The sequence below is a fragment of the Cibotium barometz genome, chromosome 8 (assembly GCF_041138505.1).
Source record: "Cibotium barometz isolate CiBa-2024 chromosome 8, ASM4113850v1, whole genome shotgun sequence".
NCBI classification, from domain to species: domain Eukaryota; kingdom Viridiplantae; phylum Streptophyta; class Polypodiopsida; order Cyatheales; family Cibotiaceae; genus Cibotium; species Cibotium barometz.
Genome location: NC_141053.1, coordinates 6,697,549 through 6,841,727, shown reverse-complemented (window position 1 = coordinate 6,841,727; position 144,179 = coordinate 6,697,549). Strand labels below are relative to the sequence as shown.

The 144,179-nt window shown below is 43.0% G+C and overlaps 2 protein-coding genes across 8 annotated transcripts; both read left to right on the top strand.

The window, feature by feature from the left end:
* Positions 1–31,714: 31,714 nt before the first annotated feature.
* LOC147635859 (peroxisome biogenesis protein 16-like) lies at positions 31,715–103,770 on the top strand. Of its 5 annotated transcripts, none has more exons than XM_086801215.1 (10): positions 31,718–32,034; positions 33,586–33,643; positions 33,738–33,978; positions 34,163–34,497; positions 53,748–54,031; positions 101,811–101,878; positions 102,262–102,323; positions 102,407–102,524; positions 102,700–102,815; positions 103,346–103,770. In XM_086801215.1, exons 1-8 carry the CDS (start codon positions 31,966–31,968, stop codon positions 102,466–102,468), a joined length of 1,179 nt encoding a protein of 392 aa, XP_086657341.1. In that variant the 5' UTR covers positions 31,718–31,965; the 3' UTR covers positions 102,469–102,524; positions 102,700–102,815; positions 103,346–103,770. The 5 variants fall into 5 exon arrangements, with proteins under 5 accessions (XP_086657342.1, XP_086657341.1, XP_086657340.1 ...); XM_086801213.1 differs by having other exon boundaries at positions 31,719–32,034; positions 102,632–102,815; XM_086801214.1 differs by having other exon boundaries at positions 102,700–103,770.
* Positions 103,771–130,212: 26,442 nt separating this feature from the next.
* Positions 130,213–132,014, top strand: LOC147635858 (uncharacterized). Of its 3 annotated transcripts, XM_086801209.1 has the most exons (5): positions 130,330–130,365; positions 130,565–130,643; positions 130,826–130,926; positions 131,057–131,271; positions 131,431–132,014. In XM_086801209.1, the coding sequence occupies exons 3-5, from the start codon at positions 130,834–130,836 to the stop codon at positions 131,726–131,728; spliced, it is 606 nt and encodes a 201-aa protein (XP_086657335.1). In that variant the 5' UTR covers positions 130,330–130,365; positions 130,565–130,643; positions 130,826–130,833; the 3' UTR covers positions 131,729–132,014. The 3 variants fall into 3 exon arrangements, with proteins under 3 accessions (XP_086657334.1, XP_086657335.1, XP_086657336.1); XM_086801208.1 differs by lacking the exon at positions 130,565–130,643 and having other exon boundaries at positions 130,213–130,365; XM_086801210.1 differs by lacking the exon at positions 130,565–130,643 and having other exon boundaries at positions 130,330–130,353.
* Positions 132,015–144,179: the final 12,165 nt, after the last annotated feature.

The following is a 144,179-nucleotide window of genomic DNA, read 5'->3' as shown; positions in this document are numbered from 1 at the left end:
CTGTCTTGAGCCATTTAACATTGAAATTCTTAATAATTCAATTGTTTTTGGCTTAATCCTCTCCAAAGTAATTGGTGGCCACTCTTGCTTCAAACAAGAGTAGAACCCTCAATCCCTCAAGCCAAAGGAAAGCTTACAACTCCATGTAAGCTAAATTTTTCTTACTTTTTGATTTTAAATCTATGGTTTTCTTATTTCATAGTTGATTGAAGTAAATTATAATGCTATGCCTTGATGAAAAGGCCACCCCCTTCTCTTCTTTACAATTCAGCCCTTCTTTATCCTAGAATGATTAACAAAAAGATTAATTAAACTTTTCTTATTGTTTACTCTCTTGGAAATTGAAAATTATGTAGATTAGAGTCCTTTACGTCTAATTGGGGTTAATTTAAGTTGAAAATAGAATGATAAAAATAAGAAATGGTTAGCCATACAAAGGAGGTTATAGTAAAAGTTTCTAGAATTTTGTGGAAAAGAAAGCTTATTTTTATGTTATTCCAAAAGAGTAATTCCCACCATTTGTGCATTCTAAAAGAAATATTCTAATTTACTCCATGTACATATTCACCTATGAATATGCATGGATATCACTGATATTAATTATTAAAATTAATTTCTATGCATAGAAATATGCATAATGGAAATTTTTATTATAAAAGTGTTGTTTTCATTCAATTTAATTTCTATGCATAGAAAGATGCATAATGGAAGTTTTTTTATTATAAAAGTGCTATTTTTATTAAATTTAATTTCTATGCATGGAAAGATGCATAATGGAATTTTTTTTATTATAAAAGTGTTATTTTCATTGAATTTGATTTCTATGCATAGAAAGATGCATAATGGAAATTTTTATTGTAAAAGTGTTATTTTCATTGAATTTAATTTCTATACATAGAAAGATGTAAAATGGAAAATTTTTCATTATAAAAGTGTTATTTTCATTAAATTTAATTTCTAGATGCATAATGGATATTTTTATTATAAAAGTGTTGTTTTCATTGAATTTAATTTCGATGCATAGAAAGATGCATAATGGAAATCTTTTTATTGTAAAAGTGTTGTTTTCATTGAATTTAATTTCTATGCATAGAAAGATGCGTAAAGGATTTATTTTTATTTCAAGTGTTATTCTCATTAAAATTGATTTTATGCATAGAAAGATGCATAAAGGATTTATTTTTAATTCAAAAGTGTTATTCTCATTAAAGTTGATATTTATGCATAAATAGATGCATAAAAAGATTTTTATAAAAGTGTTATTCCCACTGAAGTTGATTTTTATGCATAAATAGATGCGTAAAGAATCTTTATATCAGAATTAGAATTCTCTTAAATTCTATGTTTAAATTCTATGAATAGATGTAATGAGATGTGATGAGAATCATATAGGTGTGAATGAATGGATGGATGGATGTGATGTGAATAGAGGTGATGAGATGTGAGGTGAATAGATGTGACGAGCTGGGAATGAATGGATGAGATGTAATGTCATGTAAATCAGGATGTAAATGAATGATATGGGATATGAGTGGATGATATGTGATGAGAATGGATGTGAATGTATAAGTGAAGAATGGATGTGGTTATGTATGAGAAGAATGGATCTGAATGTATAAGTGAAGAATGGATGTGGTTATGTATGAGAAGAATGGATGTGAATGTATATGTGAAGAATGGATGCGAATGTGTATGTGAAAGAATGGATGTGCTTATGTATGTGAAGAATGCATGTGGATCTATGTGAAAGAATGGATGTGGATATATATGTGAAGAATGGATGTGGATGTATGTGAAAGAATGGATGTGGATGTGTATGTAAAAGAATGTGATGTGGATGTGTATGTGAGAATGTGATGTGACGTAAAGAGATGTGATGTGACATGAATATATGTGGATGTGAAGTGATAGATATGAATGTATGAATAGATGTGGGTAGTCGTACATGTGAACGATTGGATGGATGCAGATGAACGAGATGAGATGTGTATGAATGAGATATGATGTGGATAGATGTGATGTGATGTTATGTATGTGATGGGATGGTGATGAGAATGAATGTGATGGATATAAGTGAATGTGATGTGAAATGGGATGTGAATGGATGAGATGTGAAGTGAAATGGATGTGATGTGAATGAATGTGATGTGAGGTGAAATGGATGTGATGTGATGTGATGTGGATCGGGGTAGTTATGAATGGATGAGATGTGAATGAATGTGATGTGATGAGATATGGAGATGGGTAGATGCGAGTGGGTGAGATCTGATGAGGATAAATGAGAAAAGATGTGATGAGATGAAAATGATGTGATGAGGATAAATGAGAAAAGATGTGATGAGATGAAAATGATGTGATTGGATGAGAATGGGAATTCATATGAAATGGATGTGATTTAAATAATGTGGATTGATGTGGAAAGACGAGAGTTCATTATAGAAACTGTATTTATGACCTGTTTTTAAATGACTATTTTATGTCAAGAATGCTGGGGAAGCATTTTGGCCATCTTGTGAATGAGGTCGTGGTGGGGACCTAATCTGATAAAGTTGCAACAGCTGACGGTGACCAGCCTCGGTTCGATTTAAATGGTGAGCTTCCGATACAGTGGTGGATGAGGGACCAAGGAAGCGGCCTATGAGTGAAGCGCTAGGTGACCTGCGAAGGATCCTAGAGGGTGCTAACCATATAGTGTTCAGGCTCCGGGTCGACGAAGATTCCCACACGTGCATCGTCGAAGATATTGGAACAAGGAGTAAGAGTTGTTTTCTGAATTCGGGCATGGATCTAGTTGATTGACCTTGCTGGTCCTCAACAGATGAGTCCATGGCTCTTTTATATGGATCTGTTGGTTGATCTTGCTTATCTTCAACGGAGATTCCATTTTGATTTCTATAAGTGAAAATATTGCCGGTTACTATGAGCTATGAACTATCGAAAAGGCCCTTGAGTGGACATGTGGTGAGCGTTCTGGTTGCCAATGATGCCATAGGTACATCGATGAAGGAAAAATTGAAAATTAGGATTCAACCGGATATTCTGGAGCATTATGATCAGTGACACTATGGTTTCATTAAATGATTGTTTTAAAGACAGTTGATTCTATGAAAAAGGCAATTTCATATTGGGTTTGTAAGTGGTGTGACTAGTTTCAAGTTTGAATATCCGGCTAGGGGGCCTGGGAACTCTTTTCCCTGGTACCCGGGACAAAACCTAACCAAATTCTAAATGGATCCCATCACTACAGTGGTTGGGCGGTTGGCTAACCCACAGGACTGATGGATCCCTAAATGAGACTCAATTCTGTTATGGTACGATAGATGAAGTATAAAAATTGTTCTATGGAAAATAATCAATGGCTATGCCTCTCAATGAGGGAAAAAGTGTTGGTCTCTATGATCCGAGTGCAATCTTTTCCTTGATTTTACTATGGGACTTATGAGTTTAGTCAGATCAGTTCAGTTAGTTAAGGCTTTTTGACTACGTTAGAGTAAAATTATCTTGGAGGAATTGCCCGTGCTTTTCGGGCGAGGAAAGTTTTTTTCGGGTTCGGTTTTGGAAGAACCGATGGATTAGTCTCTTGTCCAGATATCCACGGGCGAGGCCCCGAGTGAGGGACCTTGCCCCGCATGCAAGAAGTGCTACTTCTACTGCTAGCACCCCTAAACTCGTTGCGCGGTGGGGATAGGGATCTTTCAGCTGGTATCAGAGCAAATTGGCTAATGTGGATCAACCGAGAAGCCAAAAATGTCAAAAATTTATGAAGTAGCAGTAAAAGGTTGTAATTGTGTGATGAAATTCATACAAATTGACATTCAGACTGAAATTCCTAAATTAGTAATTGGGTCTTCAAATGGAAGTACTGTAATTGCATGGAATCCCTGACTTGCTTGAGCCCTAGACATGATGATATTTACCTTAAAATTCCAAGGACCGTGACTACCCGTATATACTGAGGGTATAACTGCAGCTCTTTACTGGCAGTATATACGAGTAAATCTAAGACCTTGAAATTATAAGCATAAATGCTATCCAGATGATGAATTTGAATGTGGTTGATATGATTGTTAAATTCTGGTTGAGAACTGATGAGTTGATTTGGATTCATTTTAAAAAATGATGATTCCTGAGTTTTGGTTGAAAAGCGATAAGCTGAACAAAACCACAATGAGGATGAATGGGACGAGTCCCTATGATGATGTTCGTAACTAGAATCACGATAATGACTTCAGCAAATCACTATGAGATTAGTGGATTGTGCTGATGACAGATTGCTACTGTTAACACTTGACCCAGTGGATCAAGTTAAGGGATGTCAAATTAAAAATCTGTATAATTGAAAATTCCCATGAAGGACTATTCAGATGGAAATCTCGATCTAATGGACCATTATTGTGATAAGGATTTGAATGCTTCTCTTCTCGTGTCCATGTCTTTCTTTAGATCTTCTTGGTGTGGATCTCCTTCCTATTTGTGGGCAATTTTACATTAAGTGCACCAAAGGAGTTGCTATGTGGCCCATAAATGGTTCAATCACTTTATATTATATGACACTCCCCACCCCACCCCACCAAACCTCCCTTATAATCATTTAGCACATGTTTTGATAGCATGCGTAACAAATACAACACCTTTGGATTTTGGTCTAGGTTTTGGAGCTATCTTGAGAGAGAGAGAGAGAGAGAGAGAGAGAGCATTCCACAAGTCAAGAATTTATCTTAACCTTTTTGAATTATGTGTCGTTGGTTCTTGCCTTTGAGTTGCAATGCAACTTCTTAGCCTTAGCCTTTCTAAATCATGTGACGTTGGTCTTGCCTTTGAGCTGTAATGCAGCTCCTTTGATGTGGGTGTGCTAGCTCGTCTATCACATCTTCACTCCGTTGTCACACACAATAGTGCTCCTTTGCTAAGGGGGTGAAGGTAGAAATTTCTATGCCTAGATGGAGGCAAAATGAGTGTCCTTCATGGTGGTTCTCTCTCACAAAAAAGGTAGGGAAAGAAGAAGCTAATGAGAGGGAGCAAGCAACAAACCTATTCAAGAAAGAAACAATCTAGTATGCAAGAATCCAACACCATACATGCAAGCAAGAACATAGAAGAGAAGAGCTCATAATTATTATATTGTACGATAATGAATGTGTACTGCTTAGTGTCAAAAATGACTTATATACAAGTGTGACTAGCTTTCACACTAGATTGGCCAAAACTTAAAAATCATCCACCCACTATTACTAGTCTTAAGTAAGTATGTACATGAAGTCCTTAGGCCACTTTATATGTTCCAGCATTGTATTACAAAAGATAAGTGCCCATTCTAGTGGATAAGAATGCAAACCACTGTATGATAGATCGAGCAGTGAAACCATGTTTACCTAAAACATATTCCCCTTCCTAAAATGATGACCGCTTCCTCGCATAACTTGAAGCTATTGTCAGGGTGGAGAGGTGTGGATGGTCGAGGATACACCATGAAGTTAGCATGTGAGGTTAAGTGGTATAGTTTGAGACTAATCCTGCCAGCTAAATGATGCAGGGCATGCTGGTGGTTATAGCCTAGGTGGTGTGTAGTTTGTTCAGGTAGCATGGAAGGTGGACACAAAGTAGAAGTTCTATGAGGCCTCTTTCTATTGTGGAAATGGCTTGGGTCCTTCAAATTAGGGCTAGATGGTGGTTTAGGCTTTCTTGGCGCGTGACATGATATTATGCCCCAACCTCACAATGTGTGATTCTTAGAGATTAGGCTTCTTTGTGGCAGGTTAGCCAAGGTGAGGTGTGGGCATGTTGAATCGACATGTTGCTTGCATTTAAGCTCTTAGAGGTACCTATAAGTTTGATGGTTTTCTAGGCGATGGGTCGCACCATGGACCTTCTTGGCATGACATAATATTATGCCCCAACCTCACAACATGTGATTCTTAGAGATTAGGCTTCTTTGTGGGCAGGTTGGCCAAGGTGAGGTGTGGGCATGTTGAATTAACATGTTGTTTGCATTGAAGCTCTTAGAGGTACCTATAAGTTTGATGGTTTTCTACACGATGGGTTGCACCATTAGCCCATGCTTGCACCCACCATGGTCCCCCCATCTAGAGATATACCTAGAGGTTTAGCATTGACAAGGTAGTTGTAGGTGCATGTGTCCGTGCATACTATAAGGTCCAAGTGGTGAAAAAAATGTGATGCCCATAGTGAAATATACAGGTGACATGTATGGGCAATGTGCCATGTGTGTGTACTCTTCTAAACTTGAAGGTTTCTCTAACTCAACTGCATTCTTTGATAATATTTTCTACTTTTTCAGACATTTACTCAACATCCCTTTTCTTGGGGAGTCAAGATCGTGAGATGTTAAAAAACCCATGCTTGTGTCCTTGACTAGGACTCTAGCTCATGTTAGTTGGGCACCCTTAGTTGTTGAGCCTTTGGATAATGTGTCCCCTATCTCTAGGTTTGGTGGGTGGATGCTTTCTGCATTCTTATCTTGTAGATTATCTACTAAGTCTATCTACTAGGTTTATTACCTTGTGGCAACACTCATCAAAGATGTAATGTAGAGACTTGTAGAGATGGTCATGAATCCTTTTGCTCTTGAGATTGCTGGTGGATGAATGAGAAATAAGTCATCTAGTCTTTCATTGGGGCTGCATCTCATGTGGGGATACCTGGTTTTAGTAATATAGTCATGCATCGTCTCTCCTTAATCTTACTTGATGTTATAGATTTATGCAATGGGGCTCCAACTGGCTCCACTAGGTGAGAATCCCATAATGAATGTATGTATCATGACCTCATAGCTCGCCTTTTCAAGTGGGTTTAGAGACCTAAACCTTTGTCCTACTTTGCCTTCAAGGCAAAGTCCAAATATGAATACATCTTGGTGGAATCATTAATCTTTTCCATGGTTTTGTAAGCTTGATCAAACTTTTCTAGGTACTGAATGGGATCTCCTTCCATAAATTTGGTCACATCATCCTTGAGATGTGGATTGGCTTTGTTTTGTCGACTCTAAGTCTCCCTGCCTTTTCAAATGCCATCCTAAGCATATCTTCTACATATTCACATGGCAGTGAATGTAAAGGAGTGGTGGCACAAAACTCTATGTTCTTCTAGGGTTTGGGATTTCTTACTCCATGGGGTTGGGTTGTGCGGTTTCCAATGACACTTATCCTACATTGGCATAACTTTGAGGCTATAGGCTTATGGCAGTGTGGTGGCTGAAGAACATGTTATGTGAATGCCCTTTGTGGATCCTTTCTGCCTCTTCACCCTTCCCCATATTCCCTATTCCTTGTGCAAAGGAATAGGAATTGGATCCTTTCTGCCTCTTCACCCTTCCCCATATTCCCTATTCCTTTCTACCTCTTCACCCTTCCCCATATTCCCTATTCCTTGTGCAAAGGAATAGGAATTGGATCCTTTCTGCCTCTTCACCCTTCCCCATATTCCCTATTCCTTGTGCAAAGGGAGAGGAATTGGAACTTGGTTCCATTGGTGAAGAAGCTTCTATAATGGGCTCCTATGGTGAAGAATCTTCTATAAATGGGCTCATGTGGAAAGTGGGACTTTTGATTTCACTGTATGTGCTTTTTTGTTAAGTGTTTTGTGGAACACTTGTCCCTAATGGTACAAAAAAAGAGACATGTCCTGATTAATACTATAAAAATTGTGGTTGTTTGGCTGCTTAGCCTGGTCACCAGCTTAGGATCGACAACAAATGTAAAAATTGTGGCATTTGACATGGTTTAACCACTTCTTGAGGGAGAGAACAACCGAGGTTCCTTGTCCTACTTTTTCTTCTTCACTAAAGCTTTTCCTAAAGATAGAGCAGTTTAATGGCCCATTCATAGACCTAGTTGGTGATTCTAGGGCTCAGAGAAATATGGCTACTCTTGTTTCTAGGAGTTTTGTTGTTCCTCCACTCACATTTGTGTTTGAATGACTCATTTCTTCCCAAAGCTCCTTGCTCGAGGTGGACCCAAAGGAGTCTTACCTTCTTAAGAGGGGAGCACTCTATTGAGTGCTGGTCCACCATTGATTATTAGAATGGAAGGCTAGGTGGAATTGAGTAAGTGTGGTTTGATGTGCTACAATCACATATACTATCATTTCTAACAATTAGTTCGGATTGAGTTTGTATCAAAGGTTTTACTCTGTTGAAACGGTCTATAATGTTTTCTAAAGTAGGTCTAAATATGATTTTAGACACGTCTGTTTTTCTCAAGGTATAAAAAATAAGATTTTTTACATTTGAGTTTTTATTTTTTTATTTCCTCACGTCTCTAAGTTCACGCTTGTAGAGACTCATCTCTAGGATCATGTATGTAGGCTCATGCCTCTAGACTCACGTCTATAGGCTCACATCTTTTCTTTTGTATAAAATAAGCTTGCAAAACTAGACTCACATTTGCTACTTGGGCTCATGCCTTGGGCTCATGCCTGTAGGCTCACCTCTATGGGCTCACACCTCTAGACTTATATATGTAGGCTCACCTCTATGGGCTCACGCCTCTAGACTCACATTTTTAGGCTCACATCCTTTTTTTTGGTATAAATAAGCTTACACTACTTTGGTAAGCTAGACTCACGTTTGTTGCTTAGGCTCATGCCTGTAAGCTTACACAACTTTAGTGAGCTAGACTTACATTTGCTGCTCGTGCTCATGCATGTAGGCTCATGTCTCTAGGTTCACGACTCTAGACTCACACCTCTAGGCTCATGGATGTAGGCTTACGCTTGTAGTTCTCACGTCTATAAGCTTACACCTTTTTATACATGAACTAGGCTCACAGATTTTATTTTTATGAAATAGGCCTACTAGGCATAAACTTTATGAAAGGCCTATGATAGTGTTGATGTGTAATTATTGGATAATAAATGTACTTTAATGCTCCCAATAATTAAAAAGAATAAGAATTTTCCTTGACATATTATATATGATAGGAAAATCCTTAAAGGATATGAATAGGTAGTTCTTATAAGTCTTAAGGCAGTTATAATTGGTTGGCATGATATTAGGTATATACCTTCCTGTGGAGTCACACCTCTAGGATCACGGCTCACATATCCAGACTCACATGAATAGACTCAAGGCTCACGGCTCACGTGTGTTGACTCACGTCTTTTTTCATGGGACTATGTGAGTTCATGTCTCCAAGCCCGAGAGTTGGTTTGGCCAATTTTTTAAAGCTTTTTGAGGTTCTTGAGGGTGATTAAGTTTCTTATCTTAATTAATGGTGGTTGTGCAAGCTACTAAATGTTTTTAGATTGTTTTTGGTTTATTTTCATGCTTTAAGCTACTAATTTCAATAATGCATTAAAAAATATAAAATTCATGATAAAAAAATTAGCTATCCCACTCTAATCCACACCTAAAAGAGCTCATTTTTATGTTTTTGGAGTGAAATCCATTCCTAATCATAATTGCAAATCTATTTCTTGATTTAATGCAATGAAATCTAAGCCTTGTGGGCTCCAATATAATGCAAATTACCAAGAAACTAAGGTTTTCCCTTCCAAGATATGAAGCTAGAATGCAACAAACTTCAAAACCAAATAAATAATAATAAACTAAGATATCCAACACTCTAAAACCGGGATTTTTTTTGGAGTGTGGCCTCCTAATCAACAATGGGGCGATCCCAATAGCTTGGAATGGATGAATGGAGCTAAAAGCCCTAGGCTAGTTACCATTGATGGTGCAAAATACGTTCAAGTCAAGAGTGTACTTTAGCCTTGCCGAATCATGTCTCATTGGAATGGATGAATGGAGCTAAAAGCCCTAGGCTGGTGCTTTGATGGTGCAAAATACGTTCAATTCAAGAGTGTGCTTTAGCCTTGCCGAATCATGTCTCATTGGGTCTTACCTTTGAGTCACAATTCAATTCCATGATGTGGGTATACTAGCTCATTCGTCTTGTCCTCATACACCCCATGACATGTACATCATACTGAAAACTTTCAGCCCCCAAAGGAGAAATACAATACATGGAAGATACTATTACATCGGGATCACATATTGTTTCCTCAAAACAACAAAAAACCTAAAATTTTACAAGGCAGTAATAAAAAAGACAAGGCGAATTATAGTTAAAAGATGAATTTATTCTAGAAAGGTTATTACATCATCCTCTTGGGCTATAGACATCTACGTACTTGTAAGGGCTACAACAATAAAAAATTGTTTACAAAAGATAACATACCAAAACTACCTGAGGGTTCCTATACCTATGTGCTTTTATGGGCTACTCTATTCTTCAACTCCTCTCGAAGGGAATCCTCTTTCTCATTGCCAATGTACACATATGCCAAGTGCCGATAGTGCTTCCAACCTTCATATTCAACACATAAAAATCTCCAAAATCGATAGGCTCATCTGCTAGCATCTTGCTCCAAAGATTACGGGCCTCTACTATGATTCTTCTCAGACGTTTTATCACATCTCCGCCCATTTTGTTACACAAATCTTTGCAAACCTTATCAAGGGTATCCTTTAAAGTATAGGTGGGGCCATTAGAAGAAGACATAATTGAGATTAAAAAAGATTAGTAGATGATGGTGAGGGTTGTTAAGGTAGAGAATGATGGTGAGGGAGAGAAATACAATAAGAGGGAGAGGGAGGCACTAAGATTTATAAGTGAGGATTAGAGTAAGAGCTAGGGAGAAATAGAATAAGAGGGAGAGGGAGCTAATAAGATTTGGAAGTGAGGATTAGAGTAAAATCTAGGGGTCATATTTATAGATACATGTTACCTTGCACACAAGAAGGAAAGAGAAGAGAAGAGAGACACATGAAAGGGTCGAGTTTGAAGAGTTGCACTTAGCCAACCCTAAGAGGGTTAACTCCTTGATGTAAAGCCACTAGGGGCTCACTCCAACTCTTCTTGTGCCACCCAAGAAGAGATTCAATGGCTAGATAAAGAGCAAGAAGGAGGGAGCTATGGAGAGCTTAACCTTCACTTCATGCTACAAGCATGCAAAAGGGACTTGGTAGAGAGCAAAGAGAGGGGAGAGAAGGAGAGAAAATGAGCATTACCATCCCTACATGCACACACCAACAATCAAGCATGCAAGCAAGCAAGCAAAAACACAATCAAGCATGCAAGCAAGCAAAAACACAAGCTAGCATACATCCACAAGCTCAAATGAGAGAGAGAGAGAGAGAGAGAGAGAGAGAGAGAGAGAAGAGGCAAGCTCCAATGAGAATAATTGGATTGTCCCTTTTCATATTCAATAAAATGACTTATATACAAGAACTCATAGTTACAATGGTCGGCCACCCATTTACAATTGAGGGCCCAAAACTAGTCTTCCTAGTCTTTCTAGCTCTTTGTGTACAACTATTCTTCATGACTGGCATTACACGAGCCGTAAGCTTGGTCATCCCATGTCTCTTTTACAATAAGCGCTTTGCACAGTTTCAAAAGATGAATTACAATAAGTGTAGCCATGCTAAAGGTAATGTTAACTAGAGTGGTTAACATACCCCCTCCCTAATGTAGGTCTGTCCTCGGAGTTGGTCGAATCTATCTGTAATAGATCGAATAGGTTCGGAAGAAGTCGTAGTGTAAGGTTGGAGTAGGGGGGCTCAATGGAAGACTTTGTAGCTAGTCCAGAAGGTCATCTCCATCATGTTTTCAAATGTCTGCAAGCGCCAGGCGAGCATCTACATGATCCGCTCATAATATCCAAAAATCTTCTTGAGAGCATTGGGCCTTTGTTGATGTCGAGGGCCAAACCATGTGCGCCTTCATTGTAGTGGTCCCAATCCGGAAATGACTCCAGTAGCCTGATGTGATCAAGTGAAAAAATTTTATCGTTGAAATTGTGACTGGGCTTGGGACTTGATCATAACAGCGGATGAACTCATTGTTGAAGCGCTTGATCATGGTATCTTTAGTACATGGTTGCTGTATCATTGGAGGAGCGAACCAAGGAAGTTGAATTGGTGCTTCGGGTTCGCCTTCTACTCCTCTTGTGGGAAACATTCCATGCCCATCATCTTCGTATGGGTAGGTAGTCAGGGGGGCTGATGTGGGAGTGCACGGGGTGCATAATATCAATAGGTTTCCCAGATGAATGGTTTGAGGAGGAGGAAAGGGGGCCTCCAGGCCGGTTGTGCTTGCCCATGAGTTTGAACGTGATGGGGTGAGCAGTGGTTGGCGGGTGGCTAGTGGTATCCTCCGCGCGCCATGGGTGGGTGTTCTCATCACTGCCACTATCGATGCTTGGCTTCAAGGTACGGGCACAGGACATGGATGTCTATGCGGTTTGTTATGCGAGTGATGGGCACTGCCTAGAGCTGTCGACTGAGTAGGATGGAGATCACCTGCTCAAACTCCATGCGATCCCGGGGGGGTCCTACCAGTTGAGAGGCTTGAGCGGAGGGTTGACCTCCTCACGCTCTAGTGGTGGCAGCGGCGGCAGAATCTCACCCTCCTCGAGGTTTGGTTGGGAGGGTTTTTGTGTTGGTGATGGGGGTGGAGGGGTGGTCGATGTGGAGGCTCCCGTGGTGGCAAGGTTTGTGTCAAAGAGGGGTGGGGGTTTTGTTGAGGTTGATGGGTTGTCACGGAATGCGGTGTGGGAAAATGAATGGGAGGTGAAGAATTTTGGGGTGGGAAGAGTGGTAGGGAGGATGTGCCAGAGAGTGGTGGGGATGGTGGTGGTTGTTGGGTGCTGGTACTTGGGGGAGAACAACTGGGTGGTGGAGGGGGAGGTGGGGGAGATGAGGATCATGGGGGTGGTGGTGGGAGGCTGTCGTGGGGATGTTGTTGCCGCCATCTTGGTCGTTGGGGGGGCAGGGGCTCCGTCTGTTGAGCCAATGGGGCCGTGGGATCAGAAAAAAGCCTCAATAGTTTCTACTTCCTTGGAGGTGTATTCCATGGGAAGGCAACATGGGAATCGTCGAACTAGCAGATGCTAGTGGCGGCTATCACCTCCATTTTCTCATAGCACCTGTGGTATAGGATGAGGAGGCCCACATCAAAGTAAGGAGGAAGGGCGTCGGTGTGAAGGGAGAGGTAAGCCTCGTTCACCACGTGCCAGCCCCTACCCTGTAGCTATTGCAAAGCATCGTCCATCCTCTAGGAGGGGTAGGGATAGGGACACAAACCTTTTGGAATGGATAGGTCTATAACCTTAATGGGGTCATATGGGAAGCCAAAATGGAGAAGATGTCTCCAGCTAATCAAGACGAGTTGGAGAGGGTGGGGAGGGAGCTCATAGAAGTCATAGGGGTGGTTGAAGGAGATGAGTTCCTGAAAATAGAAGTGGGGGAGGAGGGTGATGCTAGCGATAGGGAGCTTGGTGAGGAGGTATGTGTAAGTCCTGCGAGGAGAGAGAGGCTCATCCAAATATACATTGTGCTGCAGGAGGTTGAGCCGGATGCTCCTGTAATGTGTCAGAGAGTTGGAATGGACTTTGTGGGGGAGGGCGAGGACGAGTACCTCTGTGCTATCTCCATAAGCACGTCAACCTTCCAATCCATGGTGCTGGAGGAGGGAGCAGAGGGGGTGGAGGGTGGCTGTGCTGCTCTAGCTTTGGCTTCGCCCAAGTGCTCCTCCATTTGGTGGATGGTGTCTTCTGACATCTCTCGGTATATCTGGAAATTCACCTTGTTTTGTGCAAAGCCTTCATTTGCAGCTTTTGCTCGATCTTGGGCTTCGTGGTGGGTAAGCATCTCCACGAGATGAAAAGTTTGAGGTGTGCCCGCCTACAGCTTTATGGGCCTGTTGGAGCTGCTGGAGGTCTGTGATTCGGGTGAGGGAATGCCCAAGCTACTGCGTCTGTTCATCAAACTTACCCTGGAGCTGAAGGTTATGCAAGTTAACCTGGTAGAGGTCTTCAGACACTTGCCGCTCCTGTGCATTGGCCAGCAACATCTCTCGCTCTAAGAGACTGTAGACACCTCTTGTTGACGGTAGATACAATCCATCAATTGTGTGATCAATTCCCTGGCCATATGTGAAAAACCTAAGGGAAAGTTTGGCACATCACCATGGGCTGAATGGATGCTCTCAGCATATGCCTGGCTAGATCGAAAACTGTCGGATCATGCCTAGCAAAGAGTGTGTAATGTATTTTGCTAGGAAGCATTAGGGGAGAATGGTCCAGCCTCTATGAAAGATGGGAAATCTGTAAAGTGATCCGGAGGCATAGAGGTTATACTAGAAGAAATCTTGCTTTTGCTTCTCCTCCTCTACTGCCTTTCTGCTTGCTTTCTTAGTTGTCAGCTCCTCTTGGACTGGGCAATGGGGGTACCAGTTCTTTGTCCTTGGGTTCCTAGTGGTGTCTCTTTTAGCTAGTGGGGAGTGGGGTGAGGTCTGTGTGGTGGCGGGGGCAGAGATGTGATCACTGCATCTGGGCCACTTAGCTAAATGGCACGGGGTAACTCTCCCACCCAGTTGCATGATAAATTACTTTGGTAAGTAATGTGGCCATCGTCGCCAACTTCCCCTGCGGGTTAGAGCAGACCGCATGAAGCTCTTTGAAAAGATACTCGGCCCTTAACCATATGTCCTTGGTGCACATGGGCCAAGGTAATCGTGTTGCACCTACTGAATCTATCTGTCTAGCGTGTGGTGAGTAGAAACTGGAGGGCACGTGTTGGCATAATCAAATCCTCCCGTGTGATGTTTGCCCACTCCACCCCATCTTTGTTTAGGTTGCCTCTGTATACGCCCCCGGTCAGCTTGGGGACATGTTGCCTCCGTATACGCCCCCGGTCAGCTTGGGGGCACGTTGGTGAGCCTAACATAGGGCTAGTCTAGGTTGGGGAGCTGCAAGGCATCTGTGATGAGCTCTGTGCTGAGCTGTACCCTGTGTCTATGGCCTTCATTGTCCAAAACATCCCCGGTGTGTAGGTTAGTGTCATAGGTCTCTGTGAAGTACATACTCTTGTAGGGATCTTGCCCCCATGGTTCCAAAGTGGGCAATCTCCCTAGGCTCAACTGCTCCATCTTGGTTATGACCGCAGGGTCTACTGCTATCGCCATGTATCACGGTCTGTGAAGTAGAGGAGCTTATGCTCCACCTTGTGGTTGTTCTTCATTAGGGAATGGACGGTGTGGCCATTCACCTGCTTCATAAGGGCTTCCCCCCATATGTGACAGCTATGTGGGGTGGCGGGCATATTCCTCAAATATGTCCCCTACTAGGCACTTTCTCCTGATGGAGGTATGGTGGAGGACCTCCCTAGAGGAGTCTGAGGTGTCAATCATGGTGTAGAGAGGGTGTAAGGATGTGAAGGCTCAAGATAAATAACTGCAAGAGTTTGGCTACAAGAAAAGCTGAAAGTGAGGAAATGAGGGGGTGGAACCCATATTTATACTTTTTTAGAAGGGCATGACCGTGGCATTTGGGATGGAACGGGCGTGGCATCACCAACAAACGGTCACAATAACTTGAGCGAACGGGCATGGCATGTGGCAACTAGAGCGAACGGGTGCGGCATCTGGATCGAACGTCGTGGCATGTGGAACTGGGTCGAACGGTGCAACATCTAGATTGAATGGCCGGGGCATTTCCTGTTGGATTTGGTACGAGTGTGGCATTAGTTGAAACAGGCATACTAAACTGACTGAGAAGGGAACAACCGTGGCCTTGTGAACATAATTGGTGCGGTCGTGGCAAATCTGGAACAACAGATGGGTTGAGGATGGAATGATAGGGACACTTCACTTTGTGGGGTGGTACGACTGTGGCAAATTTGGAACAATTGTGGCAAATCTGAACTTCTAAAGAGTGTGGCCATGGCAAAAGCAGGTTGGTACGATCGTGGCACTTTTTTTGGGCACCCTGAATCAAGTTTTGTACCCATGGGCTATGTTGCCAACACTCCATTGTGGGTTTTGTACTGGTTGCATGCCCAGTTTGCAAGGTTAAAAGTCGATTCCAATTTGGTGATGGTAAGGTGGGGGTTGTTACTTTGTTGAGGAATTCAGAGACTGATTGCAACAAGGAAGTACATGAGACTGAAGGAGTTGATAATGGCATTGTAGTACATGAGACTAAAGGAGTTGATAATGGCATTGTAGTACTCCATAGCCTTACAATGATAGGTGGAGGAGTTTCGGACGTTGAGGGTATATCATTGTAGTACTCCATAGCCTTACAATGATAGGTGGAGGAGTTTCAGACATTGAGGGTATATCATTGGTCAGCTCTGTTGGGCGACAGATGGGGGTTAGAGTGTCATTATGAAGCTTCTACGTCCCTTTTTCCTAGGCAGTCCTTGTGGCGGAGGCCACATTGGGTTTCCATTGAAAGATAGGTGACTGCAAAGTGACGCAGGGTGGAAGTTGCAGTTGGGGAGATTTGGGGATCCAAATTCGATGATTGCCCTCGTAGAAGTGTTGGACTTTTAGGAGAGGTTTAGGGGTCAACGGGGGGTTTGTTTTTGGGCACAATTGAGGGTTTGATTGAGGATAGGGGTGCTGTGGAGAGTTTTTAGGCCTACATCTGTCCTATACCCTGTAGGCTTGTGGTTGATGAATCGGTTACCAACTCGAAGGCCGAGGAGCTCTAGGTGCCTTTCGACGAGGAGAAGAGTTGGATTGTTGGGGGGATCCACAATGTAGATTCGCTCTCATAATCGCCCAGTGCTGTAAGAAGCTTTTTAGGTACCCAATGGTGGAAAGAAGTAGTTTTGTTAGAAATGTTAGTTTGGTTAGTTTGGGTTGGTGGGTCAGTAGCTCGTGAGGTGGCGATGTGAGAGTGGGTTGCCTGCCGAGCATTGGAGGATGTGAGAGGCATTGATGTGGTTGGAATGATGAGTGGCCTCTTTTTTAGTGGGATTGATTTGTGGGGGTGTGGTGATGGAATGATGATGGGTGAGGGAGGGGGAACTTCTTGGCATGGGGGAGCCAGCAGGTGTACGGGCTCTTTGTCCGTCACATGAGGACAATAACTTGGCCGGAGGCCAGCTGTAAGGTCGTCGTCTGTGTGTCCCAGTCGATGTTGCACATGTTGTGTCCCATCCAACCCCTTCCAAGGAGTATCTCCTCATGCATAGTTCCTGCAGGCATCACATAAGACTTCCCTTCCAAGGGGTTATTTCCAATGTGGAATAAAAGCGTGACTGTGCCTAAACAATGAACATGCTTTGATGCCATTGTGGTAACTGGTAGGTGGTTTCTTTTAGTGAGGGTTCCCTAAGGGATGACATCAAATTGTAACTAGCCCTTGTATTGACAATAGCTAATTTTTGGACAAAGCTCGTCGAGGTGCACGTTCCTAACCACAACCGAGCTGGCTTCACCTCCCATTCTTCTTCTTCAAAGTCAACCACTTGGGCCATATTGACCATGATTTGTCCGTGCGAAGCTTGGCTTAACTTGCTTTGGCCTCTTGTTGTGCAGATTGTTTCATATCCTCATGGACTTTTTTTCATTGTTTCTTGTCGTGTATAGCTCGTAATGTGACTTCTGTGAGTGGGCCATAGTAGCATTTTAGTTTGCTACCATTGAAATAACCAGCCATTTCTACACCATCAAGTGTCTCGATGTGCATTGCACCTTGTGGTGTTATCTCAGTGACTAGGAAAGGTCCTAAGCCTCTGAGCTTGAGCTTCTTTTTGTGTGTCTTTGTACTAAATAAGAGGACCATGTTGCCCTCGTTCATTTGTTTGTCCTTAAGGTGGTCTCATCAAACCATTGTTTGTGCCTTAGCTTCTCAACAATCATGTTGTATACTGCTAAAAGGCGTGTTTTATCAAGCTTTTCAAGCTCAAAAAAGGCAACAGCCTAAGACATTTTTGGTGAGCTTCTCTTGCATGGCGATGCATAGGCTGGGGACTAGGAACTCCATTGGCATGACCGCTTCAGTACCATAGGTTAAATTATTGAAGGGGGTGGCATTGGTTGCTACCTTGTAGGAAGTTCGATAAGCCCAAAGTGCAACTGGTAACTTTTGTTCCCAATTGTAGCGGCCGGCCTCCACGGTTTTAGTTAGAATGGCACACAAGATTTTATTCGTGCTTTTCGCTTTTTGACCATTTTCTTGTGGGGGTAATAGGGGGTGGACTTTCTGTGAGTGACAAAGGAAATCTTGCAAGAGGAATGGGATTACCTCATTAATGAAATGTGTCCCATTGTCACTGACAAGAGCTCAAGGGGGCAACCAAAGCGTGTGATAACTAACTCACAAAGGAATTTGGCAGCCAATTATGCATCAGCTTTTTGCGGGTCGCCCGAGCTTCTACCCACTTAGTGTAATAGTCCGTAGCTTCTACTCACTTAGTGCTATTATATATCAAGCTTGAGTGTATTTGGCTGCTGCTGGACTGATGGGCCCAATGAAAATCTATGCCCCATTTCTCAAATGGTTGTAAAGACACAACTGGGTTCAGGGGCATGCAATCCTTGAAGCGGGGAATTGCTACACGCTCGTCATCACACCACTTGACGTATTCTGCTACGATCGCCATTAGAGTGGGGGCCACCATAACCCGACCATAACCCGACCGTGATGTATTCTGCTACGGTCGCCATTAGAGTGGGGGCCACCATAACCCGACCATGAGGACCTTACGCCATGTAGTGATATCTATTGCATAGCTCCCCCCAGCACAGGCAGAGTGAGCCTGTTCAAGAAGGAGTACATACTCGTCTTCTCGGACACAACGTCGTAGAATTTTATCTTTCCCCTGCCTATAAAGTTGGCCTACCAATGAGTTGGTAGGGGGCTGCCTGTTTAATTAGGTGATGGGCTTAGTCTTTATTGAGGAGGGGATCCACTGGTAAGCCATTGGCTAAGAAGTGTGCCACCTCCTTGCCCCATTCAGGAATCAAGCATAGTTGGAATAGGGCAGAATCTGGTAAATCATTATCTACTCCACCGGAGGTTCACTGTTGGGGATCCTTGACATGTGGTCTGCTAGAATATGCTGAGAGCCTTTCCTTATTGTTGATGGTGGTGAAGTTAAACTCAAGCAATATAAGCAACCACCTGGTGATTCTACCTATCATACATGGCTTGTTTACCAGGTGCAGAAGAGCTTGATGGTCTACAAAGAAAATAAACTTTAGAAGATAATGGAAAAACTTAGACAGTGTAGACCATGGCTAATCCTTCTCTCTCGATCGTGGTGTAGTTCCTCTCCGCTTCATTGAGTTGGCGGCGGCGGCTGGCAAAGCTGATGGGGAAATCCATCTTGTGTTCTCTCGGTTAGAGGCCAGCACACCAACAGCAAAAGCCGAGGCATTGATGTGGACATGGAAGATAATGTCCCAGTTGGGGGACCTAAGAATTGGAGCACTTACCGAGGCTTTTTTTAGCATTGTGTAAGCCCGTTGGCATTCTTCAATCCACTCAAAGATGATTAAGAGTCCGTAAAGAGGTTGAGTAATATCAATGTACATAAAAATGAATTGCCAATAGTAGCCGACGTGCCCCATGAAGCACTGGAATCCCTTGAAGTTGGTGGGGGTGGGGGCAACTCAAGGATGAGCCGCACTTTGCTATCATCTATAAAGATTCCCTTCCTAGAGACAATGTGTCGAATCTAAAATTGACATTTAAGTGGGTTCAACAAGATGCGATGCAGCTTATACCTTTCTAACACTTTGTGCAAACATGCAAGGTGCAGGAGGAGCTCACACAAAGGTCATCCATAAAGACCTCAAGGAATTTTCAAAGATATTCCTTGTAAGCCGTGCACATGAGACGTTGGAAGGTACCGGGGGCATTGGTTAGCCCGAAGGGCATAACACGATATGCATATGTGTCCCATTCACTTATGAAGGCTGTTTTGTGCTGATCCTTAGGATCGATCAACACCTGATTGTGTCCAAGGAATCTGTTCAAGGAAGCTATAGGCTTCCTTCCCTGCTACTTGTTCTTGCACATGTTCTATAAAAGGTAAGGGATAATGATCTCTGATGGTAGCGGCATTGACCTTTTTGAGGTCTACGCACACTCTGACTTTTCCTTTCTTCTTAGGCACTATCGCAATGAGTGATACCCATTCTGTATGCTCGATTTCGTAAATGAATCCAACATCAATGAGTTTGTCGATCTCTTCTCAGCCCATCTTGGAATATTTTGGGTTTATTGGATAAGCTCGTTGTTTGACTGACCTAGCTCCATCAACCATTGGGATGGTGTGTTGGACTACTTCTAGAGGTACACCTTTCATGTCCATGTACTTCCAAGCAAAGCAATCCTAGAATTCTGTCAGCAAAGCGATGAGATCGGTCTTTTCCTCTATAGAGAGGTCTTCTCCAATATATACTGGCCTTAGGTCTTCTCCCGAGCTTGCCAAATTTATCTCTTTGACTTTGGTTGGACCATCATAAGAGGTCCCTGGTTGTCCACTGTGAGACCTTTGGGCCAAATCATATTGGATGAATCTGTTGGCCATCTGGAAGGTCTTGAAATGTTGAAGCATTTGTCTGGTCTCTTTGGCTTTAGCACTTTCTTCATCTACTAGCCTTTTGGCTTCTTTTTTTGCCAATGCTAACTTTTTGTTGTTGCGTGCTTTGTGCGCTGAGCGGCAAAGCTTTTCTGGTTCTGGTGTGGAATCAACGGGCCCTGCTGATTGTGGGATGGTCGTGTGGACCAGAAGGGCGCTATTAGCAAACTCCTTTTGCCACATTTCATTGAAGTGGTCGTGCTTCCATAGCCCCAACATACTTCAGCGCTAGTGGTTGTCTGAATCATCTAGGAAGACATACTGTTATGGGGCCTAGGAAATCCATTAAGCCTGTGAGTCCTATGGGAGCGTGTACCCCTTGATGGCTCCACTCTAATGGCATGTTCAAGTTCTTGGGGGTGGCGACATCGGGTAGGTATGCTGAGCTAAGCATGTATAGAGATGTAATCTCCTGCCCATCTATCATAGCAAACCTCATGCTGCTGCGTCTAGACAAAATGTCCAGTGTAGCAACAAGGATATGCATCCAGTTCTCAAAGTCTTCTGGCTCTAGAAGAGGTGCACACTCTTCACTATCCTTTTCATCTTCAAGTGTCTTGTGGCACATCTGACATAGATGGACTCCGGTGGATCCTTTCTCCAAATGTATATGTGGTCGGTATCCCAGTCATGAATCATTTTTTATTCTCTCATGAATGGTATGCGAAGGATGCAGTCTCGTAAGAAACTGTTTGATGTCCAAAGTTCATCACCACAAAGGTGTGGCAGTAAGTAGTTCCAAGGATCTTAATTTTTAGATCCCTTAGTAGACCAATGGGTCTAGTTGTGGCTCCATCACAACAAGTTTGACCAACAATGTGGTGTCATCCATGGTAGGCGCTCCCCATTTTTCCCAGCATTGTTTTTTTAACAATGCTCACTCCTTCTCCCCCATCCAAGATTGTTGTGACTTGGAGGCCATAAAAGGTTATCGGCAGCAAATCTGCATTGAGTTTGTCACCTTCAAAGTATTGTCCAAGCTTATTCACTCAAACCGTGGGGGTGCCAGTTATCTCATGGGGTATAACGAGTTCTTCTTCCTTGGATTCATTAGAGCTCTTAGGCTCTGTAGATTCGTGCATGTATGCCCCGAGGCGTCCCTCCATCCAATCCTTCATATTATTTCAAAAACTTGGGCTGCCTTGGAGCAAGGTGCCGATAGGGATTTGGATCTGAGAAGAGAGGAAGGAAGAGAGACCTGTAATGTCTCTTGGAGTAGAGGCTGTACCATGAGGAAGGTTGGTTTGGCTTAGTCTTAAGCTCTTTTGAGTGTACGGGATGTGAACATGGACTTTTTTACTCGTTCTCCTAAGATGGTCGTCCCCCAAATTTCTAAGATATTCAGCCACCCTGTTTCCTTGTTAGGGGGTAGCTGCAGTGGAAGCTACCGTTTCTGTTAGCCTTTGTGGGGGTGGTTGGTTTGGGAGCTTTCTAGGATATACTTGAACTTCTTCAACATGTCTCAGGTTTGAGACCGATGGGCATGGCTCAAGGTAGGCAGTAGGAGGCTCATCTTCCATTTGCGCTTGGCATTCCCAGACCAATTATTGGGTTGCCCAAGAGTCTCTTCTTTTCCTCTATAGGGTTAGGATATTCAGTAAGCTTTTTTGAGAGTTGCCGCATGCGTCGATAGGTTCTTTGGCTCAGGCAGCAGAGTGTAGCAAATCTTCCTCTTCAGATGAAGAAGTTGATGCATGAGTTGTCGTGCCATCTTCTGAACCACTTCTGATAACTACTCGGCTCTCACCCTTGCCGATCTTTGCGGTTTTCTTTCTTGAGCACCTAGTCACTCGTGCTTGTTCAAGGGCACTTACTTGGCCTTGGTCTTGCGTAATCTCGCCATCCCTTTCCTATTAGGACACTCAGCTTGGTGAGGTCTTGCGCAATCATAGCACTGTATAGGTGGTCGTTTTGCCATCCTATTCATGTCTCTGGGCCACAACATCGAGGCTGCTAAGGGTACATTTGGTCTCTCTTCATAACATAGTGACTTAGGATTTGAGAGGACGGGCTTGTTGGCTCTAGGGTTTCATAGTTAGGAACTTCCGAAATTTCCCCCTCATCCCCTTCTTTGAAGATTTATGTCAGGGTTAGCTGACAAACTGGTGCAACTCTTGGCAGTGGGGGTTGAGGTGGGAGAATTGGGGGTGGTAAGGGCATTTCAGGTACCCTGGGCCACTTCTTGGCCTGGTTGAGGAGCGTTATGGAACGCCAATACTGGCAAAGCCAATGGTTGTCTCAAGTTGGCTGGTAAGGCCTGGGGTAGAGCATGAGCTAGAGTAGCTCTCTGATGATAGCAGTTTGTAACTTCATGAGACTGCCCCATTTTACGCAATATGTGGAGTAGAGGTTAGGACAGGGTCTCAGATGTGGACACTCCGTGTTGGTATGGTTAGCTCAACAGACCGGGCACCATACAAGCTCCCTTTTTGGATAGCGATGGGGTTGCGGTTCTCCATTGTTGGGTCAGTTACTGCATTAATGCAGTGGCCAACTGCTCGACTTGCTGTCCAGATGTGGAATCTTTGCCTTTTCCCTAAGACTTTGTGCTGGTGGTCTTAAAATAAGCTTCTAATGTGCCCTCATGAAGTTCTCAGGAACGTGTTCCCTTGAAATTGTCCTCAAAATCCATAGCACTCTTGCAATATTGCTCAAAGGAGGTATGGCCCAAGGCATACAATGAGTTGTGTAAGGGCATGTCATCATTAAGACCCTCTAGAAATCTCCTTATTAATCTTTCATCAGAGAACTTGTCTCTGGCACTGCAGTGTGAGTGGAGATATCTAACTCTATTGATGTAATCTCTGATGGTTTCTCCTTCCCTCTGTTTGAAGTTATGCAGTTGCTCCACTAGGCTCCACTAGGCTCCATCTGGTGCCTTGGCGAGAATATCCTACCTTGAAGGCATCTTTCAAGGCTTCAAAGGTGGTCTTGTCCTCGGCTTTCAAGGACCTAAACCATTGGCCTGCTTTAGCATCAAGGGTGAGGCCGAAGGCACTCACCTTGACTTGATCTTCTACATGGCCAAAGGCCTCACAAATCTGATCACAAATCTAATTAAACATCTCCAAATGTGAGATGGGGTCTTCAGTCCCATCAAACTTAGTAATAAGCTTTAAGATGTTGGTGGGTTTGTTCCGCTCTAATCTTGGGGCAGGTGCAGGTTGTACTGGTGCTGGGGGCGTGATGCCCGTAGCCACCCCCTCCCTATTTCCATGGCTAATCTCAACATTTTTGGTGTTAGCCCTGCTGGCTGAGGTTGAGGAAAGGTTGGTGGAGGAGAGGGGCCATGAGAATAATATACCATTGGAGGCCCTTGTCTGATAGGTGGGTTAGCATATGCCCCTTGTGGTCCCATGTGGTACCCAAGGTAAACTCCATGTGGTGGGTACTACTGATATACATGCGGATTGGGCTGATGTGAAGGGCCTAGGTAGACCCTTTCTCTTTGGTACGATGTTTCTGGTCCTTAAGATGATGGACCTAGCCCTAGGTTTTTGTACAGGTCTTTGGGCCCTATAAGAATCAGCCACACTTGAGATAGGCACGACTCTCCAGACTGGTGATTCAGTCTGGGTCTATTGGCTTTCACTCTGCCCTACTTCCGCTCTAAGATCTAGAGACGGTGTGGGCTTGCTTTCTTGTGGTTGGCTCTCACCCTCGGTTGCACTTCTTTCGACTATGTGTTTCCCAGGGTAAAATTACGGAGCCTCAAAGCAAGGCTTCTTTGTGAATGTGTGAGAGAGGTAGGAACTTGCTCTTGGACAAATGGTATATCCATGCACTAAAGTTCAGGCTCTCCTATCTCGAGATCATGAGTTCCTCATCCCGTGCTGGGGTGGTCTTTGCTTTCGTTGGTTCTATCAAAGACAAGCATCGTTTGACTCCACGGTGTTGACCGATGGGTCCGAACTTATAAGCAAAGGTCAAGAGAGTTCACTTTGTCAAAAAGAGGGTTATTTCGCACCAATCTGCCCGATCGTAGGTGCATGGAAATGTGGAACTACTATGCAGAACCCTCTTGTGAAAAGACTTTTTTTTTTTTGGAAATGGTATGGCCATACGCTTTGAAATGTATGGGTGTACACTTTTAAAAAGAGAAGGGAACGGGTGTACACTTCTTAGGGGCAGATGGCATGATGTTTTCTTTCTGAAGGATACGAGCAGGGCTTCACAAAGGAACGAGCGTACCCTTTGGAATGGAGAAGGTACAGGTGTACGCTTTCAAAAGGAGAAGGGAACATGTGTTCGCTTTTTGAATCAAGTGCGAGAGAGAATGGCATGGGTATGGCAAAATTGACACGGTTGTGGTAAACACAATGCAAACGCAATGAGGCTCTCGAACGGGTGTACCCTTTAGGAAGGAACGACCGTGGGGCAAGATTAGAATGCCATGGCATTGTTAGATTTAGAGATTTTTAAGATTTGTCTGGGGATTTCATGGAATTTAAGGTTGCAGGTCTGACAGCCACCCAGTATATTCTCTCATCACAAATTCAGATACACCCACTTGATTGAATGCAATCGAATACACTTTATGCTCAATTTAATGCAATTATTCTAATTTTAATGCAACTACCACATTCAGGCTAAAGATCTTGCCAAATTTGGTCAACTGAGAAGGGAACGGGTGTGGCAGATGTGCCACGGTTGTGGCTCGTAAAGCGAGCCGCCGTTCACTTCTCATAGCCAACCAACAGAATGTAATTTTGGCCTATTTTTTCCTTCAATTCCTGCTAATTCAGATGTTTTCCCATCGATTCCTTCAATCGATAGTCTCTAGCTATCTATTGATGCCTATAATGCATAATGAAAACTAGCTAATTGAGATTAATTTATGGATTATGCCTATAATGCATAATGAAAACTAGCTAATTGAGATTAATTTGTGGATTAAACTAAGATGCAAGCTTGAAGAAAAAAGAATAGAAAATCAAAGTTTTGCATGAATGTCAAGGGCAATGTTAGAGCACTTACTTACTTCTCCCGCGCTCGATGAAGATTTCAACGCTCTGATGCTCGATTAAGCATGTTATCACCATAAAAAACAAAAACAAACTGTCACCTAAGAAGAGATTAAAAGGCTAGGTAAAGAGCAAGAAGGAGGGAGATATGGAGATCTCAACCTTCACTTCATGCCACAAGCATGCAAAAGGGACTTAGTAGAGAGCAAAGAGAGGGGAGAGAAGGAGAAAGATTAGAGCATTACCATCCCTACATGCACACACCGACAATCAAGCATGCAAGCAAGCAAAAACACAAGCTAGCATACATCCACAAGCTCAAATGAGAGAGAGAGAGAAGAGGCAAGCTCCAATGAGACTAATGGGATTGTCCCTTTTCATATTCAATAAAATGCTTTCTAGCTCTATGTACAACTATTCCTCTCATGACTGGCATTACAGGAGTTGTAAGCTTGGTCATCCCATGTCTCTTTTACATGCGCTTTGCGCGGTTACAGAAGATGGATTACAGTAAGTGTAGCCACGCTAAAGGTAATGTTAACCGGAGTCGGTAATAATACACAAAACTAAAAGCAAAAAGGGATATTACATGGATATCCCTAAATTTAGAAAAGTAGATACATGGATAAGTGTTGTGTGTAAAAAAAGGAATTGCATGAATAAGTAATCTATTCAAGAAAATCTACGTAGACATCAACATTTAGAAGACCTTGAAATAATAAATGAACATATTTCAGCCATTGACATACAACCATATTGATTAACCCTGCTAAAACATAAAAAAAAACGAAAAGTAAATAGACCTTTGCAAGAGTTGATCGAACCATGATACAAAGGACATTTTATTATTACAAAATGACGGACCTTTTCAAAACTACAGTACAATGTCATTAACAGTACAAGGTCCTTTTCATATTGTTCTCCTGGTTGAACATTCTCATTAGATCCTCCTTTTTTAGAGTGGGTTAATGTATAAACATATTATAGTTCACATCTAACCCAAAGATACATAAATATACAAAATAAAGGTGCTTGCATGCACAATATGGTCTATCAGTCCCTACCCTGATATTGTGCTTGCATGCACAATATGGTCTATCAGTCCCTACCCTGATTTGAAAATCAAGACATGTGCATGATGGATTCTTTCCCATAGTCACCCGGTATTTTTCATTGCGTAGTAGGGATTCCTCGGTCTTAATTACAAACACTTCTATCTATCCGATCTTAATGACTAAATGCTCAAAGATCATAGCTGTGTTTGAAATTGCTAAATCTATTCTCTTGGCTACCATATCCGATATGCCACTTCTGTACTTTGTTGACCGATTTGCTACATCATTTGCTTCTTGGCGTAGTCCCTTTTGCAACACAAATCCACCAGCCTCCAATACTCGAACCTCATCCACAGTAAGGTTTGTACGTCGTCCACCTGGCCATACAACTAGGGGTCTAACAGGTGACTGACAAATAGTATTACATACTCTCTAAGTATGATCCTCGCTGTTGTTGCAAAACCACATAAAATGACACATATGCCCCCCTAACCACTCTCTCATACCATAGGAAGATGGAGCTAGAACATCTTGCCAGCCCCACAGTTCTTGATGCTCTTCTTACACTTTCCATCTTGGCCACCTAACCATCCTTGGCAACAAGTGAACTTGCTGTGCAGAGGTGTTCAACGTATAGCCCACATTGAGTCGTGTATGTCATTCTCCACAATTTCATGCACCTCTGATTCAGTTTGCTAATCCCTCTACATTGTGACCACCTTCTACAGCTGAAGGAATAGTGGAAAGTTTAATCTCCTACCTTATTTCTTGCGTGGTTGGTTTTCAGTGACACTCTAGATGATGTGATTTGTTATCTTCCTCAAGATTTATAATTGTGGATTTTCGACGACGCTGGCTAACTGTAATGTTATCACCAACATCGTTTGGTTGTACATGCATTGGAGTGCCACTACTGCTTCCCTCACCAATCTGCTAGTGCTTAATGGACTTGGAGCTTTTGATGTTATAGTCTTCTTCATCAACTTTGTTATTTTAGGGCCTACTCTGTGATATTTACCTTGCATGAATGCATGCTTCTTTGTGGATTACAAGAGGGAATTAGCAAGATTTGAAATAACAACATAATATAAAGAGATGGTTCCCTTGAAACCCTCTCTTGGTAACCAACTTGCATGTTCGTTTCTGCTAGATTGGTGGTCGACATGTGCAACAAACTGGCATCGTCCACCTCCTATAACAAAAGATTAACTGATAAGAAAGCTCCAACCACATTCCACACAAAAGATTAGCTGATAAGAATCGAAGTTGTAAGCTCCAACCACATTCCACAACAAAAGATTAGATTAACAATTCTGATTCCAAATGCAAGCTATTGGTTTTCAAATCAAGGAAAGTTATACTTACCCCCCTCCCCTACAAGGTGCTTCCACCCCAATGGGGATATCTAGTATGCTACCAACTAAGCCAACAATCCATGGCTGTGGTAAGCTTGCATCAGTGACTTTACTGTTCATCCACCGCGCTCTAATGTGTTTGTATTTCAAGTGTGCCTCTTCTTCACTCAATGCACAATGCCACAGACGGCATAGTCACTTGTGCTCTTCTTGAAAATTTCTGACTACATATTGTACTGTATGGATGTTCAAGCATTGTTCCCAATGAAAAAGACATGAATTCTCACAACCTTCCATTATATTCTTTGGTCCATTATTATAGACTATCCTAACCGCCCTCTAGTTGGCTCTCGCCTCATCTCATGAAGCCAAAAAATTAAGGTTTGGAAAAGCCTTTTTGCACCACAACACCGTTGATCATTTCCCAAAAAAGAACTTATGCCAATCTGTCCCCCTCTTTCATTTCACAAGTCGCAATTGTTATGAGCTCTTGCAAGCTACATGCCATCATATAACAGTTGGAAAGAAATTGAAAAAAACTTTAAAATTTTGAAGAATTTGACAAGACCAAAATGTACCTTCGATCATATACATGTGCAGCCATTGGTGTCCATCCATGCACACACCTGATATGATCAAAAAAACCCAAGCCCTCCTCAAATCATCGTCTCCTGTTTGGTGCATATGGTTCACTAGATCCAAACCCAAATGTGGGCCCTATGGTTGACATTTTAAACATGTAACACTGCTCTGACTCATCCAAAGCTTGCCTAAGAAAACAGCTACTATGGAAGTGCATTGTCTCTTCAATTCTAGGATACTGGACTTTACTCCTTGCACTGAACCATTGATCTTAGCAGCACGTACTATCCTCTTGAATCTACAAGAGAATTGGAGAACTTGATAAACTTTGTAAACTTAAGTTGAAAAGAATAATAAAAAATAAATAAAATCATTATGGAATACACTACCTTTGACATTGAATTAGGAATGCATGTGTTCCAATAATAGCGACAACTCCATGTTACTAATATTTGATCCATCCTTTGTATGCCTCCTGAAACTACATCCAATATAACTTGTTTGGTGATATCCATTTGTATCTTCTTTGGACCACTTGAAGCCACCTCTGAAACTGCCTCTTGCACAAGTTCTCTTATCTTTTGCAATGCCTACCTTGATGTGCCCCCTTGCACCGCATGCAAATGTTCCCCTTGATGTATTATCAATTTGGTTATATGTGATCAGCAGGTATACAATAGTACACCATAGCACCATACATTCTTCTGGTTGCCCTTAGGGCTAGCCCTAGCACTGTTGGGGGCTTGAATAGTTTAGTAAATTTTTTACTAGCTCTTTCATGCTCATGTCCTTGACTAGGACTCTAGTTGGTGGAGGCACCCTTAGTCGTTGAGACTTTAGATAATCCGTCTCTTGGTTCTGGGATGACTTTTACATCCTTATCTTCCAAATTATTTACTGAGTCTATTGCCTTATGAACGGCAACACTTAAATATGTAGTGTTTAGACCTATAGTGATGGTAATGAAGCTTCTTGCTCTTAAGACTTATCATAAATTGATAAATGAGAGATAAATCATCTAGCATTTTTTGTGGGTGCTACGTCTATGTGGAGATACTTTGTTGTAGAGCAAATGTTATCCCACATTGTCTCTCCCTCCTCTTCCTTGAGGTAATAGATTTGTGTAATGGGGCTCCGTGAGTATTTGTGTGTGGTTTCGAGCTAAGGCCGCACTGGGACTCCACTACCAATTCTAGAGGTAGGGTTAGGCAACTTCTTACCATAGGTAATCTCGAATGGAGCTTTGCCTATGGCCGAATGAGGAGTGTTGCTATTGTAAGAAAATTGTAAAATATGCAAATGCTCATCCCAATTTGAAGGTTTGTCTACAGTGTAAGATCTTAAAAGGTCCATGATATTGCTATTAGTAGCCTTTGTTTGGCCACCCACCACAGTGAAAGTGTGTCTCAAGATCTCACAGCAAGCCATTTCAAGTGGGTTTAGAGACCTGAACTATTGGCCTACTTTACCTTCTAGGCAAAGTTTGAATGAATAGATCTTGGTGAGATCATCAATCCTTCCCATGCCCTTGCAAATTTGATCAAACTTTTATAGGTAATAAATGGGATCTCCAGTTCCATCAAATTTGGCCATCATCCTTGAGATATGGATTAGCTTTGTGTGTTTTTTGCAACCCCCCATCCCATTTCAAACGTCATCCTAGGCATGTCTAGGCATGTCTTACGTATATTCATGTGGTGGGGAAATATAAGGGGTTGATTACACAAAATCTTATATTTTGATGTGGACGCCTTCTTAATAGGGGAACACTTTGTTGAGTGGTGGTTATTTCCTGGGATCGAAGATTTGACAAGTTTGAAGAAGTGTCGTTTAATGCATTATAATCGACTATATTGATTGTATTGACTGTATTGTTGTCTTCAACAATAGTCCAAATTGGGTTTGCATCAAAGGTCTTTAGTACTCCGAAAGCACGTCTAAAATTGGTTTTTAGATGCATCTATTCTATTCAAGCTATGAAAAGAAATAGTCTTTTTTTGTTAGGCTCACATATGTAGGTTCATGACGTATACAGGTTCATGTGTAGGTTCACACCTCTAAACTCATGTTTATAGGCTCATGTGTCCAGTTTCACATTTTTATAGGCTCATGTATTGAAGTTCAAGTCAACATGCTCACGTATGTAGACTCGCGTCTTTTTTATATGAACTAGGCTCACAACTTTCTTGTACTAGGGCATTATTTTTATGAAATAGGCCTATTTGGGACATGAACTTTTAAGAACTAGACCTATGACAAGGTTGGTGTGCAATTATTAGGCAATAATTATACTTTTAGAAACCAGGCCTATGATTGGGTTTTTGTGCAATTATTGGGCACTAATTATACTTTTAGAAACTACGCTTATGATTGGGGTTTTGTGCAATTATTGGGCACTAATTATACTTTAATTCGTCAATAATTACAAATGACAAAAATTATTAAGCACTAATTGTACTTTAAGTCCTCAATAATTACAAAAGATAATATTTTTTCTTGATGTACACATCTCCACCTCTCTCAACAACGAGGGATGCTTGAAGAATGAGTGAGGCACTAGAGGGGAGAAAATATAAGGCAAGATGGAGTAGGCGGAGTGCATTGTAAGGTTATATTTGTACAACATATAATTGTAAGGTTGAAACGTACCTTCATTAATAGAGGTTGTAGCCCGATGATTAGACACATTAAAAGTTATACATGTACCCAAGCTTTAAATATATATTTCTGAATTTCTCTCTCTCTCTCTCTCTCTCCATATATATATATATATATCTCGATTTTCTAAGGCCGGACATAATGATCTCTCTCTCTCTCTCTCTCTCTCTCTCTCTCTCTCTCTTTTAAGCAAAGCCTCTTTCATCTCTCTCTTCTAATCTCTTCTCTCTCTAGTTAACGGATTGGGGCAGATGTACCCTACAATGTCTTGGGAGCATAATCACCTTAAGCCTTAGGGTTAGAGGGAATTAATGCCCAAAATAGAAATGGGTGAGTAGGGTCTCTAACTAGTCTATTTCGGGAGGACCCTATTCATTAAATAGGAGTATTCCAGGTCTTTACTGCAAATTTGATAAGGTTGTGAGTATTTTTAAAGGAAAAAATTCTCGAGCAATTTTCCTCATTTAGCATCTTTGACAAATGCTCGTACACCTTGCATCTACTCACCTTCTCTCTTGTGGGATTGTGTGTGGGTTCGAACAACCGATCACATGTAGCTCTCTTTCCATATGGGATGAAGTTATCTTTGCTCAAAATCTAGAGATGTACACATCTCTACCTCTCTCAACAAAGAGGGAGTACCCTAAACTAGTAGATTTTGTCTCGGTCACTTAGGGATGCTTGAATGAGCGGAGCACTAGAGGGGAGAAAACATAAGGCAAGATGGAGTAGGCGGAGCACATGTAAGGTTATATGGTACAAAGTATAATTGTAAGGTTGAACCTTACCTTCATTGATTAGACACTTTAAAAATTAGAGATGCGATATATATATTTTTGAAAAATATATATTTCCGAATTTTGATGCCATGCGTGTGAGTTGTTTTCACTCCACGCAAGGGAGTATAGCCTGTACGTACACAGGCCACAGCACAGCAACAAAGGGCCATGGAGGCCTACAAGGCGTGGGTGCGGCAGAACCGCCAGCTGATCGCCTCCCTCGAGAACATTGCCAATGTAAGTCCCGCATGCACTAAAAGTCCATGTAACATATATATGTTTGATTTTTGCATCCAAGAGCCACCCCCCTGTGCCGCACAGGTATGTGATGCCATATCAGCATCTGTTGGGATTGATGGTCTCCATGATAACACCATATGTGGGGCCCTTGGGCTCATTGCCTCCATAGTCCATGTTTTCATGTTCATGGGAACGAGATGCCATGATATCATCCTTCAATTTGGATCCGCAAATTTTTTTTTGAAGGGTGAATTTTTGGCCTTTCTATTTTAAGGGTAAACTGCATCATTTTTCTGAAACGAAGATTTTCACATCCCCTTACTAGAAGGGTGACCTAGCTCAGAGGGTTGCAAAGGCTTCAAATTTGAGGGCCACAAGACCGTCTTCTCAAATACAAAGAAAGGTTCTTCTGGTGCTCCAGGTTAGCTTGTGAACCCCCTAAGAATTTTCTCTCAGTGGAAGGATAGTTCTAAGACAATAAAATTAAAAAAGCGGCAAAGTCCATACACCACTCATGCCATGATTTGGCTCTAGGGACCCAAGATGACAAGTATACTCTCTCTCACATGTTTTGCTAAAAGCCGTTGGCTACGAGGCCTGAACGCTTGCATAGCTAACTCTCTCTATTTGCCTGTGTATGCCCATGATGTTAGCTGCTGTTAGTTTTACAAATCCTATATTGTTGGGAGTCTCTTAAGGGTGGAGCATGGGTAGGGATTCTAGAGGCCAGAGGCCCTAAGGGGGTCAGGCCTTAGTGAAGTAATTGGCCACATGGCAATCATTTGGCAAGGGGGGACTTGGCCTAGCATGTGATAGAAGCTTCTTTTGAGAAGATATGAGGAAGGGGGCAAAGATTCTTGGCGGTCTGGTTATGGATAGGAGGAAGCCTTTCCTAATTCCAATGAAGTGTGTACTGTTGGGAATGAGGTGTTAGCTTAAGTGGTGAAGGTGTTTGCCTGGTCCTGGGTTCAAAACCTCCCTTGGTGTGTCCTCAGCGGCATCGCCTATGGGTTGATAATTAAGCGCGTACGGGCGGTGGAAAATCAGTAACTACGGGAGGATCTTGGGCCTAAGGCTAGTCGGAAAAAAAAACTGTGTACTGTTCAATACTGTTCATAGCTACTTCACTGGATTAAATAAAAGCTTAAGGCTTTTAGCTGCTTACTTAAACCAAAGAGCATGGCTGTGAATAGAGCGAGAAACTGATCTGTATTTATTGCTGTTGCTTGGGCTGATTCCATCAGGCTGTACTACATTTTAAGTTTGTGACAATCTCTCACAAGTCTATCAGCAACAGATGTTCTCTCTTTACAAAGAGTTAACAGTTAAAGCACTATGGTGGTGGTATGGTGCATCTTTACTTCCTCGTCATTAGTCAGACATTTGTGGGGGGCTACATTATAGATTTCTTGAGTGCATGTGTTAAGTAGTTGCATTTGGTTGTATGGGGCTAGGCAGGCAAGAGTGTAAATGTAGTAGATTAATTAAGAGGCATGAAGAAGAACACCTTTACTTTAAGCTGTGTGGGAATTTTTGTTGGGATTGCAGACTATGACTTGGTTTTTGCCCGAGCGATTTACAAGCTCCGAAATTGGGACTGAAGCTGGTAATGGTGACACCTACTAGCCACCCTAATTATATTGTAATCTTGAAAATAATTATGAAATAACTATGAGATTTTTATTTCTTCTCTTCTGCAGTTGCTGCACTTTTAGGTCTCATGACATTACTAAACGAGCATATTATCGATACTGCACCCCAGTTACAGGCGTATCATCTACTGGGTAATGCTTTAGCAAAAGATAATCAGCTGGGGTGTCTTCCCTTGGCATTCTCCTTATCGGTTGTAAAACAGCTGGAAGTCTTGGTTGAAGTAGCTGCAGAATATTACAAAGGCCAGGAAAAGAAGTGGAACATATTGGCAGCAATGGAAGCTATAAAGTAACCTCTTGTGTTCATCTCCTAGTTAGCTATAATTTCCTCTGCCAAATGATTTAACCGATCAATGCTCGACAAAAGATTCAACATTTGACAAAAGAGACAAAAAAGTCAGCCTTTTAATGTATCAACGAGCTGCAATTGTCAGATAGCTAACTTTATTGTGGATGTGGGATGGTACACACAGGGCTTGTTTACGTTTCCTAATCCTGCATCGAAATGGATATCGAATGCTTCTCCAAGGGGGTGAAGCCGTCCATACAGAGGAGATCAGTTCCGGAGTTCCTTACAGAGGGTCGGCCTCTGTAGGGGATTTAATGGATAGGGAGTCAGCTGAAAGACAAATGAGGCATTTTTCTTCTCCATATGCTGGAAAGAGCTCACTTCCACAAGATCTGGAAACAAAAGCCACAATGGCTCTGAAGAAATTTGGAGAAAATGTTGGCATCAACACAAAACCATCATGGACTAGTCGACATCGAGGCAATCCGGAAAGCTTTACAAGTTCAGTGAATGTTCCATGTAAGCAATCAGGCTTTGCCACTTTACTTAGTATGTATTATTAAAAGTTCAAATTGATCAAGCTCCTTCAATAGTCACAAATCGTGGAATTTTAAAACATCCATATTGGAGAGTCCGGACACTTTTGAAGCCTTGTGAGCAGCTTATGCCTGGGTGCCGGTTAGAACTTTAGTATTTTTACTAAGAGGCTCTCTCTCTCCCCCCCCCGCCCCCGCCCCCGCGAGACATGGTAGTGCCCCTCCACAAGCAATGGACGTTGAGAGCCTCTATGCAGTTATAAATGCCGAGGATCCACTTTGATCCCCCTACATTGTATCATTGTATCATTGTAGCACTGGCACTTATATGGCTGTTTTTTCTTCAAGATCTAGTTGGGCTTTTTTAAAATGTTTTTTCCATGATTCAGTCACTTCATGGACACATTGTAACACTTTTGGTCTCATAGACCCTTTGGTCTTTCGTAGATGTTAATAGAACTTTCTTTCCTCTCTCTCTCTCTCTCTCTCTCTTAGTTCCTTTTGCAGAGACACAGGGATGTAGGGCCCTAGGATAGGCATGCTTTTGGGGGAGCTACATTACCCTCGACCACATCTTCACCCTTCAAGGCATCATTGATGAGGGCAAAGCATGCCATCAGAGGATCTATTGTTGCTTTGTGGACTTTGGCAAAGCTTTTGATACTGTTCCTTGGGCCCAACTACTCCAATGCCTAGAGCTCTATCCGACATGATTTTGAGCATCATTGCTCTTTATGAGTTAGTCGCCAAACAGGTGAGAGCCCTAGGAGGGATGTCATAGGATATCACTAATAGAACTATTGGGGTGAAACAGGGCTGCTCTTTATCACCCACTCTCTTCGGCCTCTACATTGATGAGATCTCGGGCTTCATTGACATATTAGGTGGGCCTGGTGCTCCACTTGCAGGCATAGTGATTCCCCTCCTACTCTACGTAGATGACATAGTGCTCATATTAGAATCAGCTGAGGGGCTTCAGCGACACCTAGATGCTCTGCAAGCTTTTTGTACAAAGCGAGATCTCACTGTTAATCTTGGTAAAACCAAGGGCATGGTCTTCAACACCTCCCGCCCCTACACATCCAGATTGAGCTTCACGTACAGGGGAGCCCGGATGGAGATTATCCCATCATGTGTACCTTGGAGCTACTTTTAGTGGCCCCTGCTTTACCATGACCACAATAGCACACACTAGAGTGACACGGGGATATGCATCTTTGGCTCTCCTTGAGCAACAGTGCTTGCAGGCCCATTTCCAAGAGCCCAGGATGAAGGGTTGGCTCTTCGACACCCTCATCACACCAACCTTGATGTATGGAGCACCTTTCTGGAACCAGATCTATGAGAGCAAGATTGGCAGCGTGCAGAGAGGCCCCAGGTCATGATGTTCTCTCGCATGATTCGTAGCAAACCATCAATCCCACATGCGATTATCCAGGATTCCAAGTAGAGTTTGCAGGGGCCCCAATGGTGGTGGACGCACTTTTTTAGACAATCACCTACCTCCACGACATCAGTACGATGAGTCCCCACAGATACCAGAGGCTTGCCCTGGAGTCTTCACAATAGCTCGCATGTGAGGGTGACACTAGAGCATGGTACGCCCGAGTTTCCACTTGGTTTTTAGGACACGGGTTTCAGGTGGACCACCTCCCACCTCTTTAGTAAAGCTTGGACTCGCCTTTTCTCCGGATCTCCCATGGGGACGTCAACCGGATTATCCGGTTCAACCTCCTTAGCCTCCACATACACAGCACATGGATTGCACCTTCGGAGCTCCCACTGAAGATGCACTTCTACACAGATCATTTCTTCAGGCTCACAATGGATGGCTTCATCCAGCAACCAGGCTACCTGGGTATTCACATGTCACATAGCCATGCATATTGCGATTGGCTAGCTACGGGTATCCTCTGAAATCGGCCTTGAGAAATCTGATGGGCGGTGAAACAAACACTCGCACATAAAACACTTCAACGCCATTGAGGACCTAGAAAAGGAAAACAAACAGGGGGAGCTAGAGTGCTCCTGCAAACAGTACACGGACACCGATTGGCCCCAAAACGCAGTGGCGCCCCTTGCGGTATTTCTTTAATTTATAAGAGCTTTGATTACAATAAGGCTGGGTACTCAGCCGTCATAGTAGAACTCCTGAAGCCTGCAAATACCCTGCATCATCTCTTCATATCCACTTGGCATCCACAAACAAGTCCAGCCATTGTTCACCTCAAAAGACTCTCACACATTGAGTCCTGCATACAGAAGCTTTCTCCCATGATCAGGGCTGCCACAACCATCCATAGCCTCTCACCCTATGAACAGCATCACACCCTAACACATCCAGTGCTTCTGCATCACAACACAGACTCCCAAACTGTCTCTCAAAAGAGAACTGGTATCACAGCACAGCATACCATACAGTCGACACGTATACCAACCCTCTCTACCTTCCAAGGGTACTATCCATCTCTGTCATGGATTCCCTGTCCCCTGCACAATCAGTAGCAAGGCTGTACCAAACATGTGTCCATTCCTGTACCTTCTGCCTGCATGTGACCTATCTCCTGGAGAAACCCAAAAACATGTTTCCTCGAGAAACCTACGACCTGTTTCCACATGAAACCCTTAGGCTTGTTTCCCTTTGAAACTTCTGTCCTGTTTCCATACAGAACCATTCATAGCACCATTCAACAACAGTGCCAACAACGGCATACATCTAGTTACCTGTTCCCTCATGATACATGTGGAAACATAGAGACGCCCATAACTGTAGGTCCCTCTGTTCCTTTCTAGTAGGAAGAAAACAATCTGCTCCATGAGCACTCAGCCATGCGAGCTTGCATCACTCCCATGCCAAGAAACACTACCAGGTGACCTTGTACTTGCAGCCGGAAACCCAAGTACATAGCTGAATTTGCAGCCAAACAAAAACAGCCCATAAACAGTCTCAAAACAGTCCCGGCTGTGCGCCTCCTTCTGCCCGCCTCCTTCTCTTGCACTTCCTAGAGCCGGCCTCCTTTCAAGAGAGAGAGAGGGCATGCGAATCTGTTGGCTGGGCGCTTCCCGCAGCCAGCCCACCAGCCTCTTTTCCAAACCAGTAAAGCATGTATCTCTGCTGCATCTGCCCGACCAGCCCTTCCTGCAGACCTGTCCGCTTTTCAGGAGAGAGAGAGAGAGAGAGAGAGAGAGAGAGAGAGAACGCTGCAGTCTGGCTGCTTTCCAAAAGGGGGGAGAGAGAGTGGGTGAGCTTGCTGAGCTGTACGTTGCCCTGCAGTCTGCCCACCTGCGCTCCTTGGTGACCAGCCATCAAAGAGAAAGCACCCCCGTCTGCTGGCCCGACTTGTAGCTAGAGAGGGAGAGCCTCCACGTGCTGTTCAGCCCCCGTGTGCCACCTGCAAACAGCCCGCGAGCCTGTTGTTCAACCCTGCTCCTCTATCCAGCTCACGTGCAGTTCATCCACGTGGAGTCCAGGCCGACAGTCTCTGCACCAGCTCTATCCGCCTCCAGCAGCCCTGTAACTGCCTGCGCACAAAGGGCCTTGCAGCTTGCACCAGCACTGTCCGCCTCCCGCAGCCCTGTAAGCGCCTGTATGCCTCTGTCTCCTGCCCTGCCCTTCACAGAAACCTGGGAGAGAGAAAGAGATCAACGTGCTCTCCTGTGCACCCTGCCGAGCAGCCCTCCTCAACAAAAAAGCACACACGGCTGAAGCTGCAGCTCGACTCCCTCTAAAAGAAGTATAGGCCCCCATAATAGCATGAAGGCCACGATTATCCCCTAAAAGGGGTTCTTTTATTTTTAAAGGCTTTTAAACCTTTGTCCCCTCCAAACCCCTTTGTCCCTATGGGTTATGAGAAAAGACTTTTATCACTTGGCCCCCTTCACACTTGGGGTTGTCCACACATGGGTTTACTTTTTGACTCCAATCTGATGCCATTCACACTGTCCACGATGTCCCCGTGCACACCTGCATATACTGTCCAGAGAAAAACACAGGGTCGTGACATCCTCCCACCGCCTATGGGTGGAGGCAGGGAGGCAGAGGGCATATTCAGAGATGGGGAGCTCATATGGAGACCTTGGGAGGAGAGGATCTGCAGATTATGCCACACAGGGGTCAAGACAGAGGAGCACTAGATTGTCATTGCCTAGTGTACTATGAGATATGTGGGAGGTACCACTGTCTCTTTCGTTAGGGTTTTGGTCCATTATCTAGGATCATGGACTTCCCGGACCATCTTTGCCTTGGACTCTTGCTATTGGAGCTTCGCAGACACAAAGATACACTCCTAAGAGTGTCGGCCACAACCACCACCCCACCTTCCTCGCCAGCTGACCATCATGAGTTTCTTCCGGCCCAAGGAGAGGATACCGGCATAGTGGACCCCACGGGTCCACCATAGGATACCTTAGCTCCGCCCCCTCCCGCCCCCTCCCGCCCCGTCCCGTCCCGTCCCCAAGGAGTCACTTTGGAACAGGCTTGCGCACTTCAATGTGCCCAGTGTCCCCAACCCACAGGACGCCAACCACGATCCTCCTATCAGCTCCAGATCCAAGACATGCTCCACCGCCACCACACCACCTTCTGACGTACCGTGATAGAAGGGGATCTCTTGGCCATACTCAGTAACCCCATACTTGACATACTTGATAGAGGTGTACCCTCTGGTGGGGAGGATGATGTGCCCTTGGTGCTTCATATTCTCAGGCACTCCATGATGAGATTCTCTTGTACTAGTGCTTATATATCCCATGTACTCCCACATGATGATCATTGTATCAGCCTCTACTCTTAGAGAGCTATGTTAGTTGTACTTGTTTTGTTTTCCTTTGCCATGATGAGACATACCATGTATAGCATTGTATCTCTTTGGTCTCATAGATCCATTGTGTCTTTAGAAGACGTTTAATATAACTCTCTCTCTCTCTCTCTCTCTCTCTCTCTCTCTCATAAACTAGTTTTCTTGATTTCAATCATAACTTGCTAAGCTTCTTGTTTTAGTAGTTATTTGATTTGAACTTCAGAAATTTGTATCTTTTCTTTTATGTCCTTGTATTTTCTGATATTTTTAAAAAATTGTTCTCTTTGTTTGTGTTTGTTTGTTGTTAAATAAGTGTAATTATTCTCTTAATTTGTAAGGTTGTATATACTTTCAACCTTCAAAATGAAGGTATATATAACACATTGAGAGAGAGAGAGAGAGAGAGAGAGAGAGAGAGAGAGAGTATTCAACGTCTAAGATAGACCCAAAGGGTCTGAGGGTCTTGAGACGAAGGATGAGTGCATATGATCCATGAATAACTGGATGTCAGGGTCATGAAAAAGAGAAACATCTACCAAAGAATACGAGTGCATGTGCTGCATGGATCTGAGTATACAAAGCTCATCAGATGTCATCCTCCGTTTGAATGTTGTATAGTGCAGCAATGTCCACCTCTTGTGGCAGTACATCTTTGTGGCATCCATGATGTCTTGGATCTGCAGATGGCAGGTCTGGATCTCCGAAGGCGGGGGCATTTGGAGAGACTGCACCTTCTCTCTAGTAACTTCATGAGTGGGTAGTGCCAGTGGGTCGTGGGCTTGGTTGTGATGTTTGTGCTTTGTGGCTTGGGTGAGCGTGGGTGATGTTGTTGCGGTTGTTAGATTTTTGTGCATCTCTGTGTTTTGTGGCTTTACCATTTATATGGTATTTTACTGGATTTTCTCCTATTTATTTGTCCAGGGTCATTTGGCCAGCCGTAGAGGCAGTTGGCCAGGTCCCTACTGCACTATATAAGGAGTTCCCATTATTCACTCATTCATTCATTTCCCTTGCACATAGTTCAACACTCAGTTGCTGGCCATTGCCATTGTAAAGCTTTACTGCTGTTATAAAAGGTGATCTTGTCCAACTCTCTCAATCTCCTCTGCACTCTCATATGTTTACTGTTTATGCTTCCGCATGTGCTATCTCCTTCATGGTATCATACGCTTAGGGCCAGGCTACTCCAAGCTTTGCAAATCTGCCTGCCGTCACATCTTTGCCTTGTGTTTTTTGCCCTATCTCCTCCTGGCTGAAGATTTGCCCCAAACGGTGGCTGCGTTTTCTCCTATAGAGCCAAGCCGGCCTGGTTTTCTAGCTGCGTTTTCTTCTACAGAGGCAAGTGTTGGAGTTTTTTGGCTGCAAATTCTGCTCCGGCATAAGATTTGGTGAGTTCTCTTGCATGTGGAGTTGCCAGACAAGTGCCTGTACATTTCCTTCTTCCTCCATGAGTCCCTGCCCTTATGGTAGGAGGTTCCTAGTGGTTTCTTGGACTGTTTTGCTGCTGTCCAGTCTCCTCCTCTCTGAGGTCTGAGAGGGGGTTGATTGTTCCTGGTGCCTCGCTTCGTTGGAAAGCACTTCCAAACGTTAGTGAACGTTTGATTAATGTAGGTTAAAAATTGAAGGGCGAACACACGTCAACATCACGTTTTTTTTCTTCTGTTTCTTACATGCGTGCGGCTCTCTCTCTCTCTCTCTCTCTCTCTCTCTCTCTCTCTCTCTCTCTCTTCGGGGGCGCTCGTGGGTTGGTCATGTTGGGCTTCGCCGCTTCTCTGGTTGTGTTGGTCGTGCTCGCTCCTCGTAAGTTAGTCTCTCTCTCTCTCTCTCTCTCTCTCTCTCCCCCGCATAGGCCAACCTCTCTCTTTCTCCCTCTTGCACTCGCTCAACTCTCTCTCTCTCTCTCTCTCTCTCTCTCTCTCCCCCCCCCCCCGCCACTCTCTCTCTCTTGAGAGGGAGGGGATCAGAGAGGGAGAGACACCTACAGAGGCAGATTACAGACTTCTTTCGGCCAGAGATTGAGCAGTCAGGCTAGGAAGCATTGCAGCTAGCCCCAGAGTATAGCCGCACCAGAGGCACACTGATTGATCGGGCTATAGAGCTGGGGTGGTCCAGGTGCCCCAAGATGAGAGGCCCATCTCGACACCGGCAGAGACTCCTTGCAGGGGCAACTCTACGGGTTGTTATTCCTTGAAAACAATTCCATGCAGTTTTTTCTCATGAAGACCAAGGTTATCCATGACCAGTTATTTACTGGCTATGGGTGCTGCTTTGTCCTCTTCTTAGCTTATCCTCACCAAGCTTCCTCTAGACTATGATGTGATTTCTGTGCTAGGTCACATCCACTCAGTTGGATTTTGATGATCTTAGCTTCCTACTTTTGGAGGAGTCCGTTCTCGTCTCACAAGGTAAGTTAAAGGTGTCAGTCAACAGTTTTGACCAGGCACTTTCCTCAGTTTAGAAGAAAGGTCGGAGTCGCTGCTTTACTTGTGGAAAAAGAGGCCATCTGTCCAAAGATTGTTTGTCCAAGAAGAAGGACAAGACCAAGTGCAAGGCTCTCAGAGAAAAGGCAAAGTCACGATACGAGATAGTGATACAGATTCTAATACCACTTCTAGGGCTCCGAGGGCGCTTCCGGCTCAAGAGAACCCAGATGGTGTACTTCTCTAGTACACATGTAGTTTCCCCCTATGTGCTTCCAGCCATAAGAGGCTTGTGGGCGGGAGGGGCTGATTGCAGCTCCACTTACTGGTGCATGGGGACCGTGATTCGGAGTTCCAAGCATTAGACATCTGGCAGGACATGGTTATCTATGGCACAATAGTGATTATGAACTGGATCTGTTCCAAGTTCATTGTTCGAGGCTTTTGGGACGTGATGTGTTCCATCCATTGTTGGGGATTATGGGCGCGGTGTGTCCAGCAGCTTATCATCTATTCTTGGAGTTCACTGCACACTTGTGTAGGAATTCGTGGCCAAGCAAAGTTCCTTGTTGGTCGTGGTGGCATCTTGTTTCGAGGAAACAAGTTGGTGGATGCTCTCTCCGAGGTGATTCCAGTATTCGTGGTGCTGGAGGGTCCATGGTTGCATCTTCATCGACTTATCTTCTTCCGATTCTTGCACACACTGAGCTGCAGAGGGGGTGTTAGAATTTGTGCATCTCTGTGTTTTAGGGCTTTACCATTTATCTAGTATTTTACTGGGTTTTTTGCTATTTATTTGTCTAGGGCCATTCGGCCAGCCCTAGAGGTAGTCGGCCAGGTCCCTACTGCACTATATAAGGAGTTCCCTATTATTCACTCATTCATCCATTTCCCTTGCACGTAGTTCAACACTCAGTTGCTGGCCATTGCCATTGTAAAGCTTTACTGCTGTTATAAAAGGTGATCTTGTCCAACTCTCTTAATCTCCTTTGCACTCTCTCATATGTTTACTGTTTATGCTTCCGCATGTGCTATCTCCTTCAGTGGTCACATGGTGGGGTGCAAACAAGTTTGTGATTGAAACCGATCCCGTCAAGTGGGAAAGACTCCGTTGGACACCCACACGCGTAATAGCACAACTTAATACCACAATTTGAAATGGACAACTTAATACAACTTGAAATTGAAATGAAATAAAATGAGATAAATGGACACCAGCACTGGGGCCGGAACGGGCCGACCCCCCCCCTCAATATATGATATATTTATTGGGAGTATTTAACAAATACAATGCTCCATGGGTTCCAAGAACCAGATGATGTCCATGTACATATGAATACAGTACCAAACAAATAGGCTCGAAGTAGATATTCGAAGCAGAACGACCACTTGCGTGGTCCAATCTCTACGGTCCTGTGCTTTCACTGGACACCGCGGAGAGCGCCCAATTGGTGTTCCAAGACCACGCACAAACAGGCGCTCTCGTACTAACGCCTGGCTCTCCCGATCTCAGCACCTTTGGACTGTGGTTCTCCAATAGCTTGGACTACCCGGCACCGAACGGGTGTTGCCGTGGAAAGGATTCCTTATCAGATTCATCACAAAGTACTTTACTTAAATCTGAAAATTCACTTACTTGTGGATGACAGATGGAAGTCCATTACCTGGATGTGTCTGTGTAGAAGGTGTAGCCACTTAGGAGGTGTAAAGTCCTCTTGTAGCCGCCAATGTAAAAGAAGTGCAACCTCTTTCAAAGAAGGAAATGGAGCGGCCGCCTTAGGAGTGATAATGCCTCGCTGTAGGAACACAGCTACCAACAGAAGCAGCTATGCATGAAAGGTACATCCACCTGAGTAGCTGGAGCGTGGCCTGCTGGTGGTGGAACAACTGCCCGGTTGCAGAGTGCAGCGTGTTCCCACGGTCTGCTGGTGATGGTCACACAGCTGGCTGCTGTAGTATGCTGCTGAAGATGGCCCACGTCTGCTTGCAAAAGAACAAGGCAGCACAGCTTGTGGGTAAACAACCGCCCGATAAAGAGCTCAGCCGCTTGTGAGAGGAAAAGGGGCGCCTGGCTGCTGTACACAGACGCCTGGCTGCAGCCTGGGTGGGTATGCGCAGCCTGTGGAGTGGCGGCCAGTCGCCTGCAGAGGAGCAGCGTAGATGATTCAGCAACCGCCTGGTAGAGTATGCGCAGTCGTACAGTAGAATATGGCAGCCGCCTATCAGAAAACGGACGCAAGAGATGGATGGTGGAAACAATTGCCCGTGCTCTACGATGGAGGAAACGATCGCTGATGATGCCTTCCATGAAGGGTGATGGCTTCTTTTTATAAAAATTAGAGTGAAGTTGCACTATTGTGTTGGCTGGCTCCCCACGCTTGCATGTGGGCGGCCAGTTCTTTGGGGGTGTGGGTAGGTGACCATGCACCCACCCCCACACACACTTAAGTGGGGCTCCCCACCTTGGCCCCTAAGTGGGTGCCCACTTTTAAGTGAGTGAACAAATGACCTTATAAAACAAAGGGTTAAAATATGAAATATTAAAACAACATGTGCAATATACTTACCACCTGTTCACATGCACCAAAACTCGTCAGAAGACAGAGCAGACTTCATGACTCACTGGCAGGCGTCCCCGCTCAGTAAGTGACACGTCAAGCAGGCAAACACAAAAATACAAGTCATGCGAAAACAGTTTCAAACATGCAAAACATGTGTGCATGTGCAAATAGTATCATGGACATATCTCCCGTTCATGGAACAAGTACAAAATATCTGTCGGCACAAAAAATGGCACGACGTAAAATATAAAACCTGGTCTTCCTATGGAGTGACAGTCCCATAGGTAAGACACAGTTCCAGGCACGAGCCTCCCTATGGAGTGACAGTCCCATAGGTAAGACACGGCACGAATACTGGCTCTTCCATGGCGTGACAATCCCATGGGTCGAACACAGTCCAGGTCACACACGGGTGGCACCAGTCTGGCTCCCGTCCATACGACACCGTCCTGCTAACACACGGGTGGCACCAGTCTGGCTCCCGTCCATGTCAGCAAAATACTGGCCTCTTCACATGAGACACCGGCCTGGCCTCAAGTGAACGAGACGCAAAAACTGGAGATGGACCAAATGGTCGGCCAATTGGTGGCATCCCCCCGGGCTTCTAAAGAGTTGTTCTCAACTGAAAAGCTCAACATATGCCTGCAACAATTGTGGGTAATCAACAAAATAATCCTCATTTACCCACTTTGCATCAATAGGCAAATAATTTTTAAACTTCACAAGGTATCTCCTGGAAAGCTTTCTTGCAAGTAGCTTTCTCTCCTTGTGAAAAACAATCTGTTCTGGCTGGAGGATCTCCTCAAGCTCTTCAATCTCTGGTGGATCTTCTGTGATAGGCTCGTCAGGATCTGGCCCCACATATTTCCGAAATAGACTCACATGAAATGCATTGTGAATCTTCCAGTGACTAGGTAAAGCAAGCCTGTAGGACACTTCATTGATCTTCTGAATCACCTTGAAGGGTCCATAATAGCGAGGAGAAAGCTTAGGATATGATCCTTCTCGTCCTGCCCTCTTCCGAAGCCTGGCTTTCTCAAATTTCAGCAAAACCCAATCACCTTCTTTGACTTCCATGTCCCGTCTATGCTTGTCAGCAGCCATTTTATGCTTATCTTGTGATCTGGCAATGGCTGTCCGCACCTGACCAAAGGATACATCCAAGTCACGAATATATTCATCAGTTGCAAAAATCTCATCCTTTGTACAAAGGATGGGTGGCAATACCACTCTGCCATAGATAATCTCAAACGGAGCCTTTCCCGTGGAGGCATGGATCGTATTGTTGTAGGCAAACTCAACAAGTGGAAGATATTTCTCCCATGCAGTCTTTTGTTCTGCCACATAACATTTCAACAAATCCAACACGACTGAATTTGCAGCTTCACTTTGGCCATCCGTTTGGGGATGATAAGCTGATGAAAACTCAAGTTTAGTACCCATATTATCAAATAAAGCTCTCCAAAAGAGACTTGTAGTCTTGGGATCTCTATCCCCAACAATGGATTTAGGCATACCATGATGCTTGAAAATATTAGCAAGAAAAAGCTTTACCATATGATCAGCTTTAATGGTTTTCTTGACGGGTAAGAAATGAGCTTGCTTGCTAAACGTGTCCACAACGGTCCAAATAGCATCATTCCCATGCTGGGATCTAGGCAAATCCATAATAAAATCCATAGTACTACTTTCCCAAGGTTGCGAGGGAATAGGCAATGGCTGAAGTAAACCTGGAGGTTTTTGCCTGTCAAATTTCACCTTTTGGCAAGTAATACATGCACACACATAAGCCTCAATATCTTTACGCATGGTTGGCCAAAAGAAATATCTCTGAATCATGCGAGTAGTGGGCATAATACCTCTATGACCAGCATAAGGTGGAGCATGACATTCGTCCATAACCTTTGGACGCAAATCCTTCACCACACATAGGCAATTATCCTTCATAAGATAACTCTCGTTGATAACATAAGAGGCATGTGAATGACCAGCCATCAAATCAGTCCATATATGGCAAAAATCAGCATCCAAATGATACAATTCTCGCATAGCAGATAAGTCTCCATGAGAGGCCACTGAGACTGCAGCTACATAAGGCCTCCTGGATAGTGCATCGGCCACCACATTTTTCTTTCCTGGAGTATGTACAATCTGAAAATGAAACATGGAAAGAAAATTTGCCATTCTCATCTGCTTCTCTGAAAGCTTTGTTTGAGATAAAAAGTATCTCAAGCTTTGATGATCTGTCTTGACTACAAATTCAGCCCCAAGAAGATAATGTTTTCATATCTTTAAGGCATGAATTACAGCCAAGAGCTCTTTCTCATAGATATCCATATGAAGCTTAGCATCATGCAAACGACGGCTTTCGTATGCAACTGCATGCCCTTCTTGATTTAGGACAGCTCCTATGCAATCACCACAAGCATCACATTCAACTACGAATGACTTGTGCAAGTCAGGAACAATCAAAACTGGACCACATATGATAGCATGCTTGAGCTGCAAGAAAGCATCCTGTTCTTTTGAAGTCCATTTGAAAGTGGTTTTCTTCTTTGTGAGATCATGTAGAGGAGTTGCTATCATAGCAAAATGCCTTATGAAACGCCTGTAATACGAACATAATCCCAGAAAACTACGTACTTGATGTACGTTTTGCAATTCGGGCCAATTCCGAAATGGTCTCTATCTTTGCAGGATCCATTGTAACTCCATGTTTGGATACAATATGACCCAGATAATGAATCTTTGAAAGGAAGAACTCACTTTTCTTGGCATTAATGAAAAGTTTATGCTTCCGCAACTCTTCGAATACTGTGACCAACTGAGTTCTGTGTTCCTGCTCATTCTTGGAGAAAACCAAGATATCATCAAAGAATACTCCTGTAAATTTGCGATGGGGTCGGAATATCCTATCCATCATACGATTAAACGTAGCAGGAGCATTGGTGAGACCAAAAGGCATTACCAAAAATTCATATAATCCGAAGGCTGTCCTGAATGCAGTTTTATGGACATCTTGTGGCACCACTCGTATCTGGTGATAACCACTCTTCAAATCAAGTCTGCTAAAATAAGCTGAGCCATCAAGCTTATCCAAAATATCATCAATTCGCGGAATTGGGAATCTGTTCTTGATGGTAAGCTTGTTTAAAGCTCTATAGTCCACACACATACGGAATGATCCATCCTTCTTTTGAACAAGAAGCACAGGGGAGCAATAAGATGAGGAACTGGGCTGAATCAAACCTTTCTCTAAAAGCTCGTTTACCTGCTTCATGATCTCTTCTTGTTGTGCAGCACTCACTCGGTATGCGGGTTTGTTAGGAGGAGAACTACCTGGCACAAGATCTATGCGATGATCTTCGGGCCTTTGGGGAGGTAATTCACCTGGCAATGAATCAGCAAAATAGTCGTTGAATGCATAAAGAAAATTCAGCCTATCATTAGACATAGCATCCACATTTTGATGATTTGGCACAAGGCTATCACGCACAAAAACCAAGTACGCAGAAAGACTCTTTTTGATTGCTTTATTAATTTGGATGTGTGATACAAGTGGAATGGAATCCCCTTCTTTGCCAGCATCAATAGCATGCGGCCTTTATGCATAAAAGAAATCATATTGGTCTTGTACTCTTTGCGGGGCTCAAGCCTATGATGCCACGGCTTGCCCAACAATACATCACATCCATTTAGTGGAGCAACTAGGAAATGTTCATTATCAAGGTAGCCCTGTATATGGATGCGCAACTTCCCTATCAATGGGGTAACCTGCACCTCTTTACCAATAAATGTAGCTTCGGCTTCAATCTGAGGTCCCATGTTCTCAACCTCAATACCCAATGCAGCTGCCGTTTGCATAGAGATGAAGTTATCGGTTGCACAGTCATCAAACATGAATAAGGCGGGCTGTGATCCTTGATTTGCCCCCAAGCCTTGCAAACCATTCGCTCTTTTGCATCATGACTTGTATTTCCTTGCACACAAGGAACTGCATGTACATTAGCCTTGGTCTGCTTGTCCTCGTGCTTAGGTTTGCGGTCAGGGCAAACATGTGGTCTTTGCTACCACAAGAACAGCATTTTCCATCCTTGGCATATTGCTCTCTTTGCTCCGGGGTTAAGCCGAATTTGTTCTTCCTTGGGCCCTGATCTTTAGATGTGTTATTTTCAGCTTTACCACCCTTGTAGGTCTCCCGGAAGTTCTTTTTAGGTGGCTGTCCACCCTTTTGCAGATTTGGGACAGCCTTGTCTTTCCCCTTTGAACCTCCTTGATCCTGTTTAATCTTGAGCACCAGCTGCTCCGTAGCAAGAGTAGAAGCTGTGAGCTGTTGCAAAGTATGTTTCGGGTGCAATTCAATGCCCAAACGATATGCTGGTTGCAATCCGGAGCAAAACTTCCTCTTTCTTTCATCCTCAGAGATTTGCATAAAGGGAGTTACTTCCAGCAACACTTTCCAGAACTTGTTAACATACTGTTGCACGCTTTCATTATCTCTTTGCTCCAGCCTGTCCCACTTTTGGGTGAGAGTTTGCTCCGCATTTGGTGGCAAAAACTGAGCATAGAATCTATCCTTAAATTCCTTCCAGGTGCAAATGGGATCCTTGGTGATCTTTTCAGTGATCCACCAATGAGCAGCGGTCCCTTTCAAAAACATGCTAGCATGGCGTACTTTAGACTTTTCAGTAAAGTCCTCATCGCTAAAAGCAATGTCGAACTGTGCCACAAATGCTAACACTTTAGAAGCATCATGTTCTCCATGAAAGACATCAAACTTAACAGATTTGTCACCTGCTTTAAATTCCTTGAGCTTTCTGGCATGAGGCTCATGGTCTTCTCTTTTTCTTTTCTCCTTATCCAACGGGGTAGCCCTATCTGCATGGGCTCCATGGGCCGTCATAGAAGTTTCATGAGGCACTTACTTGCATAAGGCATTGTCTCTCCATGAGACAATTCAGAAGGCAAAATTCTTCTAGAAGCAGACCTGTCACCCTTACCATTGGATACATGTCTTGCATGCATGTGACTTTTATGCTCTCCATGAGCACTAGCATACATATATCTGTCAGGCTTTGTGCCTTGTGGAGAAGATGCATGTCGAGAGGTGACTGTCACCTCTTCCTTTTGCATAAAAGACTTCAGCCTTTGAGATGCAGGATCTCCATGCTTCAGGCGAGGTGGATTTCTGAATTTCAGCTCTCCGTCGTCTCCCTCTTTGATATCACCTTTGCAGAGGAGGTAGACAAGTGCCAACTCCCTTGGCTTCTTGCCCACTTCCCGTGCCATGGACTCAAAAGTTACATCTACCATTGCATCAGCTTTCCTAGCTTCAATGGCACTTTGCACATGGGGATCTTCATGCAAAAATTTTAACTCTTGCTCTTGTGCCTGCAAAAGTTTTCTCATATGTTCAATTTCAGCCCTCATTGCATCAGGCTCTTGTTCAAGCATAACTGTCTTTCCTGGAGAGAGTTGACCCTTTGATTCACTATCATTAACACTTTCAAGGGGCTTGTGCCTTCCTCGCAGAGCATCAGAACCACGAGAGGCACTAGATGGACTCCTCGAATTTGGCACTTCCAAAGGGTTGCCTTGGCTGTCCATTGTGTTTAAGTGTGCTAAAAGCGGGGTGTCCAGTACACAGGTTCGTTTCCCCACTAGGTAGAGGGAAACAACCGTGCTCTGATACCAATGAAACCGATCCCGTCAAGTGGGAAAGACTCCGTTGGACACCCACACGCGTAATAGCACAACTTAATACCACAATTTGAAATGGACAACTTAATACAACTTGAAATTGAGATGAAATAAAATGAGATAAATGGATACCAGCACTGGGGCCGGAACGGGCCGACCCCCCCCTCAATATATGATATATTTATTGGGAGTATTTAACAAATACAATGCTCCATGGGTTCCAAGAACCAGATGATGTCCATGTACATATGAATACAGTACCAAACAAATAGGCTCGAAGTAGATATTCGAAGCAGAACGACCACTTGCGTGGTCCAATCTCTACGGTCCTGTGCTTTCACTGGACTCCGCGGAGAGCGCCCAACTGGTGTTCCAAGACCACGCACAAACAGGCGCTCTCCTACTAACGCCTGGCTCTCCCGATCTCAGCACCTTTGGACCGTGGTTCTCCAATAGCTTGGACTACCCGGCACCGAACGGGTGTTGCCGTGGAAAGGATTCCTTATCAGATTTATCACAAAGTACTTTAGTCAAATCTGAAAATTCACTTACTTGTGGATGACAGATGGAAGTCCAATACCCGGATGTGTCTGTGTAGAAGGTGTAGCCACTTAGGAGGTGTAAAGTCCTCTTGTAGCCACCAATGGAAAAGAAGTGCAACCTCTTTCAAAGAAGGAAATGGAGCGACCGCCTTAGGAGTAATAATGCCTCACTGTAGGAACACAGCTACCAACAGAAGCAGCTACGCATGAAAGGTACAGCCACCTGAGTAGCTGGAGCGTGGCCTGCTGGTGGTGGAACAACTGCCCGGCTGCAGAGTGCAGCGTGTTGGAGAAGTACGCCCACGGTTTGCTGGTGATGGTCACACAGCTGGCTGCTGTAGTATGCTGCTGAAGATGGCCCACGTCTGCCTGCAAAAGAACAAGGCAGCGCAGCTTGTGGGTAAACAGCCACCATATAAAGAGCTCAGCCGCCTGTGAGAGGAAAAGGGGCGCCTGGCTGCTGTACACAGACGCCTGGCTGCAACCTGGGTGGGTATGCGCAGCCTGTGGAGTGGCGGCCAGTCGCCTGCAGAGGAGCAGCGTAGATGATTCAGCAACCGCCTGGTAGAGTATGCGCAGCCGTACAGTAGAATATGGCAGCCGCCTGTCAGAAAACGGACGCAAGAGATGGATGGTGGAAACAATCGCCCTTGCTCTACGATGGAGGAAACGATCGCTGATGATGCCTTCCACGAAGGGTGATGGCTTCTTTTTATAAAAATTAGAGTGAAGTTGCACTATTGTGTTGGCTGGCTCCCCACGCTTGCATGTGGGCGGCCAGTTCTTTGGGGGTGTGGGTAGGTGACCATGCACCCACCCCCACACACACACTTAAGTGGGGCTCCCCACCTTGGCCCCTAAGTGGGTGCCCACTTTTAAGTGAGTGAACAAATGACCTTATAAAACAAAGGGTTAAAATATGAAACAACATGTGCAATATACTTACCACCTGTTCACATGCACCAAAACTCGTCAGAAGACAGAGCAGACTTCACGACTCACTGGCAGGCGTCCCCGCTCAGTAAGTGACACGTCAAGCAGGCAAACACAAAAATACAAGTCATGCGAAAACAGTTTCAAACATGCAAAACATGTGTGCATGTGCAAATAGAATCATTTACATATCTCCCTTTCATGGAACAAGTACAAAATATCTGTCGGCACAAAAAATGGCACGATGTAAAATATAAAACCTGGTCTTCCTATGGAGGGGGCTAAAATCATCTTGGAAGGGGCGTGTATCTCATAGTAGATACTAGATTAGGCATCTGCATGTGTAATGCTCCTGTGTCTCAATCTTTCCAGTCCTGCATACCTGGACCTCATGTGGAATGCCCTCAGCTCCCCCAGACTCAATTTGAAGGTGGTGAGAGGATACCCTCAAGTGGCCAATGGCCATCCTCATCACATGTGATGTGTGTGTGAAGATACTGTAGTGCCTCGATGTAGCCATACTTTGAAACCCTCAGAAAGTGCTTTGTAGAATTGGAGCTTTGTTGTAAGCTGTTGTGGGGACACCCATGTCTGACTCGTGTGAAGCTGGGTCAAGTCTAGGTGCATTATGGGGTTGATCTCTTGCTGGGAGAGATCCAAGAAGGGGAGTCTAGGTTGTAGTTAAAAGGGGAAGGGGGGCCATGCATGTCAAACCAACTGATGAACTGGGAGTATGAGGACCTACTATGGTCCTCCTGTGCACGGTGTCTAGAAGAATCAAGTGTAATCCTGGGAAGGCGATCCCTGTCCAATGTGTACAAATGGGAAATATAGGTGATCTTTTGGAAGACAGCATCAATGGCCATCAATGACCAATGGTGTTGCTCCAAACTCAACCAGGACTATGTCATGTGGCAAAGAGAGCTTGCTTCTGATTATACCTGAAATCACTATCATGTGTACCCTGTTTGTCCTCCTCCAATCTTCCTCTCCCAAAGAAGTCGAAATGCAAGCTTCAAAAAGCGAAACATGACACAGGAAATGGGCAGCAAGGATGGATCATGGGTGCTTAAGGACAAAATGTTTGGAGCCCGTTTTTTGTACATGTGTCCGTCCAGGTTTGTAGGGCAGGCCAGACAGGGTAAGCTCTGAAATGGGAGTCATAGCTCCAATGCAGATCTCAGGCGTCCAGTATATTGGGTACGAGGAGAGTTGAGTTTATCAATTTGTTTGTTGACCCTTTTAGAATCTGTACAGCTGCAGTCTTAGTGGGGGAGAACATGACATACCTCTGACTTCGTTTTCTTTTGGCAGATGATTTTTTTCATTTTCATGTGTTTTTGATATCCAGTTTACTCCTGAATTATAATAGTTGGGTCTTTCATAGACATTAATATATATATATATATATATGTATATATATATACCTAGATGAATATAATCTATCTATCTATCTATCTTCCTACAAACCTGGACACATGTACAACCGGGCTGGCCAGACAGGGTAAGCTCTGAAATGGGAGTTGTAGCTCCAATGCAGATCTCAGGTGTCCAGTATGTTGGGTACGAGGAGAGTTGAGGTTATCAATTTGTTTGTTGACCGCTTTAGAATCTGTATAGCTGCAGTCTTAGTGGGGGAGAACATGACATACCTCTCACTTCGTTTTCTTTTGGCAGATGTTTTTTTTTTCATTTTCATTTGTTTTTGACATCCAGTTTACTCCTGGATCATATATAGTTGGGTCTTTCATAGACGTTAATATAATCTATCTATCTATCTATCTATCTATCTATCTTTCTTTCTAGACCATGTTCAGATAGTGCAAATTATGACACAGGAAATGGGCAGCAAGGACAGGGTGCCCGAGGATATAGTGTTTGGAGCCAGTTCACACACCTGCAGTCTTGCAGGGTAGGCTGGACAAGGCATGGGCAGTTGGACTGATAGGCCTTACATGTGTTGACCAGAAGGCAGCATGTAAGAGCTTCATAAAGGGAGTCCATCATTCAGGTGTGATTTTATGGTGCCTAGTGCTTTGAGTGCAAGATCACTTGTGTGTCTATGAGTGGTTTAAAGTTTGGTGTTTGTTTTCTGAGCTTAATCTAGGGTTCGGTTTATTTTTACTCACATGGCACTTAAGATTTGAAGGTTTGTTACTTTCTTGCTTTACTGATCTAGGGTTTGCTTTATTTTTGCTCACATGGCACTTAAGATTTGAAGGTTTGTTTACTTTCTTGCTTTACTGAACATTATTTTGCTGCTTGGTTGTACCATCAGGTATTCCCAAACCGGTCTCCAATAGAAGTTGGGAGCTGCCTGAGGAGTTGTCAGTTGCTGGCGAGTGGGTGTTTATACTAAGGCCGTTGGTGTATGTGCTCTTGATAAGGCGGTATGGATTGAGATCATGGAAGCCGTGGTTGGTTTCCTTTGCTCTAGATGCAACTGGCATAACCGCTATTTTAGCGGCTGAGTTTTTAAAGGGTAGAAAGTCGATGAGTGCTGCCAACAATGGAAACAAGTGCACTACTCGCCCTCTTCTTTCCAGTGAGGAGGTTCAAGAAGTGAGTGGCTTTGTTATTTAAATTGGTACAGATTTTCAATCCAATTACTTAATGGATATGAGTTTTAAGAGGAATTAATCTAAAATTTGAACTTAGTATTAGAGTCTCTCTATCTCTCTCTCTCTCTCTCACACACACACACACACACACACACACACAAACCTCTCTCTCTCTCTCTCTCATGAAAAGAAACAAACGAGTTACCTCTCTCATCCTCTCCCCAACAAGCAGAGGACACCATGCTGCATGAAAGAAAGCCTGTGTGTGCGTGCATACATGCTGGTATGCTGCATCAAAAGAAAGGTCACACACACACACACTCTAGCTCCATCTCTCCAACAAGTTCTGATAAATAACACCCTCTCTCTCTCTCTCTCTCTCTCTCTCTCTCTCTCTCTCTATTTATTTCATTGGCCAGAGCTACCCCCCCCATTTGGTGGCTGAAAGAAAGATCATATAAAGAAAAAGCTAGTTGTTTGACTGAATACAACACTGTTAAAAAGCAGGCCAAATATACATATGGGGGCTCCCTCCTCGGCTGGCCACTCTATTGGAGGGAGGCTACTGGAGGCAGAGGGAAAAGCTACACGGGGGCGTGTAGTGCCAAGAAAGGGGTCCAGCAGGCATGGAAAAAAGCCTCATGCCACTGCTGTTTGCACTCCATATCACTGGTCAAGTGCTCAAAGCGGCCTAGGAGGGTGTGTATGAGGTCCATCCAAATGGAACGGATGACCTCAGCTTGGGGGGGGGGGGGGGGGGTAATCAAGTCGATAAAGGGCCTCGCATGCCAAATGTGCCAAGCTGCTAGGCTAGTGATGATCTCCCATCGCGAGCTAGTGTATGACTGGAGTCTAGGGCTGTATCAGAATTGCCATTACAATCATCACAGAGATCCACGTGTGGGAAGACTCAATGTGAGGCCTCGTCCATCATCCTTTTAAAGTAGGGCTTTTCCCGCCTCTGTAACCCAAGCTACAGCCCCCTATGTGACGATGCGGGGGTGGTTGGATCGGAGGTAAATAGGTGGAGGATGCGTTGTCATACTTGTTGCTTTTGGGGGTAATCCCACTTGCTTTTGGGGTAATCCCACTACTGCTGTAATGAGAGAGCGATCAATGCATGAGCTTGCGCATCTTTAGCATCCCATCTGAGTTGTTCCTGTGTAGAAGGGACAGGTGTAGGCGGTGCAATCCCAATGGAACCAGAATCACTAGTCCCAATAGTGGACCCCCTGACGTGCTATAGCTATAGAAGCTCCTCCCAAGTGGTGCCCTTGAGGCCAGAGACTATTGGGTCAAGGCATCCACTACTACTGTCCTCAGGATCCTTGAGCATGTTGAAGTCTCCACCCATGCACCAAGAGTTTGCCATGGGGAGTCCTTGTTGCACCTAAAGTGGGAAGGTCGTGCGCTCAGTTGCCCCATTGGGTGCGTAGATGTTGAGGAGCTCCAGTTGGGTCTCCCCAATGCGTATAATCAACGAATGCTTGACTCTTCCACCAAGGAATGGCACACCGACATGCATTCTCTTGGGGGCCAAAAGCTGGGGACTAGAATGCGTGGCTGTTGCCGGGAAGAATCTTCCCATGGTTGCGGGTTTTGCCTGCTATGAGATGATGCTCTTGAACCATGAGTATATCAAGATCTCCACTAACTTGTGCTCTCTGAAGCTCCTCTTGGATTCTTTGCATGCCTCATCGAAAGTAGGCACCACCTGGGCCTTGGATGCTCCACGAGGCAATCCTCATACCGGAAAGCTGAGGTGGCGCGCAATGGCTAGAGACTGAAAGAATGGGTACTATGCTGTGACACCCACAAAGAAATGCTGCAAGAACTGTACAACACTGTGTATGGACAACAAGCATAAAGGAGAAAAGAAGATCATTGCTGAATATCACCAGAAAAGGTAGTACATCACGTGGAGCGGCATGAGGGAGGTCCCGTAGATGCTGCCTATCACTACAGAAGTTGAAAAGAGAGATGAAAATGAGGCTAAGCCTAGCCACCTTTATATTGGTGGGAGAGGAGCTGGTCGACCAGTAGCAAATCAGAGGACTGGCCGACAATGCATAAAAAATCTGAAATGATGCCTAAAAATAGACAAAAAAAATATGTAGTGCCTGGATGCATATGCATGGCTTCAAATGGAGCCAGATACAAGCATGAATGTACATGGGAAAGTCCAGGTGGGGATGAAATAATTTCCAACACCTCCTCTTCAGCGCCAGATGGGTGGACCAACTCCGGCACGTTGCAAAAAATCCTCCAAAGAGTCTGAAGGAACAACCTCCTCATAAAAGGCACAAAGCTCGCGAAGATATGGTACATTTGAATACTGAGAAGGTCTCCGGAAGAAGCCATGAGAAGATCGAGAAGATGAAACACCAGGATCAATCTGGAGAGAGAAGCCCTCAAGAGATGGAACCATAGATGGCTCCGAAAAATGTGGTACCTCCTCTGCATCTGCAACAAGTATCGGGACCGAAGTAGAATCCTCCTCTGATGAAGAAGGAAATAAAACAACCACTGGAACAAACGGATCATCAGTGATAGCTGAATTTGCCAGGTTCGAAGTAGGAACAGGCTCCAAGATAGTGGAAGATGCCTCCTCTGAAACATAAGAAGGAGAAGCAAATGCCAGGAAAGAAGCCACCAAAGTAGGAAGCTCTTGAATATGTGAGGATATCTCAACAAAATCATCCACCTGCTTTGTAGAAGAAAAAATGCAGCACTTGAGGCAGTCCTGCAGCAGCAGCTCCACAGTAAAACGCAGGTTACCGATGAAGAAATGCAGCAGTAAACAGCTCCTATATGCTGTAAACGGTCAACAACAACATGGGAAAAGAAACGTAGCTCCCTGTAGATGTTTCTCGCTCTGATACCATGAAAGAATGGGTACTATGTTGTGATACCCACAAAGAAATGCTGCAAGAACTGAACAACACTGTATGGACAGCAAGCATAAAGGAGAAAAGAAGATCACTGCTGAATATTACCAGAAAAGGTAGTACATCACGTGGAGCAGCATGAGGGAGGTCCCGTTGATGTTGCCTATCACTGTAGAAGTTGAAAAGAAGGATGAAAATGAGGCTAAGCCTAGCCACCTTTATATAAGTGGGAGAGGAGCTGGTTGGCCAGTAGCAAATTAGAGGACTGGCCGACAATGCATAAAAAATCTGAAATGATGCCTAAAAATAGGCAAAAAAATAGCAAAAAATATGTAGTGCCTAGATGCATATGCAGGGTTTCAAATGGAACCAGATACAAGCATGAATGTACATGGGAAAGTCCATTTGGGGATGAAATAATTTCCAACAGAGACTCCATATCCCCTGGTCACCAAATTTCTAGGGATGTATGAGCATTGATCTTGAGCGGATCCAAAAGGTGTTGGACTGGCCAATTCTTCAGATTGTGAGCTAACTTTGGGCATTTCTAGGCTTCATTATCTTTCTTCGGACGTCAGTGAATATTCGTAACCAACCGTTTCTTTCATAAACCTCCTCTGTTGTTGCAGGTGGATACCACACACAAAGACAGAGCAAAGAGCTTGACGAGCACATAGATAGAGTTAGTGGTATAAACTCACACGACTAAGTGTGTGTGCGTGAGAGATTTCATTAGGTAAAATAAAAGACCCTAAATCAAAGGCCCAAAGGGGTCCAACCATAAAGTGCCATGTGTGACTGTGTCCCTAAAAAAGTATAGGTGACTGTCATGTGCATGCACATGGACATGCTAACCCCAAGACTAAATTCTTGATTTGCAACAGATAAAGACTAGATTTTGGAGCTTCAACAGTTGTCAAAAGGCATGGAAGGTATATTGGTGGATCAGGACCTCTGTCGGCCAGCAAATGACCATTTGGCAAATGGTGTTGGGGGCAGAGAAGGATTTATTCATGTCTAGGGAACTGGCCGACAGTAGGTTAGCCAGTTCATTTACTCTTCAAGGACCTATAAAAGGCAAACGCTGGCTCCTAGTTTAGCATCTGACATCTTCAAGGTGTTAGGTCACAATAGGACATAGAATAGGTTATTGCTGCCTTTTGGGCATGCCTAGGGCTGCCAAGTACATGTACCTTTTTGTCCTATATGAATATATTGAAAATACAACTCTCTCTCTCTTTCTTTGGTCCATCTCTTCTTTGTGTTTTGTGTCAGGTTGTTCCTATGAAAGGTGTTTAGGTCTGAAAGAAGACACATAGCTTCCACACATGTGACAGTGACTCTTAAATGGTATGCCCAAATAGAAATGCAGCCGACCAAGATCTGACGTCTCTTATGCCTTCTGCAATTCAGCTTTGAAGCTGAAATTTTCAGCTCATTGTTCCTTGTCAAGATCACATCATCCACATATAGGATGACTAAGGCAATATCTCTTTGCACATAAAGAGTACTCTCATTGGGACTATTTTGGAATCCCTGGCTGGCCAAATGTGCATGCAGAATCAAACATGCTACCCATGCAAGCATAATCCACTTCATGCTTGCTCTTCTTGCTGCACTTGTCCTGCTCTCAAAAGGAGCACCAAGCTTCCTTTCTTCGAGCAGCCATCTAGGGACTGTTCTAGCCTCTTGTATGGCTGTCCGTTCATCCCTTACAGCTTTATCAACACCTATATGTCCATAGGGCTCATTTATGGGCTGATTTCCATGCTCATCCGGAGGTGTTTGCTGTCCCAAACCTTGCTGTTCAGAAATTTCAGAATGTGGGAATGTCACCTGATGATGAAACAAGTCATATGGGTCACCAAATACTTGCTTATGTGAAGAGGCAAGAGGCTGAATCAAATTTTGAGCAAATATGACATCTCTACTTATGATAATCTTGTGAGTAGAAAGATCATAAAGTTTGTAACCCTTACTCTCGTGATTGTAGTCCACCAAAATGCATTTCACGGCCTTATCATCCAGCTTGGTCTTTTTCTCTTGGGGTACATGTGCATATGCCAAACTACCAAACACACGAAAGTAAATCTTCCGCTCATAGTAGTGACGGTCATCCTAAGCCTCAAATGGTGTGATGGTCTTCAAGGCTTTTGTGGGGCATGCGTTTAGTACATGAGCTGTGCATAAGATGGCCTCGAGCCAAAACTTGTGTGGCAACTTTTACCTTGTACCATGCACCTAGACATTTCCTTCAAAGATCTGTTCTTCCTCTCTGCTACACCATTTTGTTGTTGTGTATATGGCACCGTGCAATGATGTTTAATGCCTTTCCCTTGCAAGTGTTGTCACGTGCATCCCGCACTTGGATGCCACGTAGACATATGTGTACAGAAGGTGCAGGACCTGGGATGGTGAATTGGTCCCATGTGAGCCCAGTCCGGGACAAGTCAGCCAGGGATCCATCTTAGTCGTCCGAGGTCAGGTGTGCATTGTCCTGCACATGAGTCCAAGGTCAGGTGTGCAGTGTCCTCACATGAAACAGTGCCAGTCCGCGCCGTGAGTCTTCCTCTGGAATGATGTCAGTGATTCTGTGTATCTGGTATGGTACCGGATGCCAGATCACTGAGTAGTTAGTTAGGGTTTGCTTTTAGAACAAGGGGCCAGTCCATACCAAGTCTTAGTGTGGGCATGGGGATGGTGTGAAACCACCCCCATGAGGGCCAGGAAGGCCCTGGCTGAACCCACCAGCCATGGAGGGACTGTAGGACAGCCTAGGGGCAGGCTAAAGGCAGACATGCAGGAGATGCAGCCTTTGTATGGCTGTAGGGTAGGTATGGGGCAGCCCAGCCCTCAAGATGTTTGCAAAAGCATTGTTCAGCCATGTAGAAGCATGCGCATAATGCCCAGCCATTTAGGGAAAAATGCGCAGCGATTTATGTGATTTTTTTCAGTCTTAAATGCTGAAAACTCAGTCGTGGGACATTTAATGCTGGCCGCTTGGACTTCAACTGGCCGACTGCTCTAGGTGGAGTAGTATAAATAGGAGAGCCCACAATCCCATTTGTTCATCTCATTTCTCACCAAGAGCTCAAGCATAAAGGGGCTAGACAAGCCAAGAAGGTGCTAAGCAAAGGGGTGAAGGACTGCAGGTCAAGGGTAGGGAATTCCCAGCCAAGAAAGGTCAAGATTTCTGTATTTTCTTTTCAGATTCACATCATTCTAATAAAGCAAATACACCATCCGTGGTGGGGACCCTACAGAGGGTATTTGGGACCCAATACTGTGTCCTCTCTCTCTCTCTCTCTCTCTCTCTCTCTCTCTCTCTCTATTTTTTGCACATCTTCATTCAGTTTGTGCGTTAATTCCGTCGTGAAAGGAGTGCTGATTTCTGAGCGTTGAAGTTACCGACCTTCTCCGAAGCTTCCGCATGTTATAAGTGTGCCTTGAAAGCATTAGACATATATTTACCTCCTCTATTTGTAGGGAGAGTGTAATTTGCGTGACTCCTTGCTTGCATTCTTCTTCTTCTCTTGATCTTGAGCAATCCACTTCCTGCACTCATTGATATAGTGCCCTGGCTTATGGTAGAAATGTCATTTCCCTTTCTTGTTCTTGCTCTTTGAGGCATCACCCTTGGAAGAACTATCACCCTTGGTGACCAATTTCCCTGTGTTTGCCTTTGTTTTGCCTTTATCCTTTAATGCAAAAGCTTTTTCACCACCATGCCCTAGGTTGCTCCTCTTGTAGAAGCTATCCCACAAGCTTATCAAAAGAGATTGGATCTCTACCACCCCTCATAGATAGTGTAACCGATAGGGACCCGGACCAGAAGAGAGAAACACTTCAAACGCAAACAGAGGATAACAACAGAAGCCGCATAATATTTATATAGACAGCACACTAAGCCGTAACGCACCCCCCCCCCCCCCCTTCTAGGAACTTCTTTGTTACGTAGAAGCGTTTTACAAAGAGTCCAAGGTGAGGGTGCAACTTGCACCAGATTTTCCATAGGTCCTGAGTAGCCTTCTTCACAAAGCACACCTGAGGTTCTGACAAAGCTTCCTTCACAAAGCCAAGCCAAGACAATTCCACAAAACAGTCCAAACAATTCTTGAGTCCACCTCAAGACAATGTGCCGTCTATAGCCTCCTGGCTGAGGGCAAAAGAGGGAAGAAAAACTGTACTGCCTCTGTACGATTTGCTGCTGTACGACCAGCTCTTGCGAGGGTGTTGCTATACAGCCAGCTTCTGCAGCAACTAGTTGAGGGAAGAAGAGAGGGAGAATCAAATGCAATCGGCCAGCTTGTAGGCGACCAGAAAAAAGGCACGTGCAACACTGCTGTTGGCCAGTTGAAAGGCAAGAGAAGTGAGGGAAACTGGCTCAGCAGCAGTAGGCGGCCTGTTTGAGTCAACCAGCAACGAGTAGCAAACAGTCTGTAGTCGGCCAGATTTGAGAGCAAATCAAAGAGAGAATCAGCACTTTACTGTGTACGGCCAGTTCCTTGTGCACATATCTTACAAGCGAGCAGCCCCACCTTTGCGCCTCCTTCAAGCAAGCAGCTCCCACCTCCTTTAATGCTCAGCCCATGCCATTTTGAGTCAGCCAGCCTAAAATATGGCTCAAGCACCCAAAAAGCAAGTCAGCCAGATAAAAACGCTTGGCGAAGTCACTTTTAGCATCTTCGAACTTCCTGCCCAAGATTGTATGCTAGATTTGGCCCTCACCTTGGGCATCTTCTTTTGTCCATGAATCCATACCCAAATAATAATATGTCCGGCCAAACTTTAATGATGTCTGAACACATTGACTCATAAACATTAAAAGTCACATAAATGATTAAAATCCCATGATACTCATACTTTGTGACCATCTTTCAGTCCAATCCATGCTAGTGAATCCTTCAGCTTAACCCCTTATTTTGTGGAAAATCCCCGTTCTCACCTTGGTTCCGTTCTATGTGTGGGCTTTACCCAAAACATTGATCCAAGTTGGTGAAGGGACCAAATGGTGACATCCACTCCTTCTCATAAGCCGTTGTCCACAATTATAGAAGCTTGGTACCATCACCATGCTCCTTAATCCACTGCCAATCTGTAGTATCTAACCACAATCATAGAAAAGAGATAATCATGTCCCAATCCAAAATTCAATATATTCATAATCTGGGTGTTGAAGCCATAAGTCCAGATCCGGGATCCGAAGTTAGATACGGGCACAAGAGCCAAATGTATCGAGAAACAAACTTTGGCGATCTGGAAAAAGAAAATAGATAGAATACATAGCCAGAAAACATCTTGCCATGCCATTGGGTTGCATAAGGGCACCACTCCTATGATCCATACGCATGCCCAAGCATAACATGCTCCACATGTCCATCTCTTCACAGGTGCCTCCGTCTTGCACAAGAGTACAACTGGTTCATGAGGGCAACTACCCTTCCATGAAGCCAAACATGCTCACCAGGGTTTCCCCTTCCACGAGACTTCACTCACTAGGACTACCACCCTGCCATGAGTGCTTGATATGTTAGAGTGTCCTTTCACACTTGATGTCCAAGGGGAAAAACCACATGGGAAAAAGTGTCCTTGGTTAAGCCCCGTTTACACATAGCACTACCATAAGTGAGCATATGCCTACATATGCCTACAAATCCCCCTTGTAGTGGAAGTGTGTACCTGTACAAGGTAGCAGATCACTCTCTGTATGAGAGTAAGCCCAAAGCTTTGCGGAAAGCTTCAAACTTTTCTCGAGGTAAAGCCTTTGTGAATAGATCTGCAACATTATCCTGTGTAGGGCAATAAGATAAACTGATCTCCCCTGCATGTAGCCTCTCTCTGACATAGTGATAATGAATCTCTATGTGCTTGGTACGTGCATGAAATATTGGATTTCGTGCCACGGCCATAGCACTCTGGCTATCAGTGAGAATGGTGGTGGGTGTTTGCTGACACTCACGAAGATCAGCCAATAGTCTCCTCAACCATACACAATCTACTGTAGCTGTAAAGACTGCCCTGTACTCAGCCTCACAAGTAGATGTAGCAACAGTGGGTTGCTTTTTACTCAACCAAGATATGCATGAGTTGCCAAGAAAAAAACAATTCCCACTGGTGGATTACCTGGTATCATAATCACCAGCCCAATCTGAATCACTGTATGCATAAAGCTGCAAGCTGCCCCCCCTGGGATAGAACAAACCAAGATCCAGGGTACCCTTAAGATATCGAAAAATGCGTTTGACTGCTTGCCAATGCTTTGTGCCTGGGCTGTGCATGAATTTGCTCAACAAAGACACTCCAAAAGATATGTCTGGCCTCGTGTTACACAAGTAAATGAGGCATCCCACTGCCTGGCTATAAAGGCCGGCCTCAAAAGGCTCTCCAATATCATGCATAGTAAGCCGTACACCTGGTTCTACCGGAGTAGAAATGGGCTTACATTCATCCATGTGAAACCTTTTTAGCAAACTTTTTATGTACTTAGTTTGCTGCATAACAATGCCATCATCTGTATGCATAAACTGTATGCCGAGATAGTAGTGTAAAGGCTCCAAATCTGACATATCAAATTCAGCTTTCAAATCAGCTTTGAAATCTGAAATTTGTGCTTTGCTTGTACCTGTAATGAGCATGTCATCTACATACAAGATGACTATGAGAATATCGGCATTGGTTTTCTTCACATATAATGTGCTTTCAGCTGGACTATTCTCATAACCTTGGCTGGTTAGATGAGCATGTATCTTATCATACCAAGCTCTTGGAGCTTGCTTTAACCCATACAATGCTTTGTGCAACCTGCATACTTTATGTTCCTCACCAGGAACTACAAAACCAATGGGCTGATTTACATATACTTCCTCCTGTAAATCCCCATTTAAGAATGCAGTTTTGATATCCAATTGATGCACTTTCCATCCTTTATGGGCAGCCAATGCAATCACAGATCTTATTGTGGTCATTCTCGAAGTAGGAGCAAAAGTCTCTTCATAATCTATTCCCTTTTTTTGGGAGTAGCCTTTAGCCACAAGTCTTGCTTTGTACCTGTCAATAGTACCATCAGACTTTCTTTTGACTTTGTACACCCACTTTGTTCCAATTACATGCTTGCCTTTAGGCAATTCCACAAGATCCCATGTATTGTTCTTCATGATAGAAGAAATTTCAGCTTGCATAGCTTGCAACCAATGCTCATTCTCATGTGCTTCTTCATAAGAAGAAGGCTCTTCTGAATCAAAGAGACCACCCATTGCGAATGCAGACTCCCCACGATGTACATTCAAAGCATGGCTGGAACTAGCCCTTGTTCTACCTGTGAGTGGAGCTGCAAGTTTGCTTTCTTGCAAAGTTTTCAGCAATCATCTTGGCACTGACTTGGCTGTGTCTATGGCTGTTTGCTCTTCCCTGACAAGATCTTCCACTTCTTCCACAGAAGGGGGCTGAATGGCTGGCTGTTCCACATGTTCTACATGTGGATTTTCTTGTGTAGGGGCTGGCTGATCTGAATCCCCCCTAATTGCAATGGGTAAAAGTCCATCAAACATGTCCTGTAAGCCTGTATCATTGCTTTTATACAAGCTGACCATGGGCTGTTCTGAATTTTCAGCAAATACCACATCTCTACTCACAAAAATCCTTCGTGTAGTTGGATTATAAAGACGGTATCCTTTGCTTTCATTGCTGTAGCCCACAAAAATGCATTTAATTGCTTTGTCATCAAGCTTTGTTCGGAGTTCTTCTGGCACATGTGCATATGCCAAACACCCAAATGTACGCATATAATCCACTGTTGGCTTTCGGCTATACCAAGCCTCAAATGGTGTTATGGTTTTCAAAGCTTTTGTTGGACACCTGTTCAACACATGAGTTGCACACATAATAGCTTCCATCCAAAATTTGTGAGGCAACTTTTGTGCTTTCACCATGCATCTTGCCATCTCCATGAGAGATCTATTTTTCCTTTCAGCTACACCATTCTGCTGCGGTGTATAAGGCACAGTACATTGGTGTTTGATGCCCTTTTGAAGCATATAGTCCTTGAATGCATTTGACATGTATTCTCCACCTCTATCTGAGCGAAGTGTTTGGACTTTACATGCACACATATTTTCAGCCATTGCTACAAAGTGTCGAAAGCATGTAAACACATCTTCTTTTGCTTTCAAAGGGTAAGCCCAAGCAAACCTGGAGTAGTCATCAATGAATGCGACAAAGTAAAGATGCCCCCCTATGGATGGTGTCCGCATTGGACCACATACATCACTATGTATGAGCTGTAATTTACTTTCAGCTCTAACAGCTCCATCTTTGGGGAATGGTTTCCGTTGCATCTTTCCCAAAATACACCCCTCACATACATGTCTTGGTGGAGACTCAAGAGGCGGCATATTATCAACCATATGATGCTTCTGCAAAAGCATCAAACTCTGAAAATTTACATGCCCAAAACGAGCATGCCATAGCTCTGCATCATGCATAGCAGGAGTGTGGGCAGCCACTGTATTTGCATCATAAGTGCGCTTGTCATAGCTGTCCAGCTTATACAAGCCTTTGTATCGTGTTCTAGAAGTGACTATTTCATAACCCTTTGATGGGTCTTTTACCAAACACTTCCCATCTTCAAATTCAACCTTTAAACCTTGGTCGTTATGGCTGAGACGGAGAGCAGATTTTTCTTTATTCCTGGAACATATAATACATTTTTCATACATATATTGGCACCATTGGCTGCAATAAGTATGACATTACCAATTCCCTTTACTGGATATGTGGTATGATCTGCACATGATACAGTGCGGTCATTTGAAGCATAAACCAAGTGCTGAAATACATCTTTGCATGAAGTGATGTGGCTCGAAGCACCACTATCAAAATACCATGATGCATTCTGTTTGTCAGATGCAATGCAAGACATATCAATGTCTGAAGCACTTGGTGTGTCACTAGTGCATGTGACCAAAAAAGTGTACTCTTCCTAGATTACATTAGCTGATTGCTGTGCTTTGTCATCCAAAGAGTCTGCTACTGCATTGCCTGCTTCTTTCTTTTTCTCTTTTGCAATCCTTTTCCTACATTCACTGATGTAGTGTCCAGGCTTATGGCAGTAGTGACATTTTCCCTTCTTTTTGGGCTTGTTTGCATCCCCTTTGTCAGACTTTTCACCACTAGAAGAGGGCTGTCCATGACCAGCCTTGCTAGACTGTTGTCCCCCATGCTTAAAGCTCTTTGCTTTACCCTTATCCTTGGCTGTAAATGCCTTTTCTCCACCACGGTTGCTGGATAAGTTTGCTCTTGTTTGCTCTTCCTGCAAGAGTAAACCCACGAGCTCTTCAAAAGTGACAGGATCACCACCTCCTCTCATCGAGAGGTTGAGAGAGGTGTGAAAGCCCAAGTAGGAAGGCGGTAAAGAATGAAGAGTGTTGGTGACCATCTGTCTGTCTGGGATAACCTCATCAATGTTGAGCAATTGTTCCTGCAAATCTTTCACTTTGGTGAGATGATCTGCCATGGAGTCACCCTCATCCATAGAAAGAAGATCCAATTGCCTCTTCAAGTAGGCAACTCTTGCCTCGTTGCGTACCTGATACATTGCTTCCAATGTGTCCCATGCAAGCTTCGATGTCTTGCATGAACGAATGTGCGGAATAATAGTCCTTTTGACTGAAAGGGCTATCAATGACATGGCCTGTGCATCTCTAGAGTCCCATCTCTTCTGCTCTTGTGTGGGAGCAGGATCTACATCAGGAGCTCTTTGAGCACCTCCCCTTTGAGGCGTGGCTGGCTGAATGGTATGTGGGCGTGTGTCATCACCACACACGATGCCCCAAAGCCCTTTGGCTACCAGCAAATTGCGGATCATAAAACTCCAGAGGGAGTAGTTAGATCCATCCAGCTTGTCCTCCTGGGTGAGCACACCAAATACATCTGTAGCATTCTGTGCCATGTCAACAAAATATATCTGCAAGCAAACCAAGCACCAATGTGCACTGCCAGGCAACCAAATGTCTTGTGCAAATGTATGCCTGCAAACCAAAGCAAGTGTAAACCTGCACCAAATTGTCCAATCACACACAATGTGTATACATACGCGACAAATCGCAGCTGTAATGCCCAATTACATGCTCCAATCTGAAAATCCCCAATTTTTATGCACTCCAATCGCTTCAATGTGCATCTAATTGGCCAATTTTCACAAAAGCCCCAAATTTCTGCAAGTGAAAGAGGTTCAATTTGCTGATTTTGACCTCAATTTTGAAAACCCCCAAATTGCAGGCAAAGTAAAATGCCCAATTTTTTCAATTTGTCCTGAAATGGAGAAATCCCCAAATTGCACCTGCAATTTTCCTTTCAATCTGACTTGCACAGCATTCATTGTCTGCAAAATCGGCATATGACCTGCACTGCAATGGCTGCAGATTTTGTATTTGGGTTTGATAAAAAATTTGTACAGAGAAATATCTTCAGGCAAGGGCAGCAGGCTTGGAGCAGACAAATTGAAAAAGAACTTGGGCGATGGAGGAAGTCGTTGCAAGTGGCCAGTCGTTGCAGGTGGAGACGTTGGAGGGAGTCGTTGCAGGTGGAGAAGGCGGATGGCTGTGGGGGCAGCCGAGGCGGACGTTGTGCAGCTGTCGGGTCCCAGCGAGCAGCAGGCGGAAGCAGCTGGAGTCGACTTGCGAGCAGGTGTGAGCCGTTACGATGGCTGTGGGCAGCCGACGGGGAGAAAAGGAGACGGGCGCTGGCTAGGCGGCTGGTGCGAACAGCAGAGGCGACAGGGCAGGTGGAGTCGGGCGCTCAGAGCAAGGCAAGCGCACGGAGGGCGTAGGGAGCGCTGGGCGCGGTTGGGCACGGTGGTGTCGGGCGAGCGAGAGGCGACGAGGCGCTGGCGGCAGGTGTTGAGGTCGCTGGCGGCGAACAGCAGACGGACGCGCAAGGAGGGTGGCCGCGAGCGTATCTGGCTCGAACGAAGCAGGATGCGAGCGCCGTGGAAACGGAACAGGAACGGCGAGCAGGCCGGCGTCGGGCGACGGTCGGACGCGAACACCTTCCTCTGGTCGACTAGACGAAGCGCCGACGGTGAGGGTGCCCAGATGCGTGACGGAGCTGGGCGGCACTGGTGGTGGGTCGTCGGCTGCAGAGGAAGTGCCGCCCGGGAGCTGGGCGGAGGTGGTGGGCTCCCCACTAGTGCCGCCCGTCTTTGGCGGCCGGACGGTGGAGCAGCTGGACGGAACTGGCGGACGGAAGCCACTGACGGACGGACGTCGACGGAAAAACACAGCGTCGACGGAAAAAGCACAGCGTCGACGGAATTTCGCAGTTTTTTTTCAGCAGCAGAATATCAGGGCTAGCTTCCAACTCCCTGCTCTGATACCAAATGTTGGGTGTTGGACTCACACACTCACACACACAAACCTGCACATTAGGGTTAGGTGCAAGGTAGAGAAGCTTACACACAGAAATGAGAGAGAGAGAGAGAGAGAGAGAGAGAGAGAGAGAGAGAGAGAGAGAGCCAAAAGTGTGGTATCCACAAAATGCAAGTCAACCCTTGCATGTGTGCCACATCCATATAATATAGAAGTACAAAATATTATATGTTAGAGTGTCCTTTCACACTTGATGTCCAAGGGGAAAAACCACATGGGAAAAAGTGCCCTTGGTTAAGCCCTGTTCACACATAGCACTACCATAAGTGAGCATATGCCTACATATGCCTACACTTGTCACTAGGGTTTCTCCTCTCCTTCCACGAGATTTCACTCACCAAGGCTACTACTCTTCCATGAGTGTTGATAATACTCACCAGGGTTACCGCCCTTCCTGGAGTGCACGTCTTCACTCACTAAGGTTACGGCCCTTCCATGAGTTCAGAGAATCACTCACCAGGGCTACCACCCTTCCATGAGTTCACGTCATGACTCACCAGAGTTACCACCCTTCCATGAGTGAATCCAAGATAACATCCACAGTTGACGTAGACATAGTCCCCTGCCAACGAGATGTGAGGCCACATGACCCTTGGTGGAGACACAAGTCCCTTGCCAACGAGGTGTCATGTCCACTTTACCACATGCACTTTGTGTCGGTACATAGAGCAGATGAGAGGTGGGCTCAAGTTCACTCTACCATGTGCACTCCGTGTTGGTACTCTGACCACACACCTTGGAGGAGAGGTGGACTCAAGTTGACTCTACCATGTGCGCTCCATGGTGGTATTCTGATCACAGACGTTGAAGGATAGGTGGGCTCAAGTGTGTAGGATAAAATAAGAATGAGTCACAGGCATAGATATCTTGGTGCTCCATAAAGATTTCTGCAACACATAGTTTTATAGGCATTTCGGCTGCCAATAGAAATCCATAGAAAAATCCTTGATCCATGAGATATCCATGAGTTCCATAAGTCCAATGCATCCCAAATAAAGGGAGCTATAAACAATGTTTGATTACTACCTGTGCACCACACAGGGTTTAATCCTATAGTCGTCGGAATAGGATGACCCAATTGCGAAGAGAAGCTCTTTTCTTGAAACGCAGGAGGTATTTCAATCCAAAAGAAGAATAAGCATCGCAGCCAATTGGTGTATAAATCTATTCTAGGCTTGCCATGCATAAATATTGTCTTGAAACACATCCAAAACAAATATCGTTCTTCTTACCTTTTGTAAACAAGGGTAAGCTTTTCTCAAAACAAAACGTAAAGCAAAAGAACTGAGCATGTATACATAAGTTTAATAAGAAGTACAACTTGCATCAAGTGTAATACTTAGCTGAAAAGCAAAAGTAACAATCGGAGGATTTGATTAAAATCATAGCGTACAGCTATGCCAAAAAATATTCCTCAATACATATTGCTGATATCAAATATCAAATATCCGAAGATTCACCGACAATTTCATCTTGCTCAGAATCTGCAAAAGTAACAATCAAAGGATTTGATTAAAATCATAGCATACAGCTATGCCAAAAAATACATATTGTTGATATCAAATATCAAATATCCGAAGATTCACCGACAATTTCATCTTGCTCAGAATCTGCATGTCGGGTTAGGACGTTACAGAACACTGCCATGTGTTCGATAGAACCACAGTTTTGCGAGAGTAGATGTAAAGCTTGCTGCTGACGAGCTTCCTTATTCCCAAGAGCAAGTGGTATATCAGGGGTCTTGACCAACTCTTCGTTGTCCCACCGAGGTACCATCGAAAAAAGACGAGGTCGCTTCTTTTCAAAGCAGGAGTGAGAATCCATGCTGCTTGGTCTCTTGTTTTTATAGTGTAGAAGGATATGGAATCATATGCTGATGGAACAGGTTCACCTCAATATCCCTGTTCTCCCACAAGTATCTGTATGCTAACTCCGTGGAGTTCTCTGCATACATTTGAGCCAAGTCTCCGAATATGTCCATCACCGACCTGTCTACCTTGCCAAATAGTAGCTTTCCCACATAAGGGTAGCGTCGATAGTGGCTCAACAAAACCTCACGCCCAGCCAACTGCTCTAAAAGTTTGTCCAACTGTCTAGTATAGAACTCCTTTTGAGCATCAAGGGTCTTTTGAAACTCTATAGCCATGTGCTTTAACAATGCTTTCATATCATACCCCAATAAAGCTTTTCTATCCATGAGATAGATGTCTGGGAAAACTATGAAAATATTCGGGTCCTTCCAAGATCTTTGCTCTTCTCTAATCAACCGGAGAAGCTGATCTTTGATACCACTGTAATCGATAGGGATCCGGACCAAAAGAGAGAAACACTTCAAAAGCAAACAGAGGATAACAACAGAAGCCACATAATATTTATATAGACAACACACTGTGTAAGCCCAATGGGGCGTGCTGACAGATTCAACCACATGTCCAAGAGATAATGATAGAGAGAGAGAGAGGGGAGAGAGAGAAGGGAATAGGGATCTTGCACAATACACCACACTGAGCGGGGAACAGGTCCCGCCCCCTTTTAGGAATTTATTCGGGAACAATCCATTGGGACGCTGGCCAGGATCAATACAACCAATGAATACAAATCAAACAAATACGTCGGTGTAGAAACCCAAGGAGTCGATGTCGAGGCACGAGATCGTTGATGCTGAGGAGACCACGAGGATGACCTACAAGAATCTCTCACCAGGCTAGTACCATATCCAAATCCAAATCCCAATCCAAGTCCAAGTCCAAGTTCAAACCCAATTCAAGTCCAATTCCAAGTTCAAGTCCAAGTTCAAGTCCAAGTTCAAATCTGAGTCCAAGTTTAAAATCCAAAGTCTGAATCACCTCCCAAACCTCAAAGATATCCAGGTGAACTCAATACCCAATCTTTAGGAAAATCCTCAAGAAGCTTCTTGAAAAAGCAAACACCAAGGTGACAGCGCTAGTGTTGGTGGCTATGGGGGGCCGATGGCTCTGGGCGGCAGCGGTGGCCGGGCTGAGCTGGGCGGTGGCGGCTCTGAGTGGCAGCTACAACAGTTCTGGTAGGTTGGGTGGCACAACCAAGCTTTTGACGGTGGCAAGAGGTAAGGATGGTGATACGACGCACTCTCCCATGAATATGATGATGATGATGATGAAGTCGATGATCTCCAAGCTCTCTCAATGGTCTTCCTCATGGTGCTACAAGAGAGGTTCCAACCTTCAACTATGATGAGAAGGGAGAGGTTATTCTTTCTATCTTTAGCGATGCATTTGCCCTATCAACTACTTATTTGCTGTACTAATTCTTTCTATTTGCTACTTTCCTTAGTGCTAGGCTTCATTATGGCTGAGTCTGCTCTGCATCTCCGGAGGTTTGACAGAAACTCAGTACGAAGGGCTTTGTGTGAATATATGCTCTTATGTGTGTGTGTGTGTGTGTGTGTGTGTGTGTGAGAGCATATCTTGATACAGAGTTCTACACCCACTATTGGGCACTGATGACGTTAGTGGGGATGTCGTAGTATCTAGTCCATACTATGCATAATGGAGTTGATAGTTATATAGTCTTGTGGATTGACTACCATGAGTATATAACATGCACGTTCCTAAAAGGTGAATTTGGGCATGTTCCTGGATTCATCTAGGTATATGATGAGAAGGGAGAGGTTCAAGCCTTTTTATACTTGTAAGAGGCTGTGCTTTTTGCAAAAAGCCATCGTGCTTTTGCTTTGCCTTTTTGTGCTTTGCTTTTTCCTTTTTCACTAAATATAATAAAATATTACTCAACTTTTGACCAGCCTTTCTGTTACATGCGGAAGCTATGGGAGTCTTCTTTCAGCCCTAAACCAAGGTCACCGCGAAACGTTTCACTATCGAAACGAAACGATGCTGAAACGATTTATTTTGGAACAAAATGTTTCAACACTAGGTAGGTGGACAATGAAGAAACGTTGGACCGAAACGATCATATACATAAAATGTGAAGGTGTTGGCCAATAGTTATAAGATGATATTAGCATATTTATCATCAGTAAACAAAGAAGACATACAAAAGAGAAGTGAAAAGAACAAATAGGATGAAAGAAGGAAAGAGAAAGAATTATAAAAGCTAAAAAGCGCAAAAAATCACAACCTTTTTTCCCACATGAAACGATATGGTTTCGATGTGCACATGAAACGTTTTAACATTGAAACGTGAAACGAGTTTCAAAGCCATCGAAATGAGTTTCATGGTGACCATGCCCTAAACACATCCTGGAACAAGCTGATGCAAAAACGCAAATAGAAGAGAGAGGAGAGAGAGAGATAGCTAAGTATTTAGTATATCATATAGTACAAAAAGGTACAACTGTTCTTGTAGCCATAGGCTGCATTCTTGAAAAGGTAGAAACCGTAAATCTAAGCCTAGACTAATGATCCAGCCAAGCCAAAGGTTGAATACTGAAAACGATGAGCACATAAGCCTTATATAGGCTTGGGAATATCTCATGGATTGGCCGACCTGCTGTCAGGTAGCTCCTGGACAAAAATATCCAATACATCCCCAGTCATGACTGGCTGACAGTCCTCTGTGTCCTTCCACAAGGTACTCCAGCCAATAGCACAGTATCTACTCCAAAATCTGGTTCTGATCTTTTTTCTTTATCTTGTTGCCTCCTTAGGATTAGCCTTGAGGTATTCCTGTGCATGTCTTGCACATGACATCCTCCTCTGCTAAACTTGATGACGGGATTCCAACCTATTTCTTGGATGACTTCCATCATCCCATTCTATTCGCGGAGTCTCCTCTGTCATCCTTCCTTCTTTGGCAACCTTTTCATTGAACACCCGGCCCGGTCTCCAAATCCACTCTTAACTCTGACGAAGATCTATGCATCTGTTCCATCCAGTCCCTGAACATAGTCTTTGGTCTTCTTTCCTGAGAAATGAGTCTGGCACTCGCTCCACCCCTTGGAGGATCAACCTCCCTTGGAACCGTTGCCTGAAAACCTTTTCTGGTGTGCCCCAAGTGGCACCCGACTCACAGGATTGCCATCCCCTTGGGCTTTGTGGAACACCATCAACCAACCTCCTGGGAATTCTTCCCTATCTTGTGTTCCTTGCCTTGGGCCTCATACTTGTGCACCTTCATCTGGGATTGAATCAGTGTTTAGCCTTGTTGAGCATGATGCTTTGATACCAATGTTACATGTGGAAGCTCTGGGAGTCTTCTCTCAGCCCTAAACACATCCTGGAACAAGCTGATGCAAAAACGCAAACATAAGAGAGAGAGATAGCTAAGTATTCAGTATATCATATAGTACAAAAATGTACAACTGTTCTCGCAGCCATAGGCTGCCTTCTTGAAAAGGTGGAAACCCTAAATCTAAGCCTAGAATAATGATCCAGCCAAGCCAAGGGCTGAATACTGAAAATGATGAGCACATAAGCCTTATATAGGCTTGGGAATATCTCATGGACTGGCCGACCTGCTGTCGGCCAGCTCCTGGACAAATATATGCAATATCTGCTGCAGTCGAGAGGGATATTCCCCAGTCATGACTGGCCAACAGCCCTTTGTGTCCTTCCACAAGGTACTCCAGCCAATAACACAGTATCTGCTCCAAAATCTGGTTCTGATCTTTTTTCTCTATCTTGTTGCCTCCTCAGGATTAGCCTTGAGGTATGCTTGTGCATGTCTTGCACTTGACAGTTTAAGTTCTTTTATGCTTTGCTTTTCTAACTTCAAGGCCCTTGCTTTTGTTAGAAGTCATCTCCTGTCTACTTTTATACACCAGGGCCTGTGTTGTGGGTGTGCCCACCCTGTATAGGTGTTTTATCATTTTTCCTCACTCCCCGTATTTTTTCCCCATTTTTCCCCATTTTTCCATGGTGTGGATGGATGCCAGATGTTGGCAGGAGCCCATGATGGTGCTGGCCGACTGCACCTCATGTGATCTTGGTGGCTGGCCGACTACGTATGCTGCAGTCGTGGAGGCTTTTATGCTGGCCGACCTGGTTTTATACAGTCGTGGAGATATTGTGCTGGCCGACCTGCTTTATGCAGTTGTGGAGAGCCTCTAGCGATGGCCGACTGCATCCATGGGACATATAAATAGGCCCCATGCTCCTCACCATTGGATCATTCAGTTTTCTGCGGGATCTTGTGTATAGAGAAGAGTTTACACGCCTATTTCTCTGTGTCTCTTGTGCTGTCTATTTTTTGCATTCTACTTGCTCTTGTCAACCCAAGTTTGGTTATCATTTCCGTTGCATATTCTGACATGGTATCAGAGCCCTAGGCTCGTGATAGTTCTTGGGAGTTTTCTGAGCAAGAGGGGGATAGTTAGATTGCTGATTGGTGGACTGTTTTGGACTGTTCGGGAAGAGAAGGTGCAAGAGGAAGGCGGGCTAAGGTGCTGGACAGCCACTTGCAGGTTTTAAAGTTTTTTTTCCCACCCACCTACCCTTTTCAGTTTAATCCCCGCGATGGCAGATTTACTAGAGATGGCTGAGAAGCACGTGAAGATTCTGACTCTCCCCACGTTCCCTGTGGACCGTCAGTTGGACGGGAACAACTACGGCATCTGGAAGGTTATGATGGAGTCTGTGCTGGAGTCATATGACCTTGCTGATTTCATCGTCATCGGGGTTCCACGGCGAGAAGCAGAGGAAGGGGAGTTACTGTCGATGAAGAAGGACCGAGAGGCACAGGCACACATGTGGGATCGTGTCAACGCCAGGGTCCGGTCATTTATTTTCCTCAAAATGCACACCACAAGTGATCAATCATGTAAAGCACATGACGCTGGCCAGAGGCATATGGGAGCGGCTTCTCTTTATAACAGGGTATCACCCATGAAAAGGATCTCCTTGGAAGTGCAGATGCGGGTTATGAACCCTGCAAAGTCCTCGACGATGCGGGAACACATTAACAAGCTACAGGCTCTTCAGCAGGAAGTCCTCCAAGCTGGGAAGGAGATATCGTCTGAAGACATGGCCATCACTTTGCTGTCCCACTTGCCTGCTCAGTATTCTGCTTTCTACTCCTCGTTGATTACGAGTGGCAGGCTCAGCACCATTACTTGGGAGGAGCTTGTGCCAATGGTCTTGGACCAGGAGGAACGTTTCGCGAACCCTCCTCATAGCGGCGGTTCGGAGGCCTTAACTGGCCAACGGTCGAAAGGCCGGAATAACAACAAGGGCAAAGGGAAGGCTTCACCGGAGAAGTCTTTTGAGAAGACGCCTGACTCAGAACGAGAGAAGCTGAAGACCGAAAGATTCTGCAATGATTGTGGCGAGAAAGGCCACTATTGGAGGAAGTGTCCTAAGCGGACAGGGAAGAGTGCTGATTCCTCAGCCTCAGCTGCAAAGACTCCTGCATTTGTGCACTTAGAGATGATTGACTCCGACGCTTCATCGTCTTCGAGCGAGGAGGCAGTTGGCTTCACCGCGAAGGATACCCGGGAACGGATTCTTGACAGTGGTGCTTCCAGGCACATGACTACATCCCGTGACTTCTTTTTGGATCTGAAACGGCAGTTAGGTCGCATCTTTATTGGCGACAACTCCACTATTCCGATACATAGTGAGGGTCGGATGGAGATTATTCCCGACGGCAAGGGGGGCAAGCATGCTTCCCGTGTTCTTTATGTCCCTGCTCTGGGTTTTCATCTTCTGTCAGTGCATGAAGTATGCAAGACTGGCTTTCGGGTGGAATTTGAGGAGCATTCAGTTGCTCTACGGGACCGTGAGACTGGCCAGGTTGTTTGGGAAGGCGGTGTGGAGAATGGTATCTACAAGCTCTCTGCACTCTCCTCGTTGACAAGTTCTCAGGTCGGATATTTGTGGCACTTTCGGTTTGGCCACTTAAATGTGGATGCACTTCGGCGAGCTTTCCGAGACCAGATGGTGGTTGGCTTGCCAGATGTTGGCAGTAGGCAAGGGTGTTGCAGTTCTTGCATACGTGGTAAGCAGCACAGGGAATCCTTTCGGAAGCAGGCTTCCAGGCGGGCTTCGAAACCATTGGAGTTGATTCACACTGACTTGTGTGGACCTCAGTAGACACCATCTTTGGGAGGATCTCTCTACTTTATGCTGCTTGTTGATGATTGTACCAGATTCACGTGGGTCTACTTTCTTTCCCAAAAGGACCAAGCTTTTGTACGGTTCAAGGATTGGCACGTGATGGTGGAGAAAGAGTCTGGATTTCAGGTAAAAAGACTCTCAGGGCTGATAAAGGAGGTGAATTCTCCTCGACTGTATTTCTCAGATTTTGTGCAGATCATGGCATCAAAAGGGAACTGGCCAATACAGGATCGCCTTCGGAGAATGGAGTTGTAGAACGCAAGAACAGGACTGTGGTGGAGATGGCGAGGACCATGCTGGAGCATCGTGATCTTCCTCGTCCACTTTGGGGAGAGGCTGTGGCAACGGCTGTCCATACTCTCAACCGATCTCTGACGACTTCAGTACCCCATATGACTCCATTTGAGGCATACTTTGGCAGGAAACCTGATGTCTCACACTTCCGTGTTTTTGGGAGTGATGGGTATGTACATATTCCGAAGAAGCAGAGGGGGAAGCTTGACTCCAAGTCCCGCAAGCTTGTATTTGTGGGGTATAATTCTCTTTCCAAGGGATACAGATTGTATGATCCAGACAGGAACGAGATTGTTGTCAGCCGGGATGTGGTCTTTGACGAGCATGTTCCAGTTGAAAGGGAGCAGGGAAGGTGGCAGGTGATGCACAAGGTCCAATAGTGTGGTCTGGGGCTGAGCAAAGAGGCGTGAGCACACAGAGAGAGAGGCGTAGAGGTTCGAAAAAGAGAGAGAGAGAGAGATCGTACGATTTGGGGGGAAATCGTTAGGGCATTTTGCCCTTGTGTTCCCTTTTATTAAAAGTAAGGTCTTGAGACCTTTTTAAAAAAAAATAGTCTTTGGCCCAAGTTCAATGTGAACTTGGCCAAGGACCTTTTAAAAAAGAAATCCTAAGCCTTCAAAAAAGGCCATGTACAAAGATATACAAGAGTACATAGAGGGGGTCATTTAGGCCTGTAACCCAACAACCTCCCACTTAAAGGCATAAATGGCGCCTTTAAGCTAAGTCACTCCCACCATCTGTATGCATAGCTGATGTTGTGCTTTGGGTAAGCACTTAGTGAGAGCATCTGCAGGGTTTTGTGACGTATGTACCTTAACAACTGTGATAAGGCCATCCTCAAGCACTTCCCTAATGAAGTGATACCGCACGTCAATATGCTTTGTGCGCGCATGGAACATGGCATTCTTTGCCAGACATATGGCACTCTGGCTATCACAACCAAGCATAGGTGCCTTGTCAGGCAAACCAAACTCACTGCATAAACGTGCCAACCATATGGCTTCTTTGGAAGCCTCAGTGGCTGAAATATATTCAGCCTCTGTAGTAGACAGTGCAACTATCTTTTGTAGTCTAGAGCACCATGAGACAGCACCTCCTGCAAGAGTATATACATAACCACTTGTGGATTTGCGTGTATCCACATCACCAGCCATGTCAGAGTCACAAAATCCCTTCAATTCCAAAGGACCCTTACCATAACAAAGGCATTTGTTTTTAGTCCCTTTTAAATACCTCATAATGGACTTTACTGCATCCCAATGCAATTTGCCTGGATTAGCCATAAATCGGCTCACAACACCCACTGCATGGGCTATGTCAGGCCTAGTAGCAACCATAGCATACATAAGTGAACCACAAGCTGATGCATAAGGAACACCTTGCATATCATTGGTTGCCTGATCAGATTTGGGGCAATCATCCTTGGAGAACTTAACATATGGCTGTAATGGCACACCAAGAGGCTTTGCATTAGCCATGTTAAACCTGTCCAGCACCTTTTCAATGTATTTTTCTTGAGACAAATACAATATGCGCTGGTCCCTTTGCCTTCTAATCCTTACTCCAAGAACATGTTCAGCTGCCCCAAGGTCTTTCATGGAAAACGCAGATTTCAGCTGCTGTTTAAGAGCATCAACAGTGCTTCTTTTCTTCCCAGCAATCAACATATCATCTACATAGAGCACAAGAATGATAGGGCTGCCATCCTCATCAAATTTTGTGTACAAACAGTGATCTGCATGGCTCCTTTTGTACCCATGTTTGAGCATGAAAGCATCAAACTTTTTGTACCATTGTCTAGAGGCTTGTTTCAGCCCATACAAGCTTCTTTTAAGCCTACATACCAAATGTTCCTTTCCAGGAATAACAAAGCCCTCGGGCTGCTTCATGTAAAGTTCCTCATCAACATCGCCATGCAAGAAAGCTGTATGCACATCCATTTGGTCTAATTCCAAATCAAGGGCAGCTGCTATGGCAAACAATACACGCAAAGTGGTCATCTTCACTACAGGAGAGAACACTTCCTGAAAGTCTATGCCCTTCGTTTGGGCATATCCCTTTGCAACCAGCCTTGCTTTATACTTGGGTTTTGCATCAACTGTCTTGATTTTATACACCCATTTGTTAGGAATGGCTTTCCTTCCCTTGGGCAATTCCACCAAGTCCCAAGTATCATTCGAATGCAAAGCTTTGATCTCTTCCTGCATAGCAAGCTCCCACTTCTTACTGTGCTCACATGTCTTTGCCTCTTTATAAGTAAGAGGCTCCCCCTCATTTGTCAGCATAATATAATGCAAAGAGGGATCATATCTACTCACATTCCGCCTTGGACGAGTCGACCGCCTTACCCAATGATCCACATTCTCTGGCAATGGGTCTACATCAGGTGGCACAATCAAATCATCAACAAGGGGCTGCTGTACATCATTTTCAGCCCCGTTTTCAGCATTGTTATGTGGCTGCAAATGCCCTTCAGGAGCCTCATTTTGCTGTCCAACATCATCTGGCTCAAACACCACTGGTTCATCAACATTTTCAGTCATATGTGGTGCATCCTGAGGGTCAAAATCAGGCCTAACAGGTGGCTGTACATGCTGAAATTTAACCTTTTTATGGTCATCCTTAGAGGCACAATTGTTTTTAAGCAGCCTTGCCTCATTAAAAACAACATCCCGGCTGCGCACAACCCTTTTGAGTTGAGGTAACCAAATCCTGTAGCCCATTTCACCTTCTTCACCATATCCCATGAAGAGGCCTTTAATGGACTTTGCATCCAACTTACTCCTCAACTCAGGTCTTATATGCACAAACGCTTCGCAACCAAAGACGCGTAAGTGATCATATGAAGCAGGTTTGCCAGACCAAACCTCCTCAGGGATGTCACCTTTCAAAGACATGTGAGGGGATCGATTACATATATGCACTGCAGTTTTTAGAGCTTCTCCCCAAAATCCATGAGGGAGATTAGCTGTGGACAGCATGCATCTCACCCTCTCACATAGAGTCCTATTATATCTTTCAGCCACACCATTAGAAGAGGGGCTGTATGGAACAGTAAGCTCCCTCTTAATGCCCAAATTTTCACAAAATTTATTAAATTCACCACTTGTGAACTCACCCCCATTATCCGTACGCAAGCATTTCAGCTTTCTACCTGTTTGGGTGGTCACAAATGCATGAAACTTCTTAAACGCAGCAAAGGCTTCATCCTTAGATCTGAGCAAATGAACCCAAATTTTTCTAGAATGATCATCAACAAAGGAAACAAAGTAGTGTGCACCCCCCATAGATTTGGTAGGCATGCTACAAACATCAGAATGTACAAGATCAAGCACATTAGATTTGCGAGAGACACCGGAGTAATAAGAACTCTTCACTTGCTTACCATATTGACATTCATTACAAAAGTCAAGTTTTGTGCCTTTAGCATCAAGCTTATTCAAATTACCAAGCTTAGTAAGGCCTTTTTGGCTCATATGGCCAAGCCTCTTATGCCACAACTCCATATGTGAGTTAATTTCAGCCAAAGCAATAAATTTGCCCAACAAGGCCTTTCCATGCAAGCAGTAAAGTGTCCCTTTCTTTGTACCTTTCACAATCAGCCTTGAGCCTTTGGTCATCTTCCATGATCCTTTCTCAAACAAAATGCTGTAACCATGCATATCCATCTGGCCAACAGAAAGCAGACTTTTCTTGATTCCCGGCACATATCTAACATCATGCAAGACAAGCTCATTTGTGCCATCTATAGAAAGATGCACAGTGCCAATACCCTCAATGGAACATGCATGATTGTTTCCAAGGTATACATGACCATGGCTGCCTGCATTAAAAGTAGAGAAACACTCCTTGATAGGAGTCACATGAAACGAAGCACCGGAATCCAAGTCTGAGACAATGCATCATTAACAGTCAACAAAGCATCAATGAGATCACTCTTGGTGATTTGCATGTCCTGTGCATGAACATTGAGAGAGACATCAAACTCATGAGCATCGTCGGCTGACAAAGTGGCACATAGGATGTCCTCTACATCTGACAACTCCTCAATAATAACACTAGAAGCCACATTGGCCTTCTCTTTGTCCTTTGAGCTGTCCTGTGTGTCTGTCTTGACTTCCTTCTTCTCTTTCTTTTTGTCTCCACCGCTCTTCTTCCTTTCCAACTCTGCTTTGTAGTACCTGCATTCGGGTTTCTTGTGACCTTTCCTGCCACATTGATAGCATGTCACATCACCCTTGCCTTTGCTGGCATTTCCCCTTTCTTTACTCTTACTCTTACTCCTCTGTGCATAAGCAGTCTTCTTCTCTGTCCTGCCTCTAACCATGTTGGCTGAACTGCCACCCTCTCCACTTGCTTTCCTCCTGATTTCTTCGTTCAATATAGAACCCCTAACACCATCAAAGGTCAAATTGGGATTGTTTGACAATGAGACCACCAATGTCTCCCAAGAATCAGGTAGAGTCATCAGCAAGAAGATAGCTTTGAGCTTATCATCAAAAGGGGGCAAACCTGAGTCCTGTAACTGAGATAGAGTACCTGTAAACAACGACAAGTGCTCTGCAGCGCTCTTGGACTCATCTAACTGCATGCCAACAAGTTTTCGCATCAAATGCACCTGATTAACTGGCGTTGTATTCTCATACGTTGCCTTCAACTTCTCCCACAGCTCAAACGCATTCACAAGACCCTTGAGGTCCACCAAAATCTCATCAGAGACGGCCATTTTAATGTAGGTAATAGCCTTCCTGTTCAATGTAAGCCACGCTGCATCTGTCATATCTTCTGGCTTCTCTGCTTCAAGTGCCCTGTCACAATCTTTGAGAAAGAGGATTCCTTGAATCCTATCCTTCCAAAGATCAAAACCTGTTCCCTCAAAGCGCTTGATCTCAAAGAGATTCTTTACGTCAGAGGAAGATGATGCCATGGTTGCACAAACGAGAGGGCTAAAGTGCTGAAATTTTGGGCAAACTGCACCAAAATGGGAATGTAGCCTCACTACAATGTGCACAATGGCTCCAAAGGGTCACAGGAGCAAATTGGGCCAAAATATGCAAGTTTCGGCAAGAATAACAAATTCTGAATTTTTGTGCAGAAAATTCAGCGAGCGAATTCTTGCCTAAAAACAACAAATGTTGTTGTTTTTACCCTCACAGAGCATTCATAATGCAAAAACACAGCAATTGGGAGCATCCATAGGCAAAAGCCCCAATTTCTGGCATGAAATTGCAGCAAATTGACTCACAATTGGCCTTTCGGAACCAAAACTTGCTCAATGTTAAGAAATTACAGCAAAGTAGACATTCCCCAATTCAAATACATCGAATGTGCACCTGTGTAAACCTGCGTAAACCTGCAATTTGCTGTAAACACCTGTTTTTGGGACCTGTTTTCAGCAATTTTGCCGATTTCGGGTAGTGGGGACCAAGTACAATCGTTCCCACAAGTTAACACATCTTTGGAGAACCTGCAGTTTGCTGTTATGACCTGTTTTTGACCTAATTACAGCCTGTTTTGGGCTGTTTTGATACTCTAGGTACCCCAGACGACCCCGAAAGCAAGGGGGTTCGCGATGGAAGCGAGAAATAGCGCGTGAAAAGCACTTCTTGCTTGCTGTCCAGCCACCTGCGCATAGGATTTTGAAACCCTAATGGGCTCTGATACCAGTTGAAAGGGAGCAGGGAAGGTGGCAGGTGATGCACAAGGTCCAATAGTGTGGTCTGGGGGCTGCAGCAAAGAGGCGTGAGCACACAGAGAGAGAGGCGTAGAGGTTCGAAAAAGAGAGAGAGAGAGAGATCGTACGATTTGGGGGGAAATCGTTAGGGCATTTTGCCCTTGTGTTCCCTTTTATTAAAAGTAAGGTCTTGAGACCTTTAAAAAAAAAAAATAGTCTTTGGCCCAAGTTCAATGTGAACTTGGCCAAGGACCTTTTAAAAAAGAAATCCTAAGCCTTCAAAAAAGGCCATGTACAAAGATATACAAGAGTACATAGAGGGGGTCATTTAGGCCTGTAACCCAACACCAGTATCCACTGTCGAAGAGCTGCCACTTCTTGGAGATTCAGAGGAGTCTGATGATGATTCCCAGACCATTATTCTAGTTGATCAACCTCAGTCAATACAGGAGGTTGAGCTTGCAGCTGGAGAAGAGTCCCCGCGACCTCAGGAGGCTCCCCGATCTGTTCGAGTACCTAGGTGGTTGTTAGACACCCTTCGGGAGTCAGGTGTCACGGAGTTACCCTCCGAATGCTTTGATGTCTCGTATTATGCGGGACAAAGAGCCCACTTCCGTCAAGGAAGCCCTTTCATAGGATACTTGGAGGAAAGCCATGCAGGTGGAACTTGATGCCATCGAGAAGAACAACACATGGGAGTTGGTACCGAGGCTGTCAAAGCGGTCAGTCATTGGTGTCAAATGGGTCTTTAAGACCAAATATGCGTCTGATGGGTCGGTGGACAAACACAAAGCCAGACTTGTGGCTCAAGGTTATGCTCAGCGGCGGCCAGGCATCGACTAGGAGGATACCTTTGCACCGAGAGCACGGATGTCCACGATTCGGACCGTTCTTGTCCTTGCTTCTTCTCAGAGGTGGCCCGTGTATCAAATGGATGTAAAATCTGCGTTCCTTAATGGTGGTGACCTGCAGGAGGAGGTGTATGTTGAGCAGCCTCCAGGCTTTATTGTTCCAGGATCTGAAGGGATGGTTTACAGGTTACGTAAGGCCTTGTATGGTCTTAAGTAGGCTCCCAGGGCTTGGAATCAGAAGATTGATTCCTTCTATGTTCGGACTGGATTTCAGAGATCGGTTGCAGACCCAAACCTGTATCTCTTTCGGGAACGCGGCATGGTCACGATTATCATCCTTTATGTGGATGATGATTGATCTCATTCTCACTGTGGCGGTCATGTGGAGCACATTGGAGTGACGAAGGCTGCCTTGTCAAAGGAGTTTGAGATGACCGACTTAGGCTTACTCCACTTCTTTTTGGGATTGGAGATCTGGCAGACCCAGAGGGGGTTTTTCGTCTCTCAGCAGCGGTATGTTCATGAGTTGCTTGAGGCCTTTGGGATGGAGAACTGCAAGCCTATTACTTCGCCGATGGACCCGAACACAAAGTTAACCGTTACTGATCCTTGTGAGCCAGTTGATGCCTCGCAGTACCAGAAGTTGGTTGGTTCATTGATCTGGTTGCTGAACACCAAATTGGACTTGAGCTTCTCCGTGGGGCTGTTGAGCTCTTTTATGCAGACGCCATTGAAGTCTCATTGGGACGCAGGATTGCGGATCTTGTGGTATATGCAAAGTACGAAGGATATAGGACTCTTTTACACAGGAGGGGATGGAGTCAGACTCCAAGGTTGGAGTGACTCAGATTAGGGAGGAGATCCAGACACGAGGAGATCTACTTCAGGATACAGTTTTACCCTCGGCTCAGGAGCAGTTTCTTGGAGCAGCAAGAGGTAGCCAACTATTGCCCTCTCTTCGACAGAGGCAGAGTACCGGGCTGCTTGTGGTGCTGCTTGTGAGGTTGTGTGGCTGCGGAGGCTGCTAGGCGAGATTGGGTTTCCACAGAAGGAGCCCACAGTCATCCAATGCGATAACCGGAGTTGTATAGCTATTGCTCGGAACCCGGTCTTCCATGCCCGGACCAAGCACATAGAGATACAGTATCACTTTGTACGTGAGAAGATCTTGGCTGGTGACATCTTGCTACTTTATTGTTCGACGGAGGACAATGCGGCGGACCTCTTCACGAAGTCTCTACCTCAGGCTACGCTCAGGCGGCACTCTAGCTCCCTTGGGTTGATTTCACAGCCAGGAGCTGAGAGGGGGTGTTAGAAGTCATCTCCTGTCTACTTTTATACACCAGGGCCTGTGTTGTGGGTGTGTCCGCCCTGTATAGGTGTTTTATCATTTTTCCTCACTCCCCGTATTTTTTCCCCATTTTTTTCCATTTTTCCATGGTGTGGATGGATGCCAGATGTTGGCAGGAGCCCATGGTGCTGGCCGACTGCACCTCATGTGCTCCTGGTGGCTGGCCGACTACCTATGCTGCAGTCGTGGAGGCTTTTATGCTGGCCGACCTGGTTTTATATAGTCGTGGAGATATTGTGTTGGCCGACCTGCTTTATGCAGTCGTGGAGAGCCTCTAGCGCTGGCCGATTGCATCCATGGGGCATATAAATAGGCCCCATGCTCGTCACCATTGGATCATTCAGTTTTCTGTGGGATCTTGTGTATAGAGAAGAGTTTACACGCCTGTTTCTCTGTGTCTCTTGTGCTGTCTATTTTTTGCATTCTACTTGCTCTTGTCAACCCAAGTTTGGTTATCATTTCCGCTGCATATTCTGACAGCTTTTGGCCTTGGAGTTGCTTTTTGGAAAATAAGCTTTTAGCTTTTTCATTTGGCTCAGTCTCCCCTTGCCAGTGATGCACCTAGCTCGCGCGGTCAACCTAGTTTGACTTTTGGCTTTTTCATCACTTTTTGACCAAGACTGGTGCTTTTTCTTGAGCAAACCTTAGTGTCCTTGTCCCCATGCCTTCTTCCACCTGGTTGGTGTCCGAGCAAGGGTTCCATCATGTGCAATGGGCTAGGAGGGCCAAATAGTTACATTCCCTCCGTCTTACATTGCACCTGTCCTCAACTGCGGACTGCAAGCATTCTAATTATATCCATATGTTCCATGTATACCCATGTGTTCCAAGTACATCAAGTACATCCATATGTTTCAAATATTTCCCAGTACTAGCTCTGTCGGGTGAGCTTGTGCATTTGGTCTTTCCTCATATATGTGGTGTCATCTGCTCATCTGGCAATATCCCTATGCCTTATTTTTGATGAATGGCTTTGTTCTTGATGGTTCTTCTTCAGGGCCTTGCACGTGTTAGATATTAGAAATGCATACTTACCTTCTGTAAAAACTAGACAGAAACTAGTCAACAAACAAGTATGCATCATTCGTGTCTACTGGGTACTCCAGGTACTGGCCAGGTAGTCTGGAGCCTAGTGGACTATCACATGCCATAAATCCAAGCATTGTCCCCACATCAAAAACAGCACGCAAAGTCAAGGAAATTCAAACATACGTTGGTATGCGGTGCACAAGTAATGATCCCGTTTATGGATTGTCTTGTTTGGTTTCATTGGAAACCGTGCTGAGCTATCTGGCTCCCGAGAGAAACCGCTCAGACTATCCCTCAAGGCCATCTGGTCACTAGGACTGCCCGAGAGTTCATCAATAGTCATCTGGGCCATCTGGTCGCATTGACCGCATGACTATGAAATCCAATACAGTCATCTGGGCCATCTGGTCGCAATGACCGCTCGATTGTGAAACCCAATACAATCACCTGGGCCATCTGGTCGCAATGATCGCCCGACTGCGAAGTCCAATACAGTCATCTCGGCCATTTGGTCACTAGGACCGCCCGACTGTGAAGTCCAATATATCTGGCATTGTTGCCATCCATATACAAATCTCATTCTGGCATTGTTGCCGTCCATATACAAATCTCGTTTTGGCATCGTTGCCGTCCAATGGGTCATTTGGCATTGTTGCATCCCGCCCTTGTGCCCTGGGGATTTTTCTTTTCAGGTACATTCGGTCACATACAGTGGGCAGATTTGTGCATTTTGTTCAGTGGTTGTGCAGACATAGCCTTGAGGCTTTCACACTTGCATTGGGCAGATACATTTTGACATTTGAGGATTTGTGCTTTGTTGCTTGATAGCAAGGCAGGCAACGATCTGTTTGGGATGCTTGGAGCTGATGATAAGCTCGATAATGATCTGTTTCAAGCTGATGATAAGCTCGATGGCACCAACTGCCCCATGTGGGCTTACAGGATGTGTCACGTGTTGGTAGACAAGAATTTGTGGAACATTGTTGCAGGATCAGAGGTGAGACCTCTAATACCAGGCAGTGGACATGCTTCTGACTTTGAGTCTTCTATCACTACAGCTATCCTACCTCCCACAAAGGAGCAGTTCAAATGGGATGGTAGAGATGTGCAAGCTCATGCCTTGATTGCTTTGGTATGATCTTGCTTGCTTTGCCTGTTAAGAGGGGTATTATCCCGCACATCAAGTCTTGTAAGACTGCAAAGGATGCTTGGGATCAATTGGCCTCCTTGTACCAGGTACGTAATGAAGCAAGGGTTGCATTCTTGCGGAAGCAGTTGGATGATTTGGGAATGGATAAAGGTGGAAGTATGGATGCCTACCTGACTAAGGTGAAAGATTTGAAGGAACAATTGGCCAACATTGATGAAGTTGTGCCTGATAGTCAGCTTATGTCCACTACTCTTGATGGACAACCTGACTCGTATCAAGGATTTGCAACTACATTGAGGTTAGTGGCGATGGGTAATCCCAACCACTACACCTTTGATCAGCTTGTCACATTATTGCTACAAGAAGAGCAGAGCCGTGCTAACTGGACCGCATCTATGAAAGTGGATAAGCCTTTGCTTCCCAACACAAAGGGAAAGGTAAGGCAAAGACATCTGGCAAATCCAAGAATGATGGTAACACTTCAGATACCTCTCAAAATGCAGCCAAGAAGAAGAAGAGATGCAATTATTGTAGAAAGCCAGGGCATGACATTTCAGAGTGTAGGAAGCGCATTGCTTTTGAAAAGAAGGAGAAGGAATCCGGTCTCGCAGTCATAGGTGCTTCTACTACAGGGGCCAAGGACGAGTTTGCAAATCTTGCTCATCAGGATTGGGCTTTCCTTGTCACATGCCATTACAATCCTTCTATGGATGACTCATGCATGTCAGTCTCTCTGATGCTTTAAGTACTTAGTACTTTGATAGTGGTGCTTCCAAGCATATCACATCATGCAAGAATTTGTTTTTTATCTTTGAGGGATGCAACTAAGGGGGGCATAGTCACTTGTGCCAATGATGCCTCATATGCAGTACAAGCTATTGGGCAAGTTGAGATCACTTCTGCTTCAGGTGATCTTGTCACTCTCCAGGATGTCTTGTATGTTAAGGATTAAAAAAAACTTGATATCCATTTCAGCTATTGCTACAACTGGATATCGAGTTTCCTTTGATGGTTACTGTTGTGCAGGGTATGACTACATGCATGACAATACCATTGTCATTACTGGCACATTAACAAAGGGTCTTTACACTCTTGATGCCTATGAGAGGCAGACAGTAATGGATGCACTTGCAGTTGATAGTTCAGCTATTGCAGATACACATTTATGGCATGAGAGGTTTGGACACCTCAATTATGGCAGCCTAGTCATGCTACATTCACATGAGATGGTGGTAGACCTTCCTAAAATGCATATCCTTGCTAAACACATTTGTGAAGGATGCTTGCTTGGCAAGATGCATCGATTTTCTTTTCCCAAAGATGGCAGTGTTGGTGCAGCCCACAAATTGCATCTAGTTCATAGTGATTTATGTGGTCCCATGAGGACAGCATCCATTGGAGGATGTCTCTACTTTGTCACATTTGTGGATGATTTTACTCAACATACTTGGGTTTATCCACTGAAATCCAAGTTTGATGTGTTCGAATGCTTTAAAAGAATACTTGCTTTGGTGGAGAATGAGAGTGGAAACAAGCTGGTTACACTCCGTACTGATAGGGGGGTGAGTACCTATCTCACGAGTTTGCTGATTTTTTGGCATCTTGAGGTATTATACATCAGTGCATAGTCCCCTACACACCTTAGTAGAATGGTGTGGCAGAACGGAAGAATAGAACATTGATGGAGATGTCCAGATGCATGATGAAAGGCAAGTCTTTGCCTAACAGAGTTTGGTTGGATGCAATTATGTGTACAAATTATGTGCTTAACATAATTATGTGTACAAATTATGTGCTTAACATATCACCAACCTGGGCATTGAAGATAGTTACACCTTACGAAGCATGGAGAGGATGCAAGCTAGTCATTTCTCATATGAGGGTATTTGGATGCCTTGCCTATGCACATGTGCCTTCTCAGCTTCGACATAAGCTTGAAGACAAAGCAGTCAAATGCATATTTATTTGCTACAGTGTAGAGAGCAAAGGGTATAGATTATACCAGCCCCGTACTGGGAAGATCATTGTTAGTAGAGATGTTATCTTTGCTGAACACTCAGCTATGCCATTGCTGGACTGTCAAAAATAGCCCACTATTGATGCATCAGATGTGTTCGATACACTGCTGCCTTTGTTCAGATCTACTCCAGAGATTGATGAGTTAGGGGAGACTCCAACTCAGCCACCTGCAGATTCTTTACAGCCCTCCGATAATTCTGATTTGTGGCCTGATTTACCCCCTCTTGATCAGGGTGTCACAGAGAGAGCAGTGCAAGATGAAAGAGCTGTCATAAGACAGCATAAAACAGCCCCCAGATGGCTGTGAGACACATTGAGGGACAGCAAACAAGCTGAACCCTTGGCTGCCCGAACACGAGCAACTTCTTGTCACATGCAGGGACACTTAGTGGAGGTTGCATTAGTTGCTACAGCTTGCAATGAAGAGCTAGTGTGTCACAAGGATGCATTCGATAGCAAAGATTGGATGGATGCAATGCAGTCTGAGCTGGACTCTATTCATTAGAATGGCACTTGGGAGTTGTGTGATTTGCCTGCTGGCAAACGTGCTATAGGCACAAAGTGGGTCTATAAACTCAAAAGGAAGGCTGATGGCAGCATTGACTGCTATAAAGCCCGTCTTGTTGCAAAGGGTTATGCTCAGCAGTAGGGTATTGATTTTGAGGAAACATTTGCCCCCACTTCACGCACCACTACCATCAGATGTGTCGTAGCAATTGCAACCCATCATCATTGGCAGGTGCATCAACTAGACATTAAGACTGCCTTTCTACATGGTGATTTACTTGAGGAGGTGTATGTCACTCATCCTTTTGGCTTTGAAATTAAGGGTTCTGAAAATAAGGTATGCCGCTTTATGGATTGAAGCAGGCACCCTGTGCTTGGTATGCTAAAATACATGCCTATCTTATTAGCATTGGTTTTCAGAATAGCCCTATAGAGAACACCCTATATATACGCAAGTGTGGAGCAGACTTGCTGATTTTGGTTTTATATGTTGATCACATGCTCTTGACTGGGCCTGATCCCCAGCATATTGCAACATTTAAGGCTGATTTAAAGAAGTCTTTTGAAATGTCAGATTTGGAACTTCTTCACTATTATTTTGGCATTCAGTTTGTTCATGTCGAGGGGGGCATCATGATGACTCAGTCCAAATATATTGGACAGCTTTTGCTGAGGTTTCAGTTTGAGGATTGCAAACTGGTGCCCACACCTTTGGAATTTCGTTTCTCTATTGATGATGCCAGTGGTTCATTCGATGTCACACTTTATCAGCAAGCTGCTGGATGCCTGATCTACTTGTGTCATACACGGCCTGATTTGTAGTATGCAGTTTCTCAGTTGAGCAGATTCATGCATAGACCTAGTACACAGCATTGGCAGGCAGTGAAGCGTGTTGTCAGATACTTGAAAGGTACCACAGATTTGGGCCTTCTTTATAGTGAGTCGTGACACTTCCTCACTTACCATGCGTGCTTTTACGGATAGTGACTATGCTGGTTGTTATGACACTAGAGTGTCCCACAGTGGCAATTGTTTTATTTTTGGCACGTCATGTATTTCTTGGTTCATCAAAAAACAGCCTAGAGTTGCTACTTCCAGTTGTGAGGTTGAGTACAGGGCAGCCTTTACCGCTACAGTGGAATGTGTTTGGCTTCGGAAGCTTCTTGCAGATCTTGATGTTGGTCAAACCTCTCCCACCATTATCTACACTGACAATCAGAGTGCCATTTTCTGCTAGTTAGGACACTTAGTACAGTTTTTACACTTAGTTCTATTCTAGCCTAGGACAGTTAGGATAGTTAATCCTAAGTCAGGGTTATGCCATGTTGAAATTGTACTTTTTGTTCTGTTCTCAGATTCCCGTAGTACATGCATAGTTTCCAAGCTTCTCTTGCCAACAAACATGTATCAGAGCCATGATTCTCAGTGTTTAATCGCTGCTTATCATCTACTCCACTCTGATAATCTTTGCTTATCATCTACTCCACTTTGATTAGCTTCATCTCATCACATACCATAATCATGATTAGTGACTAGTCACTCTTTTTACCATTTTTACTCTTCCTTGGAAACACTTAGCTCTACCCCATGTTGGTTTTTTGATTGGTTCTCCCTCCACACATAACATCTTGCCAAACCCTCTTAGGACCTCAAAGCTAACACCATTGCTAAGCTACAACTCAAAGCTCTTGCTCCAAGTCGACCTAAATCATACTATTTTGATGCCGCCAGTCAACGAAGCAAATTTGTAGTAAAATTGTGAATTCGTTGTCATCGTTTCGAATTGGCCCGAGTGCTCTTAGCTGTAGTTCCTCTATAGTAAGAGTAACAACCTCATGAAGTATGAGCCCATAGGAGCAGATAAAAAAACGCAAAAAGGCAGTCTTCATTGATGAAAATCGGCGCCTCTACTTCAAAATAGTCCAATTGCTCTTAGAATCTTCAATAGCATGGTATAAGCTCTCCACAAATCAAATCTTGAAGAAAAATGATAAGAGATGGAGGAGATTCAAGCAAGTCATCATTTTCAGCCCTTTGTCATTTAACAGGTAATTAGTGCTAATTCAATTCATTAATTGGTGTCATCAAGGTTTCAATCATACAATTGGGGACTTGCTATAGCTTGCTAGCGTCTCGCTTTGTGCCGTTCTGTCGAGCGTTGGTGGCCTGGGTGCCTCTGTGCGGCGTCGCGCGCGCCCCCGCACGTTGGCCCGCAACCGGTGCTCGACCGTCTTGCACGTGCGCGAAGTCGTGCTGTTGCCCGTAACCGGTGCGTCCCTCCTCCCCGGTCCCTTTTCGTTCGGGTGCCTAAGAAGGAGCGCTCTGCCCCGTGGCCGTGCGCCGAGCGTGCAGAGTCGGAGCACGCGGCCTTCGTGCCGCTTGTGTTACCGAGGATAGCTACCTGGTTGATCCTGCCAGTAGTCATGTCACTTTCTCACATGTGATGTTTACAGGGAGTGCCTTTTACACACTTGGCCAGTGTTGGCTTGCTCTCATGGTTTTGACATGTCACATGTATATTATTCATTGTGGGATTCTGCATCTTTACACTTGCCATACATGCCGCTGATCATGGCATCGCTGAGAGTTTACCTATCCTCTCATAGCATTGGTGATGCCCGCCTCGAGCCCCCACTTTTTCTCCCTATTTTCAGCTTTTCCCATTGCTGAATTTTTACTTTTATCAGCCCTACCATTGCTGATTTTTCCTCATCGGATCCTCCTTTGATGAGTTTCACTTTTGCAGCTTACATTGCATGTCTCGCAGGCATGACTTTTGGATCCTGTTGCCTTTACACATGCGTATATCTGCTACCTCTTCTTATGTCTATCACTGGTGCAGTTACAGAGCATTGATGTGGATTACATGCAGTTCAGCTTGGCATTTGGTACTTACCTTCAGGGGGTTATTATGCGATGCCTCTTGATTTGATGCAGTTGATGTCCACATGATCTTTGCCATGCATTTCTGGTGATGCAATTAAGTACTACTGTGCTCTAGCATTAGCACTATGACATTGGGGATTCTCCTTTTCCCCGTCATATAGTGCTTGCTTTTTCCATTGGCATTGCAGTTCACTCTTACTGTGGAGCATAGTGCAGGGTAGCATTCACAGCTTTATCACCCTGCTGCTACCCGTTCACACCATTCACTTGAGGGGGGTTTGTTGGTCATGTCCACTCGCGGCCAGTTTAGGTGTGAACCCAGCTTACTCACGGGCTGAAACCGATAGAAACCAGAGTGCGGTAGACTAGCAGTCACCCGTCCACTTGTAGTCTAGATATGAAAACAGAAAAGATTGGGGCTAGAGTGCCCAAATCTGAAAACAAGGGGACACCTGTTGGCCCCAAAACTTGGCGCTTCTTGCGGTATTTCTTTATTCAATTCCAAAAATATGAATGGCTGAGTACAACAAAAATCAGCCAGGAGATTACACTTGTATGTCCAATCTGACGGCCCACAATCCCTCTTAGCACAGAGGATCTATGCACACAGATCTGTGTCTCAAAATAACACACTGTGCCTCCCTCTGATCAGCCAAGACCACTAAGCAGGGCAGCCATGAGCATACATGTGGCATAACTCAAGTACATCTCAGCTCATACATACATGTACTGTCCAAACTCTGTCTCAACCCTTGTCAATCTGCCATACCCCTCCTCTCACAAGGGGCCAGATAGCTCAAATCTGCAACAAACATCAAGCAGTAGAAAGAGAGATAGATGAACAAATGTGGAGCTTACCAAAATCAGCTTGTGAATCAGCATTGGAGGAAGCAACGGTACCAATCTGTACGTGCAGGCACTTGTTTCCACAACCCTGCTTCACACCTGAGTATGTACTTGTTTGTACCCTCCTCCTTGTGTTCACTATATGCTGTACTTGACTGTACAGATCTGAAAAACAGCACTGTACTTGTATGTACTTGTTTGTACTTGACTGTACGGGCTGTTCCTGCAGAAAACCAGAAGTAGCTGCCTACTGATTTGATGCTGGTCGCCTGTGCTGCCTTCAAAAGATGACGCCCAACACCTGTACTTGCTGTTGTACAGCAGACACCACCTGTACCTGACTGTACGGCCACTTGGCAGCAGTCGTACAGGTGTCTGTACCTGCTGTACAGCCCCTGTCAGAGCCCACAGCCTCTGTACCCTCTCTGGCTATCTGCGCCGTCTCTGTCCACAGCAGTACCTGCTGTCGTACAGCACTGTAGGGCTGTTGTACGGCCTGCTCCAGCACACAGATTTCAGCAACAGCACCCCTCAGCAGTCGACCAGAGCTTCTCCTCAGCTTTTCCACGCATGAGAGCCAACAAGAGTGCTCCACGACTCTTTTTCCCAAAAGCTAGAGAGAGGGGGAGGAGAGAGAAGCACACACTCCAAAAGTGGAGTGGCCTCCTCCCCATAATAATCCTAGGGCCCCAAACTTTAAAAGTCCCTAGGGGCCACTAAGGCCTAGGGGCAACTTTAATAAACATTAAAAGTTTAATGTTCTAGTTCCCCCCTTCACACCTAGGGATGTCCACACATCTTTAACTCTGTCCGGGCACCCCCCATGTGAATCATTCAATATTCTGACTCAGCAACCACCATGCCCACACTTGTGCTGTTCCTTTTTCACAGGGCCATGACACGGGCACTTTTTCCTTGTGGGTGGACACAGGTTTTTTCCCCGTGTGAACACACTTATGTGTGTTGGACACCTTGCTCTAGGCCTTTTAGTACTCACTTGTACTTTCATTTCTTATCATTATTGAGTACATCTTTTCTAGCACTCTCACGTTTCTTTGTGCTTGAGGTTGAGTGTGTGTGTGTGCAGGTTAGCTTCCCTCCTACCCAACATGCGCGCTTGCGGGGGGCGGGGGTTGGTATGCTGATGTATGCTGTCTTTGTCACTCGGGTAGGATCTACCTCTGAGTCTTTCGCCAAGATCGCCTTTGAGCCATGCTTGTTGAGCCTCTGAGCCTTTTGTGCCATGCTCTCTGGCCTCTGAGTCATACTTACTAGCCTTTGGGTCTGAAGTGGGGAACAAGTCTTGTGTCTTTGCTTGTGTTGGTGTACGGGACTATTGAAGGTAATGCATGCAACTCCACCATCGCTCCGAAGGGGGGGTTGTTGGATATTTTGGAGTTAGTGTGGAGTCTAGTCAAGTGTCGAACACACTAGGTGTGAACACCCTCTTATTTAGGGTCAGAAGATAAGGCTTGGTGCTATAAAAGCATGTACTTGGGTCCTTCATTCTACACACAATGAGTACCATTCAAGTTGTGCAGTCTCTCTTTCATGCTTGAGCTCTATTGCCTCTCTCTCTCTCTCTCTCTCTTCTTCATACTCCTCAATCATGGAGAGATTTCATCCTCCATAGCTCCATGATTGATCATCCTATGATTGCCAACATGCTATACGATCAGCTCTTGCAAGGGTGCTGCTATATGTCCAGCTTCTGCAGCAACTAGTCGAGAGAAGAAGAGAGGGAGAATCAACTGCAGTTGGTCAGCTTGTAGGCGACCAGCAAAAAGGCAGGTGCAACACTACTGTCGGCCAGCTGAAAGGCAAGAGATGTGAGGGAAACTGCTCAGTAGTAGTAGTCAGCCTGTTTGAGTCGACCAGAAGAGAGTAGCAAATAGTCTGTAGTTGGCCAGATTTGAGGGCAAATCAAAGAGAGAGAATCAGCGCTGTACAACCAGTTCCCTATGAACATATTTTACAAGTGAGCAGCCCCACTAGTGAGCAGCTCCCACCTCCTTTAATGCTTCAGCCCATGTCTTTTTGAGTTGGCCACCTAAAATATGGCTCAAGCCCTCAAAAAGCAAGTCGGCCAGCTAAAAATGCTTGGGAAAGTCACTGTTAGCATCTTCAAACTTCCTGTCCAAGATTGTATGCGAGATTTGGCCCTCAACCCTAGGTGCCTTCTTTTGTCCATGAGTCCATGCCCAAATAATATGTCCGGCCAAACTTTAATGATGTCTGAACACATTGACTCATAAGCATTATAAGTCACATAAATGATTAAAATCCCATGATACTCATGCTTTGTGACCATCTTTCAGGCCAATCCATGCTACTGAATCCTTTAGCTTAACCCCTTCTTATGTGGAAAATCCTCGTTCTCACCTTGGTTCCGTTCTTTGTGTGGGCTTTCCCAAAACACTGATCAAAGCTGGTGAAGGGACCAAATGGTGATAGAGAGATTAAGAGAGGTGTGAAACCCAAGGTAAGGAGGAGGCAAAGAACTCAAGGTATTTGTAACAAGCTACTTGTTAGGTACAACTTTATCTATATTCAGTAGTTGTTATTCAGTAGTTGTTCTCTCAAGTCTTTGACCTTGGTAAGATGCTCTGTCATAGAGTCTCTCTTATGCATCTCAAGAATGTCAAGTTGCCTCTAGAGATAGGCAACAAGTTCCTTGCTCATTGTTGATACATGTTATCCAGTGTGTCCCATGCTTTTTCATGACTGTATATGAGGTATGATAGATCTTTTCAATGATAAGGCAATCAATGACATAGTCTGTGCATCACGAGAATCCCACCTCTTTTGTTCTTGCATAGGGGAAGGAGGACCTGCAACCCGTACATCTGCAACCCTTTGTGGAGCTGTCCTCTGAGGTGTAGTTGGTTGAAGTGTTGGTGGGCGTGTGTTATCACTTGACATGATATCCCAAAGCCCTTTGGCTACCAAAACATTATGAATCATGAAACTCCAAACGGAGTAGTTGATTCGGTCCAATGTATCCTCTTGGTTTAACATCCCAAATACATCCTTTGCATGTGCCATCACACTCAACAATGCAAATAGCCCATTGCTCTGCTACAAACACAAGTGCTAGAGCAAGAATCTCCAATATAGGTCTGTGTGTCTGCAAGAGTCCTGAACTGTAGTACAAAAGCTCAAACGCACTGTATCAAAAATATACTTGATGACTTGCAAGAGTACCCTTTTTGTCGATGCACCGTGACCCGTAAGCTCTCTCTGTGTAGTGCCCACGAGTAGCTCAAAGACACTAGCAGTGGTAGCGCCTTTGTCTTTATGGACTTGAGAGGTGATGTAAACCTCTGAGTAGCAGCAGTAGGTACCAGCAGCAAGTAGGGCCTTGAGATTGTATAGCAGATAGTAGGTTTGCAGAAGACCTTGAGGGCCTAGGCAATAGATGAGCCACAACAAGGTTTCGCCCTCCAGAAAAATGACTAGGTAGCGGTGGCGGCAATTCAGCAACGATTAGCATGGCTAAGGCATGCAGAACGGGGTGGCTAGTTGAAACGGGTGGACTTGGTCTACTTGTGCTACCAAAAATCACTCAAACTATAATGCTATAAGGCCTAGTGTACCTAGCACTAATACCTCCCAACTCCTACATACAATTCCACTACAAATGTGTGTGTCTCCTACAAAGGGTAGTTCGAACTGTGTTGCAGATGTCTTGAGTAGGATTGGAAAGGTGAAACATTTGAAGTTTCATCGACATTTGTGTTGACTTGCATGATTCCTTGAGAGGGCTAGGTTAGACCAATGTGTATTCCAGTTGGTATTGGGAGCATGTCCAGGCAAGGAGCTTGGTAGTTTTAGAGTAGGACTCAGGGGTCATACCATTTGTCAGAGTGGCTAGCAGAGGGGCTAGCAGTCAGTACCTTATTCGGAACAAGTTTCGGGATGATAGAGCTTGCATTACTGGATAGTGCTGAGATTAGAAGGAAGGTCTTATTCGAATGTCATGACGTTTCACAACAGGTCATCCGGGGCACAACGAATTTATGATTTGATAATATGGATGTGTAAGATTAAGGTGGATGCCCAAGACTATGTGGTCAAATGTCATTAGTGTCAGGTGAACAAGGCTGAACGCCATCTAAGTAGTGGTAGACACGCTAATGAAGATGGTAAGATTTTCACTTGCAAGGATGATTGTGGAAGCAATTGAATTAGCACAACAGTTGTTTAGTAGCTTTTCAGATTGTATGGTCTACCTTGTGACATAGTGAGTGACAGGGACTCGAAGTTTTCTGGATAGTTCTGGTAGCTAGTTTTCAAGAGCTAGATTAGTGCGATGGGCAAACAGAGAGCGTGAATCAGGTTTTGGAGGATATGCTTCATGCATATGTCTCTAGACGACCGTGTGATTAGGAGAGGTACATCCCTATGGTCGAGTTTGCCTATAGTAGGGCTAAGCATTCAGCTATTGGCTACAGTCCGTTTATGTTGATGTATGGATATAAACCTAGATCTTCACTAAACTTAGGACTTATGTGTGTGTGTGTGGAGTTTATGTGTGAGAGCATATCTTGATATAGAGTTCTACACCCACTATTGGGCACCGTTGACGTTAGTGGGGATGTCGTAGTATCTAGTTTATACTATGCATAATGGAGTTGATAGTTATGTAGTCTTGTGGGTTGACTACCATGAGTATATAACATGCACATTCCTAAAAGGTGAATTTGGGCATGTTTCTGGATTCATCTAGGTATATGTATATATTTTAGATTAATGCAGCTAGGGATTTATTAGCAGGTATGAAAGAAATGCTAGTCAGTGCTTGGGATACTAATGGGAATGCTCAAGGAGAAGTACGGTTTATACTAATAAGTAGTGTCGTTTACCATAATTGTTTTCGTACATCGTACGACACCATATCGTACGGAATATTGTGCGACACGGTATTGTAGGGACTCCTATAGATTTTTCATATATATATATATATTTTGGGAGCTAATGGTCTTGTTTTTGCTTATCCATGGTTGTTTGAGCTTCCTCTGTACTATGATGCTTCCCTCCTTTTTAAAATACTCCATATCTCAAAATTGGAAGTACCTAAGTTTATAAGTAAACACCATATTTTATTGTATGATAAGAAAAAATTTTAATATCATACCGCATTTTCCCGTACGGTATTGTATCGTACGAATCGTGCGCTATCGTACCTGACAACTATGTCGTTTACCAAGGGAGTTACACGACGGAATGCTAGTATACTTGAGAGTATCGAAGAGTTCTGAGACAAAGAGATAGGGAAGGTAGGGAAATTATCCCCCCCCTAGGTACTGTGTGGACTTTACCGGATTGTGAAAAAGATTGGTAAGGTGGCCTATAAGCTAGAATTAGGTCCTATTGTGCGAATTCATTCAAGTGAGTAGACTGAAAAAGAAACTAGGGACTGAGGCCAACATGGTTACTCCTTAGGAACTTCTTGATGTTGAGGACTCGTTTTATGTTCCGAATGAATCCGTGAGGGTGATTACCTCAAGTAGAGGCTTCTTAGGAATAAGTGGATTCTTGAATGCAAGATTAAGTGGAAGGACCAGACAAAGGAGGACTTAACTTGGGAGATAGTTGCTAGTTGTAACATTGGTTCCCTTACATCATTTAGGGTAAATGTCTTAGAAGGGGAAGTATGCCACGTAACTCACGCTAATCGTTGGGATAAGTGGCCTAATCTGGCAGGGTTATGGAGTCTTGAGAATCGAGATTAGGGGAAGCAGGTTGATACAAGTGGCTAAGGCTTATAATTAATAAATCCATGAACATTGGCTATTTATGACCGGATGGTTATTTTTATAGCAGCAGTAGTAGTAGTTACTAAATAAGTGAGGTATGGGTTATTATCGTTGTTGTTGATAGTTGGTATGTGCTTGGACCAAGAGTAATCGTACTCTTGCAATGGACATGGCGGATCACATATAGCCTTGCCGAGGTCCATACGAGCAGGTTGTGGTGTTATCAATGAACGCTAGGGTTGATTTGGCATGGATCTGTGGGAGTGAGTTGTAGCCCCTCGCTCGCGGGAGGTCTACGGATGCGGACCGTGGTTGGGTGGTGAGCTTGCCTGCACTATTACTGGATGGTTATTTTTACAGTAGCAACAGTAGTTAGTATGTGCTTGGACCAAGAGAAGTCATACTCCTGCTGTGGACATGGCGGATCACAGATAGTCTTGTTGAGGGCCATACAAGCAAGCTCTGGTGTTATCAGCGGCGGACGCTAGGATTGATTTGGCATGGATATGTGGGAGTGTGTTGTAGCTCCTCACTCGCCGGAGGTCTGCGGATGTTGGTAAAATAAATGTTAAAGGACTTTTTATAAGTGTGTGTGAACTAGGCCTTAACGAAAGTGGTTCCTCTATGTGAACAACTGCTAAGTATGTAAGGGTTCTTTGTACGTGGGAACAGCCCCTTAGGACTTATGTAAGCAATGATGTGTAAAGGTGACACCTCAATGGACACTTGGCACCTCATCTTGACATGTGGCATATGTGGTGGCAGCCTATGGCCACACCTTGTAAGGGGGATCTCTCCTATTTAAAGGACCATCATTATAATGTAAATAACAATGCTGGCAAAGATGTAGCCCTCTCGTGCATCCCCGTTTAGCTTAGGTTTAATCATTGTTTAAGCTTTTAAGCTTCTTGTACTTGCCTCCTGCCATGGCCCAATCGTGTTACAATAGCAGATGCGAACTGTGGTTGGGTGGTGAGCTTGCCTGCACCCATTCTATTTAGTTTGTACTAACTGTGTGTTTAGCTTTTGATTTAGGTGATTTCATGGGAGGATTTTATAAGGGCCTTAGGTGGGTGATTGGGACCCGATCGGGTGTTCTTTTTTTTTCGTGAAATGGTGTTTTATATTATATGTAAAAATGTACATCAGCCACATGGCTCACACAGAACCTATGGCCCCAAAAAACCCCCCACAAAAGATCCTCTAAAGGATTATGACCATGCAAACCTGTACACTAATAAGAAAGCCTCCTAGCCAAATAAGCATCCCAGATAAAAGCATCAAAGATGAGCCAGCCGAGCCGCCGTAGACCATAACGAAATAACATCTGCATCCAGTAGGCTGAGCTGAGAGGAGAAGAAAACTGCCAAAGCAGCAAACCGCGGATACGTAGAATGTGCCCATGTATTCCAGACAAGGAATCAAATTCTATGTATGCCCCATCTCTCTCCCTCTCTCTCTCTCTCTCTCTCTCTCCCCCTCCTATTTGCTTTTCCATAATCAGCAACAATTAACACATCTAACCACAATCAAGAAAAGCTGCCGTTATGCTGCATGTAACAAGGGCTATATGGAGATCTACAGTCATAAAGAACTTGCAGCATTTGCCAGCTATGTGAGATTAGGGAGATTGAGATGGAGGGGTACCTTTTCAAATGCCATGTCTATTAGAGATTTTAAGTAGATATTATTTGCTTATTTTGGGAATGTGTTGGACCTCTATCACAATTTATTTAGTAACCTGATTAGTGATGCATGGGCTTCTTTCTCCTCGAAGTGAAGCGGCTTTGGCAGACTACACATCAGTCACAGATACTTGTTACCTCTTCAAGGGTAACAGGATATTGCTACCTTAGAATGCATGTCATGTGTTCCCCTTAGAGACCCTTTCTACAGTAGCCTCGAGGCAGCCTACAGGAGTAAGGATAAAGGATGCTGCCAGAGTTCTAGTCACTCAACACCCAAACGCTCAAAACCAAGCAAATATAGTTATCTTGGATCCGGAGTCTACATGCTATTGCTTCATGGCTTACTTTAACCTGGAGAAACTGTTGCAGAGCCTCATGACCAGAGGCTACATGGTTATATGTAAGAGATTTGTTGCTGTCTTCTTAATCAAGAGGTACTTATGGTTGAGGCTCATGATCGAAGGATACATGAAGATACCCCTTACTCGTGTGCACATATTTAGGCTTGAGTTTTACATTCTTTTTATGACTACTTTGTCATATGTGGTTGGGAGTTTTGGTTTTATTGTTTTCATGTTATATGCCACTATGCATATTGAATGTATACTGATGACCTAACTTTGTCTCACAGACCGCTGTGGTCTTTTGTTAGAGGTCAATAGATAGCCCTGACTCAGATGCCCCTACTTGATGGACCACAACAGTGCACATTGACAGCACATGTGCCACAGATGCCACCCTACCCAAAGGGATCTCCCTAGGCAGAGCGATTCAGGTGCAGCGAGCTAGACGGCCGAGACCCACTGGTCTGAGGAGATGCTCCAGCCTCCATCCAACAGCTTCAGATCCCGAGAGATCCTCCAAAGATACAGGAGTGCCCCTCCATAGGCAGTGGATGTGGAGGGCCTCTATACAGTCATAGATCTCAAGGACCCACTTTGATCTCCTCACATTGTATCATTGTAAAATTGTACCAGTGGCACTTAGAGGGCTGTTGTCTCTTCTCTCACCTCTAGTTTTTAGCATGTGTTTTTTTGATGATTTTGTCACTTCACTTCATGGAAACATTGTAACACTTTTGGTGTCATAGACCCTTTGGTCTTTTGAAACGTTAATAGAACTCTCTCTCTCTCTCTCTCTCTCTCTCTCTCTCTCTCTCTCTCTCTGTGCTGCATAAATTAAAGGCACACATGCATGCCCACGCACCCACACATGCAGGCATGTGCATTCCATTTGCCTTTTATGAGTTTCCAAAACGAAGCTTTTCAAAACTCTTTTCTCTTTTTCAGAGGCAGAATAGATATCCTACATACCTTGTGTTGAAAGCTAGGTGATGACAATGGCAAATGCACACTTTTCTACAGATAAAGAGGAGGCAGGTGCTTCTGTTTTTCTATATCACGAGGGACCCGTTTTTCAGCATGTATACAAGGTAAAATTTGGCTTGTGTTTCCTGGGGGGGAGGGGGGGCGGTGGATGGCTGTGTTTTTTGAACTTTTTGTATGCACACCCACACATGTATGCCGTACATACATGCAGGCATGCATACACACATATACATAGATACATGCATGCACACACACACATATACATACATACATGTATGTAAGCATGTAATATTTACATATGAACATACATGCATGTCTTTGTATTCTTGCAAAAAAATTTCTAGTGTTTGTTTATTGTTAAATAAGTGCAATTTTTCTCTCATTTTGTAAGGTGGGTGAATTTCAATCTTATGAAGGTATATTTATAGATTTCTTGGTGTTTTTTCTCTGATTACAATTTAAATGATTCATGTTATATGCATTACAGGCCGTGTCTTGGTGTAGCTGAGAGGGCCCTGAGGCCGGTACCCTTAATAGGCTCTATAGGAGGTAAATTGAATGGCTATTATGAGAACTTATAATATTTTCTACATAAAAGCTTAACCTAGTGTTTGTGGCTGGTTGGTGTTCAGGGAAAGTTTTAGAGTTTCTTATGGGTATCCAAACCCGGTACTGCTATACTTCCGGCTCATAATGAAACAACACTAGTAGAGCTGTGTGCATGCTCTTTCACAAGCTTGTCGTGTTAAGGTTAGCCTTTACTCTTGAAAGCAAGCTTCATATAACTTGTTTGGATGTTATGTGATGTTAATACGGTTTCCAGTCGGGAGCTTTATTCATGGGCTGGGCTTTAACAGGTTCTCAATCCACTCCTGCAATGACAATTATGCAACAAAAGCTCACCAGCTGAATTTTAAGCTTGCAGGGTGTACCTACATATCCTGCTGTTTGCTGCATGAGTGAAGTGTTCTTCTCGGCCTGGGGACAACAAGGCCAATTAACTATTCATAACTGTGTTAGCTTCTGACTTCGATGGAGCTAGTAATCCCTCTCTCTCTCTCTCTCTCTCTCTCTCTCTCTCACGCACCCATGCACGCACGTGTTCACACACATGCCTGTTTGCAATCACCCATGCACGCATGTCCCCACACACTGACCATGTGCTCACGCGTAAACATGTGCAAGACATGCGCTCACATGCAAGACACTGGCCTACAATTCTGGAATATAGCCGTACTTAGAGGTGTCATTAATTTATGTATCTTGACACTGACTGGTATCGTAATATGCACAAGTCTCTCAATTCAGGGAAAATCGAGCAAGTTAGTGTCTTCTGACAGGTTAATGAAATTTTCAGCTGTAAAAAGGGACACAAAATTGGTGAAAACGGGTGTGATGCCTGTAAAAAATCATCCCTGCTTGCACACGCACACATGTGTCATACATTTGTTTATCTTTTATGGTTCATAGATCTACTTTCTTCTTGAAATACATATTTTCCTCTCCAGGGGGAGCACTGAAGCTTTTGCTTTGGCCCATCATAATATTAATGCTTTGCCCTTTTTTTTTAGCATGCCAATGGCTTGCTAACTCAAATGTTAGGTCTTTCTTGGAGGGCGATGGAAGGGTAAAACAACATGGAATGTGCTTTTACAAAGAAAGCAACCATTTGTTGCTTCTGATCTTTCGAGAAGTGCAATAAATTAACATGATGTATATTATCGGAGAGACTAGACAGTAGTTGTAAAAAACATACTGTTTTATTGTGCATTTGTGCATACCAATGAAAGTACTCAAGAATGTCAGGTTGGATACGTGCTTGTCCACCAAACACGTGGCAATTGGCACTCTTCCTGCTTTGAGACAAATGCTGTAGTTATCTTAGTCTTTTTCTGGAAAGGCATTCTCTAAATGCAGCCTTTCTGTTTTAGAAATGTTGTAGACATGGTTAGTGTCCTTTATGTTAATGCAGTTCCCTATCATAGTTAAAGAAATAGGACTACGTGTGTTTAATAAATTAAAGATGACACTTGTGGCCTTGGGTAATTGCATCCCTTGCACCATTGATAGCAAGGGGGAGAATGGCCCCAATGATGCTGTGCTTCAAAAAAATTGTGATGCCATGAGGCTCCAAATTCATGGAGCATGTGAGGCAAAAAATGTTTGTACAAGAGTTTGGATGCCCAGTGTAACGATTGTGTATAAGGTGCAATTCCCAAAATGGACTGAACTGAGGTCATATATAATGACTCCCATTCATCCCAGGTAGTCTTGCTTTGTGTTTGGTGTGTTACTTGTCTTCTTCTCCCAATTTAGTTTTCACCATCACGTTTCCTAGTTGATCATGAGAGATCAAAGCATGTTGTCGCTCTTGGTGGTAAGCTTTGGGTAGTCTTGGTGATCGGTAGCTTGTTGAGGTGGCATGATAGATATATGCAATATAGAAGTTCTTCATGTAACGAGGCTTCCTTCTATTGTGGAAATGGCGAGGATCCTTCAAAATTATTTAGTTATTGCTACAAGCGGTTCACACCTTTGGATTGGCCAAAATAAGTGCAAGGAACACCATGGAATGATTTGTATGGGCAGATGGCGCTTTGGATCTGCTTGTTGGGTGTGACATAATATTAAACTCCGAGCTCATAGAATGATGTCTAAAGATTGGGCTTCTTCGTACTGAATACGCTGGCTAGGGCGACGTTTTGATGGTGTTGAATTGGAGTCGAAGCAAAGGTTGCATGTATTGAAGCTCGTTGGAGGTACTCCTTGCAGGGTTGAGGGTTCGGTAGGCGATGGGTCACACCATCGACCAGGCTTGCACCCGCCATGGTCTCCCCATCTAGAGATGTATCTAGAGGGTTGGCGCCATGGTCTCCCCATCTAGAGATGTATCTAGAGGTTGGCGTTGACAAGGTTAGTTGTAGATGCATATGTTTCTATCATGAGATGTACTTGGGGGTCGATGTTTTGACGAGGTTAGTTGTAGGTACATGTGTGTGTGTGTGTGTGTGTGTGTGCCGTTAGATGCGAGGTGATGCTCGTCATGAAATAAGCAAGTGATGTGTATTGGCACTAGGCGTAAGGTGTGTCCCTATGTGTGAACTTCTCCAACTTCAAGATTTCACCAACTCAATTGCTTTCTTCAAGCGTTCAACATTTTATTGACGTCTCTTTTCTTGGGGAGTCAAGGTCTTTAGATTAGTGATGCATGGCAGTTGCCTTTGTCCATAGCTCCATTTGAGCTGGGCGGCCTCTATGGCTTGAGGGATTAGGTATTAGTGAGAGCACTGATGATAGAGGCAATGTGGTAGGGCCAAAAAAAAGGCCATGGAAGGCTAGTGTTGACTTGAGAAAGGTCTAGGCAATGGGTTGTAACATGGGCGCTTGCGTTTGCCATGGCTTCCCCATCTAGAGATGTACCTGGAGGGTTATCAGCAGTAAGGCTCACTGCTGCAAGTGTGTGAAAGAATAGTGCTTATGTGTTCAATACATGCAAAGCTTGTGGATATAATGCAAGTGGTGTGCATGGGCATTGGAAAAAAGGTGCACTCATGTAGAAGCTTCTTCAGGTGAAAACTCCAACACTTTGCTTTCTTTGACTCTTACATAGGGTTGTAGATAGGGAATTGGTTGTGGATGTGTAACGAGGCTAGCCGATAAGGGAGGGGGAGGTGAATGAGGTTAGGTTATCCATGAGAACAATAGAATTAAGGATACCTAATTTAGTAAGTACATTGGCTAGTTGGTCCACTTGCATGAAGCATGGCAATGTCAGTGAAAAGAAAGGAAGTACTATAGAGCTACTCTAAACTTGGGATTGAAATTTTGGATTGTTGGATAATGTTGATCTTGGACATGGATCATTGCTTTGATCTTTTAGACATCTCTACCTTGCTTGATTAGTGCGGATGTAGTCAAGTTTTGTGCCTTGGAGGGAGATGCTTGATTAAATCAACACTTTGTGTGAAGATCTCCATTTGGGTGCATGGGTTTGATAGCTCCATGGATCGCAATTGGGATGTCCATTTGATTGGGCAAGCCCATAGGATTCTCCGGGCATCTTCATGAAGTCCAAGCATGACCAATGTGGATGGAAGATTGGTCGTCCTTGTGAGTGTGTAGATGCAGTAATTGTGATTCATGGATGCAAAGAGGGTTGGACTGAGCAAGAACAAGACTCAATGAAGAAGATGAGACAAGATAAATGGATTGAAGGCAAGCATGCAAAGTGTTAGTATGGGGCATTAATGCTACATGTAAGAATGGGAATCCATGTTAGATTGCCTTGATAAGGTGTGATTGAGACGGTTGTTAAGGTGGAGTTGAGACCATTGGGTGTGATTGGTGAAAGGCATGCGTGTGTGGATGGATGCAAGATGGACCACAAGGTAGGAAGAAATGTCCAGGTCTATGTTTCTAAGTACCAATGGCAAAAGGATGTGAGTGAATGGGATGGAATGTACTCGGAAACTTTCAAGGGTTTGGTTTCGAGCGGTGTACATGCAAGCAAACCTGGTTATACCGGCTCTACCCTCCATGGGGAGCGCTTTACCAATTGTGGGGAGCCAAAGTAAGAAGTAAAAGGAGGGTGAAGGGTTTTACCTATGCTTACCAATTGTCGGGAAGAATGGGGACATTAGTGTTATGTTGATTGTCTTTTCTACCGCTCGTAAGAATGCCAATCAACATACTCTTGCTCGTGCAAGGTCTTTCAAGTTTTCTTGTCTCTCAACATCTCTCTCTATCTCCACACCATTGATGACCATATAAATTAGGATAATAGGAGATCCATGTTATGCAAGACAAGCCACTTAGGATTCATCTTGACTTCATGTTAAAATGTTTTCTTTTGTCTCACTTTCGGGCTCCATAACTCTCTTTGGGGTTTTTGTTTAGGGAAAAAATCTCGTGCCCATGATTGGGTATTGATTGTATGCCCATGCTTACTTGTATGAAATAATTGCTTGAAATATTGGGCACATGTTCGTGAGGGTACATGAAATCCACTTCTTCTATTTACCTATTTTGGTAAATGTGACATCTCGTCATTCATCCTCCTTGACGAGCCTCCTCTCTTTCTCTCACATAGATCTGGCCAGGGTGATGGCGGAGGAGTAAAAATTTTGTTTCTCCTCTCTACACATTGCTCTCTCTCTCTCTCTCTCTGTGTTATGGCTCATTCTAACCCTCCTTGAAACACATCCAAAAAGAGATTACTTGGTGAACTGCAACTGTCGTGAGTTTCTTTCCAATGATCGAGCTCGTAACCCTCGAGGTCTCGAAGCTCTATAACTGTTTGAGAAGCAATTCCACCGTGCCTCTCGCGAGCGTTATCACACCGTCGCCTTGCACTACGGGTACTCGTCCCTCCTCTCACTTCACTTCTCTTACACACACTTGCTAGCATGCATTAGGGAGAGAGATTAGCAAGAGTAAGACTCAATTGCACAATGGGAGAGTATATGGTATTATGAGAGACATTCACTTATATACATGGCCATAAGTATTCACACTCACTTAAACTGTGGTCGATTGGGCACTTTAGGCTCATATAAGAGGCCTAATGCTATTATAACGACTACTCTCATAATATATCCATGAAGTACATCACTTAGGACTTCATCCTAACTTGCGACCACACGCTCTTGAAGCGGGAATCGTCATAAATACTCTTTCATACCATTACGGGCGCACGTCCAAGTTGTAGCTTTGGACACTATTGCTTCATATCTTGTATGTATGACCCTTTGGTGTATCTATCGTGACTCCTTGATGTAAGATAATGGCGGTAGATCTTGTTAACCTAGGAATGGGTTAACATCCCCCCTTTTATGATGGTGATCGCGTCCTGGTGATCGTATCGAAGATCTTTGTGTGGGGAGAATGGACAAGCTTTGTCGATGGCTTTGATGTTGAGTGACATTCAATGATCTTTGTCCCTCCTCCGGAAGGAATGAGAAAGGTTAGTTAGTGAATAAACAGGTTAGTGGTTTATCAAAAATTCCTAACGGTGTGGGGGGTGGAGTTTTGCGAATGATTGCATTTTTATATTTGTGTGAGTATTTTTTTTAAAAGAATTTGTTGCTCACATTGTTGTTGGCAATCATAAGCAAGGTTACATGTGATTTGAGTTAGTGGGGATGCTAAGATAATAATAATAATGGGAGAGGAGAGGAAAGGATCCGGAGGAATGTCGACATAATCATGAGAATGAGATGGTGATTCTCAGTTCCTCATTTGATTCATTGAAGCGATATTCATCATTTGAAGAATTTGGCCTTCGATGATGTTCCTTTATGTGGCAGGATTCTTGTTAAATGTTGTTAAGTAGGACATGTTCTTGCTTTCTTCTGTCCATGTGTTTTTTTATGTTTTTATGTATATTTAAGTGCTCTTATGAAGCGAATATACATGAAGTACAAGAATTGAGTTATATAAACTCTTGTTGAACTGCTTTGTGTTGAAGTAGCCACTTATTGGTGAGGATTGAAAGAATTACATCGACTTGCGAGTCTAATATAAATATCTTCACTAAGGATTGAAGATCATTGATTTGTGACGATGGTAACTTCGTTTTGAGAGGTTTGAAATTTGAAGGAAAACTCCAGGCGATGGGTTATACAATTGACCAGGTTTTCATCCACCATGGTTCCCCCATCCAGAGATATACTTGGAAGTTGTCGATGGTGAGGCTTTCGTATAAATGTTCTCCCGTATGAGTATGAATATGTACTCATGTAGCAGTTGGTACATTAATTTAGCCAAAAGAATAGTAAGCTATAAGCTTAATAAATATATAATGGCTATTGAAGATCGTTGGGAAAGTGTTAACGCATGAGATGGCTTAATCTGTGTGTGGCTTAAATCGTGAAAGTGCAAGTTCTTAAGCCATGAGACTGTTAATTCGTGAGAGACCTGAACTTGTGAGATTGTAGTTTTTTTTGCCGTGAAGGGATATTCCATGAAATGGCATAATCTCGTAAAAGTGCAGGTTTTTTAGGTGTGAAGGGATACTCCGTGAAATGGCCTAAACTCATGAAAGTTAATCTCGTGGCTTAAATCATGAAAGTGCAGGTTCTTAAGTCGTGTCTGTTAATTCATGAGAGACCTAAACTCGTGAGATTGCAGGTTCTTTTGGCTGTGAAGGAATATTTCGTGAAATGGCCTAATCCCGTGAAGGGCAAGTTTTTTGTTGCCTGTGAAGGGATACTCCGTGAAATAGCCTAAATCCGTGAAAGTTAATCCCGTGAAATGATGTTTCCGTGAAAGTGCAGGTCGTGAAGGGTAATTCTATGAGGGTAATTTCGTAAAATGGAATTTCGTGAAAGTGCAGGTTTTGATCCCATGAAGTTGCAGGTTTTGATTCCGTGAAGTTGCAGGTTTTTTAGGCCATGAAAGATTATTCCGTGAAATGGCCTAAACTCGTGAAAGTGCAGATTTTGACCCCGATGATTTTTTATTGAATTGATTCTATGGGTCAGCTAGGGCATGACATGCGAGCAATAGGTTCTTGTGCAGTTATGCTCACATCCAGAGGGGTGACAAGAGCATTGTGAGTTTGTTTTTGCTGCGCTCATAAATCTCCGTTGCAGATGTGGGAATTGATTCTTGAATTTTTGGCAAGGCAGTAGATAAGACTACTCGTTGGTTACCATTAGAGTTGCTTGAACACATAAGCTCTTGTGTAGGTGCTGAATGCATGAGAGTGGTTGAGTGACTTGCTTGGTGTTTGCTTGGGTCTCCATTCTTGTCAAACTTTTGGTGATGCTGTTGGGATTGAAGTCGGTGGTGAGACTTTCTTCACGTTGTTTGATTTTGGCAACCATATGATGGGATTACCATCATAGTATCCTTGAAGTACATGCACAGGCACCCATCTTTGATGAACATTAGAAGTTGGTGGTTGATGCTTTTGGTGTTGAGACTTTGTTCTTTGTGTACAAGCTTAGGGGGCTTTGTGATACGCTTGGAAATCTAAGCGGTGGTATGTCCTTGGTAGTACCCTTGTGCTTGCAGTAATGTTTTGGGTACCCACACTTGTTGACTTGGTGAAGTTCTTTGAGGAACTTGCATAGGTTTTTGTGGATGGTGTTGTGGAATACTTTTCTTTTTCCTTGGCCTCTGAGTGCTGCGTTGAGGAAGAGGCTTTGACTGTTGAGATACCCAAATTTGATTGGCACCTTAATAGTAGCCTTGAGCTACAAGTAGCTGCTTCTCCACCCACATCTTGATACTATTAAGATATCTTGATTTTTGTTGTCTTGGTGGAGTTTTCATTTGGGTTGATGTGGAAGGTTTGGGGTCCTCCTTGACTTTGGTTGGCGCTGAGGCTACATGTTTGAGACTCATGGCCATTGTTGACGAGCGATGACAAGGCAAGAGTCTCTTGTGGAGTGGCTGTATGATGAGGCTTTCCAGCATGCGGTTGGCTCCTTTGGTGGGATTTGTGGATGAAGAGGTATAGGCTCCGGGGCTTTTCCTTTGAGTTTCGTACGAGAAACAAATGGTTGTGTTGTGGAAACTTCTTCAGGAATAGGTGTTGATTGTCAGATTTTGGCATTGAACTTCGTTGGTGAGGATCGGATTGAAGGAGTAGATGCTTTATTGGATTCGGTCGTTGACGCAGATTGTAGGTCATTGTGTAGAGGGGCTTCTGTGGAAGAGGCTTGTAACCTTTGCGTTCAGCATCATAGAAATCCATTAAAGTGGGATCCTCTTTCTGGCAATATAGTATTGTCAACTTTTTGTCGTTGACCCACCATGATGACTCTATCGCTAGTAAAGTATAGTGGTGCTTGGGCAGCAATAGTCCATTTATGTCCCAAGATCAAATTTGCTTCCAACGCATACTTAACCACAAAAAACTTGCAAGTAAGCGGATTAGTTGCAATATACATTGTATGTTCAAAGTACCCCAAATATGGCATGTTCAAGTCTTGTGTAAAGAGAATTCTTTCAGGATGTGTCGTGAGTGTTGGTTGACCTAATAAATCCCATAACTCGAGGGTCATGAGATTGTGTTCTCGTGTTGGATAAAGATGTACTTGAGCTGTGGTGATTTTATTTGAAATTTTCAATCCAACCAGAATCTTCGAGATGTTTTCAGTAAGATATGCTGGAAGTTCCAGCTTCTCTAAGGTCTCTTCCTCCCATAATAGCAATTGTATAATGCCTGCAGGATTGTTCAAGGTGATTGTTTGCATGGATTCATCTATTGAATACAACGAGTCACGTATCAAGGTTACACCAACAAGGACGACATCATACTCAAGGGAATCTAGGGTAACAAGGGAGGTAAATTTCACATCTCCACCGATTGTTTGAGTAGTATAGCTAAAGTAACCTGGAAATGCTTTGTCCATTGGCTTCTCTTGCAAGACCATTGTCCGTAGTAGGGATAAGTTTAAGTTGTCCCAATAATACCCAAGTGTCTATTGTCATGATGTTATGACTAGTGCTGCGGGGGCTAATCAATGCGTGTTTACGCTTAACATCATTGCATGTAGGGAAATCTAACCATACCATGATAGATTCTTCTAGAGGAACCATGGATGTTTGAGTTTTTGTTTCAGCTTTAGATCCTGTTTCTGTTTCATATTTCCACTCACGTTCATTCTCTTTGTAGCTCTCAACTTTTTCAAGAGTTTCCAATGTGTACACTGGCACACTTGGCCCTCTGACAATTCTAAATGAGGTCTGTTTGGAAACCTGCGAATCCTCACAGTCCTGTTTTATGAAGCTCTTTATGTCTTGGTATAACTCATGTTGAGCCCTTAAAGGTGCAAGTGCTGATGTAATGCTGGCTTCACCATGAGAGAAGAGCATTCCTCCAAATGAGGTTTTAAGAGAATGCTTTAATTTTGTAAGGGAATTATCGAATTCCTCACGTGCTTTCTCAACCGCGTCGTGCAATCTTTCTTCCTCTTGAAAGGGGAAGCGGAACTCCTCTGGGTGTTGTATTTGGTTGTTTTTTTAAGATTGGCATTATGAGGCTCAATCACAACCGATGATCATGTAAGACACTCAACCAAGCTAAGCACGCTCTCTTGAGCTTGCTTTTTGCGTTCCACATGTCTTATGATCATTATGATCAATTTGGGGTGTTTAGGTGGGTTTTAGTTTCTTGATTGGTCTATTAAGTGCACTGAGTGGTGATGAATAAAAAATTGTTTCATTCTCACTTAGTGACGTACTAGAACTTGTTTCATTTTCTGACTTTCTTTGGATTGTCAGTTTTTCATTATGGTTGCCCATATGTGATGAGATCGAATTTTCTTTTGGGCTTTTGTACCATGTGTCACACATATGGGTTTTGCAGTTTGTGTGGAGGGCTTTGAGGTGGATGTTTCTGCATCATGTATATCTTTTGGCTCTTTTGGGTTTATGTCCCCCTTTTGGGTTTATGACCTCCACAGGCTCTTTTTCCTTGTCCTTTAATTCAACCCTGTTTTCAATAGTTTGTTGTCCCTTATTTTTCTTGGGTTTAGAAGGTTTTGCTTTTTCGTTTGGATTCTGCTTTGAAGTATATTCTTCTACCCATGTTTCTTTTACGTTCTTTTTGATCGTCTCTCGTGCCTTGGCTTGTAAGCATGTAAGCACATTCAAGGGTACCGTGGACAATTGCTCGTTTTGCACACTTAAGATATTAAGAGTTGTATTTTGTGAGACAAGTTGCATTGAAGCAACTCGTCTTGGGCAATTTTGGATGCCATATTGTTCACACATGGGTCGCAAAGTGTCAGTGACTATGGGTATGGAAGTATTACAAACTATGTAGTCTGCCACCTTGTGAGGTCCACGATAATAGAAACACTGAAGTGTTCGATTAACTGCTTCCTGAGCGTTTCTACCCTTTGGACTGTTTCTGTTTGGTACACGGGAGGTGGAGGTTTTGAGTGCATTGTGGATAAAGTGGGACACTTTTTGGTATCATGATGTAGTATAGAAAAACAGGTCCCTTGTATGCACAATGGGGATTGGGATAGTCGTAGAGTGATTGCACTCAACACAAGACATTTCGTTCCTCACTTATAGAGGCATTAAGGATGTTTGGTTTTTGAAGGATCTCATTCTCTCTTAGAGATGTCGATTGAAAGCTTTTAAGCAAGGCTGTATAGAATTCGGGGAATGACAATTTCGAGATCGCTCTTTCTTTTGCCATTGCTTCACTTGGTTTAGATGAGGAACACCTCGTAGCATGATTATCTTCTAGCATGTTGTTATCTCAACGTATTGCTTCGTTATAACATTGATCGAATGTTTCTGGATTGGATACAATGATCAAGTTGTGTAAGCTGTTATTCTTTAAGCCCATCATAAAACATCTCTTCAATTGAAAATCGTTTAAATTCTTCCATGACTCATATCGTGAGTCCAAGAGTTTTATCCATAGGATAAAGTCTCTAATGGTTTCATTGGGTTTACGCTTAATTGAATAGAGTTCTTTTGCTGCACTCCACCGATCACCTCGTCTTGTTGAAAAACCATGGATAAAGGCAGTTTTCTAGGTTCTGAAGTTGGTCTTAATCACTGGTATCAATGTGATGAACTATCGACTAGCTTTTTTCTCTATGCATAGATTCAACGCATGTACCTTGGTGGAGCAGTTGGGATTTCCAAAGGCTTCACATCTCTGTTCAAACATTTGTATGAAGTGAACAGGATTTGTTGTTCCATCTGCCCATGATTTTGAAAATTTGTACGGTTGTATTTCTGTATGAGTCACTGAGGTTGTATGTGAGTGCTCTTGTTTGGGAGAGACTCACTCAGTCCTTGGGCTATCCCTCTTCCTAGACTAGTCAGTATGTCTAAGATGTGGGCATCCAAGAAAGGGTTAGTACATATAGGATTTGTGGAATGTTAGGTAAGGGACCAAAGCTCGGTGGGATCAAAGTGATATGTGGTGTAAAACCCGATGACACGCTTGTTATAGGCATGGCCAATGGTATTGGGAGGTGCATTTGCAGCATAGATCTCAATGGCTCGAAGTTGTCAGCCATTGGGTTCAATCCTTGTGTGATCCTTGGCAATACAAAAGGAATTTTGAAAAACTCTGTATGAGAGAGTTGTAGTATTTTTGGAGTACCACAACTTTATTTTCTTGAGTCGTTTATGATTTTGTCGTTTTAGACCCTCAAAAAGTAACTCGAATATGGTTTGATGTCGTTTACGCGCTGTTTTTTACGATTTTTGTGCTTTTGGCTGTTTTTTGCTTCGATTTTCAGGTCAAATTTTGAGGCTCGAAGACCAAAACGATCGATTTTGACTTCGAACGATCCGGTCCAAAGTTGAAGAGCTCGATGTCAGCTTTTCGATGAGCCTTAGAGCGCCTTCATACGGTTTAGGAGATACAGGCCTCCAAACAAGGGTGTTTTCCAGAGTTGTGAACTAGTAGGGTGCAGTTCACACCGTGAAGAGGACTTCACGAAAAAGTTAAATTCGATTTTTTAATTTTTTGGCGCGGACTCCTAAGGCGTGAAACCTTAGGCCATGAAAGTGCAAAAATGGTTCACGGCGTGAACCTTTTTTTTTAATTTAATGGAGGCTTGAACGAAGTGTTTCACGCCGTGAAACCTTAGAGTTTCACGCCGTAAAGTAGACTTCACGGAAAAGTTAAACTCTTTTTTTTTGTGCGAACTCCTAAGACATGAAACCTTAGGTCATAAAAGTGCATAAATGGTTTACGGCGTGAACCTTTTTTTTTTTTTTTTCGGAGACGTGAACGAAGTGTTTCACACCATGAAACCTTAGGATTTCACGTTGTAAATTGGACTTCACGGAAAAGTTAAATTCATTGTTTTAATAAGGGCGTGAACGAAGTGTTTCACGCCGTGAAGCGGACTTCATGAAAAAGTTAAATTCGTTTTTGTTTTTGCGAGGGCGTGAACGAAGTGTTTCACGCCGTGAAGTGGACTTCACAGAAAAGTTAAATCCTTTTTTTTTTGTGCGGACTCCTAGAGCGTGAAACCTTAGGCCGTTGAAAGTGGTTCACGGCATGAACCATTTTTTGATTATTTTTTTTGTCTAGTGGGAAATATGAATTTCTTTTTTTTGGTGGGATTATTTTTTAATTTAAAATTAAGAAGATATGGACATTTTTTCAAAAAGGTAAGTGGGAATAAAAAAAAGTCAACCTTTTATGACACTCCTTACATCCTTCATAAATGACTCCCAAAATGGACAATTTGAATTGAATGCTCATTAGCCTTAATGAGTTATATAAAAAAGTGATTAAAAATTAATTAAAGATTAATTCATTCACTAATCTTTTTTCTTTTTTATACTAATCAAGAACTTTAATTAATCACTAATCCTTAATTAATTCACACAATTGAATACATCATTGGATAGAGCAAGGCAATCTTAATCTATGTGCATTAACAAGGTAATGCTAATCTATGTGCATCAACAAATGTGTAAATTAATCTAAAATAGAAGATTAATTAGACTTAATTTTGGTCTCCTCTTTTAAGGTAAAATTAAGCAAAGAGCTTAATGTAATTAGATATTTTGATATATCTAGATGCTCTCAAAATACTCAAAAATACTAATTTCGACTACTCATATAATCAATTTAGATCCCAATTAACACATTTTTTAAATTTTTAACCTCTTGAATAAAATTAATCACCTTTAATGATAAAAATCAGTCCATTTAGAGAAATTAGTCAAATTCAATGATTTTTTTATAGTTTTAAGAAATTTTTTGAAAGATTAAGCTACTCCTAATGCTTGCTAACACTCTAATGCAAATAATTTCAACAAAAAACACACAATTAAACTAAAATTAATGATCTTAAATCTATGTTTAATATTAAAGAGAGCTAATATTCACTAAAAATTGCATTCTATTACATTGTTTGATGCAATGGATGCAAACTAAGCTTAATACAAACTATGTGCAAGCCCTAAGAACATGAAAAATCACAATAACAACAAATTAAGCTAAAAATTAAGCAAAAAGTATCTTTACAAAAACAAAAAAGAGAACTATTCTACTTATAGTACCCTTGCATGACACTTATTAATGTCCTCAAATGGAGAAACATAATTGTTAATCCTAACATTTCTAGATCGTAAAGACCTAAACAATAAACCTTAGTAAAGCATAGTTTCAAGGTTAAAAATTAGTCAAATTGAGTAAGTTAAGAAACATTTAGCATCCTCAGACTCTTATAACCAAAATTTTGTCAAAAATAATATACAAGGCTAGTACTATCAAAATTTGTTATATTTCAACTTAATCCAAACAAGCATGAATTACCAAGAATAAGAATCCCAAACTAGTTGATAAGTGAGAGATTTAATTTAAGTGGTACTGTTAAAGGTTTAAGATTAGTTCAAGTTATATTGTTAAATGTTTAAAATTAGTTTAAGATATATACCAACTTCATAGACCTAGACAGATTCTCAATTATCAAAAGACGAATAGAGACTACACTTAGTTTTTTAAGAATATCTTCAAGACTATATTCAAGCGTTCAAATTATTCTCTCATTAAGAAATAAGAATTCCCAAGGAATGAACCTACCTTAACAATACTAGACTTAGAAAAAATAATTATTATTATCCTTAGATTTAGAGAATACTCAAGAAATTTTAAGGATAACATTATAACACTAGATTTTATTCAGGTGAGTATGCCAAGAGGCTAATAATTCAACAATTATAAACACTCAAAGAGAAATTATAATTTTTGAATTCAAATACTAACATTTATCATAAGGCAAACAAACAATTTAAATTTGAGACAAGACCATCTCAACCTCTACAAGAAGATTTGAAGAATAACATGATTATTAAGAAATATTTCACTAACACGTTATTCACTTTTTATTTTACGAGTCTTGTAGACTTTAGTATACATTCTCTAGATCCTTTTCATAACATAGAGATTGATTTATGACATTCCAAGTAAGAATTTACATTAAACATTGTTAATTAGTTTTAACATAAATAAAATATGTGTCAAAATTAAAGTTTTAAGGGAAACTGACCACTCCATCTTAAACTAGCCACATTGTTAATTAGAATTAAGATAAAGAAACTTTGTGTCAAAATTCAAGTTTTAGGGAGAACTTGCTAATCTATCTCAAACTTCTATTTTGAGAAGAAGCGATATATGGATTTAATATGGTGGTATGATTGGATTGTTTAATATGTGTCGTTTGCTACCTTTACGAGCATAGTTGGAGTAAACCATACACAACCTTTATCACCTGATTATGTTATTGATCCTTGTACCTTGATGCAATCAAGTAGACACCCAAATGGGACAGCATGGCGAGGTATGGAACAAACATTTTTGTGCTCCAAAATAAGGGTGTTACATTTTTTTGTAGAATTAAGAGACGTTTTCTTTGCAGGTGGATGTCAACGTGGATATGACTTTTGGGATAGCCTGTTGAAGCGTCACGTAAAAAAAGGGGGTAAGTGATAGTAGAGCTTTATGTAGGATGTGGAGATTGTGCTATGGTAGCACAAAAATTAAGCAAGAACATTATTTGTATTGATCCCAAAGAGGACGTTGTGGAGAGTGCCTTGATGAAGATTTCATTGTAGTGTAGTAAACATATTTGTTTGTGAATATTCAAGTGACTCGGTTTAGCAATTGTTTATGATTATGTCATGATCTTATTTTTCATATAGAGATTTCATTGTAGTGCAACAAATATATTTGTTTGTGAGTATTCAAGCAACTAGGTTTAGCAATTATTTATGATTATGTCATGATCTTATTTTTCATATGAAAAAAGAGAGAAAGAGGGCGAGAGCAATGTATGTTGGGGTTTTGCAATAAGATATTACTGAAAATTGTAGCAACGATGTTTATGCGCAACATGTCGTACAAAGCAATAAAGAATTGACATTTTCTGTATTGTGTGGATGAATAAGGTAGTGTTAAGTTTGTAGACTTGAGGATCTATACGCAAAACATGAGTTAAGTGTAATGTGTTGAGAAATGAGAAGGAAATAGAGAGAGAGAGAGAGGGAGGATAGAGAGAGTGAGCAAAGAGAAGGATAGAAAGAGTGAGTGAGTGAGAGAGAGGGAGTGAGAGCAAAGAGAAGGGTAGAGAGAGAGAGAGAGGATAGAGAGAGTGAGTAAAGAGAATGATATAGAGAGTGAGATAGGGAGGACAAAGAGAGTTAGCAAAGAGAGAGAAGGATAGAGAGAGAGAGAGAGAGAGAGAGAGAGAGAGAGAGAGAGAGAGAGAGAGAGAGGAGGATAAGAGGTAAGAGAAGGATACAGAGAGAGAGAGGGGGAGGATAGAGAGAGGGATGGTAGATATAGGAAGGGACAATGGTAATAGATAGAGAGAGAAAGGAAGGAGCAAGGTTGGTGGTGGAGGGGACTGGGCAATGGTGGGCTGAGATGGTGGTGGGAATAGTTACAGAGAGATTGTTCAAGTAGAGAGAGAGGATAGCCAAGGAAAGCTCCCTCGGTGACCATCTCCCTTTCGATATACACAAAGCGAGAGACTTTGAAATGTATCTTAGTGTTGGATTTCATCGCCATTTCCATTGCAATCGTAGCTCAACCTAATCAAGGCCTTCTTTGCAAAGTAAGGGTTTGAATTAGAGTTTTTCCTAAAAATTTAGAGTTTATTCCGAGTCTCTTTCTATAAATTTAGGCTAATGGATTTACATATATGATGACACTTTTTTGACAACTAGTAATTAATGCCACAAAGGTCAAGAGGACTTCACAATTCGGGCTCCATGGATGAACAAATGAGGCACGTATGTGCCAAGTGCCACCATGTTCTATTTCTCAGCACTCTAGCAGTATTTGGCCTCCTGCGCTAATCTGCATTGAGAGGCATGAAGGGAGCTACCTCTCTTGCTATCACCATTACAATGCACGATGAAATAAAAGTACCTCTGACTCATGCTGCACCAAAGGATCAAGAGATTTTTGTCAAGGTGAATGAAAGCCTCAATTTCAAGGGGAGACTTGTGTCACCTTCCATACCTTGTGTATAGTCTTTTCCTTCCCCACTCACACACATATGTATAGAGACAACTTGCTATAGTCAAAACAATTGACCATATCATTTTCATACCTTATGTATAGTCTTTTCCTTCCCCACTCAAACACATATGCACATAAAAAACATTGCTATAGTCAAAACAATTGACTTCATCAATGATTGATATTGAGTAACATGTGATTTTGCAAGGCTTATGTGAAAGGCTTCTTCTATATTTAATGATTAAAGCATACATCTGATTCCTCATAGTTGTTCAAACTTCTAACCATTGTATTTCTAATAGCTCTGAAAAAAAGTTCGAAATTTCTTGTTGTATTTTTATGTTGTAACATAAATTTTCCATGTTTCTTCATAGCAAGACTAAGAATGAATTATTGATATGTTAGTGTCAGGTCAATATGGATCGATAAAGCCACCAACATCTACTTTTGGTATTAATTGATTAAAGCTATCGAAAAAAGGTAGATGTTAAGATGTTAACATTATAAGGTTGAAATATGTTAATTTTTTAAAAATAGAAAAGACCTTTCTTTATGGGGAACAATGTTGGGACATCGAGGCTATGATACTTCCTCCCTAGCATCAATATGATGGCTTCCCTGGCGTGGATATGATGGTGGCAAAGCATGTGTAGGACATGGTGCTCATTCTCTTTCGATTGTTGTAGCTTCTGCTCAACCTTGTGCTCCCCGACTTCCAATTCCACGTGATATGTTGAGATTTTTCTCATCCCTATCCTTATGCTCAGTTCTTTTTGTTTTATGCTATGGTTATGGTTGAATCGTTTTCCCTACTTTCTTTTATGTTCTACTATGGTTAACTAGGGTTTTAGCCTTATCTCTTGGTGTGTTGTCTTGCTCTAGGCAGCATTAGGACATTTTGGAGGTCATTCGTAGGGCCTTTTAGTAGAGAGAGAAAAAGGAGCGCATCCAATCTCAGGAAGAAGGCAATGTTACGTTGAAAAATAAGTTATTTCTTTTTTCTAAATCCAAAAACTCTTCTTTTTCACCTCAAAATGTACTCTACTTACACTTGATAGTCACTTTTCACACTTGAATGCATTAAACACACCTACACTTTTGTAGGGAGGGAAACTTCTATTCGAATCCATGTATTAAATACACATCTTTGCAAAGGAGGGAAAATTCCCTCCCTCTCAAATTTCCATTTGGGCTTAAACATCTCACGCTCTTTTCATTTCCTTCACCTTCTACTGCACTCTTTTTCTGAAGCTTCAGCCTTTTTTAATCCATTTCTTCTTGAAAAGATAGGTAGCAAATCTCGTTTTATATCATCCCGATTTCGCCCCACTAATGCCATCATAGATGATTCAATTCCTAGGGCAAGGAGACCAAGATCATCAGTGTTTGCTATACTTGTATCCAACTCTCTCAATGCACAAAATCAGTGGACTGAAGTGTTAATCACCAAGGGCACATGGGTCCTTATGTAGTCAAGGAAGAGAAGAAAGACAAGCGACAAGAATACATTTAGGGTGTCATGGAAAGGAAGAGTGAAAGACTTCAAGATAGAGACTAGAAGGACAACCATCAAGGAAGTCCTAGTGCATCATATATATATATGCATAATGAGCTTGTGGCTTGAGAATCCAGATGACATAAAATTGCCCTCGCATAGACCAAATTGTAAGTTAATCTATCGCTTGTCAATCTTTCATTTTCTCATAATGGTCTAATGAACTGTGTAAATTGTCCAAGTCTATGGTTGCAGATGTGTACCCCTCATCATATGAGGAGTGGCAGCCAGTTCAGTGCATCATTGGAATTATGAATGTGGTTCACGCACACATTGGTAGGCTACAGTATGAGGGAAGGAGCACCAAAAGCCTTGTAGATACAGATCTTTTTCTATGATCATTTCACGTGTGGCCGCTTGGAAGAGCTACCTTTGCAAGCTGAGTGGAACTACATGGATTGGCCTATCCCAGACCCCTCAGTAATGGAGTCAGCAAAGAGCAAGCTCTTCAAGGATGTGCAATGCTATCTACGAGGGAGCATTCCAACTCATGTAGTAAAAATTATTGTTTACCTACCAATTACTGTGTTCGTGGAACTTTTTAGCTCATTTCAGGTGAAGATAGCGAGAACCATGCTTGTCTGCAAAGATTTGGACACATTGCTCTTAGCAAGACTTCTTAATGAGGGATGGCCGAGTAAAGTTTTTGACGACATCCATTGTAACATTGCACTGGAGACAGTAGTTACGAAGTACATGATTGCAACTCAAACTTTTATCTTATCCTTCTGGTATAGCAGGTCCCGTTACATCAATGGAGAGTTGGTACCAATGGATCAAGAAGTCGCAAGTGCAATGGACGACAAAGTCATAGACATTGAAGTGATTGTTGATGAAGCTTCAACATTGGTGACAATTGTTTCTATACGAGAGAAATGCAATTTACAACAACTAAGGAAGGATATTGTCGAAGAATCCCTGCAAGACACGCCGGCACACTTTAATTTCATTCACAATGGAAGAAAGGTCCTCCTTAGAAGGGAGCGACTAATACAATGTAAAGAATTGGGTGACACAGTCAAGATCATTCCTACTTGACAATACCCACTCCAATGTACTCTTCTCACATAATTAATCAAGTCTATCTTGTTAATGACACTCCTACTTGACATTACAAATTTGAATGTACTCTTTTAACATAATTAATCAAGAGCTTTTTGTTCGTAGACAATGTATACTATTTTCCAAGACACATTACTTGAGTGAGAATAGAACAATTGAAGACATTACATTACAAAAAAGGATTTCTCATTACATAATCTTATACACAGTCTTTTGATTTGTACAATCCATCTAAATATGGAATCAATTGTTCTTCCAAATAAACATCATCTGCATTACCTTTTTTGAAAGGAAGGGGTGATATCCATGTTCTAATGGGATTATACATAGCCTTCTCCAGGGTATCATCAATTAATAATGTATTTGTGGGATTATACAGATGTTGGATATCCACATAGTGCTTCATAAGTAAGGGCACCCCAGGTTTGTTGGGATGAAAAACACCTGGGTCAATGTAACAGTGCCTTTGGTCATATACAAAATACAATTCTGTTTCCTCAATCTTAGATTCTCTCAAAACTAGGGTGACAAGAGGCCTCAAATTATGTGTCATCATTGAGGACCAGATGGCGAATCTAAACTGCTTAGTTACAAAGTTGATAAATTGATACAGTTTGGGCCTTAGCATGACATGCATTTCCCCAACTTTGTAATTCCCTATAGGACTTGGTCCAAAGCTCTTGGACTATCTTTTGAGCAGCAATCCATTAACATCCAAGACGATAAGCCTCCTCAGCGTCTGGAACCATTATTGACATGATTCTAATCAGTTTGAATATGATTGAAACTTATTATCATTGTTAAAGGACATGATTCTAATCAGTTTGAATATGATTGAAACTTATAATCATTGTTAAGGGACAAAAATAGCTAATAGAAACAATTCTTAAAATTGAGTTAATTACATTACATCAGGTAAATTAGGGTTGGGATCTTCATCAAGCTTGGGATCCTCAAGCCTTGGCATCCTCATCAGACTTAGGTTCTTCATTGTTCGCCTCCCTACTAGGTCCCGGCTCGGCCTCTACAGTCTGCTTCACGTCTGTCTTCTCTTCAGGCTTCGGCTCTGCTCTGCCTCTTTAGCTTGCTCTACCTCATCAACCTTGGGATGTTCAATGTTAACCTCCACATTGGACCTTGGCTCTGCCTCTTTTGCCCAGAGGGCTTTGGCTACAGCTTGAAGGAGCACCTTGACGTTTGCAGGATCGGGGAATTCCGATTGGTTTTCCTTAGACATCTATATGTGCTATTCTTTAGTATCAAGCTTGGGATCCTCACTAGCCTTGGCATCCTCATGAGACTTAGGTTCTTCATTGTTTGCCTCCCTACTAGGTCCCAGCTTAGCCTCTGCAGTCTGCTTCACGTTTGTCTTCTCTTCACGTTTGTCTTCTCTTCAGGCTTCGGCTCTGCCTCTTCAGCTTGCTCTACCTCTTCAGCTTGGTCTACCTTATCAACCTTGGGATGTTCAATGTTAACCTCCACATTGGACCTTGGCTCTGCCTCTATTTTCTTAGAGGGCTTTGGCTCGCCTCCTACAGACTGAAGGAGCACCTCGACATCTGTAGGATCGGGGAATTCTCTCCTCAGACATCTATGTGCTATTCTTTAGTATTAATCGTATCATGGTCACTCTGTAGTACCGCTCCACATAGTTCCTATCATAATTCTGTAATGCGATCTGAAAAAACAAAATTCACAATGTCAGACCGCAAATCTAGCTAAATCAATGTCCACCCGATGATTCTTCCACTTACCTTGGACATGAAGGGATTCATGGAGAAGAGACTCTTGAGAATATATTCTGCATGTATCATCGATCTCCATCCACCACAGGAGTGTGAGTCTCCTTGCTTGGGCACTTGAACAGGCTTGACCCCTGATTTGTACAGTTCATAGTCTCCATATAGGAAACTAAGAACATGAAGAAGCCTTTTTATACACCTGCATTATAAATAAGCTTTCACAACATTGCCAACTTCAAGGAGCCATAGATACTAGAGAAAGGTGCTTTGAATGCTTACTTATAGGCCTAACTCAGGAACTGAATAAAGAGTCCACACGATTCTCTTATCCAATTCTATAACGGCAAGGCTCCAATGGTTCCTGCAAAAGCAAAAATATCTAAAACTAAGGCATCCCCTATCTATTATAGATGCATATAACTAACAAGATAGAGGAGTAACATACCCTGATTCGTATGGAAAAATTAATATGGTAACCTCCAGCATGTTCAAATAGGTGAACCACTTATTGAATCTCTTGTGCTGGGAATTACTCCTTCTTCTTAGTAGTGGTGCCAGCTTAGAGTTGAGAATAAACACCTCAGAATGGCTCTCACGTGGAAGCTGGCACTTTATTAAACTGCAAAAACAAGGGTAACTCATTGAGGAAAAAGGAAAGAACTAAAGACGGAAGGACCATATCATCAGAAAATGCAATTCGCATACCTACTTTAAACATACCTACCTTAAACATACGTATAGGATAGTATCTGTGATCTGTGATGTCCTATCCATCAAAGTTCTGACATCCATGGTGTCAAGAGAGAGTTGTCGCTCACCATCTTCCATATTCACGAGGACAAAAATGCCCCTCTGCAAGCTCCTGAATATCTCCAGGTTGACTGACTCCAACTCTTCTGTTTCTTTGATGTATTGTTCTTGGAGATTCTTTGGGTTCGTTTTTACTTGTTGATCCTTGACTTTTCTTGCCTTCTGCTCTTCCTCCCATTTGGCCTCCTGTTCTGCCCTGGCTCTTGTGTTAATATCATGTGTAATCTCTAAAATTTTTATTTTCTCTTGAGGAGCTCTTGCTGGTGGAATAATGAGGATGTTTTTCATCTTTGGGTCTATAAGCTCTGCAGGGTGTAGAAGCTTCTCATACCTCCACCTAAGCCTCTTCAGTGTCTCACTATCCTTGGGCATTATAGTCATCCTATGTGTGTGGGCACACACAACACATAGGTCATTGAAGTACTCTATGATAAAGTCTTCAATAGCCTCCTGTAGAGACAGACCAAGGCTGTCCTCTTCCACCTTACGGATAGGCTCCAGTTCTCACATATAGACCTACACACCCTCTGGAAAGGGAGCTTGGGAACACATAACTCTACACAATTCTGCGCCTTCCTGATCTCCCTCCGAATGTAGAAGTTCTGTGAAAATCTCCTTGTTCTGGCCTGCTTCAGAATATGGATAGGTTTTCCTTTCCTCCTTGGCTTGTTCTAAGAGGTAGCCTTTACGGCCAATCCAGGCCCCTGACCATGTCTCCTTGCAGTGGCCTTTATTCTTCCCACATGAGACACCAATTAGCCTAGTAGAAAGAGACATAACACAATCTCTCTCTCTCTCTCTCTCTCTCTCTCTCTCTCTCTCTCTCTCTCTCTCTCTCTCTCTCTCTCTCTCTCTCTCTCTCTCTCTCTCTGCCTCTGTGTGTGTGCGTGCGTACGTGCATGTGTGTGTGTGTGTGTGTGTGTGTGTGTGTGTGTGTGTTTCTATATGTCCTGCACATGTTAGACCGCACCAGCGAGGCCTCTATGATAATTAGTGCGGTTTGGCGCGATATCAAACTTGCGTTAGACATGCAAGCGCCATATCGCGCCAAACCGCAAAAATACCTCTCTCTCTCTCTCTCTCTCTCTCTCTCTCTCTCTCTCTCTCTCTCTCTCTCTCTCTCTCTCTCTCTCTCTCTCTATTTCCCTATGTGTGTGCGCGCGCGCGTGTGTGTGTATGTGTGTATTTATGGATGTCATGTAAGTGTATATGTGTGTGTGTGATTTGGCGCGATAGAGCTCTTCAGTTTAGCTTCAAAGCATCTTATCGCGCCAAATCGTAAAAACCACACACACACACTCTCTCTCTCTCTCTCTCTCTCTCTCTCTCTCTCTCTCTCTCTCTCAGAGTGTAGCATTACTGGATGTGTATGTCTGCGTTGTATGTGTTTCTCCTTGTGTGTGTGTGTGTGTGTGTGTCATTGTGTGTGTGCATGTGTATGTGTGCATGAGTGTGTGTGTGTGTCTTTGTGTGTTCCTGCATGAGTGTGTGTGTGCGCGCGTGCATGAGTGTGTGCAAGAGAAACACATACCAAAGCTGTCGGCGGTGGCTCGATGGATCGCTGTCGTGGGGGTCGATGGATCGTTGTCTCGATGGATCTCTCTCTCTCTCTCTCTCTCTCTCTCTCTCTCTCTCTCTCTCTCTCTCTCTCTCTCTCTCAGACGCACCGTTACAAATAGAATAAAAAAAGAGTCGTTTTTAATATTCACAAACCCCACGTGTCAATTGTTAACATCACACGTGTCCGTATTTACTACACACGTGGGCTCGTATAAAGTTATTTAGTCCTCATGCCACTATTAATGGTTCTCGTAAGAGAGAGAGAGAGAGAGAGAGAGAGAGAGAGAGAGAGAGAGAGAGAGAGAGAGAGAGAGAGAGAGAGAGCATCCATTGTTTTCAGGAACCCACAGACAGAGAGAGAATCCAGTGTGACAGACATAGAGAGAATCCAACATCAAGGCCCATGTAACCAGAAAGTAATGGCAACATGTAAGTTTGCTTGCTCCTCTCTCTCTCTCTCTCTCTCTCTCACACACACACACACACTCAGATACGCAGGCACACAGACATGCATGCATAGACAGACACAATTTTACACACACACACACATGCAAGAATAGACAACACAATCTATTTCTCTCTCTCTCTCTCTCTCTCTCTCTCTCTCACACACACACACACACACACACACACACACACACACACACATAGAGAGAACCATATACAACACAAACACACACACATACAGTACACTCACAAAGAGAGAGAGAGAGAGAGAGAGAGAGAGAGAGAGAGAGAGAGAGAGAGAGAGAGAGAGAGAGAGAGAAGTTTGTGTAGTTTGGCGCGATATGGCTCTTGTAAGGGTGATGGAGGTGCTTTATCACACCAAATTGCACACAGATACACACACATACATATACACTTATATCACATCCACAAATACACACACGCACACACACACACACACACACAGAGAACCATATACAACACAGACACACACATACAGTACACCCACAACGAGAGAGAGAGAGAGAGAGAGAGAGAGAGAGAGAGAGAGAGAGAGAGAGAAGTTTGTACAATTTGGCGGCGTGATTTGGCTCTTGTAAGGGTATTAGAGGTGCTTTATCGCGCCAAATTGCACACACATACACACACACATATATACACTTATATCACATCCACACACACACACACACACACACACACACACACACACACACACACACCGACACACATAGAGAACCATATACAACACAGACACACACATACAGTACACCCACAAAGAGCTAGAGAGAGAGAGAGAGAGAGAGAGAGAGAGAGAAGTTTGTGCAGTTTGGCGCGCGATATGGCTCTTATAAGGGTAATGGAGTTGCTTTATCGCGCCAAATTGCACAAATATAAGAAGGGGTTTCTCTCCTTTTCTAATTCATGCCAGTGTCTTACTTATCAGAACAAAGAAACCTTAAGCGGGGAGTCACTGCGCTGGATCCTAAGTTTAGTGCTGCACGTAGGAGAGCGACATGCGGGTGAAGTCTACAAAGCTGTTGATGAGCACAAAGAAAAGATCTATTGACTTCACTTGACGACCCTGCAGAGGTTATGGCAAGGATAGATGAGCCACAGCTTGTGAGAGGATAGACAGAAGATCAAGGGTTTCCAACTACTGTGGAGCCGGGAGAATCAAGTTACCCCCTTTACTTTGTAAAGAATCATAGTGATGAGGAACCCCATTCAGAAGATTGGGATATGGACGCAGATGAATAGGAGAAAGCAGGTGTTCTTAGTATGGTGTCCCTTTCTAAGCGACCTGCTCGCCAGAGTCCCTCTGTTAAGAGGGATTGCGATTTCTCAACGGAGGCTAAGGAAGAGATGCCAAAAAGGAAGAAGCAGAAGAAGAAGGAGCAACGTCTTAGCACTAACATGAAGGAAAAGAAGGAGGAAATTTTTGAGAGCAATGATCTTGCTCTAATTGATGAGAAACTTTTCGATTTTGTCTGTAACGTGGGAGCTGCAGCATGCAAGAGTACCTGTCGAAACACAGGACGGTTTCAAAAAATTAGTATCCAAAGGAAGGCTGCTACTAAACAATCAGGCTTATATGCACTTACTGGATTGTGCACTAAGCAAGAAGGCAAACAATTTTCTATACAAGAAGTACCAGGAACTCCCATCTTCCTACAAGCCTTCTTGGTGTACCTTGCACTTAAGTTCTGCACGCTGTTGTATGAGCCATTTGGATTCCTCTACTACTTGCAGTGCCTCTATAAAGAGCTTCCTAAAAGGGGTGAAGAACTACTGTATGAAGGTACTATTCAAGATGAAATTCCCGAAGAAGCTAAGTTACCTTCTTAGGAGGTAGAACTTGAGGAAGAGATTGAGTTAGTACAGGAGGAAGAGGAGGTGAAGTCTATGGATATTGTTGCTCTTAAGACGTCAACAATATAGAGACCTCTAGATGTAGATCTCTTCAAAGTGGACCAATGTGGTCTAGTATTGCCAGTGCTATGCCAGAATTCGTTGTCGATAACAAACGTTATGTACTATTGTCTGACATTCAGAATATTTTCAGTCTTAGGGAAGATTTTGCTTTATGTGCTATTGGCCAATTTTCAAGAAGAGGGTAGTGGTTTTGTCTCGGAAGATGATAGTGATGACTTAGCATTGGAGGCTAGAAACATACCATGTAGTGTGTAATGTTGGTGTCAGTCCAAGCAACTCTCTGAATGCTTTTTTGAATGCTTGTAAGTTGTCTTGAAAGCTCTTTTTATCTTGCTGGGAGTAGTTGACTTTCTCACACATTTGGAACAGAGTATCAATTGAATGCCAAACATCTGCTTTGACATTCCTTGAAGCACCTTCATGGTCTTTCACTGCATGATGAAGCTTTTTCCACTGTTGGTATTCGATTCGACTTGTGTAATATCCTAGTAAGCCTGTGGCGCCATCACCTGCAAAATGTAAGAGAGTTGTGGGATTTAAAAAGGGAGGATGTGAAGCAGTACGGGGGTCAATAGGATAGATGGAGCCATCACACCAAAGGTCTATGTGTTGCTTTCTCAACAACCTCATATGATCTTTAACATGTGATGAGAGCAATAGTTGTCCACTTCTGCGTTTTTGAATGGGCGCATACGCGCACTATCTAGATCAATGTGCAGATGGTACTTTCTCTTAATGCTTTCATGAGATTAGACTCTTCAATAGAATGAGTGTGTACACGGTTGTTCTCCATTAGAGTGTTCTAGGAATGAGTAAGTATACTATATGATGCAGAGTGAAAGAATATGACTGGCTATGGTGAGAGAAGGCTTGTATTTATCTTTTGAAATTGGAGATGAAGGTTCTAATGTCCCCCAAACCGTCTTCCCTGCAATAATATCCTCACATGAACTAACTTTATTCTTGCAGTTTTGAATGTATCATTTCAAAGAAGGTTCCAACGAACTTTAAGACGGCCGCCTGGGAGAAAATTTACCTCTCTGGCTTAGAGACTACACTTTTATGACTTTTACATTCTCTTTATTTTAATATTTCAAGATTTTTTCTAGAGAGAGAAAATAAGAATCGACCATTTTCTTACAAGGCTCTACGAATGACCTCCAAAATGTCCTACTGTATGTGCTATAAAAATAAATCTCTTTGATTTTTTGTGATGCCTCGTATTTGTGTGTTATGTGTGTCTATCTTAGATGGCTCCCTCCTCAGTGATGTAACAAATGCACGTTTACTATTGACCCCTTCAACCTGTGGTATCAATGTGTGTGGGCAATTTGTCTTATTGGGTTTAGCTGCTTTGAGAACTCCAGTCTGTGATCCTTCTACTTCTCCTCCTAGACATTCTGTTCTATTAGGTTTGTGGGTGGCTCGAACTCCTTTGTATGATCCGTGTCCTTCTCCTATTGTCCAAGCTCCTATTCGTACCCCTCTGTTAGATGCCTTACATTCTAGTGCTGTCCGTGTAGATGGACATGGCAAAGCTGTCAAGGACACAAACTTTGCCGTGTGGTAAACCTGAACTTACATTGCTCCTCGCGTCAACATGCACATCTAGAGTCTTCTTTGTGTGTGTATTGTTATCCCTCGTGAAGGAAACTAGAACTCGAAAAGAGAAGAAAGTTGCATCTGATCCCAACATGAATAACAAACCTATGTCAAAAAGTAAGGTACTGGAGCTGTCTGCCACCATTGTTGGCATTGGCAATGGTGATATGGACCTTGTGTATTGGGAACCATTGGAACAATTTATTCAAGCTGAATGTTTAAGTTTTTTTGTTTACACCGCAATCTTGTATTTTCAAGTTTTATTAATACTTGTTGAAATTAACTTTGTAAATTGTTATTTATTATTATGGTCTTTTAACTTACCTTTAATTAAAGTAAGGTTTCAATTACTTTGCAATAACGTTAGTTAAACTAAGGTCTTAATTAATACCTATGTTAGTGGGCATGAATTAATTAATGACAAAAAAGCTAATAGATACCCATGACAAAAAGTAATGAAGGTTAATGAGGTTAAACATTAAAGCCTTATTTCTTTAATATGTGATTTCATTTAGTCGGCTAGCCACTTCTTGGCTCAATAAATACATTAACATAAATCGCAAATCTATGCATCTCCCTCTTTATATGTGGAAGAGAAACCATGCCCAAGCATTCTAGTTTTGAATTTTTGAAAGTTTCTGGTAGCTTAAATCTCTTAAAATTCCAAAATTCTTGAAGGTGTTTTTCAAATTTAAGAGTTGAAAACACACTAGTTTATTAGAAGTATTTACATGTTGTGTGTGAACTTGGTGTCCCACCATACGACCTTGAAGTTGCCGTCTACCAGCAGGCCAATGATTCTACATCTACTCTCTTATTAGGTGGTTCGCTTTTCCTTATCTTATATTTGGTATCATCATACACCCTCCCTGTCTGTTTGGTACTAAGATCTCTCAAGTTATATCTCAGGTAAGCCTCGACCTTACATGTTTTAAATCAGTCTTAAATCAACCTTTTACTGGATTACTTCAAGCTTAAGCGTATTTTGTATGGGATTAGTTCAATTTTAAGCTTATTTTGTATGGGATTAGATCGAGTTTAAGCATGCTATAAGTTTCAATCCACGGTGGTGGGTTTTTTTTCTCAAATTATTATCCCCTGGTCCTAGGTTCAAGCTATACTCTGGATGGATTTGACGCCTTGAAGGCAGCAATTCTGTTTTCTCGTTACGTACATCAAGTTTAGAGGTTATGTTTGCATAGTTTAGATCAAGTTTAAGCACATGTCCAACGGGATTAGGTCAAGTTTAGATTGTCTTGATTTCTTCTCACGGTTCAAACTTATATTCTTTGGATGGTTTAAGGTCAATTTTAGGTCGAGTTGGTGATAAGTGTAGCTTAAGTATGGAGCTTATTTTGGGTCTGTGCAGGTCTCAACATGGCCCTTGGTCAAGCAGGAACCCTAGCATGTGCAACTGCTGTTACTGGGATCCTCTCATTTATTCTAGGGATCATAGCAGAAAACAAAAAGGTTCAAAGCTTCAAAACAAAAAAACATTTAGGACTTCAGTGGACTGTTTTCTCTCTCAGATTGTGTCTAAAAAGTCTCCCTTCTTCCCTCCCTTGACCCTTCTTTTTTTTCTTTTGGTGGATTTTAACAGCCTGCCAATGGCACTGCAACCCAACAAGGGGATTTGACGGTCTGCGTGTACCCATCTGATCCATATGTGGCATTAGGCGCCTTGTCAGTGATCCTGCTGGCAGTTGCCTCTGTGCTGGGCATTGTGTCCATCTTCTTTCCATACAGCAAGAAGGCTGTCCCCTTGGCTGCCCTTGCAAGGAGCAAAATGCTAGTGGTGTTCAGCATCATCTCCAGGTAATTTTCTTCTTGCTCTCGGGCTCCTTAGAGGTATTATGAAAACATAGCCTTTCATAGGCTTGAGTTGCATGCTTGGTATGTTCCATCATGGGCTTAGTGTGTATTGTGGGTCTGTATTGGGTTCTTAACAAGGCCTAAACTGCCTTTTTGATGCAGCATCCTCTTTCTTGTGGCCGAAGGGCTCATGATGTGGGCAATCATCACGGAGAATATGCACCGGATCCATCATGTTCACACCATTCCACATTGCCCCACTGCAAAAACCGGCCTCATGGGTGGCGCAGCTTTTCTAGCTTTGGACACCACACTCTTCTGGTTGGTGTGCCAGATGTTAACCATGAATGTAAGAGAAGATCATATGGAGCTTTATGAGGACGATGGAAAGGGTTCTTATGGCCAAGTGCTTGCTGCTGACTATGGTGCAGCTGCTACCCATCCTGCTACCAAAGCTTGAAGATGCTCAAGTGCACGCAAGCCAGGAGATTGTTCACTACCATGTATAGTAGGTACGTGAAATACTTTAATAAATTATAAATTGTAGGCCTGATGTCACTCTGGTAATCTGCTTACCAAGTTAAGTGAAGTATCAAAATGATGGACTATTGGGTTGTTCAAAACAGTAGACACTTTGTGGAAAAGCTTATGTTAAGCTATATGCATATTGCCTTTAGTGAAAGGAAGCAGTAACTTAAACTTTATGTCCTAACTGTTCTGCATAAAATAGACATGAATTCTCACCATCGAAAATTGGTTATTGTGCAGAGTTGTGGTTCACAATTTTATAATAGATTTACTTGGATGCAAAATCATCATAAACTAACATGCAAGAGAAAAAAAAGTAGTAAATTATATACATGGTATGCATACAAGACTGATATGCATTGCCAACAGCTCAGCTTCGCCAACAATTGATCGCCCTAGGAGAGTTCAAAGCTTTCTTGCATTGACACAATTTTTTTTGCACATACCATCCTTCAAGTGCCACAGAACCCCGAGGAAAAAGTGAACTAAAACACTAATCCAAGAATCCATATAATTCTTTGTTTCAAGTTCAAACATGGGTAACAGGATATGCCCACCACAAAATGTACTCTTCAATCAACTCCCCTCTAGAAGGTTGATAGAGAGAGTAAATCGTACATCTTTTGCCTAGCATGATGAGGATCCTAGGCTGGCATGATTTAGTTCCATTTACATGTTCGCTTGGAGCCATTGCTAGGTGGAGTTGTTGCATACCTTTTACAACAAATTCCCAAAAGAGAACATGGGAGGCTTTCTTGAGCTATAAAAGCATATGGACATTCCCGCTTGATAGATTATGTCCTCGTGTACCCTATGCAGCACACCACATCAGTCCTTGCTGCATGCCCAACATCTTGAGAGCAGTACGCTAGAATCTAATTGGCCTTTCCTTGAGCATCCTCAGAGGAAGTCCCTCACCATAAAGATAGCTATCATTGAAGCATGCCATTTTTGTTTATCAAGCACCCTTCGTTAAGAATTACTCCAACATTCTAGATAAGGTTTAACGTAAACAAGAGACCCATGATGGCACTTGAGGTATGCCTATTGATGTGCCTAGGCGAATGCTTCAAAACAGTATTAGAAAGAATCGCCAATTTATAGAAAGAATACATGTGGATAGTTGTGTCCTTATTCTAGAGACCATTTGCTAGTCTACAATGTCTTATTTGAAGCTAAATTTCTGCACTCTAACAACACCTATGCTTGAGCTTCTTGTTCTCCCTGTGAACTCGCAACTCTGTTTCGCTTTCATGCTATGTTTGTCATTTGCCCAACTTAAGTTCAGGCTCCCAAATGTCTTTACCAAGTCACAACGACTCGATCACTTATTAAACCTGATCAACTCATTGTTTAAATACTTGGTACTTGTATGGTAAGGATGTGGTTTCAAGAAGATGCTGCACAAGGGAGATGAGGAAGAGGGTATGTCATAGCTGGAAAGATGGTGCACATAACTTTGTTGCAAAGCAAACAAATAGTCAGCGTAAAAAAATCACAAATCTTTAGTTAAAGACTTTATTAAAAGATGAATGATGAAACCCATATTGCTGGGAAGGTGCATTGTATAATCACTGAGTACAAAAAAGGAGAAATTAGCCTGACTGACTGACTGAATGCTAGACTTTAACAACACGAACAAAATGAGACTTGAACTGATAAAACAACGGCAACATCTACAAATGGCTATGTTACAAGCGTGGCCACGGAGGTCGTCTATGAGTAAGGCATGTGCTAGTAGTGTTTCTTTGGGAAGTTGTTTCATTAAGGGGGACTAATTGTGTTTCTTGGGTGCTGTAACCTATACTGAAGATGAGAACATATAAGATTATTGCATTGCACCCAATCCGGTTGTCTTAATTGTATTTGCTTATATTCACTACAATGTTTTTACCAAAGTTGGTCCTGGGGAGTGCGAACAGAGACGTCTGTGGACTGGGCGTGGGCTGAACTCCAGGCTTAAAAGGATGCAGAACTCGCTCACCTGGGCTGGTTCTAAGCACAAGCCGACTGCCTGCTGAGCTGTGGGGAAAACTTGGACAGTGAATCCTGGCACGTTTGGGCCACTTTGCTTGTGATCTCTGCTCTTGAATCTACCTATAGATGCACTGAATCCTGGCATGTTTGGGCCATTTTGCATGTCATCTCTGCTCTTGAATCTATCCATCTAAAGATGCTTGTACTTGAATGAGGTTAATGCTCTATGGGTTTGAGCGAGTGTCAACACATACAAGCACATGGCTATTGAAAGAGCTAGACAATTATCCCATTAAATAATTGGGGTATAAAGATAGCATTAAAATCTTAGAGTATTAGCTTATAAATCATTGTGTGAAGTTTACAGCGGGATGGCTTTTCTGCTTTTTCTTCTGTTGACCTGGAAAGTCGGGTGCACCCCTGAGATCTATGTCTCCATCCCGCCGGTGGGATCTCTGAGACATGTCATTGGTGCATGTTAACGTGCCCGGACGGCTAATCTCTGGCAGCCACCTGAAACTGCCAATCGCCATTGTGTGGATTTGCCAAAATGAATGATAGAAGGGCTTTCTTCTGTGCAGGCTGCCACTATAATAACGGGATTTCACCATAAATTTTATAGCACGCACTTCTTTCTATTGCATATCAAAAAGACACCATGAAACGTAGCCTATGCTACCTGGTCAACACGGCAGTAGTTCAGTGGATGAGCGATTGTGTTATTCCGCCGGCTTCAAATTGCACCGGCTACGGTGGACACGTCCTGGTAACTTGCCAGGTGGGTCCTGTTGTAATAAAAATAGTAGATTAGTTGCCAAACTCATAAATAAATAAATAAATGAATAAAAATGTTGCCTACCTCGCCAAGACTCATGAGCTCTCCGAACGGGATTGGACAGGGTGCTAAATTACTCGTGTGATAAAAGAGTTCTACCAAGGCCATGATTAAAAATAGTGGCCTATCAATACCTCTTACATCTCCGATTGAGTCTATAGTAAAATAATTAAGGCACTAGTCCAATTTGTCTTACGAATTGTATGATTTCATCTTCTTTAGGATACCACACTATTGGATGTGATTGCAAAGACTCGGATGACATGTTTGATGATTCACTATTCACGTCGTGTGCTCCTAAGATGAAGACTACGTGCGTTGGTCCTCGGTACTAAGCACAAGGATCAAAGTTCTTGGGGAGCCAAGCAATCTCGGTGGTGAACTACGAGAATTGCTCGCATTATGTTTATGCATAGGCAATTGCAGAATGATGCAATATAGCAGATTGCACACACCTTAAGCAATCTAGTATTACAATTGATTTCCAAGGTTGAGTGTTTATGCGAGGTAAAACTCGTGACAATCTCGTTGTTATATACTTGATGCTAACCATGGGGTTAGCCGACCTAATCTGGGAGCCAGGGGGGGGGCAAGGATTAGGAAACTAGGTTGTAAGGGTTAGGGCTTAATTGATATACAACTTTTGTCGGAAAAAGCTATATAAGTGAGGATTATAAGTGGAGGGGGTTATTGTTTTATTGTAGCCTTGTGCTATGATGGTAAGTACTTGGGCCATGAGAGTGCTAACCCACTCCTGCCAGTCCATAGTGATGCAGATGGTTTGCCAGCAGCCCTGGGGGAATGGGACACCATGACATATTGGTATAGTCTATATGGGTTGTATGGATGTGGGAGCCTGGACCCATATGCTTGGGCTAATTTGGATTAACCATGTGTTTAACTTGTGTTTAGGAGATCTTGGGATACATGGCATACTGGTATAGTCTATATGGATTGTATGGATGGGGGAGCCTTGACCGCTATGCTTGGGCTAATTTGGATTAACCATGTGTTTAACTTGCATTTAGGAGATCTTGGAACAAACCCCTGGCACTAGTATTGTCCACGAAATAACTGTGATCTCACTCATGAGACTATACTTTAAATTCCAATATATGTGATATGTAAGAACGAGAAGGTTTTAGCATTTCACGGCTTGAGACAAAGGTGCATTGATCATGTAGATCGTTTGATCACACCTATGGTTTGGCTAATTAGTATGCATTTGAAGAAAACGTTAATTTGTTAACGAGAAGCTAGTGAGTTTTTTACATGTAAAACTTGATGTTTTTTCATGCCACCCAAAAAGGTGCAAGATAATATAGCAGCTTATGATAATCTTTATTCAACTTCAAAAGTGCCAACAAAAGAGTGAAAAACATTGGTGTTAAAAATCCTATGTTTTTTCACGTCGTGAAAATAGAGAGCATGTATACAAAGAAATAGTCACATAAAGCCCAGTTTATTACGCGTCTAGGATACAAGCTAGACTTTGTTACTAATAGTAGTAATCCTCTGTGCTTCTCAACCCTCACCACTCACTATAGGAAACCATTGAAGTCAAGCATGGTTTGCTGGCTCCTACCAACCTAGTATTTTAAGGCTAATCGAGGTCTTTACTTTGTAATAGGATGGGTCCTACGAAGGTTGAGGAAAGTGACTTTGACTATGAGTGGTGCACATTATTGCCTCAAACAGCATGCATGCTCATCACAGAGGACATGGATGAGTATGCCTATGTATGTGCCTATCATAGAGGACATGGATGTATCTAGTATGCCTATATATGTGTGCCATTGCCATTCACAGCTGCATGTAATAGAACAGTGTAGGTACAAGTATATATGTAACGATCCCATCATCATAAGAAGTAGATGGTACTGAGTTAGCACAAAGGTTGATACGTACCTTAACAGACAATGTAACCAAGGAACAAATGTAGCTCACAATACCTATGCTGACGCCCAGAACATGATAGAGATGTAACTACAAGTCACCAAACACGATATAGATGCTAATAGCTCAGATGATGCATTTGCAAATCATGCAAACATGCAAAAAGAAGAAAGACATTCAATCTTTCACGTGAGGGTTTGGGAAGCGCTCTCTAGTGCACCAGCCAACTGCACTAGCATCAACACGTGCAACAAAAGTGAAAGTATCATTACTTTACAATCACCGTCGTCTCCAGCACACCTAACACTGTCTTCTAGCACCCTATTCATTGAGAAGTTTGCTAACAATGGATGGTAGACTAAAGTACAACTTTTCCTTAGGCGTGAAAACATATGGGGAACAATATCTAATGAGGATCCTAGAGACACTGAACCTTTAAAGCATAAGCTGTGGTGACAACGGAATGAGAGGGCCATCACCTTGATTGGTCTCAGCCTCACAGATTCTTTGGTTCATCACATTGACTTCACGTCCACGCCCAAGAAAATATGGGCAAAATTGGAGAGCATCTTCGGTAATAAAATCACTAATTCTAAAGTTTTTTTTTGAAGCAGGTTTTATGATCTTAAAATGAATGAAAATGAAGAATTAAGTGATCGTTTGGCCAAGTTTGGTCAGTAGTCCAGCAACTTACCCGTCTTAAATGTGAGCCCGAAGATGAAGATAAAGTGGATATACTTAATAAGAGTATGTGAGGGATCACTCAATATGAGCACACTTGGACGTCCTTTTCGTGGAAGCTACAACCTTTGAAGACATGAATAAAGAAGAACATGAAACAAGCAATAGCTATGATCATGACAATGTCTTTGTTAGCTCCAACAACTAGAAAAGTGGTAGTGCAGATACTGCAAGCGGGTAGGCCACAAAGAAGCAACTTGCAAGAAAGAGAAGGAACAAGAGTACCACCATGCAAATCTCATCACCAAATAATACATTCTTGAGCCATCCAAATACTGCCACGACGACGAAGAAATCCATGCTGCATTTGTTCAATTCAAGAATGTCTCCCTTCATGAGGAAGACTATGTCGAGGCTTTCTAAGTCCTCTCTCTATTTATGTGTGTGAGTGTCATGGGTCATCTACTTGGGTAGTAGTCTCCCGAAAATGAATTGTAATAAATGTCAATGTATTTGTCAATGTTTATATGTCTTTACCGCCTTGTGTAGGGCTCCTTATATGTCATCCTTGTTAGGAGAAAAGGGGGGTGATGAGAAGAGTTGGTCCTGAAGCTCCAGTCACTTGTTGCTGAGATGTGAAGAATGCCTTCCTCAATGGTGAGCTATAAGAGGAAGTATTTATGGAACATCCAGAGGGGTATGTACACCCTAAGTATCCCACACGTGTGGGCAGATTGAAGAAAGCATTGTATGGTTTAAAGTAGGCACCAAGAGCTTGGAGTGACAAAATAAGCAAGTATCTTATGAGCATTGGTTTTCATGTGGGAAACTCAGATTCTTCACTTTATGTGAAGAAGACACACAATGGATTGGTTGTGATAGTCATTTATGTGGATGACTTGATTGTGTGACAGGTGATAATGGGAAAGACATTGAGGATATGACGATATCTTTAGGCACACAGTTTGATATGAAGGATTTGGGTGAACTCAGATTCTTTCTTGGTATTGAGGTGATCAGAACATCTCATGGTATATTGTTAATCCAATTCTAGGATTAACAAGAGCTACTGCCATTATCTTACATCAAGGAGTCACGGTAGATACACCAAAGGGTCATACATTCAAGATATTATGCAATAGTGTCCAAAGCTATAACTTGGATGGATGCCCGTAATGGTGTGACGGAGTATTTATGGCAATTCCTTCTTCAAGAACGTGTGGTAGCAAGACATGATGAAGTCCTAAGTGATGTACTTCATGGATATATTATGGGAGCAATCATTGTAATAGCATTAGGCCTCTTATGAGTCTAAAGTGCCTAGCCGGTCCAGTTTGAGTGTGAACACTTATGGCCATGTATATAAGTGAATTTCTCTCATAATACAACATACTCTCCCATTGTGTAATTGAGTCTTGCTCTTGCTAATCTCTTTTCCTAATGCATGCTAGTGAGTGTGTGTGAGTGAAGTGAAGTTAGAGGAGAGACGACCCGTAGTGCAACGTAAGACGGTGTGACAATGCTTGCGGGGAGGCGTGGTGGAATTTCTTCTCAAGGAGTTGTGGAGCTTGGAGACCTCAAGGGTTATGAGCTCGGCCATTGGAAAGATCCTTACAATAGTTGCGGTTCACCAGGTAATCTCTTTTTGGATCTATTTCAAGGAGGGTTAGGGTGAGCCATAACTTTTTGGCGCCGTTACCGGGGAGCCATCCCTTGGCTTTTTCCATCGTTGTGCCTCTAATCTATGCATAACCCATTGCCCATTATCTTGATTAATGGTTTTCCATGGAAAAGATGTGGATTTGATGGTGATTTGTGTGAGATTTGGTGTAGAATAGCTCTCTTTTTTGTTTTTGAAAAGAATGCTTTTTGCTTAATTTTTAGATTAATTTGTTATTTTTGTGGTTTTTCATGTTCTTAGGGCTTGCACATAGTTCGTATTAGGCTTAATTTGCATCCATTGCATCCATTGCATCAAACAATGCAATGGAATGCACATAGTTCGTATTAGGCTTAATTTGCATCCATTGCATCAAACAATGCAATAGAATGCAATTCTTAGTGAATGTTAGCTTTCTTTGTGAGGTCCCTATCCCCATCGCGCAACAAATTCAGGGGTGCTAGCAGCAGCGGAAGTAGCACTTCTTGCGCAGGGCAAGGTCCCACACTCGGGGCCTCGCCCACGAATATCCGGAGAAGAGACTAATCCATCGGTTCATCCAAAACCAAGCCCGAAAAAACTTCCCTTGCCCGGAAAGCACGGGCGATTCCTCCAGGATAACTTTTCTCTAACGTAGTCAAAAGCCTTAACTAGTTGAACTGATTTGACCGAACCCGTAAGTCCCATAGTCAGATCAGGGAAAAGATTGTACTTGGATCATAGAAACCAACGCTTTTTTCCTTATTGAGAGGCACAGCCGTTGATTCTTTTCCATAGAACAATTTTTGTCCGGGATTTACTTCAGAACAGAATTGAGTCTTAATTTAGGGATCCATCAGTCCACCAGCCTAACCCCATCTAGTCCCATGGGTTAGCCAACCATCCAACCACTGTAGTGATAAGATCCAATTAAGAATTTGGCTAGGTTCTCCCGGGTACCAGGGAAAAGAGTTCCTAGGCCCCCTAGCCGGATATTCATGCAAACTTAAAACTAGTCACATCACTTACACACCCAATATGAAATTACCTTTTTCATAGATTCAACAGTCTTTAAAACGATCATTTAATGAAACCATAGTGTCACTGATCATAATCCTCTAATTATCCAATTGAATCCTTATTTCCAAACATTCCTTCATCGGTGTGCCTATGGCATCATTGGCAACCAAAACACTCACCCCCTATCCACTCAGGGGCCTTTTCGATAGTTCCTAGCTCATAGTAACCGGCAAGTATTCACTTTAACAAAAATAGAGTCTCCGTTGAAGATCAGCAAGATCAACCAACAGATCCATATAAAAGAGCCAAGGACGCATCCGTTGAGTACCAGCAAGGTCAATCAACCAGATCCATGCCCAAATTGAGAAAACAACTCTTACTCCTTGTTCCAATATCTTCCCCGACGTATGTGTGGGTATCTTCGGTAACCCAGAGCCCGAGCATCGTATGGTCAGCACCCTCTAGGATCCTTCGCAGGTCACCTAGCGCTTCACTCATAGGCCACTTCCTCGGTCCCTCATCCACTGTATCGGAAGCTCACCATTCAAATGGTCAAGACCTCGGTCGACCTTGCTATGCGAGACGTCCTCCGTTGACTCTCCGTCAGTAGTTGCAACTTTAATGGATAGGTCTCCACAACCTCATTCACAAGACGGTCAAAATGCTTCCCCAGCATTCTTGACATAAAACAGTCATTTAAAAATAGATTTCACATACAAATACAGTTCCAACAATATTTCCATCTTTTCTCATCACTCCACATCCTTTCACATTAGTCCCCATCTTTTCTCATCTTCCCATATTTTTTTTTCTTCATCGATGCCTATCACATCACATCATTCCCACATCAAATCACATCCAATCGCATCATCCACATCATCCATACATCCATCCACATCAATCCACATCATCCATACATCCATCCACATCAATCCACATTATCCACACATCCATCCACATCTTTCATACATCCATCCACATCAATCCACATGTCAATCCACATCATCCATACATCCATCCACATCAATCCACATTATCCACACATCAATCCACATCATCCATACATCCATTCACGTCAATCCACATTATCCACACATCAACCCACATCATCCATACATCCATCCACATCAACCCACATCATCCATACATCCATCCATACATCCATCCACATCATCCACATCAACCCACATCATCCACACATCCATCCACATTATCCACACATCCATCCACATCTTCCATACATCCATCCACATCAATCCACATCATCCATACATCCATCCACATCAATCCACATTATCCACACATCAATCCACATCATCCATACATCCATTCACGTCAATCCACATTATCCACACATCAACCCACAACAATCCACATTCATTTCAGAAGTATTCTCATTCTCATCTAATCACATCTTTTTCTATCTCATCACTTATTTCCTCATTTATCCTCATCAGATCTCATCTGCTTGCATCTACCCATACATCTCATCACTTCACATACATTAACATCTATCCAGTTTACATCGCATCTTATCACATCCATTTCACATCACATCTCATTCATTCACATCATCCTGATTCACATGCTAACACATTCATTCACGTCCCTTATCATTCATTCACGTCCCTTATCATTCATTCACATCCCGATTCACATCACATCACATCCATTCACATCCCGACTCACATCACATCACATCCATTCACATCCCTTATCATTCATTCACATCTCGATTCACATGCTATCACATTCATTCACATCCCGATTCACATGCTAGCACATTTATTCACATCCTATATCATTCATTTACATCGTGATTCACATGACATCACATCCATTCACATCCCTTTATTTAATTCACATCCCGGTTCACATGCTAACACATTCATTCACATCCTATATCATTCATTTACATCCTGATTCACATGATATCACATCCATTTACATCCCTTATCATTCATTCACATCCTGATTCACATGCTATCACATTCATTCACATCCCTTATCATTCATTCACATCCCGATTCACATACTATCACATTCATTCACATCCTATATCATTCATTCACATCCTGATTCACATGCTAACACATTCATTCACATCCTATATCATTCATTTACATCTTGATTCACATGACATCACATCTCATCTATTCATTCACATTTGTCTGATTCACATCACATCTATTTACCTCTCATTCTCATCACTTCTATTCTCATCACATCCATTCTCTATTCATTCTCATCTACCTGATTCATATCACATCTTATCACATCTATTTACAGAATGTAAGAGAATTCTTATTTTTGATATAAAGATTCTTTACGCATCTATTTAAGCATAAGAACAACTTCAGTGGAAAATAACACTCTTATAAAAATCCGTTTATGGATCTATTTATGCATAAATTCAATTTTTAAGGAGAATAACACTTTCGAACTAAAAATAAATCTTTTATGCATCTTTCTATGCATAAATTCAATTTTAATGAGAATAACTCTTTTGAAATAAAAATAAATTTCTTTATGCATCTTTCTATGCATAAAATCAAAATTGATGAGAATAACTCTTTTGAAATAAAAATAGATTTCTTTATGCATCTTTCTATGCATAAAATCAAAGTTGATGAGAATAACTCTTTTGAAATAAAAATAAATTTCTTTATGCATCTTTCTATGCATAAAATCAAAATTTGATGAAAGTAACGCTTTTATAATTAAAAAAATTCTTTTATGCATCTATTTATGCATAAATTCAATTTTAATGAAAGTAACACTTTTATAATTAAAAAAATCTTTTATGCATCTATTTATGCATAAAAATCAATTTTGATGAAAGTAACACTTTTATAATCAAAATATTCCCAATATGCATCTTTCTATGCATAGAAATTAATTCTAATGAAAATAACACTTTTATAATAAAAATATTTCTAATATGCATTTTTCTATGCATAGAATCAAAATAACGCTTTTAGAATACACAAGCGATGGAGATTACTCTTTTTGAATAATAAAAAGATAAAACTTACTTCACCAAATTTAAGAAAATTTTGCCATAACCTCCTTTTTATGTGGATGACCATTTTTTAAATTTTTCACTCTAAAATTTACTAGAAATTATCCAAGATGATTTAAATCATTCTAATCTAATCAATTTTCACTTTATTAAGTGTAAACAATATGAAAAGTTTAATTCCATCAATTTGATTACACATCTAGGATAAAGAAAGGCTGAATTCAATAATGAAGAGAAGGGGGAAAGCCTTTCCAGCAAGGCATAACATCCATTTTCATTTTAAAGAAAGCAAAAATAAAAAAACCATAAAATAGAATAAGAAAAAGTAGAATTTCTAACTTACTAGGAGTTTTGTGAGATTTCCTTTGGCTTGATGGTGTGAGGGATCTACTCTTGTTTGCAACAAGAGTGGCTACCAACTCCTTTGAAGAGGAAATGGTAAAAAATAAATGAATTATCGATGAATTCACTGTTTTTGGCTCTGGGGAGGAGTAGAGTAACAGTGCATAAAACACTATTAACCATTTACAAAGGGGGAGGCTTCATTTATAGGAAAAAGTGAGCCTCTAACCAAGCAAACTGATTCTAGAATTATCCAGATCAGTTTGGTCAATTTTTGACCATTTTTAGGTCAATTTAGCTTACTTTTTGGATCTAGTTGAAGCACGAGAGAGGAGAGATGAAAATATCTCATTATTTGTGAGTTTAAAACTCAACCACACATGTGAAATAGGTGCCTCCTTCATGAGGGGAATTTCCCACACTGAGGTGTCAAAAATGCATCATTTCTTCTAAATATCTCTTCTTTTTTTAACAAATAACCTTGTCCTTAGTCAACTCTTCATCTTATGTGAGCATTTACTCATTTTTGGGTGATTTTCTTTTATTCTTCCATTTATCTTCTCCCTACATTTAGATTAATCTAATTGATCTATAGGAATCTTAATTCAGAAAGAAAATCTAGACCCTTAGGCTAAGGTCCTTTTTACCTGATTTTAATTTTTTTCCAATTGCACATTGGAAATTACTTTTTGAATATCTGTTTCAGGGGAAACCATTTTAGACACTAGGAGGATTTTTATATCCAAAAATATCTCAATTTTGAATTATCTCCCTCTAGACATTTTCTCTCTCTAGGCCAAAACAGGATCTTAATTCAAAAAGAAAATCTAGACCCTTAGGCTAAGGTCCTTTTTACCTGATTTCAATTTATTCCAATTGCACATTGGAAATTTCTTTTTGAATATCTGTTTTAGGGAAAACCATTTTAGACACTAGGAGGATTTTTATATCCAAAAATATCTCAATTTTGA

What these genes read in the sequence shown, in the direction of transcription:
- LOC147635859 (XM_086801215.1), top strand. Translation starts at nt 31,966, where the DNA reads ATGGAGGCCTACAAGGCGTGGGTGCGGCAGAACCGCCAGCTGATCGCC. An exon ending in CCCTCGAGAACATTGCCAAT is followed by an intron (nt 32,035 to 33,585) that starts GTAAGTCCCGCA and finishes TTGGGATTGCAG; the next exon opens with ACTATGACTTGGTTTTTGCC. An exon ending in CCAGTGAGGAGGTTCAAGAA is followed by an intron (nt 54,032 to 101,810) that starts GTGAGTGGCTTT and finishes ACTTTTCTACAG; the next exon opens with ATAAAGAGGAGGCAGGTGCT.
- LOC147635858 (XM_086801208.1), top strand. Translation starts at nt 130,834, where the DNA reads ATGGCCCTTGGTCAAGCAGGAACCCTAGCATGTGCAACTGCTGTTACT. An exon ending in TCATAGCAGAAAACAAAAAG is followed by an intron (nt 130,927 to 131,056) that starts GTTCAAAGCTTC and finishes GGATTTTAACAG; the next exon opens with CCTGCCAATGGCACTGCAAC. An exon ending in GTGTTCAGCATCATCTCCAG is followed by an intron (nt 131,272 to 131,430) that starts GTAATTTTCTTC and finishes TTTTTGATGCAG; the next exon opens with CATCCTCTTTCTTGTGGCCG.